Source organism: Vanellus vanellus (assembly GCF_965231255.1).
Source record: "Vanellus vanellus genome assembly, chromosome: Z".
Classification (NCBI taxonomy): Eukaryota; Metazoa; Chordata; class Aves; order Charadriiformes; family Charadriidae; genus Vanellus; species Vanellus vanellus.
The window spans coordinates 89086857-89207331 of record NC_138908.1 but is presented as its reverse complement, the minus strand read 5'-3'; the positions used below and the strand labels follow the sequence as shown (position 1 = coordinate 89207331).

Below are 120475 nucleotides of genomic sequence, written 5' to 3'. Positions count from 1 at the left end.
GGGTTCAGGAAAAACACCTGCCTTTGTTTCTGGCGATGTAAACCATGCCTTGTAAACACCTGTACTGCCTCCACTAGTCACTCCCTGGGCGCACTCGCCAGGAGAGGACTTTGCCATGCTATCTGGCAGCCCCAGAGGGGACACAGCCGGCTGCTGCCAAGGGGCTGCGCGGCTGCGCCGGCACTGCGCGGCTGTGCCAGGACTGCACGGCTGCGCCGGGACTGGCTGCTGACAGCTTCGGGGGAAGTGCAGTGCTGCTGCGGAGACACCACCGCACACGCTCGGTAAAACTGTGGTTTCACCAGGTAACCCTTTTCTTCTTGCTTTTCTTTCTTTCTTATTTGAGAAACGCAGAAGTTATCAAGTTTATCTTCCTCACTTTTTCCAGAGGATGCCCTGGTCCATTCAGAGAGGGATGCCAGCGGCTCTTGTGCTGTAACAGGTCATTTCTTTAGTGGAGAAGACCAATCTTCAGCGCACTCATCAAGCGTCAGAGCTAGCAAATGCTAACTCGGTCTCAAACACTGCCTAAAACCACCGAGATTTGTGGTCTGATTCCTGGCTCTTGGCATTCTTCTCTTACATGTTACCAGAGAATTTAATTATCTGCGTGGAAAGACAAGTGGGCTCTTTTAGGAGGTCTCCACATAAAGTAGTTAAAATACTCGCCAGCTCAGCTCAACCAACCTTTGTTTTTGGGGGATTGATCCATTTCCCTCTGTATTTGTACAAATCCGGTAGGTGTCTCCATACGGTTCTGTTACTTTACAGACTGAATTGTCTTATCTGTAAAACACCAAAGTAAACAAGCCTAAGGCTTTCGCTCCTTGAATTAAAGTGTGCCTGGGACATCCTGAAAATCTTACTGGAAGCATCTGGTGGTTTAAAGGAGCTAATTAAATTCGCCAGCACATATAGGATCAGCATTTTCATGGTTTAAAGGGTCAGAGAAGAAAGTACAGTCAGAATCACCAAACAAGCGATTAATGAGATTCCAAAAAAACGTCAGGGCTGGCGGAGGTGAGCGGGGCTGGGAGGTGGCTGCGGGCTGGCGCGGGACGGGGGCCCTCGCCGTGCACGGCGTGGGATGCCGCCCTGCCCTGGCGCTGGCCACAGCCGCGCCGACCTGCTGCCGGGAGGGGAGCGGGCTGCCCTGGGCTCCGCTCTTAGAGCCCGGGGCTTGAAAACGCTCAGTCTGGCGCGGCAGAGCCGGGCTACGTGGCGGGAGGTGCTGGTTTCTGCCCTGAGCCCCAGTGCACAGAGGGTGTCCGTGGGGCGCTGGGCCAGGGCTCGCTCCCGCCCGGGGGCTGCCACCAGGCAGTGGTGGGGCACAGCGGGTCCCGGCCCATGGGGGGCCCACGCCGTCGCCCCAAATCCCCCCGAGAGCCCCCGCGCCGGGCAGTGTGGCGTGTGTGTGTGTGTGTGTGCGCGCACCGCACGGAAGAGGAGCAGATTAAAGCGCTGGGTCACATGGGAGCCACTGCTGGACGGACCCTACCTGGGATTTGGGTTCTTATAGTTAATAGGATCGCTGGAGCTCAAGGCCGTCATCCCATCAAGATAAATGTCTCCAGTGCCCACTTTTAAGCAATCCGAATTCAATTAGGCTAATTGGAAAACAAGTAAAGAAGGATTGCATTAATATAGCCTTATAGCATGAACCTCCGCTCCCTCCCTCCCTCCGGAGGGACGGCCGAGCGCGGTAAGCCCAAATGCCGGAGCCCTCGCACCGGCCCCACGCCGCTCACCACCCGCCACGGCCGTCCCGCTGCCGCAGCGGCCAGCGCGGGTCCCACCCCCCCGCCAGGACGGGCACCGGCGGCAGCGCGGTCCGCGGGGCTCCAACACGGTGCTGCTCAGCGCTCTCTGCGGGACCCGGGGCGCCACAGAGCGCCTTCTAAGTGGTGGAGAGGACACATCCAACCCTCCCAGGGGCACATAAAGAAAAACCTCCCCAGAAAAAAAGGAGATGACTGTCGAGGTATGAGTGGTGCACTGCACACGTAGGAACTTCTGGGGAGAAAAAAAGCAAAGCCAGTTTTTTTCAGTTTTTGACAATCTGTTGGGAAGTACAGAGTATGCAAACTGCAGCAGGGTGCAGGTTCCCGCTGGGGGAATATCTCCCCACTTTTCCCTCTTCCCCCCCATCCTGCCCCATGTAGATTTGCTGTCTGACCTTGAAAGTCCTGTTTATCTTTCAGGGAGGCGCTCCCTGCTGCACATCACTGGTCTGGAGAGCAATGTCCCACCTGCAGAGTGACTTCAGCTTCAAATGTCTGCTCTGCAAGGCAGTAATTATTTCAGCTGACATAAAGAAAAGACAGGAGGGAAGGAAGCAAGGGTCTGTGGCGTTTTATGGTGCCGATTTCATTGAGTGAAGCCACATCCCGTACATACGTCTCAACAGCACCAACAGGATCAAAACTATTCTTATTTAGTCTTCCCTATGCATGCACAGGACGGAGGGCGGGCAGACAGCTGCACTTTGGAGGTTGTCCATCCTGAGAGTTTTTGTCAGCTTCCAAACATAATTTCAGCAGTAATTGCTGTACTAATACATTGAAAAAAAAACAAACAAAAAACCAACCAAAAAACACAACAACCAAAACCAAAACAAACAACCCAAACCAACCAAACAAACAAAAAAAACAACAAAAAAAGGTGATGGAATGGGGGCTATTTTTTGGAAAGGCAAGTAACAACCCCCACCTATTTCATCCACTAATGAATATTGTCAGATTTGATCCTGATTGCCCCTGCAAATTTCCAAAGGTGAATGGTCTTTGCAAAGCTGCAATGTACCACAGTACCAATTTCTGAGGCTTCATACTGGTACGACATACATCCCGGGGGGCGCTGGGGCAGCAGGGGACTTAGCTCACAGCCAGTACATCAGACCCAAAGGGAGATGTTCAGACAATTACCTTTCTTTGCCATGCTAAACTCTCTGTGAAAGTCTCTGATTACCAGAGGAACCGTTAGACTGCCCCCCCCTCCCCGGAGCGGTGTGATGCCTCCCATGCGTGTCCGGGCACCACAGTCTGTGCCCGAAGAGCGGCGAGAGAGAAAAGAGAGATCTGGAGCTGGAATAGTCAGAGCTGCTCTCTGCTCTGCTACAGGGCTGGGGTTTTTCAGATTTTTGACAGATTGTGACCGAGGGAGCTGCTTCCTCTTTCCACAACTCTACCCCTCTGCAAGAATGATGCTGCAGTGACAAAGGCAGTTCCATACGGCAAATACAACTGTAATAATCTACTGCTGAGGAAAAAGGATCCTTCTCTATTAGGGAGGAAGGTCTTCCGTGTACTGTGTGGGATGTGTACCCTGCTTTGGGGGGTGGGAAGGGTTTTTTTTTTTTTTGCTGTACATTCACATTGTGATTGACAGCAAAAAACCTGAATCTTGTCCCTGTATTGGACAATTTTGACAGATGCCCTAAAAGCAGCATCTGTGCCAGGACCCAGAGCCCGCTTACTGCCAGAGCAGAGCCTGGCTCAAGGGTTTTTGCTCCATCATCTCACCTTGCTATCTTTTTTTTGCTGCAACGAGCAAAAACGATTCCCAAGTTTGCCCGGGGCTTGTGGAGGGACAGGCATGTTTTGTGCTGGTTGTGAGTGCCACAAAACCCAGGCTCCAAATTAGAAGAAATTAGGGACATTGCACAGTTCATTCATCTTCACTAATAGAGTTCTTGGGAAATACACATGTAGATTAAAGGAACACAATGGCCCCTGGCTGATTGCTTTGAGTACCCTCCAATGCCCCTACAATGGTATTGACTTGCTTTTCATATTGCGCACAAAAGCCACACTAACCTTTTCTTGTCTCTTCTGTTGGCCTCTTCCCTCTTTGGCAACGGATGGCTGAGTTCTTTCGGCCCCAACACCCCCCCCCCCCTCCCCAAAGCAGGCAGTGAAGGCAAACCTCACCTGGAGTTAGTAGGAAAAGCCGGGCGCTTCTAAAAGGAATTAACTTTGGGACATCAGACCATAAACCTTAAAAAGGGGTGGGCGCCAGCAGAGGCAAGCACTGCCCATCTTTGTTTTGAAGTGATTCCTCTGGAAAAATCTACACAAAATGAAATGCATCCTGTTGGGGCAGGGGGCCAAGCAAAAACGATCTGTTGAGAGAGGTCATACCTTTTATCAGACTAGCTAGCGTATCTGGAAGAAGCAGCAGCAGCGGTGCCCTTCATTCGCATAGCCTCCCCTCAGGAGTGAAATGGAAGCACCTTCCAAGCCAAGTGCAGGCTGAAAACTGCTCTGGATGTCACTGTGTTTGTCACTCAAACCAGCTGGGAAAAGACGGCTGGTGCCCCAGAGGAGTGGCAAGCGCTAGCATAAAAAGTGATAAAGTGACAGAAAGAGAAAAGCCGGAAAACTATTGATGCAGGAAGGAGTGTGTTGGAGGCAGGAGACACGATGCCGTTGCCTGGCTAGTACTGTGCTGAGTCCGTGTCCTCCCCCAAGCCAAGTCCCAAGTAAGGTGCGGGTTTGGCTCTCTGCCTTACCTCCAAGAGCATTCGGTAGGTCTCCCATGAAGCCATGCCCTGCCCTCCACAGCCTCCCAGCCACACTCGCACCGGGGAGGAGAGGGTCACAGAATCAGCTCTTCTCACAGGGTCTGTCCTACACCAATATCTTGGAAAATTTCCTCAGAAATACTGCCTAGCGCTTTCCCCAGACTCATGAAGGCTGAAAGGCTGAGCCCACCTCCTTCAGATGTCTCCGAGTCCATCCTGCCCCGGAGCCCACACACGTTCGCTTGGTCTGTAAACCGGGCTTCGGAGGCAGCCAGGCGCGGGGCAAGTATCCCGACTGGGGACCGGTTACCCCCGGTGCTTTTTACCCTTTTTACCAGAAAAGCGATCCTCCCGCGTGCCAGCTTTTGAGAGGCCACCTATGAAAGTGATGCACGTTAACAACTGCCGGGGACGGATGTAGGCTGGAGCTGCCAAGCGGGAGAAATTTGGAGATGCTGCGACAGCCCTCAGCACAGCGCACGGCACCCACTGTCCTCTGGCCCGCCCCGCCCCCCCCCTTCCCCCCGGGGCTTCGGGCCCCCCCGGGGCGCCCGTCCCTCCCCACCTTCCCCCCGGGTCCCCTCTCCCGCTCCCGGCAAGCGGCTCCCGCGGCTCTCGCCGCCCCGGGCACAGCCGCGCCGGGTCCGTCCCCCCGCGCCCGGCGCACCGGCAGCCGCCCGTCCCGCGACGACTTCCGACGGCGCTCGGCCCGGGCAGCGCGGACCCGGCCCCGGGGCTCGGCGGGGCGCCCGGCCTGGTCCGGCCCCCGGCCCGCCCCGCCGGGAGGGCCCCGCGTGGCATCGCCCGGCGCCGTCTGGGCCCGGGGCCGGCGGGGCGGGGCGGGACGGGACGGGGGCGGGGGAGGCGGGGGGGGGGGGGGCGGCGGACAGCGGGCGCCGCCGGCGGGGCCCTGGGGATGCCCTGCCTCCCCCGCCATGCCGGAGCGGCGCGGGGGCCTCGCCTTCCCTTTGGCCCGCCGCCCCCCGCCGCCCCCCGGCACTCCTCCCCCGCCCCAAGGAGGCCAGCGCCGGGCGGCGCCGTGCCAGAGCTGCCCGCGCCGCCCCGGGGCCGGGCGGGACCGCCGCGCCGCGCCTCGCCGGGGCCCCGGTCCGGCCGCCCCATGCACCCGCCCGGCGCCCTGCTCGCCATGGCCGAGGGCGCCTTCTCGCTGTCCGCCCAGGCGGCGCGGAGCCCCGGGGGGAACCCGTCGAGGCTGCACAGCATCGAGGCCATCCTGGGCTTCACCAAGGAGGACGGCCTGCTGGCGCCCTTCCCGCCCGACGGCGGCGCCGGCAGCGCCAAGGAGGCGGAGAGGCGCGGGGCCCGGCACTGCCTGCCCAAGATGCCCGGAGAGCCGCCGCCGGCGGAGCCCCAGGGCCGCGCCGAGCGCTTCCAAGGTGAGCACGGGGGGGCGGCGGCGGCGGCGGCGGCGGCGGGCGGGCGGGCGGGCGGGCGGCTCTCCTCCGCGCCCCCGGCGAGCCCCGCGGGGAGATCGCCCTCCCGCTGACCGGGCTGTCTCCCCCTCCCAGAGCCGTACTGCCCCGGCGGCGCCAGCCCCGAGCTGCCCGCCGGCAGCAGCGGCGAGGGGAAGCCGTCGGAGGAGGAGCAGCCCAAGAAGAAGCACCGGCGGAACCGCACCACCTTCACCACCTACCAGCTCCACGAGCTGGAGCGCGCCTTCGAGAAGTCCCACTACCCCGACGTGTACAGCCGGGAGGAGCTCGCCATGAAGGTCAACCTCCCCGAGGTCCGCGTGCAGGTAACGCCCGCCACGGCCACGGGACCCCCCCGGGACCCCCGGCAGCCCCCGGCCCGGCCCGGCAGCCCCCGGCCCGCCGCGGACCCGCGCTCCCGGCGGCCGGAGCAGCACCGCCCCGCCGCCCCGGCCCGTGAACCCAGCCCGGCACCGGCACGGCTACCCCCGCCGGTGCGCGGCGGAGCCGGCCCCACGGGCACCGCCGCGGCGCCGGGCGTCTCCGTCCTCACGGCCCCGACGCGGCGGCCCCGGCCCGGCCCGGCCCGGCCGGTGGGACTCCGCGGGGCCCGGGGCCGCGTTCCCTCCGGCAGCCGCGGCTCAGCGCCGCTGCCCCTTTGCCTGGCGCGTCCCGGCGCGGGGCGGTGGCTAGCGGGCGGCTAGCGGGCGGGCAAGGCGGGCGGACGGACGGGCCGGCTCCGCCGCGGGGCTCCGGCCGCGCTGCCTCCCCGGCCGTGCCGCTCTCCGCCGGTCCCGGGGGTGCCGAGCCCGCGGGGGACGCCCGGCTGGACCCGCTCCCGCCCCGGCTCGGCGCGGAGCGTCCTCTGCGGCTCCGCGGTTCCCCTCGCTCCGTGTCGCGTGCGCCGCTGGGGCCGGGGGAGCGCCGCTGCCCTCCGTGGCCACCCTGACACGGCTGTGCTTGCAGGTGTGGTTTCAGAACAGACGGGCCAAGTGGAGGCGGCAGGAGAAGCTGGAGGTGACCTCCATGAAGTTGCAGGACTCACCCATCCTCTCCTTCAACCGCTCGCCGCAGGCAACACCCATGGGTCCCCTCAGCAGCAACTTGCCCCTGGAGACGTGGCTCAGCCCGCCCGTGCCCAGCAGCACGGCACTGCAGACCCTGCCCGGCTTCGTGGCCTCGCCGCAGAGCCTGCCCGGCAGCTACACACCACCGCCCTTCCTGAACTCTCCGGCAGTGACCCACGCGCTGCAGCCCCTGGGGGCCATGGGGCCGCCGCCGCCTTACCAGTGCGGGGCCACCTTTGTGGACAAGTTCCCCTTGGACGAGGCAGACCCGCGCAACACCAGCATTGCCGCCTTGCGGATGAAAGCCAAGGAGCACATCCAGTCCATGGGCAAACCCTGGCAGACAATCTGAACTCCCTCTTCGGCACCTGGGAGAAACCCGCGGGGAAGGCAGGTCCTGGGATGACCACGGGACGCGCTTGCCCTGCTCCGGCTCCCCTGGACGGCCGGGTGAGGGAGGGCTGTCCCTCGCACCGGCCTTTCCCCCATGCCTTGACTTGCTTTGTATTTTGCGGTCCTTTTAATTCCCTTTTCCACACGTCCTGCAGAGTTAGGGGCCGATCATAGCTTAGGAAAAACAAAACCTCTTTTGCGCTCCCTCCTTGGCTGGACGCTGTAGTTGCAATAAAAGCTGCAGTAGGGCGAAGAGCTGTGTAAGGTGGCTGGGAACCGAGGCCGGCGGTACCTGGGGAGGGTTTTCTGCTTTTGCACCGTTAAATGGCACGACGTGCCTGAAGGCTGCGTGTCGCCTTTCTGCGCCCGAATGGGCTGCTCGGGCCGGACCCCCTGACCGCTGTGAGGCACGGAGGGGTGGGACAGGCCCGGCTGTGGACCCCCCTCCAGCAGCAGCACCCTGCCCGAGCTGGCTGTGGGGACGGGGGGCTGCAGCCCCGCGGCGGGGAGCGCGCCCAGCGAGGGGGTCCCCGCTCGGCGAGGAGGGGCCGGGGCCCTGGCGGTCCGTGGGGGTCCCGCAGCTGCCCTTGCGGGACGGCCCCGGGTTCGGACGAGCTTTGCCCACCCCTGTCCCAGGGGGATGGGGTCGGCGCAGTCCCCTGGCCCTCGCTGCCTTCTCGGGGAAGGGGACCGGTGGGAGCCGCGGGGGGCTGGGCGGTGGCTGACGGGGCGCTGGGCGCCGGGCTGGGTGGCCGGAGCTGCCGGTGGGGTCCTGCTGGGTGCGTCCTGCCCAGTGCAGCCCCCGGAGGCTGCCGTGGCGCTGGGCCGTGCTCAGTCCGCCGCCCACCCGGTGCCCATCGCCAAGCTGCCGAAACTAAAACTGCGGCATCTTTATTTTTCATTATCTCCGTTACGGCCTGTAATGGGGCTGAGAAGCTGTAATGAAACACCCCTTCGCCTCCGCTGGGCACGGGGTGCTCTACACACTCGGGAGGTTGTGGCAATTAACGTTTCTCATTAGGGAAGAGAGAAGGATGCACAAGCGCCCTCATTGTGTCCTGGGGATGATTCAATGCAGGCTGGGAGACCTCTCCTTTCACCATTTCCCACTCGTCGTGGCCAGACAAAGGCTGGCATCTAATTATATTTTCACAATCTGTGCGTATCTTTTAAGAGTCCTGTCAGAAACAAGTATGTCAGCTTTGTTCAGCTTCACTTCAGAGAGCTTTTTAACCTTAGACAGCAGTTTCTAAACATCCCTTCACAGCCTTGTCCACAGCAGCCCCCGTCTATTGTCCGGAGAGCTGCTTTTACGGATGATAATAGGAACGCCTCTATTTTGAAACGTCTTTTCCTCTCTCCCCGGCCTCCCTGCAGACCCAACCTGCCGCTCAGGACACAGCACTCGCTGCGCCCGGGCCCCCCGGCATCCCTTCCCCAAGCTGTGCTGGCCCAGGGGGTGCGGGGAGGCCCAGCCAGTGGTCCCCCCTGAATTCGGGGGGGATGTAGCCCCGCTTGGGCCGGACCCTCCTGCGTGTCTCTGGACCTGTCGGTGCCACGCTGCGTGTGTCCGTGGCGGTCCCAGCACACAGCTCTTGGCTTCCGTGGCAAAGGCGGTGCCGTCGCTGCCGGCACCAGGGAAATATTTCGCTAACTTGTAGTAAGGAGACCTGAGTAAACTTCTGGGGGGAGGAGAACAAAAACTATTGCTTCAGTTTTTGGGTCTTATTCCAGTGGTTCCTTTCACAGGTGAGCTTTGCTTGCGTCACCGAGGGTGCTGGGCTCGCAAGAAGGCACGTCTCCGGTGGCCACAAGGGAAGGACATCTCCTGGTGCGCGTGAGAAGTGCCTGCACACCCCGGGCCGTGCCAGTAAGGGACACACACTGTCCCTAAGTGACTGCGCAGGCTCTGCACACTCTTCCTCCTCGGGGGTAGGAACAACCCCGCTGGTCGTTACTTGGCGGCGGTCCGGCAGCGGCTCCGATGCTGAAGACCCGCCTGCATGTGCGCACGTTTAGCCGCTGCCCGAAAGCTCTTACCTGTGCTTCCTGCTCGTGATTAACAAGCAGCTCCTCAAGATTTCAGCGGTGTTCTGCCGCATTTTGACACTACTACCCTCCCGCCCTGCTGCCTCCAGTTCTTCTCTGTCCTGTAAAGCCACTGGAAGGACCCCCCCGACTTTGATCAGCGCTGTAACCAGCACTGACGGTTACGTGAGGTAGTCACAGACTAGCAGCAGATCACCACACGGCGACAGGGCAGCAGAAACAGCAGCTGAAGGCACCCGTTCACTTTTATTAAGCTCCTGATCCAACACCTGTGAGCACGAAATGAAAGATTATGTGAAGCTATGGCGATTGTTTTATTGACGTATTAAGCGGGTCTTTTGTTACACATCATGCATGTGAACCCCGTAATGGATAAACTGCGTGCAGTCATATCCCTCGAGGAAAGCTAGGAGTTTATTGCTAAAAATAAATATTTTAACCGGCTAAACGTAAGTGGGCACAGGCAGGTAAATATTTTTCAAACAAAGCGTATGCAAACTCGTATCTTTCTTGTACCCTGTCTAATTTTCCGTGTTCCTACACTTTCTTTCAAATTGTCCCATTCCATTTTAAAAGCTCATTTGTTCATTTTGTTGTAAATATCTTCTCCTTCTTAATTGGGTGCTGAGTCTAATAATCCTGCCTCGGCTTGTTAACTGTACAATAGCAGTCAGAGTTAATGACCCATTAGTGATTAATTCCTTAAACAGCATCTAATTGCTCACTGTAAAACCTTTTCTTAAAACTGGATTAAATCATCTAGATCCTTAACCACTTCTTTACTCTAACTTTGCTAAGGCTATTAGCCTGGCCTTCTCCCAGTGATCCATTTCTTCTTTTGCTTAAACTGCATAAGCACGATACAGTATTTTTAGTGCCTACATTTGACTTCTTTGCAACAGCTGAAGTTCTAAGGAAGAATAATACCGATAAAAGACTGCCAGCAAAAGTATTAAGAAATGTGCTCCTTTGCAATGAGACAGCTGCAGACGGTGCACGTTGCTGTGCTGACCGTGGGGTGCCGCCTTTTGGGAGAGGTGGACTTGCAGGATGGGGTTTGTGAGCGGTCGCGGAACTCGTGGACCTGTGTCGGCTTTGGCGGGTGAAGCTGTAAACGCTTCCTAGAGTTTTCCCAGGAGTAACTCGGTCTCTGCTCAGTGTCCTGAATATGGGGCAGTGGGCAAGGGCTGCCCCGAGAGACCCCTGGGAGGGATCGCGACGTGGAGATGAATCCTCGCTCCCCTCGTGGCGCAGAGCACCGCTCGTGGGGGTACCGCACCTCCCCGCTCGAACCACCACCGAGGAGGGGCGAACCTGGCTGGGAACGGGAGGCGAGACAAGCGGTGTCTGCTGCCGGCCAACCTGGACTCTCCCACCGTCGAACGGGCCCAGGGAGGGCAGCCAGCGTCAGCAGCGGAGCGGCTCTTTCCTCTTTCCTTCCCCGGTGTCCTTCACTGGGCGAACAGGCTGAACGGGGACCCGAGCGGTGTTCGGAAAGCCCGGTTCATTCCCAGGTAAATCCCACACCACCAGTCCGAGCTTCCTGGTTTTTAACTGGGGAGAGGATGGATGGATGTACGTTTCTTTATATTATGCAAACCAAATAAATTGTCCACTTTGCATTCGCTTCAAAGCTCTGGAAAAGTAAAATCAAATCACCGTCTCTGCATCTGCTTCATCTGCAGCAATGTCTTCTCTGGCAAATGAGGTTAATCCTGGGTGATTTCTCATTAAGACGTGAAACGCGGAGAGGTAGACTGTTTTTCATGAGAAGCCCTTCCATTAGGCCCGGCTGCCTTTTCCCAGCCCGGAAACCCCAGGCCTAACGTACCGACGCGTAGAGCTTCGCACAGGTCAGCAGCGTGAGCGCTGCGGGAGAGAAGGCAATTACTATAAAGGGCTTTGAAGATCTCCGAATTAATAATTATGAGGAGAACACCATCGTGAAACCTGGTCTCAATGGCACCATTTCTCAGCAGAAAGCGTATTCTAATCTCTCTTCCTTCCCACCCCTGGTTAAAATCCTGTCAGTGTTCAAGAAAACTAGCAAGGACACCTGACCTATTTAAGCCAAGGAGGGTTTTGGCACGGCGTTCAGCTCCGCTGCTTTCCAGTGGAGCAAGACTGGCTCTCTGTCCAGGACTGCCCCCCAGTCCCCGCTGGATGGGGTCGGGAGCAGCTGTCATCCCCTCTGGCGCCGCGGCCGGCCGCCGCGTTTGCTCCCCAGCCACGCCGGGTCACAGCCCTGTGAGACGAAAACCCATGGAGCTCGGTCGCAGTTTAAATTTGTGTTATGAGCTGTTGGGGTTGAGGGCAATACTGTTCCCTTCCTCTGCTGAGGACACGCCAATGTCTGCAGGCGAGAGGGAGAGTTGAAGCATCTTCTTTCCACCCACCTCAGCTACATCTGATGGGGGTTTCAAGTAAGAACATTTAGTTACTTACTATTGAAAAATCTCAAGTATGTGTGCAAAGCTCCTGGCTACATCTGTCTTCAGCTCAGTCTGTTGGGACGTACTATGAAGTGCAGCTCCGACGGGCATTAATTCAAGGTGTTTCCCCTCAGCTACAGTGTTTTGGGGCTGGGCACGCAGGTCCGTTCGTCTATGCAGTCAGCGTCTTCCTGTGCCACTGGTGCCGCGGGTTATAAACCTTGGGACTTTAGCAACTTCCTTCAGTAGTTTGTCCACTGCAGAAAACCCATTTACAAAGTCATATCATAGGAGAAAACGGTGGAATAAAACAAATGAAAGAGAGCAGAAAGAAAAGCTGGTTAGACCAGGGTGCTGGTCACCCTGATAGCGTTACCGGTCTTTCTGGTGGAACGAATATTGTGTCTCCTCTCTCTGCGCATCCCTGTGTTCTGCCAATGCATGATGTGAAAACTGGCTGACATCCGGTAGTCATCCCTCTGTCATGTGACATTTGCGCCCCACTAAGAACCGTGAAATCAGCTCTGAAATGTTTGGTTCTGTGTAGAAACGCAGTTAAAGTCAGCTAGGCACGACGTTCGGGAGACAGTTTAAATGGAGGCAGCAGAAATTTGGATGGAGGCAAGAAGAGATACGAACTGAAGCCTTGGCCACGGGTACAGAAGGCAGTGTTGATATAAACAGAGGATGGTGTTCCAGCTGCTGACTGGTGCAGGTAGGTCAGATATCCCTCCTTTGGCTCCGTCTCAGCCAAGAGGCAGGTGCGGGGAGAGAAAGAAGGGCCTCGGTGAATCCAGACGGGCGGTGAGGGGATGTTAGTTTGAAGCAATGCTTTTAAACAAAGGTCTCCTCGGGCTCAGCAGCAGCTTGCTCTCGCTGAAACGCCTCTGCTGGCTGCAGCGTGACCCGAAGCCAGGCTGGCTTGTTCGGCAGGCAGACCTGCAGCCGCTCGCGGCTTCATAGCTTATGATGAACTCGTCATAAACATGCTGCTCCTCCATCCCTTCCCCGTAGCATCCTCGAAACCACCCTTGCAGTTTATTTATGCTGCCTGTGTGGGATGGGGGACTCCCATTTTACGTGCAGAGAAACTGAGGTGCAGAGAAACCCGACTCACCCAGGTTCAGGCAGGGATGGCATAACCGAGGTACCTCATGCCCCTAGTGCCGCGCGAGGCCCTTCGGGTAGCATGAGCCATCCCCACACGCCTGGCAGTGCGACACAGGCGGTGCAAGAGCCCCCTTGCTCTCTCGGTTCCGTAGCTGGAGGCGGAGGGTGCTGACGGCAGCGGACGCCTGTGCTGAGCCTGGCGCCTGGACAGAGGCCTCCATCGCTGCCGCGGTTGGGCAGGGGAAGGTTGGTTCAAATGTGGGAGCAAAGCTCTCCAGGGATGGCCTGGTACCCCTGTGGGTATGGGGTGCTGGCGCAGCTCCTGCAGTTTGCGTAACGCGGGTAACCTGTACGGCACTGGGAAACTGAGAGCCTGCCCTCCACTCTGCCCCAGAAAGAGCTGCCTCCTGCTCCTCCTCCTCCTCTCGGGCTTCCTCCTAGCTACGCAGCAGCTTTCCTTCTGGCTGTCCTGGCGAAGCACTTAGGTATAGCTGTCCCAGTCTGGCCCTGCGTTGAACCAAAATGAAACCGCTTGACGGCAGAACCCCGGCTGCGCATGAGCTTTCTCGCACAGCTTTTTCACAGAGCCTTCCTCCAGGAGGGAAGAAGGCCTTGCAGGGAGGGAAGAGAAGACTGCCACACCACGCGAGCAGGGGGATCTTTCTGGACTGCTAATCCTAACTCCAGGCAAGACCTCGCGTTGTCTTTGGGCAAGGTGGCAAACAGGGACAAAAAGAGAAAGGCAAAACTGAAAAAGATAGAAGCATTTTTAAGCTATAAAACCCCTGGGACGGCAATTAAATGCACTGGGTGTTCCCTTTGGCCGGCATAGGATGTCCGCTGAGATAAATCAGATTTGCCCCGGAACTCAGAATATCTAAGATGAAACATGCAGGTAATCACTGGTGGTCTAAGTGACTTTATGCCGAATTTGCACTTAGTGCCTTTTCCTCCATAGGCTTGTCTGAGGAGACCTGCGGGCTCAGAGGAGAGTGCTACAGAGTATACATTTGGACATTAATTAGTCCCCACCTCAGTTTACTGCTGCTCTGGGAATAAGTCAGCGTTGAAGGGCTGCCGGAGGAAATGAAAAGCGGAATTAGAATTGCGCAACGGGGCACAGAGGTGAGGTTAAGGCGAGGAGCGGTACGTGGCGATGCCATACGCGCAGCCGGGCGGCAGCGTGTCACCCCGCGCATGCCCCACGCCACCAGCGCGACGTGCCACCAAATGCGGGACCCGCCGTGTCCCGCAGCGGGGGGGAACTGCCAGCCCCGCCCCGCCCCGCGGCCCCGCCCCCGCGGCCCCGCCCCGCCCGGCCCCGCCCCTCCCGTCCGTGGGCCGAGCGCGCCCTCTGCTGGAGGCGGGCGGAGCTGCGCCCGCGGGTGACTGCGGTGACCCGCGTGTTTGACAGAGCGTTTGCGCGAACGCCGTTACTTTGTGCGAAAACCACCCGTTTGGCCGCTTCATGTCCGCTTCATTGGGTGGCTGAGGCCGGCGGGGACCTCTGGGGTCACCTGGTCCATCCCCCTGGTCCAGCTGGGACCAGACCTACGACCAGATGGCTTTTGAGTATCTCCAAGGACGAAGACCTCTCTGGGCAGTAGTGGAGTCTTGGAGTCAGCCAGGGCTAAAGTCATCCCACAGGGAAAAAGCCTTTCCTGAGGTCCAGAGGTGCCGTTGCCTCTGGTCCCATCACCGGTGTCCCGGGAAAGAGCCTGGCCCTCCCTCGCTGCCCTCCCTTCTGTCTGCGCACACGGGTACGGCCCCCTGAGCCGTCTCCTCCCCAGGCTGAGCAGCCGAGGCCTTTCCTCGCAGGAGAGGTGCTCCAGCCCCGCCATCGTCTTTTGTGGCCCTTTATTGGACTCTCTCCAGTTTGTCCCCGCTCCTCTTGTACTGGGATGCTCAGAACTGGACACAGCACCACAGGGGTGTCCTCACCACTGCTGAGCAGTGTCACCTCTTTATCCAGACCTGCTCCTCCTGCTCTGTGTTGAACTGTGGGAGTCGTCCTTGCAGTGGTCTGTCAGCGCTCTCCTTTGAGGAGAGGTGGCAGCACCTTGTCTCCTCCTCTGGGCCTCTGGTGGTGTGACGGCCCAGTCCGGAGAGCTGGAGGTGGGCAGGTAGCCCTGCTCAGCTACAACGTGCTGTAGCCCCACAAAAGATGTCATGAGCTTGTCCTCCTGGGGGGCACCATTCTTCCTTTGGTCTCGTGTGGACAGCCAATGGTAGCGGACCTGCTAAGACATGGTTAGGGGTGTGCGGTGGGGCCGTGCTGAGCTGCCGCAGCACTGGAGGCAGAGTATCTTTCAGCAGATCTCCCCACATGTGGACGGGCATCATGTGGGGCTCTGCGCTGGGCCCATCAGACCCTTGGGAAGGCGGCGTCGGCCTCCCTCCGCTGGAAATAAATCCCAGCCCAGGGAGCAATTCAAGAAGGAGAAGAGCTTCAGTGGGAAACGGCTCATTCTGTTGTGTCTTTGTTACCAGCAGTGGCACAGTCAATTTCCATTTTACTCACTCAAACAAAAGTATAAACACAGCCTTTTTATTGGTACTATTTATTGCGAATGTTGAAGTGCCATGTAGTTTCGAACTAAGAGATGAACTGATTAGATAGGTAAGTCATATAATTAATTGGAAGACCCTTCCGTGACAATTATATATATCAAAGCCATTCAAGTGAGAAAAAAGCAACCTTGAAAATGAAGTAAAGGGTTTAGTCATTGCTGAAACATACAAGAATATGCGTATTTAGATATTTTACACAAAGGAAATCTTGTTTACAGAAAAGAGACCTTGTTGATTATCTGATACAATCAAGTGCTTGTGAAATATAGTCTCTTACGGGAAGTGTTCAGTTTCTTCATGATTTAGAGACCTTCTTTCAGCTCGGAGTGCTCTCTTTCATATTCACAACTTGAAGCAGATAGTCCATCATCTAATAAAAAGAGAAAAACATTATTTATAATCCAGTTCCGAAAAAAGTAATTCACAAAGTTAATAAGCCTAATGTATATCTCCTCTGTGTATTCACATAACAAACACATTTCTAATAATCTTTCCAAAACAGCCCTCATTTATCTTGGTTACCGCCATAACCAACTGCCAAAGTACGAGGAAACTCATTCTACCAAAGAATTCTGTCTGCCATCTCATTTATACAGTGTCTCATTAGTGTTAAAAAGCCAAGTCATAGAAACAATTTATAGCTTATTTTCCAGCTTACTTTTATGCTTAGGCCAACTTGCAGGAGAGATTTCCCTTCTGATCTCTAACTACTTTAACTGTAATTTATTCACAGAATAAAGAGCAGGCAAGATCCTAATTTGCCTGGTATTAACTGAAAACAGAAGAAAATAACTCAAGCGCACCACCCTAAGCCTATTTCTCAGAATTATTATGCTCATCTCTTTGGCTTTTTTGACTATTTGTGTGTTACAGCGCTTTCCCTACTCTGGGTGCGTCTTTTAGAAAGCATTTTTTTATTGTTGAGGAAAGCACAGCACAGTGTGAGCGTTAGTGAATTTGAGCTAATAAGCAAGACCCTGAACCGGGTTACCTCACGCACATATCTGTATTTACTTCTGCAGCCTTTAGCTTTGGGGATTTCCGATCTTAAATTTTAAATTCAAATTTTAAATTAAATCAGCTAAATCTGAAAGAGTCCATGAAACAACCTCCTCATAGCACGCTTCCTGCCAACACGGGCTGTCGTCGCACGTGGTGGGCAGAGGGGCGCGCGGGGCTGCACGCGCACAGACAGACTGCCGTGTCGGCACCTCCGCAAGTGCCCATTCCACCCACGGGAGTTCTGGTCCCCTCGTGGCGACGTGGCCTTGGGACAGCTATTCCAGCAGCCGACAGCAGGGTTCACGATTTACCTTTTTTTGGTCACATTTCAATGCCTCAGTCCAAAGGGCGGTTTCAGAGTGAACAGTGACCCGCTGTAAGTATGGTGACTGGTTCCTCCTAGAATTAGTTTCTATTTCAAACTCAAACACGATACGTCTGGAGAAGCATTTAATGCCACGTACAAACACCCCGTGCGCACCGCCCCCCGTCCTCGGAGTGCCCGGCCCGGCCAGCTTCCACCACGGCAGGTAGCCACAGGCACTGTTCCTGTACCTTCGTTGGCGGTGGTGCGGCAGCACCTTAAACGAAGGTGTTGTCTAACCAAAGTTTGTGCAACACGGAACCCCTCACATCCAGAAAAGTCTACAGAATCAAAACCCAAAGGTCATTTATGCTCTTGTATCACTGTGTACCTCTATGACTGAATTTCATACGTATACCAGACTTCCACCTTTAAATAAAGAAGGCGTCCTTTATTAAAAAGAACGGTTATCATTATTGAAACCTTTAGGAAACGGTCACAACCCTCAAAAAAGTAAAGCGCATTCCTTTCAATCTTGAGGTCGCCTTCATCTGGAAGGCAGATCTCCAAAAGGTACAGAGCTAAACTTCCAGCTGCGGGGTTTGTACCTTCTGAAGCCAAAGGAAAACCAACACCCCGCATCTGGAGGAGGCTGCGCATCGCGGGGCGTTTGTGCCCAGCAGCAGGAAAGCACAGGTCACGTATTACTTTCACGATTATGGTTTACTTCAAGCTGGAGACAAAGTAACTGTCGAATGCTGGAAATCAAAGGTTCTGTGGCGAAACCAGGTTCTGCCGGTTGTCGTATATCTTAGTCACATTAAAGACATGATCTTTTTTACTAATCATTGGAGAAATCTGGACATTCGAGGCAATAATCTTGTTATTTCATGTCTATGTTCAATATCTGACCGCAGAAATGTGGATACTAATTTAGGGGAAAAGTACACAGATATGGATAGGAGTCAACTTACTGGAGGCAACTTTCAGCCTTCGTAAGTAACATTTATTACCAGATACTTTTAGGAGTCAAAATATTTCCCTCTTTACATGGCATAATGGAACTTGTTAATCTAGTTTGATCATAAAGCTGCACACTGCAGAGCTGAAGATGAGATAAAGAGGTTTCTTTTTGGATAGTATTAATCACAATTATCGTAAGCAACGCTGCCATAAAGCCATAGCCGGGAAGAAACCTATGGACAGCGTTCATATCAGTGGTGTGAGAGACTTAAACCATGCCTTCATTTAATGGGTAATTTTTTACCCGTATCCAAGTCAAAACCAAAGTATCCACTGACTTCCCTGCACCAGGATTCGGGAGGAACAGGGGGCTGAAGTCAGCCCAGGAATATTAATTACACCATATTGCAGTACAATATGGGAAGAAAAAAAAAAAATCTTCCAATTAATGTTTTCAAAAAGGGGTGTATTAATCTTCTTTTTCTATTTCAGTGTCACCCAAAAGAATTCTGCAGTAATATCAACATTACTGTACCTGACGTGTTATAAAGGAAGTTTTCTAGTAAATTTTGCAATTTACATTATGTCATTTAGACCTTAATTACTTTCTGTAAAACCTCACCGATAATCCTTCCAAGTGTATCTCGTAGGATTTTCCAAAAGAATAGGGGCGAATAGGTTGTTATCTCGTGAAATAGCGCCAATAAGTACATGAACCTAAGGAAACAGAGGTGGGTCCTAGGCACACATTAGAGCTTATTAGTAGCCACAGACTCATTTTCCAAGACCACAAATGACCACGGTGGCGGCCAGCACCATCAGCCGGGGGCAAACGCTCGCGTGAGGCAAAGACAGAGGTGGGAAGAGAAGAAACTCTCCCACACCGCTGCTCCGTCCGCTGACGGGCAGCACCTCGCAAGCCGGAGAAGACAATGAGAGCCGGAAGGGCAACCGGGGGAGAGGGTCAGCATGATGCGGCCTCACGCACAACGCGCGGTGCCTTCTCCCTGCCCTCCGTAGCCACACCTGGTTGTCACGCTGGCTTGGTTTTGCTGCCTTAATACAGAACGCGGTGCTGATGCGGTCACCTGAGCATGAAGTGCTAGGAAAGAAAGGAATGGAACGGCCAAGCGATGTGAAGGGAATCCAGGCACTAAAATCTGCTTCGTGCTCGCTGGGTTTATGCCCAGGAGCAAATTAATTCATAAAAAATACTGCCCGTGAGTGACAACCTGTAATCAAGCGTAGAGTCTTACTTTACTGACTGACTAGTGCACAAGGCGCACTTCTGCTACTTTTCTGGACAATCCACAAAGCAGAGGAAGCTGATGTGTTACTGTAAAGTGAAATTTGAATATACAAAGTGTTTTTACAGGTTTCCTCTTACTTACATCTTTCCAGCTGCTGTTGTCATCTGTCTCCCATGTGTTCCTGGTAGACCAGGGAAGCCCTCCTTTTAAAAAGTGAGCACTTTTATTTTCATTCCCTTCCAGCAGCCGTAGCAAGTATTTTGAGATTTCTTCCCACTGCAGATAGTCTTCCAGCTGCTTGATATTTTCAGGTAATGCTGAGAATGGGGCCTTGTGTTCTTCTTCATAAACATAAGGAAAATCTCCAGTGCTCTTTTTCCCCATTAAATGTCCTGTAAAAACAATGACAGTAGCGTGAAATTAACCAAAACGGGTACGGATTTGGTTGTTCAGACATCAGCTGGAAGTTGTTATTGACTGATAGCACGGAGGGAAGGGAACAGGTTAGACAGTGTCAAAGCTGATACACAACTGGGACCAGAGATTTAGTCACAGCGTCACACGCAATCAATTTCTCTTACCCCACACTGTCAGAGAAAACGTTGCTGAGAACAGGACAGAGGTGACCAGGCGTTTCGCCAGGAGAGGCACCCGTTAAGACTTGCCGGGATAAGAAGCGGATGGAGGAGCTGTGGGTTTTCCACTCTCCCTGCCTTGCCATGCGATGTGGGACCTGTTCCAGCGCCACTCGCGGAGCTAACCCGGACGCGCGTTGGGCATCCCGCGCTTTATGGTCACCAAAACGCGATGAGAGGGGGCTGTGGGCCGCCGGGGAGGCTCCTGGGGAGGGGACGGGGGGAGGCAGCGGCGGAGGAGCCTCCTCCGTCCCGGCGAGGGCCCGAGGGCGCCGGCTGCGAGCGGGGCTCCCCCGCCTCTGGCTGCGCCCCGGGGTGCGGGGGCCCCGCGGGCCCCGTCCAGCCGCCGTCGGGCGCGGCTCTGGGCTCCCGCCTGCCCCGGGAAAGGCGGCGGTAGGAAACAACCGCCCCGGGACGTGCCAGCGGTGGGGGGCAGAGCCGCCCGACCCGCAGCAGCGCGGGGAGCGGCGGCGGCGGCCGAGGGCTGCCCGGGGCGCGGGCTGCTGCCGCGGCCGCTGCTGGGGGGCGGGAGGCGGCCGGCGGGGGGCCCTCTCCCGCACCGGGGCTGCCGTCCTCGGGGAGCGCTCCGCTCCCTGCCCGGCCCCGGCCGCCGCCGGGCGGCGCGCAGAGCCCCGCCGGCACCGGGCAGCGCCCGTCGGGGACGCGCTCGCACCGCGCCGCCGGCGGGACGAGACCCGCGGCGCGGAGCCGGGCGGCACCGGCGGGGAGCCCGGCACCGGGAGGCGGCCGGTGCGGGACGGAGCCCGCCGGCGGGCTGGCGCTCCGCCGGTGCGCTCGCCGCCGCGCCTCCTCCCGCCCCGTCCCGGCCTCGGGACCCCTGCCGGCGGCAGCCCGCCGCGGCGACGGCGGGGACAGCGCAGCCGGACCTGCCGGGCTGTCGCAGCCCGGTCCTCCGGGTCGGGTGCCGCTATCCCCGAAGGCACCGAGAGCCGTCGGGGCGAGGCGCGGCCGGGGAAGGTGGCTCCGGTGCGGCGGCGGAGCGGCCAGGCGGGGGTGGGGAGGGGACGGGGGGGACGGGGACTTACCCACAGCCCAGTGGCTGCCGCGGGGGTAGATCTTGGTGAGCGCCGGGGAACCGCCGGGCTGCAACGGGGCCCCGCCGCCCTGCGCCGCCAGCAGCGCCAGCGCCAGCAGCGGCAGAGCTCCGGGCCGCCGCGGGCCGCCGCCGCCGCCCATCGTGCCGGTGCCGGTGCCGGTGCCGGTGCCGGTGCCGGTGCCCAACCGCCCTCCGCTGCGCTGCGGCTCCGTCTGGGCGAAGCGCTGCCGCCGCCGTTACCGCCGCCCCCCATTTATACGGAGCCGGGACCGGGAGGGAGCGCAGCTCCCGCTCCTGACCGCCTCCTCACGGGGCCGGGGCTGCCGCCGCCCCCGGCACCCCCCGCCCGTCTCCCCGCCCCGGTAGGCTGCCGGTGGGGGGGTGGCGGCCCCGGGGCTCAGCGGGCTTCCCTGGGTCGCACCACCGTAGCCCCGTTTGCCCCCTACCTTGTGCCAGGCCGCAGGTGCCAGGTCGCTTTCGTCCTTATAGAGACCATCCAACGTTTCCCTTGGGGTTATTTTTCTGGGTAACGCTCGAAAACCAGAAGTTTGCTTTCCCCTCCGTCCCGTTGCATCTTACGCACGCGGTGCTCTGAGGTGGCCTGGGTGGGCTGTGAGGGACGCTGGGTGGCTGTGAGGGACGCTGGGTGGCTGTGAGGGACGCTGGGTGGCTGTGAGGGACGTTGGGTGGCTGTGAGGGACCTCAGAGCATGTGGGATGGATGCTGCTGGTGGTGCCCGGCGTCACCCGTCAGCCCAAGGCCTCCTCGCCTGTGTGGGGTCGGGAACGGCACCAGGCGCCCACCGCACAGGCGCTGACCGGGAGGGATGGCCGCGCCGCGGGAGCCTGCGCGGAGGCACCAGTGGCTTTGGCAAACGCGGAGGAGGTGGGTGAGGGAATGCCCGTGACACTGTGTGGTCTTACCCTCTGCCGCGCGGGACTGCGTGTACTCGTGCTGAGCTTTACTCGGTAAAAACGGTTTCACACTGTTGCCACAGACTGCTGGGCCACGGAGCCAGGGTGACGCAGTGACGCTTCTGTTACAGCAACTATTTCTCTGAATAAGAAGTTTCTGTTAAAACAAATCTAACTTCTTTACAGAAAGCATGGAAATGATCACAGCAGTGGTTTGCTGCTCTAGGCTAAAACGACTGAACAGGTTGAAAAATTTTTACAAGGAAAAAAGAATGCTCCAGCATTTTTTAAGCAGGAGGAACTGCTGTAAAATGACCAGACTCAAAGGCCAACATCCCTTGAAGCTCATGGAAATAGAAGACCTTGTGCAAAGAGTTTCTTTTAATTTCCAATATCATGTAAATTTACTGTCACAGGTGACAGAGAGGTGACTCAGATTTACAGGACTGTCTGCTTTCCTTGCACAGAGACCCTGTAAACTTTCCAGCACTCTAAGGCACCTGGAATTGGCCAACTTTGTAATAGTTAACAGACGAAAAGATTTTCATCCTAAAGAGCTAGTGCAGAGGAAAGGATGGGTGAATCACCGAAGGAGACAATATACGACTGTAAAGGCCATGAAGAAGTGGAACGCTTATATGTGTACTCAACTTCGGTCATGTAGGTCGTTTCACTGCAGTGAGGGCGGATGAGTAGCAGAGGGATGTCGAATCCTGATGTGCTGTTTGTCCCAGAGGAGAACGACAGAGCCAGGGATGAAGTCATGTGGAACTGGTACCGTTCGTGTGATGATTTTGCTGTCTAGAGAACTGTGTCGGGAAGAAGGATGCACATTTGACAGAGATGACTGTAAGGAACTCGCCAGATCCTTCAGCTGACCCTGCACGACTGGAACCGAACTATACCCAGTGGAAACTACCATGGATGTGAATTAACGTAATTACTGGGCAAGCTATCTAGTACAATCACTTTTGAAGGCAATTGTGTACCCTACTGTATGAGCTAAATTGTTCCCTTGTTTAGTCTTAGTTTATTGCATCTTCTTGTACTGATTAATGTGATTCATTCTTTTATTTTGGTTATTAATTATGCATTCTTGTTCAATTTACAATAGTACTCCCATGCCTCAATCAGGAGTTCCACTGTGCAGCCTGCAACATGTGCTCTGCCGAGGGACAGCTGATCGAGTACAATATTGCCATCCATGGGAAATTCTAATTGTTCGTCGCAATTCAAGACAGGAAATGGAAAATTCAGGACACTGCCCGTTTTCAGACACACCGGCGGCACTGGAAGCCCCGGGACTGTCCTTGCCTCCCCAGGCTGTTGCACCGGACCCACCTTTGCGCCGGAGCATCATCCCTCCCCGTGGCCTCCGGGACGGTGGTGCACAGCGCGGTGCGGCGCAGCGCACCCTCTGCATGGCACCGCTGCAGTCACCCCTCGTTTCAGCCCTGGCGGCTCCAGAAGCCCCCGACACGGGTTCCCTCTGACCGCGCTCCCCCAGGCAGCCGAGCCGAGGGGAAGCCGTCAGCGCGTCATCTCCTGAGACTCCCACATTTGCACAAATCAACTCAGGCAGTCGGTTGTTTTCCCAGTACTACGTTCGACGCAGTGCTTTTGTTACTTCCAGCCGTTTCTGGTGCCGTTGCTTCTGTTGCTTTATGTAGGGCTTACTGAGGATTAACGACACAAAGCAGTATCGGAACCTCCTGCTCAATACGTCGTGTGTGGCTGCGCGTACCCCCCATGCTGTTAGCAACCTGTGGCCGGTGGTGCCGGACCGTGGGGTCTTACTCAGCTCCTTGGTGTCCAGCAGTCCTAAGTCTCTTTTACCACAAACACTTTGCAAACAAATAAACCTTTCGCATATTTTGTATATATACTCCTCTTCATACATGTCGTGTGTTAAAGGCTCTTGCCTTCACGTTAAATCTCATTTTGCCCTGCCTCGAGCTCATTTCATCTGAGATTGTTCCCCGTACACTCCCATTTTCATACCTTGTATTATGGACCTAAGGAAAGTTTAAATTAGTTTGACCTTTAGGTGATTAAAGTTACAGTGAAAAATACAGATTTAGAAAGTTGATCAAACTTGAGTTTGAATTTTCTTCTTAATTAGCATTAGCTTTTTGGGTGGAGGGATATTTTTGCCAAGAAAAACACATTTACAGGGTTTTTTAATAAAACAATTGAACATAAATTAAATGAAAAAATCTGTTTAACTCCTCCAAACCAACAAAAACTCGGTTTGAGGATTTTCTGTTTTCCTGGGAAAGAAAAACAACAATTTTCCCAACCCTACAGGCCTGTTTACCTCTTTCAGTTTTACCTTTGCTTTTATGCTGAGAGCCATCTTGAGAGCCTTCGCTCTTCACAGAGTATGTTCAACAGAAGGTATTCTTACCGTTTTCAGAAGAAACAGACCCTCGTACAGTCTTTAATCCCATAATTTGCACAGGTCTCTTGACTCACTGACACCCACAATAACGGACCCGAAGCACGGAGCCCTCCGCGGGATCCCAAACGCGCCTGTAGGGAGTGTGAGACACAGGCTTGTGTTTTTCCAGAGCAGCCTGGGCTGCACGGCTTAAGCTTTCCCCAAAATATGTTGCATTATTTGCAATATGTGCTGGACACATCACAAACTACGCTTCACTCATCTGCAAAGTATAGCTGGGGCCGCCTTCTGCCTGCTGAAACGCTCGCGTGGCTTTTGGGATCAAAACGTCTCCCGGGGCACTCTTAGGACCTTCCTCATCCTCTCTGTCACTCGGTTCTGCAACCAAAATTCATCGGAGCCCGGGGTGGGGGTAAACCCACCCGCCTCTCCACAGCCTGCAGTGGCAGAGCACGCGTGCAGTGCCCGCGGGAGCGGTGGTGCTGGGATGGTCGTTGTCAAAGGAGGAGCTGCTGCGGAGCACTCACACACCATTCACGGTGGCGCACACACGCGCACACACGCGCACACTCCCGGGCACGCTTCCTCCTTCTTCAGGCTTGACCCTGCATTTCTCGCAGCAGAGTCTCAGGCGCTGGGTTTCATAAGATAATTGACTTAATTGGGAGGTACAGCAGCAAGAACAGCCCGGGCCGGGCGCCTCCAGAGAGAGGGACCCCGAACGAAGAAACCCCCGTGCAGTTGTACCCTGGTGATGGGTACAGCCCCCCGCACCCTTCAGGCGCCGCCCACGCACCTCTTAGTCCGTGGTGATCGTTGGCCTGGGGTCTCCTCACACTAACGGGGTTCCGTGTCCGGGCAGGCTCTTACCTTGCCGATTTGCAGTTTCAGCCGCGGGCTGGAGCCGCCGTACCGCCTGGTTTGCGCTCCCCGTGCACCTGCACTCGCAGAACATGGAGAACTGCGGAGTCCCAGACTAGGGAAAAATGCTACCGAAACATCGGTGTGGCATCAAAACGCTTTCCCGCACTAAACGACTAAACCCAGCACTGCACCAGCTGCTGGGAAAATTCCTGAGAAAAATAACTCTATCGTGGCCTAAAGGCTTCAGCAAACTTTTGCTCAGGCCGCGCAAAGCCAGGCAAACAGCACAGATCGCACCGCATTGTAATCCTCGCTAATTCATTCTAATTAACACTTACTTATTTACGCGAAACAACTAATATCCCTCAAGAGTTGTGCCCAGATGGCGATGGAGAGCCCCGGGGCCGGCGGGCAGGGAGCGTGCCGGGGGCAGGCAGGGGCAGGGGCATCGTCCCGGGCTGGGACCGGGGGGCTGCGACCGTTTCCGTTAGTGGTCACGGGCTGTGCCGGTGGCCGCTGGTGGGATGGGGGCAACCACGGCCGCCGTGTGTGGGCGCTCGGTGCCGGGCAGTCAGCTGTGCTCTGAGATGAGGATGCCTTAATTGCAGGGGTGCTGGAGCAATGGTGCTTGCCCATGGCCTTACGGCAATTAGGCAGATACGTTAACTAAATTAACCAACTGAATCTCTCTAATAAATACTCTCGTGGCTTGACACCACCCCTGTGCCCCTTCAGGCCCTTGGTGGCTTTTGTTGAGCAGGAGAAAATGTATAATTTGTGCTTTTTTAATGGGCAGCGCATCTGCGCTCCTTGTCCTGCGGCGGGTGTGACGGGACCAGCGCTCTGTCCCCAGCTCCCCCAGTGAGACCCCCGCGGCCGCCCAGCGCAGACCCAGACCCAACCGGCTGCCATGGGGCTCCTCCGCGTGCCGCAGCCCACCGCTCTTGGAGCAGGTTGAGCCGGGAGGGAAGGAGCCGCTCCTTCACATATTTGTTATTCCGGGCTCACTGGGCACTGTAGGTCCTGGTGACTTTTCACCGGCAGGATTACCCTCGGTGCCATGGCTCACGGCCCCTCCAGATACGGGCATTCTCTTGGCCGGGGCTGGTCATCGCTCCTTCGATCGTGTGCCTCCCCCTGCTAGCGCCTTTGGGCTAACGGGGCACGGGTTAGGGCTTCACGCACCCTGGCGCGTCTTCCGCGGGGTCACAGGTAGAACTGGGCTGCAAACAGGTCAGCAAAGGGAACCGGACTGGAAAGAGAACTCAGCTCTGAAGCAGAATGACCCGGTCCCTTATAAACAGAACCAAAACATCTATTTAAAACTAAGTCAAACCACTGCAAAGATGTTGAAATATTCCAATACATCAATGCAGATAGTGGCAAGAGCAGCAAGTCTGACGGAGTGGTGTCCGAGAGCCCCACCGATATAGCGGTGAGAAACCAGGTGAAACAGCGACTGCGACAAACCTCCATCCCCAACTGAGCAGAGGGATGCGCCCCCTGCAGCCCCCGCGCACAGCACCCCCAGCCTCGCTCAGCGGTGGACGCGGCGCGCAGGGGAGGAGGCACCAGAGGCGTTGTCACATACCCCGTCCCTCCCCGGGGAACCGAGAGCAAATAAAGCGGATCGATGTGAGGTCTCACACCGCCATCAGCAGTGTCCTCGTGGAGGAAGAGGGTCACGTAGGAAAACCCGTGCTAAGGAGGCGGTTGGGCTGTGCCGCGCGGCAGGCGGCCCCCGCGGCCGGGGGCACAAGGGGGTGCACGGGCACGGAAGGGGCTGTGACGGCTCCTGGGGACCGTCCCATGGGTGGGCTGGTGAATACCTGGTCTGTGCTCATGAGGTGGTTGGGGTGCGGGGCAGCCAGCTCCGAGCGGGCAGGGCCGGCCCCAAAACCCGTCACTTCTCCTCTTCCTCAGCCCACTCTTGGAACACATTTGTGCATTATCAGTATTTCTTCATTTACTTGTTCAGAAGGATAGAAAAGGCAATATGGATTTATTCCAATTCTTATTTTTATTAACCTTTTCAGAAAAATAATAATTTCATAATACCCAGAAATACTGTACAGGACTCCCCCAACACAAAGGGATCCAGGTATGATAAACGCATGTTAGCCACTGAGAGTCACTCATGCATTCGAGACAGCCTTTCCTTCCTGAAGAAGAAATCCAGTAACACCAGTTTGTGTTTGAATGCCAAGAAACATATCTCCTCGTTTTAAAACACCTTTCTACTTTTCATGTATCCCATAGCAAAGTGAACTATTGTTGCGGTCCACGGCAGGAAAACATTAATGGGTTTTAAATGCTATTACCACAATAACACTCCTTAATTTCCTTCCTTTACGTTTTAGACAACTGTGATTGTTCTATCAGCAAGGCAGATTTTATGGCAATAAAGAGGGATAAAAGAAAAATGTTGTGCCTTTCATCATTTTCTTTGTAGTGATCCTGACGTTCGAGACAGCTATAATATATGTACAGAACAAACAATGCCTGAAGCATATCACCGATGCAATAACAGGGCACGGTCACTGAGGAGTACTCTGTAAATGTTGGAGGTGCTGAATGGACTAATCTCCAGCACTTCCCACCCGTAGCCAGGGCAGGCGTTCTGCAAATAACCCCAAAATTGACTCTCCGCAGTAACAGTTCCCTGAAGAACTGAAGACATTTTTCAGAAAAGAGCTCCACAGCTTTACAGAGGCTGAGCTCGGGAACCCCGAGCCGTTCCAGCAGGATTCCCCCAGGGGTTGGGGTTGGGGTTGGGGCAGCGCAGCCGCCGGCACGGGACTCGTCTGCCAACTTGTTGGTTTGCAGCTAAATCTATGGGAAATAACCACCGAGGAAATGTAAAACTACAAGTTTCGTTTCCCAAACATCAACTTCCTTCCACACATAGCTGCTGCTGCTGCGGGATTTATAAACGCCGTATGTGCTGGAGAAACCAGAGCGGAGGCACCTGCCCGACACAGGTCCAGACGGCGAACGAACAGCAGGAGAAGTGCTGGCGACAGAGAGGACGGGCATTAGCCAACCATAAGGCAATCGGCTGGTCCCAGACTCCCCTCACAGGAGGTGAAGCAGGAGAACAGCACCGCAGCCAGCAGAAAGGCCGCTGTCCCTCGGGAGCGGGGAGCGCCGTGGCCGGCCTGAGCCCCTGGGCCACGGGCAGTGCCCAACACTGCCCTGGCGGCGCTGCCACCGCCGGAGCACTGGGCTGGCCGGGTGGTGGGCCCGGGCTACAGGCACCCCCGCGGCAGAGGCACACACCACCGCCTTCCCAGAGAACACGAAAAACCCTGTGTGGGTCCGGCTCCTGCTCCTTCCGGCTCCTGTTCCCCCTCCCCGCTCGCGCCCGCAGGGCAAACGCGGCCCCCGCGCCCAGTGCCTCGCAGGGGATGGTGCACCGGCCCCCAGCGCCCAGCACTTCTGGCCCTCAGATTTCCCACAAACCTGTCAGTTTGCAGACAGAGGTTCATAATTCAAACAGCTTCAAAATCAGGTGGCGGTCGGGTCCGTGTCAGATCTCCATACACCCACATATAGCCACAGACTATACACAGCACCATTCTGTGATATGTGTATAGTCTCTGCTGATAGCACACTCACACACAAATGACAGAAGCAGAGACGGTTCCGTACACAAAAGCAGTGTACCGCAGCACCAACGATGACAGAAGAGATGGAATATCGTTATTGAAGCCGAGCTGTGTCGCAGTGAAACATATTGAATTTTTGTCATGCGCGTGGCTTACGTTTTGTTTGCTTTTGACCCCTAAGATGTTCAAGGGAACACTGTAAAATCCACGTGCACAGAGGAAAATGTGCTTTTCGCCACTGTTGCTCACTATCTTGATGAAACATGGAGAGACATGACGTGCTAAACAAGGCTTAAACTGGAGTTCTCTCTCCAGTTACTCCATGTGCTCATTTTACCTGCACCGGCGCAGGCGGCAGCTCAGCCGGAGGGTCTGACCGACGGACTTGCAGCACCCCAGAATGGTGGGGTCGGAAGGGCCCTCTGGAGCCCCCCCAGTGCCACCCCCCACCAGAGCAGGGGCACCTCCAGCAGTGGCACAGGACACCTCCAGGCGGGTCTGGAATGGCTCCAGAGGGGGAGACTCCCCACCTCTCTGGGCAGCTGTGCCAGTGCTCTGCCGCCCCCACAGGAGAGAAGTCCCTCCTCGGGTTGAGATGGAACTGCCCATGGTCACGTTTGTGCCCGTTCCCTCCTGTCCTGTCACTGGGCACCACTAAAAAAGCCTGTTCCCATCCCCCGGCACCCGCCCTTTAAGAATTTATCAGCATTGATAAGATCCCCCCTCAGTCTTCTCTTCTCCAGACTGAACAGCCCCACGGCCCTCAGCCTTTCCTCAGCAGAACGATGCTCCAGTCCCCTCATCATCTTCACAGCCCTTTGCTGGACCCTCTCCAGCAGTTCCCTGTCCTTGACCCGGGGACTCGGACACCTCCGATGCTGTGAGGAGCAGACGGACACCCGGCCGGCAGAGCGGGGGCTGCCCCGCGCACCCCCGGCCTTTGCCACCCCGCCGTCAGCGCCGAAGCACTGCGAAGAGAGAAGCGGAGGAGACCGAGCAAACCCATGTCCTGCTCAGCCCTTCCCACGGGCTCACCACCGCTCACGGCTGCCGGGACCAGCCCTGCCCGCAGCCCGAGGGTCCGTCCCTCGCTGGTGGCCCAGCCCGGGGGTGCCCGCGGACAGATTTTAGCTGAGCTGCAAAAAGGCAGATAAGCAGAAAAAACACAGAGATTCCATCAAAGCCTGAGCTTCGACTCCCAACCGCTCGGTTATAGACATAGTGCTCGTGCCTGCACCATCTCCATCCTTCTCACAAAAACCTGTCCAGAGGCCTTGTTAGGATGGAGGCATTTGCTTTAAAATGCTCTTTTCTTTTCTCCAGTGACACAGTGCACAGTATTTCACACCAAAAGCTGAGCCAGCCCTTCTTCCCAGGGGGTACTGATGTCTAAGCAGCATCCGAGCCGAGGTGGACCAGTTACCACAGCCTCGAGGATCGATGGAGCACTCTGCCTCCAGTTAATTAGCCAGTAGATCTGCCAATTATATCCTTGATCTGTCCACACTTCAAAGGGAAGCTGCAGCCTAGACGCAGAGCTGGCACTGCCCAACTGCCTCGTGAACGCTGCCAGGCATGGGGCATCCACCGCCTCTCAGGGAAGCCTGTCCCAGGGTTTGGCCACCGCTCAGTAAGGAAATGCTTCCTAATGTCCAGTCTCAACCTCCCCTGGCACAGCTTTGAGCCGTTCCCGGGTGTCCTGTCCCTGGATCCCAGGGAAAAGAGCTCAGCACCTCCCTCTCCATGTCCCCTCCTCAGGAACTGCAGAGAGCCATGAGGTGCCTCTCAGCCTCCTCCTCCCCAAACCGGACAAACCCGGAGTCCTCACCCGCTCCTCAGAGGACTCGCCTTCCAGCCCCGCACAGCTTTGTTGTCCTCCTCTGGACACATACGAGTACCTTCACATCCTTCTTAAATTTTAATCGCAAAGTTCCACAGTATAGTTGGGAAAATCTAACAGCTCGCTGCTCCCAAAGGCTAAACCCGTTCCTCCTCCTGTGCCTCTATCACGCTCCTCCTTTCCCGTGCCATGTGCTATGCTGAGCCCACTCACAAACCCGTCACGAAACTACTAACTTCTCCCCGAGTTCCCAAGTTGCGTTGGCTGCACTGAACATGAGAGCTTACACAAAGAGATATGTGGCCATGTCGTCTGCCGCAGGAGGATCATCTGATCTCAGCAACCGGAGCTGATGGCAGCTGCAACACATAAAGTCACCTTCAAACTTGTCCTGAGGAAGAGCAGCAGGAAAAGGTGCTAACATTCAGCTACAAAATACGCGAAACAGCAAACTGCATTCTCTCTGCAGCAAACTCTAATAATATTTAGTGGACATTAAATCATTCAGCATCATACAGTGCGATTTACTCAGAGCAGAAAGAAAACGTTCTCCCGATACGCATTTCACCATCGAAGATCATTTATCATTGTTTACAAGCCTGTGAATGGAAAGATTCCGTACCGTTACCTAGCAGAAGGAAAGGGGGTTTGCCCAGAATCTACACTTCTGGTAGAACTTTTGGCAGTCCTTCCCTCCCTGGCTTCTACTCGAAGGAAATTAATAAGCAGCACTATCTAAGCAGATCACGAGAAATGGAAATGGTTGGCTCAAAGCAGCTCAGGCAGCTACGGGAACCAACGCCAAGCGCAGAATCAAGAGCATCCTGGTCCCGCTGGTCCTGCGTGACCTCCAAGCGTTCACCGGCAGCCAACCAGACAGGCCTGGACACAGCAGCCCCAGTCAGCAAACCCGTGTATTTCTGCACAGAGAAGGCTAGCAATCAACACAAATACTATGAGAATTTTTTTTTAGAAATGATTAAGAGATTCCCGAATCTGAAAAAAAAAAAACCCAAAACTTTTCTCCTACGTAAGAATAGCTGTACCATGTTCTAGTTGTTTCACCATGTTTTTAGCCTGTTCTAGTGTTCAACCACCCGCACGGTAAAAATTACTTTCTTGTACGTTCAGATGGCATTTTCTCAGTGGTGCCTGGTGACAAGGCAAGAGACAAGTCCAGCTCCATCTTCTCTGTACCCTTCCCACGCAGGCAGGAACTTTTCAGAATTATGTGAGGTTTATCATTACAGCATCTGGTCCTACTAGCTGGAAAAAAGCTAATGTTCAACCATACGAGTCATCTACTTTCTCTTTTGTGACGAACAAGTTCTTGCCTGTGGCTGACCAAAGCTGCTTTGGTGGGTGCATGGGCAGATCTCTGGGCATCCAGCTCAATCCAGGAAGACAAACCGGGGCCGCACTGTCACCCGCGTTTCACTGCAAGAGCAGATACGGCAACACCGACAACCGTATTTCACTCCATTGTGCAAGTCAATTCTGCCGGCTAAGGTTTATCACCAAGAGTTAAAACAAGACACAGGATATCATACCTAAGAAACAGAACCTTTTTTTCCAGCACGAACCTGCATATTTAGATGTTATCCTTGTCTCATTTTACTAATCCATGTTTCCTCAACACAAGAATAATTTCCCACAGTAATGTGTCCCATTTGTCATTTGGGTTATGTCCAAAACCCCGCTCTCGAAGTTAGAGCTGACTGTGATTGCGCTGGGGGAGGTGGATAGGAATAAATCGATTTCAGCAATACTGGGGGGGAAGCCTTACTACACATACACTGTCTCCAAAAACAAAATTATTTTTTCTTAACCGTGACGGTACACTTCTGGGAAGACTGCATTAAGGATACCTAAATTATTCTGACATGCCATTTATTATATTCAATTTTATTTCTATACAATTTGGCACAAAACAAGTCAATTTTATAATACAATTTGTCTTGAAAACTGCTTAGTAGGACACAAAAGAAGTAATATTACTTGGAAAAATTCAGCAGTTGTCTGCCTTTCAGCACTAGCAGTTACAACAGAAGAAGTACCATTATTGTATAATACTATATTTTTGTAAAGGTAAGGGATCAGAGAATAAACAAAACTCCATAGGAAAAAAGCATCATGCTGTTCCTTATCAAAGCTACAAAACCAAAGCAAGCGAGGAAAACAAGTTCTGCTTTGTTGAAGGTACATCACTGACATTTGAAGCCAAGAAGAGAAAAACCCAGAACTTCATGTAAAACAGTTATCAGGTAAGTTTTTAAAGGAAAAAATCGATTTTATCTTTAGCGCTCTTCAGGTATCATATGATAGAAGAGAACAATACGTTCTCAAAACTGGAATATGAATTATGTCTTATTGGTAATATTACTGAAGTACATTGCTACTCATTCAGTAATTTACAAGTGTTAATAAAGCCCCATAAAATCTTTTTATAAGGTTTGTTTTATAGCTAGGAGCATAAAGGCAGAATGGTTAACAGCCTGAATTCTAGAAACATACACAGTCCCTAAGAATCAGGCCATGGGGGGTTTTTTGTCCCTACACCACAACGGGGCAAGTTTCAAATTCAGGGAAGAAGTTCCACACGTCCATTTCTCAGTTCTTAATCAGAATGAAAGAGCCTTTCTTGTCTATTTTTGTCAGACCGTATCCTGACAACTTTCTTTAGGCATAAGTCCGACTAAACTCCTACAACGCACTACCTGTTCCAACCCATATGCTATGTCCTACAAATACAGATAAAAACAGTTTGTGTGGTCGTGAAAAGAAAGGGCCCTGACAGAGATTAAAAATAATCAAGAAAAAAAAAAAAAGAACAAACAGGAGGGAGAAAGTGGTTTCGGATGCGGTACCACTGAAGAAAAAGGACACAGCACGTCAAGGAGTGCCATAAGCTGCTTTAGCACATGACAGCCAGCGTCTCCCAAACCAGCTACAGGCTAACTGAAAGCAGCATCTATTTAAGATAGAAAATACGCCATTTCATAATTAACCAACGGCCAAAAGCTTTACGCATTAGTTGTACAGTTTATTTAGTCAAGACAAAAGCTTGTACAGTTTTGTAACTGTGTACAGAAATGAAAACATCTGAAATATATTAGTTTTTTCCCCCTGTATATTTAACTTTGTTCTTGGAAAAGTGTGTCTCCTTTTTTTTTTTAGGATTCCCGTTTCAGCAGTACATATGCTCCCATCACTGCCAGAAGAGCATACTGCAAAAGAAAACAGAGAATAAAGTCTCATTATAATTTATCTTCATAGAAGCTCTGAAAATAGAAATTGTTCAAAGTGTGCCCTCTCCAACGTTACACCTTCTAGAGGAGTACGCAATTAGAGTTGTGTTCCTACAGAATTACAGGAATATTTTAACGTGATCACATTCATTACAAACAGGCATCACAACCACATGCACTTAACTTATGCCATTCCTATAAATGAAATGTTTTCAAATTATTACATATACCAAGTTCTACCGGATAACAGACCGGCTAAAATCAGCAAGAGAACACAGCTCCTTTTATATTCGCTACCAAGCCACAGAAACAAGTTTATTAACATGTATTCTTGTATGCAAGACTCCTACTACCTTTACTTGCTAGTTTATAGTTTTAAATTTAAGTAGTCAAAATGTCTGTACACATACCTTAAATTTTGGGTAGTCATTCATTATTATAGTTACCATGCCAACGTAAGGCAAAAATCTATAATTGACAAAACAGATGAAAGTGAAATTAACCCTCAAATATTACATGGAAATATTTCAATGTTCCTCAGTCTCAAATATTTTAGATAATGGATTTCAGAGAACAAAAGTCAGATCGACAGCAGCAACTTTAAAGACATTATGTACTTAATGAAAATTTGGGAGCAAGATTTCTCAGATTTCCCTCTCCTCCCACATTATTCACATCTGTACATTATTCACAGCATTAAAAATATACATGGATCCAGGAATGGCAAGTAAATATCATGGTAATGAGGGGTACTCACAAAAGCCTAACATCCCACAACACAAGGGAATCGGCTTTTTAGGGTCTCCTGTTGTTCTGCAGCTACAAAAGCCATACAATCTAACACAGAACGGGTTTCAAACTAATAGAGAAAGTATTTTAAATTAGCATTTAACCTAGTCTACCAGCATTAAGGGTTTAGAGGGGCACTTGTTCTGTTTCTTTTTATTTAACTCGAAGGCAGGGACAGAATCTAAAAAAAATACATAAATAATCAAGCAAACAAATATTCTCGCAGAAAAGTATTTTGCATTGTTACGCAAGTTAACCCTCTATTTACAACAGCTTATGGAACCCTTAGATTAGGGAATAAAATACACAAGTATATCATGTGACACAAGAAGTCCTATTTTCCCCTGGGTTTGGCCTGTGACGTTAACCTTAGCCTCCCGGACACAGCACAGCTCACATCGAGCTCCTCGTGGCATCACGACGACTCTCATAGCCCAAACAATACTAACGCTTTGCTACAGGCTCTAAGCAAAACATTCCAAATAAGAACAGTGTAAACCAACCATTTACGTTTGTCACTAATGCACATCTGAATGCGAAATATTTTTTTTCCTTAGATAAAAGTTTAATCAAGTTATTTGAGAAAAATCTCAAGAGATTTCATCTCACCTGGGGAAGGGGACAAAGTCAAAAGCCCAAACCTCGCATAAAATTCCCGTGGAATGCGGAAATAATTTCCTAGTGATCTCTAGCAATTACAAGGATAAGTTGGTTAACTTTGTATTTACTGTTGAAGTATTTGTTAAACGTGCCATTTTCCCAAAAAATTAGTTGCCACTTTCCACATCAGTAAGAGGATTACAGAAATCAACTTTTCCAGGTAAAGTAGGGTTTTTTAACTACGATTTTATTTAAGAAACGAAAAAAATACTGTACCAGATCTAGTCTGTACCAACAGCAGAACTGATGTCAATTGAAAATTTTCTTTTAGTTACAAAGACCATATACATTTTGCACTACTTACCCTCTTGCTCTTCCAACAACATCCTTCTTCTCTAACCAGTTCTGACCTTCTTTGTATAAGCCTCTATCATCAACTTCATTATTATCACCTTTAGTCAGAAATTTGATGTTCCCATTTTCTCTAGAAGGCAATGAGGTGATGAACTAAATACCACTTAATTTTAAAACCTCAATTAACATCTACACAGCACAATGAAGATGGAAAGTGCTACAAGATTAGATAAGAATGTTTACTTCCAGTCCTGCTTATTTAACAAACACCATTAAATCATTAACATTACAGTCTTTACTGACAGAGTCAATAGACTTTAACAAGAAATGTCTTCTAAACAGTCCTAGATTGTCATTTGATGTAATCAATTACACAACCAACACGAAAGGGATACTGTCCATCCAGAGCAGGCAGTAAACTTCCTCAACAAAAGCAGTATGTGCCCGTCTGGGAAAAAAGATCCCAACCCTCTGAATTTTCAACAGAACTGAAATTTAACTCTGAAATACTGAACAATACCCTACCAAGAGGTTTGGTTGTGTGGTGGGTTTGGTTTCTTTGGTTGTGTGGTTTTGTTTTGTTTTGGTTTTTTAATTGTGGAATAAGATCCTGTGAAGTCATCACACATTAGAGAATTTCACCGAATTTGAATCACAAATTTCAGATAAGGTGGACCTTGTAATAATACAATGTTTTAGGCAATTTTCTTCTAAGTTCTATAAATTTGTTTAACTCTTAGTAATCATATTTATGTCAAAATAAATCTTTGTCCTCCTTTTGATGGCAATAAATACTGAAGAGCCTCTGAAGTAGCTGTAAATCTGCATCAAATTCAGTATTTTGTCACTAACGCTGCAATAGTGAGTTCCAGGCAAAACCTCGCTTACGTTTGGTATTTATTAAGGTGGCAAATAAAAAACCACAGGTAACCAGTCTTTAGGTAACATCACACAGACAAAACATTCTGTGGGGTTTTGGGGGCCTGTATGGAGAAACCCAAGCGACAGGCAGGCTTCCCCAGGAGCCCTTCTTCCCCCGACCCAGCTGAACCCCGCAGAGCTGCAGCGCCGGGCTGGCACCCTGACCTCTCCTGGCTGCTGCGGAGGCTCAGTCCTTCTTGTAGGAATAGAGGTTTAAAACCCTGAACGCACCTAAATCATAACCTTCCCCTACTGTTTCAAATGAACAAAGTATCTTGAACATGATATAATTTAACCCCTGCTGTTAGAAAACCTGCCACATTTCGCTGCCTTTCAAGCATTAGGCATATGGGCAGGTGATACACGCAAGACTTCGGTTCAACACTCCCGTTTAAATAAAGTTATTAAATTTACATTCTTCAAAATCATTTTGCTCAAGAAGTTGCTAAGTGCAAGTAATGATAGCAAGAAACAAGGGGGTTTTATGAAGACAAATTAGGTATTAAAAAAAAAAAAAGTCGAGGCAATTCTTGGATATACATCATTTGTTTCAAAAAAGCGTTGAAGAACAGATACTACTCAAAAGATGAAACACCTTCCGTTCGTGGCCAGGACTTCCTGAGGAGCAAATACGCCAGTGCTTGCCACCTCCAGGTCAGCTTTTTGCTGTGCAGAATTAGAAACAGAACTGCCTCTCTTTTGCTTGAGAAGGAACTGTCCATCATAACAGGCACATGCAATAAAGGTAAAAACAAGTAATCAAACCTGTTGCTTTTCAGCATGAATTGGTGTTGGCATTGGGACCAATAGACACAAAAAGACTAAGAAACTCTTCTTTCATTCTGAGTCAAATCTCTTTTCTGAAAACTTCAGTTAGCAAAGATCACGTACTTGTCAGACTTGATCTATAGTTCTGATCCCAAACCTTCACCTTCCTTCAGAGATTTGCTTTTAGAAGTAGCTATTTCTCATAACCAAAATCCCAATTCTGCAAGAGTCAGTACAGAAGCAGACTCTGCTCCCATACGTATTGCTACTGCTGGCGCAACAATGCGTACAGCTCGCGTTACTGGACTCCTCTTTGGCGTAGGGTTACCTACTTCGAACCCGAGCAACTGCCCCGAGGGACCAGAGTCAGGGTCTTAAGAAATGTGCCACAGAACCGGGGACAAAAGCAGATTACATCCTAGAGATGAATTTCATCTTACAGCATATCCTCGCTTGCTTTTTTCATAATATGCTACCAAACTAAAATGTGAGTGAACGTCACGGTGAAGGAAACTATGTTTAGAAACAAGGAAAATGCCAAGTTGCATTACTTTTCATGTATTTTGATTACTCTGTGAACTATTGGAATGTCTCTGCCTTCAACTTTAAAAACAACTATTTCACCAGCTCTGATTGGGTCATCATGGAAATTTGTTAAGAACAGCAGGTCTCCCCTGTGAAAAGCTGGTTCCATGCTGCCACTGCAAACAAAGAGAAAGAGAGAGTTTATCAGCATCATGGTACATGAAAGAACCACCACGAAAACAACGAACATTTAATTTTTACAAATAAACTCACAATTTTAACTGAAGTCTGTAGCTTCAGCCATTTGGTAACACTACACACAGACATTTAACAAACCCAAACCTCAGCAAGTCCCAAGCTGAGCCAGCCCACAAAAGACTCCCTTACCGCCTCAGTGAAAGAAAGGAATGAGCAGTATAGAGAAGTCGCAGTACTGTAGCTCTGATGAAGGAACAAACCGAGCCATTCTGGTTAAGAACACCAATCCATTACTGAAAAGCCAAAGAATGCTTCCCAGTACAACAGGGAGTACTTCTCCACGTAGAAAGAGTTTAATTAACACGAGCAAGAGTTACGCTTACATCAGTGATTTATGGTCAGAAAAACTATGCCTTTTTTCAAAGCCAGCCATAGTATCTTTTGGCAACAACCTTTGAGGTAGGATTCCAGCTCCCATAACTAGTAACATGGACAACCACTATTAAAATACTGTTATTTTACTGCATACATTCCTGCTGACACACATTCAATTTCTTTCAGGCTGAATCTTCCATGAACATGTGTTTAGCTTCATGTATTTGATCAGCACTCGGGGGCCTGGCTGTAAAGACTGGCTTTTTATATACCAGAAGTAAGGCACCGCTGAGAGAAAAGCGACACACAAGTATAATTTACTCATAAAAGAAGTTCTACTGTAATAAAATTTTAAAATAAATACACATATGGTAAAAAAAAAAAAAAAAAGACATTAACAAATACAGAATCAGAATCTGTTCAATGGCTTCTGGAAGTGCTGCACATTCACATATTTTCTCCAGGTGAGAACAGAAACTTCACAGGATTACATGTATTCATATGAAAGCAGAATTAACCTTTTGGAATCCTAACTCCTACACAGGGATTACTATCCCTAGGTACCAATATGTAGATGTAAGTAATCTTGAGTAGTTCATCTGTTACTTAAGTGAACAAGCTGAGATTTTCAAAGGTTTCATACATCTACTGTTTCTACAAACTGCAATGAAAACTAGATTGCAATTACAAAAGCAGCCTTTGCCCAGTTAGTAGAAAAATAAGTGTTTGAGTACTTCTTAAAGTAGGTGAGATTTCAAACTCCAAATCTATCCAAGGGGGAAGGGGAGGAGACAAAGGACAAAACCATAGTTAGACTTTAACAAAAAAAGCCTTTCTATTGACTTACCTGAGCACCACAACAATAGGGCTTTCACTTCCAGTAACGACGATCAGCCCTTTCCATATCATAAGGGCAGAAGACACTATCATGGCAAAATTTAAGACTTGGTAGTACAGCTATATGAAACAAGAAAATTGTTTTTAAAAGTTACTGTGTTGTATTTAGAAACACAACATAGAATTTCAACCCACGTGCACCACTGAATCCCAATCCAGGCGTGTGGATCGTATTCCAACAGAAGCCTCGTGGAACAGATGGCCGTATGGGCAATCCAACCACTCAAACCGTACTGCAGCGTGAAGTTTTAATGCACTGTGTGCCTCAATCTTGGCTTATTAGGTCTGTGCAATACTGCCATTTGTTAGTGCTAGAAGCTGGTGAGCTCACTAGCAAAGACCTCCAAAATACAGAAAGCTACATGGCAAATGATCAAATCTATTTTGATCACGCATCCTTGACTCCTAGCTGAGCTTGTAAGTATTTAAGACACACATAAGAAATGCTATACTATAACATTTTTGTTTAGAAAGAGGAACTATGGGGGCGGAAGAGAGACAAAAAAGAATAATTTTCTGCTATTGTCAGGCGAAAGCTTCTTATGTGGAAAATCTTTTGTCAATTTGACTAACTTTCTGCCCCCAAATTCTACTGCTTCGGTAGCCATTACAGCAGTGGATATGTTTTCTTCACACAATTTTTTTTTTTTTCTGGGCAGCATACGACAATACTCTGGTGGAAAATGGCTCTGCCCACCTCCGTTTATCATGGGGCTCACCGATGGAAAACATGGAACCAGAAATTTCCAGACCATCATTCTAGTTTGAAAAGATATATGCTATGATTTTCGGGTATGTGACCCGTTTAACGGCATTGGCCAAGCTTCAATATCCGCTCTGAAGTTTTTTTTTTTTTTTTTTTTTTTTTTTCTCTAAGTGATTGATAGATCTTAGAAAAAACCCACACCAAGGAACTTCCACAGCCTGGAAATGAGAAGGTTTGTTACCCCTCTCATATTCTCCCTTCCAAGCAGTTACTTGCACAATCGCATAGCAAAGATAAACCAAAGACACCTATTTTGAACTACAGGAGTTCAGAGATACGCGTTAGTTCCAGGCGCTGCTCCCGCAGAACGCTGCCGACACCTGACAGGGACGCACGGACGCGGTGTCTCAGCTCTCCCCCCCCGCCCGAGTGCCGCCCGGCCCCGCCGCCCCCCGCCCCGCCGCCCGTTCCCGGCGCGGCCGCCCAGCGCCCCCCGGGAAGGGCAGAGGGGGCGGCCGCGCACACCCCCGGCGGAGGCAGGGCCCAGCCGGCGCCGGAGCGGCCCCCCCACCGACGGCAGGCGCGGCAAGCCCGGCCCGCCCCGCGCCCCCGGGCCGCTCCGCAGCTCCGGACCCCCCGAGCGGCCTCCGCATCCCGACCCCGACCCAGCCCCCGGCCCGCACGCCCCGCTCCCGGCCGCTACCTGCCGCTTGTTCATGCGCCGCAGGTCCCCGAAGAGATCCATGGCGGCCCGCGGGGAAGGGCCGCACCCGGCCGGCGGCGGGAGCTACCGGCGCCCTCCCGGGCGGCTCCTCAGAGTGGGGCGCGGCAGAAGCCGCTCACAGCCCCAACGCCGGCGCTGACCGCGAGCCGCGACTGCTGCCGGCCCGGGGGAGCGGCGGCGCGGGCCGCCCCTCGGCGCCCCGGGAGCTGTAGTCTCCCGCCGCCCGCCGCCCCGCTCCGGCGCTGGGCCTGCGCGGCCGCCCGGACTACAGCTCCCGGCATGCCCCGCGGCGCGGGGCCCTGAGGGCGAGGCCCCCCCCGCCTCGCGCCCGCGGAGGTGCCCGACCGGTTTGCCGTCCGCGGGGTCTCCCGCTGGGCGCGGGGACGCCGCGGTAGGGCGGGACGAGCCAGAGCCGCCCGTCGAGCAGCGCAACGGCGGCAGCGGCCTCGCGGGGCACCGTCTCCTGTGGATCAGGCGGCTGCCGCGGAGCGCCCTCCGCCGCCGGCTGCGTGTGCGCTGCGCATTGGCGCGCCGGGGGCGGGGGGGGCAGCGCCGGGGGCGGGGCCAGGGAGGGGGAGCGCCCCCGTGTCACAGTGCCCCGTGTCACGGCGCCCCCGGAAGATGGAAGATTTCTGAATTTGCTTTGTGTAATTAAGATTTTAATTAAAAAGGTGTGGGACAAACTTACCTATTCTTTAAGAGCGGGGTCTGCCCACTGAAATGTTTGATAGATTCTCACACAGCAAAAGTTTGTCTGCAGTTCCCCACAAGTCGGGTTTTCATACCACGCTACTTAGCTTTTTTTTTTTTTTTTAAAATAGAGGTTTTCTCCGATGTGAGATCGGCTTGCCTTTTTTTTTTTTTAATGACAAAGATTAAAAATGGTGATTGGGACAAAATGATCGGGAAGTGGAATCAATAGAAGAGACTAACAAATCACAGTCTCTGGTGGGTGACTGTTATCCACAAAACCCGGAGCTGCATATTATTTTTCATGCTTTTTCCATGATGTATTGAGTCCTTTTGCAGAGTTTGCAGATGTGTCCGTATAAGACAGAGAAAAGGAACGATAAAGGTAATAGTTTGGTGAAGCTTTAGGAAAAGTCCAAATACCTGTTGGTTACCTGCTGCCCGCGACACGAATGTGAGAGTTGCTGTTGTAAGAGGGTAGTCATTCCGCTCTTCGGTTTTTCATTTGCTCCTCTAAGAGTTGCTAATTGCTCATTCCCGTGAGCTCAGTGCGTCTCACATGTTCTTCTGTTTCAAATGAACCTCTTCATGATGTGCAAACTGTCAGTCGGTCTGTATTGTTGATAGAGGCGTACTGTGGGGATGATTTGGAATCCATGCCTGTTTATGAGCCTGTAAACCTTCCCAGTGCCAGCTAAATCCTGCTTTGCCGTGGCTGACTGCTCCCGTAACTGCACTTCCCACATGTCTGATATTTATACAACTGGGAAATGATGATCAAAAAACTGCTAACGAAAATATACAACACATAAGCTACCCATTGTCTAGTTACACTTCTCTCCCAGAAAATTGTGCCTTTCAAGCAAAAAAAGGCCAAACTCTCATTTACACCAGAAATAATTGCAGCTGGAGTAAACCTAAGGCCCTCATTGGATGTAGCACTAATTTACAGCAGGGCAGCAGAACTGAGTTTAGACCAGTAACTCACAGGCACTTCTAAACAATCTGACAATTAAATCTTTGTTAAATTTACTTTGCCATTGGAATTAAATCTTTATGTTATTTCTTATGGTTATAGATCATAGAATCATAGAATGGTTTGGGTTGGAAGGGACCTTGAAGATCATCAAGTTCCAGCCCCCCTGCCATAGGCAGGGACACCTCCCCCCAGCCCAGGTTGCCCACGGCCACGTCCAGCCTGGCCTTGAACACCTCCAGGGATGGGGCCTCAACACCCTCTCTGGGTAACCTGTGCCAGTGCCGCACCACCCTCACAGGGAAAACCTTCTTCCTAATGTTCAGTCTGAACCTGCCCTCTTCCAGTTTAAAGCCATTCCCCCTCGTCCTATCGCTACACGCCCCAGTAAAAAGTCCTTCCCCAGCTCTCCTGTAGGCCCCCTTTAGGGACTGGAAGGCCGCAATAAGGTCTCCCCGGAGCCTTCTCTTCTCCAGGCTGAACAGCCCCAACTCTCTCAGCCTCTCCTCATAGGAGAGGTGCTCCAGCCCTCGGATCATCCTCATGGTTCTCCTCTGGACATGCTCCAGCAGGTCCATGTCCTTCTTCTGTTGGGGACTCCAGAGCTGGATGCAGTACTCCAGGTGGGGTCTCATGAGAGTGGAGTGGAGGGGCAGAATCACCTCCTTTGACCCGCTGGCCGCACTTCTTCTGATGCAGCCCAGGATGCGGTTGGCCTTCTGGGCTGCGATCGCACACTGCCGGCTCATGTTGAGCTTCTCGTCAATCAGCACCCCCAGGTCCTTCTCCTCAGGGCTGCTCTCCAGCCATTCCCCGCCCAGCCTGGAGTTGGGCTTGGGATTGCCCCGACCCAGATGTAGGACCCTGCACTTGGCCTGGTTGAATGTCATGAGGTTCGCTTGGGCCCACCTCTCCAGCCTGTCCAGGTCCCTCTGGATGGCATCCCTCCCCTCCAGGGTGTCTACCTCGCCACACAGCTTGGTGTCATCGGCAAACTTGCTGAGGGTGCACTCGACCCCACTGTCCATGTCACCGACAAAGATGTTGAACAGTACAGGTCCCATTGTACATTTCTATTACATGTATGTACATTTCTATCACAGTGACTCATTATATTAATGCAGAATATCATATTTACCTTAATATTAAAAAAACACACACCAAGCCAGCTTTTGTTCCAAAATATCATGTACCACACCCAAATTCCTACTAAAGTACAATAGATTTAAACCTTACTTTGCATTTAAATGTATGTTGACATTTAACAGTAAATATTTGACACTTTTCTATTATCCAGTTGTTCTAAGCGAGTTTACAACCTTTGTTTGCAAGGCTATTTTATACTGGTTGTGATGATGAAGTAGTTCGGGTTGGTTAACGGTATCTGCTCCAATAAACTGTTTTGGAGTGTTTTTCCTGCTTCGACAGCTGCACAGCGCAGTGCAGAGATGCGTGTGCTCAGCAGTCCGCAAATATTGCTACCCCAGAGTGAGAAACGGACGGAATCACAGACTGGTGAGGGTTGGAAGGGACCTCTGGAGATCATCCAGTCCAACCCCCGGACTGGGCAGGCACAAGAAGGTGCGGCTGATAAGCCCCTGGGCTCGCTGGTGCCTTGCTGTGCTCTCTTGTGGCCGCTGCATCCCAGAATAAATCGGGAGGCTTTTGAGGCTGTTGCAGGATTTCATTGATGCAAAGGCGACAGGAAGACTCAGGATGCTGCTGTGCTTCTGCACCTTCCTGCAGACGCAGCTGCGTACAGTCTCGCTGTAGTTTAGAAGTCACAAAATGAATGGCTGCAAATAAAAGGATGAATTTGCGCCCTAGACTAGGGTTGCGATGCCGCCACGCACGGAATGAAGGCAAGTGGCTGTGACAGGAGAATGATCTCCGAGCATTATGTGTAGGTAGTGCTTTAATTCTCAAACCAGGCAGAAAATTATTCTTGCCTGTTGTGAAGTAGGAATACATCAACTCTGGAGTTGGACGGCAAGCTGTTTAGCAGGGAAAGGGCAGCGACTGAGAGAAAGTAAATGGCAAAGACTGGGCAGCGTTAGAGCAGGTCCGTGCAGTCATTCCTGATGGACAGAATGAAACGTGGAAGTTCAGGTGAGAAAATCGAATTTTGTGAGAAGTAGAGGGAGAAAGCAGAGCTAGTGTGTGGAGAATTTAGAAAAGCAAGAAGGCAACTTTGTGATGAAGCCTGGTAGGATTGCAGCTGCTTCGTGTTTTCGTTCACAGAGACGCTACGCTCTTTTGTCCCAGGCACAAACCCACGCTTAGTTCTGAGACCGTAGTATCTTTGTTAGTATCTTTGCCTGTCGATCTGCGCTTGATTAGAGTTCCAAAGCTGGGAAAACACTTTTACTCACCCATTGTTCATGGTGAGTCGAGGGAAACCTATCAGGAACGAGCTTTTCTTCCTTTTCCACAGATGTGAGGAGTCACCCACACTTCTGCTGGTGGCTTTGTTATTTTGCCATCTGGAAGATTTAGATTCTTAAAGGTTACATGTATTTTGAAACCTTCCCGACTCTGGATGTTTGACTTCAATATTTGTACAGTGGATCTTTTGGAGCTCTGCAGGTAGAAAATTATGCTAATTTTTTAGTACACAGAAAAATGTAGCTCTTGACATTCTGGCTGTCTTGCCAGACCTTTGCAAAGATCCAGGCGTTGGTGCTACCTGCATACATAATATTTGCATTACAGCTCTTTGTTTTCAAAGAGATTGGTCATGGGCAAATAACTAGCACCTCGCACCTGAGCTGAGAAATGTAGGTTAATAGGCAAAGCCGGAGAGGTCTATTTGCAGCCGCTCAGAGTAAAGCTCAGAAGAAACGCAATAGCTGACTTCCCCCGTGAGTGCTCTTTCTTTCCAAATACATTTGGAGCTGTTGTGCTTCCCGTTCCCGCTGCTCGGCAGGCTGTCAGAGCAGCCGGTAGCACACACCGCGCTGTCCCAAAGCGACGGGATGCCGCTTACACCAACACCGTGCTCTCCTCTGGGGTTTCTCCTCTGGGTTTTTGGGAGTTGGACTAGACGATCTCTCGAGGTCCCCTCCAACTCTGAAAATTCCGTGATCCCGTTTCTGGTTCCTGGCGCACTACGCTGCCCATGGGAGCGGCGGCGGCCGAGTGCGAGCGAGCGGAGAGCCTTTGCGCCGAAAGAAGCTTCTGCTGTATCGGCCGGGCAACAGCGTTGGGAGGGAAAAGGTGTGTCAGGGAGGGGATCTGTTTCAGAGGGAAAGGGCTGAAGAGCGAATGCCAACGGCAACTTGGGCGTCCGCTAAACACATCTCCTTTGAACCCGTCGCTTGCGAAGCAACACCGGCCCACGTGCACCCGGGAGACAATGCTGTTCTTCGCCTTCTCGGCCAGCCCCAGTTCGACTGTCTTTTACCATGTCCATAAGAAGGATCATGACCCTAATACTTCCCCCCACTACGTTTAGTTTGTCGCCAGCGGAACTGCGCAGGACCGGGTGTTGCCGTCTCTGGATGGTGTTGCTCCACATTTGCACCCATCATTACACAGCTGAGCACAGCTGCAGGGCACTCCGCGCTCCGCTCGACCCAGTGCCTGCTTCTCCTCAGATTCTCCAAACAATCAGTCTCTGAACATCGTACCGTTCTCTGAGCCACACAGCCGAGCTGACGATACGGGCTGGGAGAGCCGGTTCCTGGGAACGGAGCCCTCCGTTGCCTCCTTCCGCATGGAAAGACGCGAGCGCCAACAGCTGCGCGGCGGCCGGCAGGGAGACACGGGTCCCTCCTTCCCCCGCGTCGGGGGGTTTACCTGCGGCTTCATTGGCTTCGACACTTCAGCCTCATTCGTTTTCACACGCACAACGCCCACTGGTGTGCTGAAGGGCTGCTTTGCTGCGTGTGAAAAACAGTACAGTGGAGTGTGACCCCAGCTACACACCTCTGCTCTTAAAAGTGATTCCTGAAGTCATTTCAGCGGCTTCTGTTAGAGCCCACAGCAGGCGGCGCCGGGCAGCGCTGCACGCCGTGCCTTTGAAACCCCACTAAGGTCCCTTACAGCGGGGCACCCAACAGGCCAGGCTCTGAGCGACCCGTCGCTGTGGAAATGTGGGCCTTCACCTTTGGGGTTATTCATGTGCTTTCTGGCTGCACTCTCGCTCTTCTGGGAGGCTTTTCTGCAGCCGCTGGAAGTCTAAGTACGTTCATTTCCCCGGGGCTTCGCGAAGGCTGTGATTTATCTGGTGCTTTCAGCGCACGCCGGCACGGGGCTTTCTTATTTTGCCATTGTGTCTTCTTTTGGTTTTCTGTTGCATTCAAAGTCATCTGCCCTTTATCTCAATAAAATTCCTTTCTTTGCTTTAGGGGTGTTGGCTGGACAGTGAGAGTTTTGTAGTTCAAAACATCTCAGCCAGGGTTCCCATGTAAATCGCCTCTGAGAACCCCTCTGGTCTCCTCTCCCCTTCGGGGCGGGTTGTGGCGGGTAACCCCGCGGCGGGGGCTGAGGAGGCGCTGCTGCCGCACCGGCTCCGTCCGCGGCCGAGGAAGGGGTCTCCGTGTTCCCTCAGCAGCCTCCAAAGCGCCATTTCCGTACCCAAAATGTGTCGCGAGCAGCGCGGGTGTCTGATACCTTCTGGGGTCGATTCCAAGGGGGGCTCAGGCGCCCGTCCTGGGGCTGCGATGGGTTTTGCCCCCGCGCAGTCCTGCGGTGCCGGGCTGCGGTGCTGCGGCGCTGCGGCGGAGGGGATCCCGCTGCCCACCGCATCCCTGGCGGCAGCCCCAAACCTGCAGGTGTGCGCTGCAAAAACGGGCTTTGCTGTTGTGCGCTGCAAAAGTTGTTTTGTCTGATGCCATAGTGCCAGGAGACAGCTGTTTCTTTAGAGCAGTGGTCTACAAACGTTTTTGGTCCCACACCCCATCAGTAAAAAATTTTTGAGCTTGCAACCCCAATACCTGCGGATTTATTTATTTATAAATAACAGAAATGTACTACTCTGCTAAAATATTATGCACGTTATAAAACAGACACAACAATAAAAAAGGATGAGATAAAGGCGGAATAAGCATTTTTCAAAATTATTTTATTTTATGATATTTTATTATTTGTTAACGGTACAAAAAATGTTTTCTTCCCGCACCCCAGTGGATGCGCACAGCCCACTTTGGAGGCAGCTGCCTTAGAGCATGCCTGGCTTCCGTCTTGGGTAACTGCTCTCGTGAATCTTATTTTCTGTCTTGGTGGCTGGCGAGGATCTATTCACGGGCACAGTTTTCAACCAGAATGTCACTTTGCACGGTTGTATTTCGGAATGTATGAGTCAACATTTTTAGTCTGCTCTGCAACCCCGTGTCTGGATAGCTAACCCCATTACAGCTGAGTAGATTTGTTTCAGGGAATAGTTTATTTGTGAAAATAATTTCTTTTTCTGGGGGAAAAGGGGAAGGCGAGGGAGAGATCAAACTATCTGAACGTTCAATTGAATTTAGCAAATAATATTCTCTTTTCCTTCCCCTTCCCCCCAGGAATAGAATAAACAGAATAAAACTCAGAAACAACTTGAAAAAATGTTTAGGCTTTTCCAAGTGAAAAAAAAAAAAGATATTTTTTAAAACTGCCCAAGAGTAAATGAGGGGACGGTAAAAAGGTTTTTAAAAAATTCTAACCAAGCAAAATCTTAAATCCTTCTTCAAGAACAATCTCTTGGTGAACTAAAGATGTGTGCCGTGTGGTAGGTTTTTCTTTTTGCCGGGGGAGGGGAGAACACTGAGATGGCTTGTGGGATGTTTTCTTTCTTTTTCCTATGAAGACTGCTAAAGCTTTTGTATCAAACCAGCTTAGCCTGAATAATCTGAAATGTCCGCTTCCAGCCCGAGGTGTGGTTCTGTTCTGAGCGCCGCGGCCGCGCAGTGCTGGAGAGCTCAGAGGGGGGCGGTAATTTCTCCGTGGAGGAAAGGTCACATCGCTTCTGGGCCTTCCCAATGCATTTTAGTTACTAAACAGTTTTGATTTTTTTCCCCAAAGTTTATGTGCAGCTCTTAAATTCTTGTCACCTCAGCGTCTTGACCTGTTTATGACTTTTCCACGGTCTCTGCTCTCTTCTGTGACTGTATTACCTGGGAAGATCGGCAGCGTTGCGCCAGCGACTGAGGCGGCCGATAATGATACTCGCTTTCTTTGCTATTTGCTTAACCTGCACTGAAGAACCGAGGCTAAAACACTGCCTAGGAAAACAAAAAAGAGGTGACATATGTGATGGCGCTTGAAGACCTCGGCTGCCGTACCACAGAAGACGATCTGGCCCCCGGTCACCAAGTTCAACGGGTACGAGTTTGGCCTCTGGCCGCGGAGCGGGCTGTTTGGCGGCTGTGCTGTGACTTTTATGAGCATTTGGGAAGTGCTTGGCATTACATGAGCGGAGCACATCAGGCGTGGGACGCATCTCAGCGAGGTAAACCATCCGGAGCAATGCTAGTTGATGAAGAGATGTTTCTCTGCATATAGAGGGCTCTGCTCATTTTGCTAACAGCAACGGTATGGAAATGTAATGACCAAATGATATTTTGAGACAGCGGCTCCTGCGGTTACAGCCTGATTGCATTCATCAGGGACTGCTCTGCATCTTAACTGAGAAAGTGACAGTCACTTAAACCAGGAAATATTGTTGTACTTGACCTTCAGTATTGATCCGGCACGCAGAGCTACGGCAGTGCTGGCCAAGAGCCGGACGGGCGCAGAGAGCGCTGCACTGATAATGCGGTGCATCCCTATCCCCGCCATCCTATTAGAATCGTTGAATACAAAATAGCAGAATTTAAGAATATAAAATAAACAAAGTGGATAAAGGCTTCTGCCAAATCACATCAGGGGACATATCTGTGAAGGATACAATGCTCAGATTATTCTGCTAATAGTCACATTACTGCTCCAAATACATTTTTTCCTTCAAAGCAGAAACTGGGGGGTCAGAGAAGAAAACTCTGGTGCCTCCAGTTCATTCTCCAGATGAATTTGGGCCGTTTCCAGCGCCTCGCTTTTCCAGCTCTTTCCGAAACACCGTGTGGCAGCGGAGGAGAGCACGGCGCTCAGCACACAGCTCTGCTCTCGCCCCGGGCCAGCATCGGCCATCCCGGATGAGGTTTTCGGTGGAGACGGGGGTCTCCGTGTGAGTCGAGATCTGCCAGGACTCAGTCTCGCCGCCGACCCCACGGGTTGCAGTGACGGGCAGGTTGTGGCCACCCGCATTCGGGGCGGTGCGGTGCCACCCCGCTCTGTGCCGGGGAGGGCATCGCCTGAGCCCCCCGGGCAGTGTCCCCCCCAGGGACACCCGCAGCCTGCGCCCGCCGAGCCGCAGGGGCGCGGGCAGCCCGGGCAAGGTGCGGGCCGGGACCTCGCAGGGTGGCACTCGGCCCGGCGGCGAAGGCGAGTCGGCGCTCGGCCCCCGTGCGCTTTGCCGGAGGGTTTGCCACGGCCCGGCGCGGTCTGCCGTGCAGGGCTGTCCAGTGGGGAGAGGTCACCTGTCCTGTGGGCCGCCCACGCGGTCCCCTCCTCTCCACTGAGCCCTCTGCAGGGTCTCCCACCGAGACGCCCTCAGAGGGACCGCGTGGCCCCCGGGGAGGAAGGCTGTCTTTTTTCTAGCCATGAAATAAATAACATTAAACCCAATTTTTTGTACAGTCACTGTTGAGGAGAAAACACATTTTTTTTCAAAGGGAAGAAGTGCTCCTTCTTTCGTGCTCCTCCTGCACCCACCTCTGGCCACAGAAGCCGGTTTGTACGCGCGTCCCGGGGACGCGGGTCGGGTACGCCTGTGCCTGCTGTGTTTGCCATATTCTGTACTTGTTCCTCTTCTCACTCCACTCCCCACCCTTCGTCCTTCCGGGCGCCTAGACAGATAACCTTTTAGTAATAATCTGAAATTCAAATACAAAGAATTGACTCCTGAACTGCCCTAATATTTGAGAAAGGTTTTAAAATAAAATAGGCTGCTTTGTGTCCCATTATTGGCCTGGCAGCCGCGCGTGTATGCTAGGTGTACTGAGACAGGTAATATTAACAGAATGAAAAGGTCAGAGTTATATAAAAATCCGTTTAAAACTAAATAGACCTGCCGTACTGCATTCCCCACAGATACGCCGAGGTTAGGAACTGAGAACATTTGGGCCTTTGGCAGGTCAAGTTGTGCATCTGTAAACGCCCTCCAGAAATAAAGAGACCGGACAGGTCTGTGCTCAGCCCCATGCAGCGTCTGCTGCACCCGCCGCTGCGGGAAGGCTGTCTGCCGAGACAAGGCCAAGTTCCGCCCTGAGCAAGCCAAGATCAGCCCTGCGAGTAGCGGGGGTAGCGCGGGGGGAAGCGCCCATGCGGGAGTGGGCAATACATACGCGCATCGTGGCCAATAGCCCCACACGGAGGCAGATATACGTGGGAGTCGCTAAAGGGGCCACGCACTGGACAACACAACACGTGCATTCCTTGAATCAGATGCGTTTCTAGCTGAGTTTAGAGGTACAGCAAGGTGCATAGCCCCGGCGCGTACTGTTATCCTGGCGGGGGGAGGATGGAGGATTGGGGCTGCGGACGCCCCGGTGGCGTGCTAGACTGGAACAGTGGCTGCCACGCGGAGAACCCACTGCGCGGGAGGCACAGACGGGACTGGCGAGGTCTGGATTGCAGCGCAAGCACGGCTGCGGGGTGGGGAGAGGACAGACAGCCCCGGAGTGCAGGCGCGGGCACCTCCTGGCCGTTGGGTGGGGGCTGTAGGGCTGCAGAGGACGTCAGGACGGGAATATGACGTGCGGATCTCAGCTTGCAAGAAAAAGCCACAGCTTGGAAAGAGTGAGTCTAAAGCCATCCTGCCCAGATCAGACCACAGGTTTGTCTAGCTCAGGCCCTGTCTCGGACAGAGCCAAAACCACTGGATGCCTGGAGGATGCTGTAAGAACAGGGCATTCCCAAGCCAGAGAAGCTGGGTTTGTCTTTAAAGAGCGCTGAGTGGGTTTTTCCTCCATGAATTTGTCTAATTACTTTTTGATTCACCTAAGCTTTTAGGGTCTGTAGCATCCCGATGCAGAGTTCCCCGTCATAACTACATGTTTGTTGAAGAAGCACTTCTGAACCCTCCATCCCGTTGGGATGCTCCCGTTTCTCACGCAGGGAGCAGTCGGGCTGGCAGGAGGGCTGCGCCGCGCTCGCCGCTCCCCGAGCCCCACGCCGTGCCCCGACGCTTTGCTTCTCCCACAGCGCAGCGTTTGCTGCCGTCGGGGTTGATTGCACGGAGCGAGGCGGCTCTGGCCGACCCTGTGTCCCGCTTCCCCCCCTCACCGTTCCTTCCCGCCGCTCTCACAGCCTGTCTCACCGTCTCAGCACTTTTGTTGCTGGCAAATTGAACGCTTCGGAAAGCGTCTCAGTGCGGCCCCGTGGCGATGCGGAGGGCCGTCTCCACGCTGCCGGGAGGGCGATGGTACCCTCCCGCTGGTCAGTGAGCACGTATCCACGTGAAGATGTGCTCAGGATTTTCCCCGGTGGTTTGTGGGTTTTTTTCCACACATACTGCAGCCTCACGGGCTTGTTTCTGTCCCGTTTCCCGAAGACGCCATAGGCATGCAGCCCTGGGGACAGCCGGAGCCGGGCGGTGTGGCAGCCCGGCACTGCCGCGTGTCCCCCGGCACAGCGCCCGGCACCCGCCGTGCCGCCGCCGGCCCTGGCAAACCCGTCTGCGCTCCGGGAGGGCCAACAGCTGAGGAGAGCTCGCCCACGGTGAAAGCTTTGCCCCGTCCGGCCATCGCTGCGCTGCCGAGCGGGCGGTTGGGGTCCCGGCCGGGCGGCTTCTCTGTGCCTGGATACGCGGGAAGGGGCCTCGGTGAGCGCCATGCCTCGCCGGGGAGCAGACGGGCTCGGACAGGAAGGAGGTGTACATACACACACGCACGCACGCAGAAACACACACACACGCTCCCTGAAGCCTTAATTAGCACTTCTGCTCTAATCTGCCCGCTAGAGCTGCTGTGCAATGTCAGGTACCTCTGTGTTCAGCCAGGAGAGCGGCTGCAAAACGGTGGAGGATAAACGATGCCCGTCCCACCTCACGGGTTTTGTGAGGTTTAATCCGTTATTGTTAAAGCCTCAGAGGGAAGGAGGTATAGAAAAGAGGAGTATTAATGTCATCGTTGCAATTGACTGTCAGTGTCACAACATTAATTAAAAGCAAACAACTCAAATGTCAGACCTCACATAAAAACCTCTCGGCAAACACACACCGCAGATTTCGTTCCCTTTGTGGCGTCTCTCCAGCAGCTCTCACAAGCGCGCGGCCGCTTGCGCCCGTTCTTCGGTACGCGAATGCACAGCAAACCTCTCTTACGCCTTCCCTCCTCCGTGCCGTCCTCGCTGGCTGCATCGCAGCGTGCTGTCCCTTGACGTCCCTTCTGCTGGAACCACAGCCCTGGCGCAGGGATGGCGGCGTCGCCCCCCGCTCGCAGCGGCCGCTCCGCCTCTCCTCCAGCCCGGGAAGCCGAGCCTTCCCCAGCGGCTGCGGCGTGGAGGGAGGACGGGTGACCAACCACCCTCCGGACAGTGACAATTAGTTCATTAATAAGGCACCGCACTTCCAACGCGCCTGTGTCATGCTTGGGGCCACTACTTCTTTTGCTTTTCCGTGTGATAAGCACACGTGTGCCCCGAGAGCCGGGGCACGGGGAGGCGACACCACCACGCGTGGGGCTGTGAGGAGGGCGCACCACGGGCTTCGAGCAGCAAAGGAGCCCCCATTTCTGAGAGGGTCGGGCAAATACAACGTGAAACTGTCTTCGCCCAAGACCAAGTAAAACAGCAACAAACAAACAGGTTGGTCATTACCACAAAATCTCTGCCTGGACACAGACCAGCTTCCGAGCAGAATGTCACAAGGGAACCGGTGGAAGCATCACTCCCGGAGTAAGGCTTGGACACTGGGAGTCTGCCCTGGGAAGAGAGGGAGGGACCCAACAGACCTTTTTCATTGTGAGTATCTGGGAATCCTGAATTACGCAGAAGATACAGGAGGAGAAGCCCTGACGGCTGGAGGAGCTGGAGAACGAGGCAAGAAATCCTACATGAGAAACATCATCATGGCATTAACACTCACACTAAATCCCCCCCGCCCCCCAGTCTGGTATTTGGAAAAAGCCACAGCCCTCAGAAGAGCTCCTCTCCTCATCACCTCCGCTGGATTTCTGCCTGCGAAAAGGGACCTCTTACCTGGAGGAACAGTTGCCCTTTCCTGCCGTACCCAGGCGTGTCCCCGCTCTGACGCAGGAACGTGTCTGGAGATTATGGGGCAGTTCAAGACCCACTATCCCTTAAACCTTTCACGAGATTACTGGAAGGAGAGTTAAATCGATGTTCCAGTTAGAAGTGAATGGAGCCTCCTGCCGAGTGCTGAGCTCCACTCGGCGGCTGCCGCAGCGTGAGCTCCCGGGCGGACACGTGGTGCCGGTCCCGGGGCAAAGGCAGCGCGGGACCCGGGAAGCGCGCTGTGACCACGGAGCGATTTCACATCGTGCCCAACAGCTTTCAGGTCACTCGCCAGTAACTTTTAGTGGTTTTCCTCCTGGCAGCACCAACAACGACTTATGTTACTGGTTCACAGCACCCCTTGCAGGTGCAGGACAGCGAAAAGGGAAAAGAAACAAAAGTATTAATAATGGCTGTGAAAATTTAATTTTTATTATCTGTTCACTGTATACAAAACACCATTCTGCATAGTGATAACTCATTTGTTGTACAGTTGACAGTGCACATCAACAAACAAGTGTTCAAGAGGTATACACTGAATGGAAAGGGCAGCGATGGCCGGTGCACGTTACACACTACGATCCTGCCACGCCAGCTGCGTGTTTTAGGACGGAGAAGTACCTCATAACCACTCAATATGCGAGTAATATAAATGGGATAACAAGCATTTACCAACGAACCGAATTAAGAGTGAGGATGAAGAGAGAGAGCGAACTGATGTGTGCGATACACAATTTCCAGAGTGATTAAGAAGTTTTACAGAGGTGGCTGAGAAGGATCCGTATTTTTTCAAACACTTCCATTTTTAAAACTGTTAAAATTTAATGATAAATAACAGAATCTCACAAATCTTTAGGGGCAAAATGCTCCACATTTATTTACATATGAAATGTGTTTAATACAGTTGTAATGGACATAGTGTATAGTAACATCTGACAGCAGCAAGACTTTTAAGGAACCAAACAATTACTACTGTATATCATGCAGCTATCTATATATACACAATTTGTTTTAAAAAAAAGTACAAAAATTTTTTTTAGGGATACATACAAGGTATAAAATGCAAAAACAAACCAAAAATATAACTCTCACAGAGAACTATATGTGAAAGGGACAGTATGGTACCTTTTTGTACTTTGTGAAAGCGTAACGAGTGCGATCAGGTACGTGTTTGAAATGGCTGAACGAGCTCCCCGCGGGCCGCGCCGAAGCCGAAAGCCCCGACTACACTCACACGGGCTGGTGTGCTGGGTCCTCCACAGTCGTGGTTGTACGTGACACTGAGCACCAGAACATTTGGCATTAGCGTACAGAGCTGGAAATACCAACCCCTGCAGCAAGGGTTAACTGGTTTCTTTCAACAACCAGAGACAAAGGAAAATACATACTGCTGTGTATTCACTTCTATATAATGTTTAATAAATTACATGACAAGAAACATCATCATTATAAACCTACTCCTCTAATTACATCTTATTTGTTAAATCCAGAGCAGCCCAGCCCTTTTGTGACAGATTGAGCTTTGATCACAAGCACCTGATGGCCTGAAAAATCACTTCATGACACGCGGAGTTGTGCAATTATACTTTTCGAAAGTACTTTAGCATTCCAGGGGGTCTGCACCTGTTCCGGTGGTGCCACCTAAAACCAGCACCGCATTTTACGTATGCAGCGGTACTTCTTTTTTTTTTTTTTTTTTTTTTTTTTAAATATATAAGTATTTTAAGAGAAAGTTTAAAAGCTTCCTTAGACATTTAGAAGCACACGTTGTTAGAATTTAAAATCTCCCCTTAGCTTGCTTCCCCTCCCCACTCTCCTCCGAGCACTGCCTTCTGAGGCGCTTCCGTTAGCTAAACGTGCTTTCAGAAGCACTCAAGTAAGAAACAGTTTAGGAGAACCCAAGGAACTGCCCCAGCATTCAGATCTCTGTTTTAAAGAAACTTACTAGAAAAAGAACAGAAACAAAACAGAAAAACCCAAATTTTCCACTAGATACCAATACAAACACATAACAAAGAGTATAAAAGTTATTAGTTTAAATATATACAAACTCTTTTCAACTCAAATACTGCTTCAATGGTTTTGAGGGTATAGACAATGAGGCGAAGGGGACGCTTTTATGCAGAATATATTGCAACAGCCTGAACAGTACTGTTAACGCTATTATACCTCGAGCTTTCCGTAGCAAAAATGTCATTAGTATTCCAATGTGGAGAGAGATTTCTGCGTCCCAAACGATCCCATCACTTTTCAGCTGAACTCATTCTTTTTGACTTAATGAAGGCCATGCCGTGTGTTCTCATGTGAGTGTTTAAGGCCGCTTCAGTTTCAAAAGTCTTTGCGCACACTTTGCATCTCCTGTCGGATGCTGTACTGTCAGATGACTCATCCTCATGATTGGGTTTATTTTCTTGCTGATTATCCTCCCCAGCCCCGTTCTGTTTTGACACTGGCTGCGGCTCCTTCAGCTTATGCACAATGAAGAGATGTCTGGAGAGGGAGACGTGAGATGTATAGCAGAGTCCACATTCCCTGCACTGGTACGAAGAGCCGTCAGATTTATGCTGAGGAATATGTTCATGAAACTGGAGAAGATTTTCTGTTGTAAAGCCACAAACAGCACACTTGTGAACTTTAAAAACATTTATCTTGAGCTTCTTCAATGGCTGAGTGATTGCACCACGTGGAGGCCTGAACTCCAGGACAGGTTCTTCCAATTTACGCTTTGGGCTAGGAACCTAAAAAATGCCATAAAAGGTATATCGTGTAAGCATAAATAGGCAGTCCTTTCCCTAACTATTTGTGACTTGCAAACTTTAAAAACTTTCCTCTGGGAGATTCCAGTACAACTTTGATAAATACAATATTTGAAGGTCTCCCCTCAGCCTCCTTTTCTGCAGGCTGGACACCCCCGGTTCCCTCAGCCGCTCCTCACAGGACCTGTGCTCTCAAACACGTACCCGGTAGCCTTTCTACAGCTCTGGGAGGACTTGGTTGCAGAGGTTTTGAAAGGTGCTCTTAAAATGGACCGCCAAGGGATAAGTTATATTCGCTGTCATTCAGTGATCAAACCAAACAGAAAGTCTTTGCAAAAACATGCTCTAGTTCCAAGCATGACAGAATTTGTTGCAGGAACCTTCGAGACACCTTTTTGGCTCTACTTCACAGAAGATCAGACGTTTACGGGATCAACATACCTGCATCTATCAAAGATGCATACCCACAAAAATTTCACTCTCAGTGACTGAACAAATCTTCAAAGTGATTACCTTTGTGTCTTCTTTTACTTCCCTTTCTTCCATATTGGTCGATTCAGTCATTTCTTTCACATCAGGGTCTTTAATGCCGTGCATCAACTGAATATGTTTTTCCAACATCAACCGCTTGGTAAAAGTACGTCTTGAATCTGGGCAGTGCCTGCATAAACACAAAGCGGATGTGCACAGATTCAAATGCCGTGCCTAACAAAGGTCGTAGTGTTCTGAAAAATATGAATAGGACTAGTAAATAAATCCAGACTAGAGTACCATCTATTAAAGATAGCGACAACGTTTCTCCAATCAATTGCACAGGTAAATGTTATAAGAAAAGGAGCGTAATTACAAAATAAAACTAGAAATATTTAAGCAACTTACATTCAGGGCAAATGAGAAGTTCTCTGAAGATACTATCCAAAATGGTACAAACTGTGAGTCAGAATAAAACCCGGGAGCATCTGAGTTTGTTTCCTGGACCTCTGGTGATATCATCAAACTGCACCTTCTATTAGACGCTTTCCCCAATTTCTCCTTAATTTAAATTTCATAGGGAGAGCAATCACCTTCCATGTAGGAGGAATGCTAGTTCCAAATGACGCTTAATTCTGCACTCAAATCCAAATACTTGGAGAACAGTAGTGGATACTCCTTGGAACTAGTGATTCCTCCCCAGCTCCCTTTCCAAGCTCAAACTAACCAGCAGAACAAACGTGCCTTTCACAATCCGTGCTTTATTCTCCCCCACAGAACCAGCTGCATCGCTCCTAAACCTCTCACGTGCTTTTGGGAAGTGTGTTTCTCCTGAGCTCCAATGTTGTCACATACTGTACGGGTGTCTGGAGGAGGGATGGCCAAACAAGAACTGCAGGGGAGAAAAACTCTAACACCCTCTTTCCGAGTCTCTCTCCTAAATGCTGTTTCATTTAACTTTCTTTAAAAAAAAAAAAAAAAAGAGACAATAGCGTAGGCATTCTGAAATGAAAACAGAGAACCACAACAAGCTTTCTGCTCCAAGGGTGTGCAAAACCAAGGGTACATTAGACACAATCTGATGCAGGGGCTGTGTCAGGCGACCTCGGAGAAGGGAGACAGGAGGGTACAGAGCACTTTGTTGGAACGCTCTGCTATGCACGGCAGGCGCAAGTTTCCTTGTGCGTTCCATAACACAGCAGAGATCACGCTACGGCCGAGAAGGGACTGTTAAGATCTCAGCCGCAGAGAATGGCCGCAGCCCGCAGCTCCCTTTGCAGAACTTCAAACTCAGTCCCGCAGCATGCAAATACATACAAAACTATGAATGAAGCGATGCAACAGAAAGTTTGTATTAGGTATCTTATCTGACTGACACGGATTTTTCTATTAAATTATGCATCGTCTCTCCAGCCACTTAAACATCACTTAGGATTTTTAGACATTACACACTGGCTTATGTATGTAAAAACCCCACTACAATACTGGCTTTTGTAGCTTAGAAGAGTGGGTAGTATATTTGAGAGACTATTGAAAACCAAGTTCCCCACTGCAAAACTATCAGCCATGCAAACTCCCAGCTCAGTAAGGTTTCAGATTTGCTTGCCAAAGCCCTGAAAGACAGCAGAGCAGAACTTTATGTACGTGCATTCTCAGTAGCCTGCTACGTTTTCTGCGTGCAGGACAGCCGGCACAGCTTGCCCTGGCTATGTATCTAGAGACCCGATTCATTTGACTGAATGGGACACTGGCTTTTATACAATCGAGAAAAGAAATTCAACTAATGAAAGTTTTTTGTTGGTCTATATTCTGTTTCCAAGTAAATAAACGTAGAACTTACGAGCATGTATAAACCTTCCTAATGCCTTTGTGCTTGATACGATTGTGGCGACATAAACTATGGGACGAACTGAAAGATTTGTCACATTGTCGACAGGGATGTTTCTTCATTTGCTTAAAAAAAAAAGAATAATAATACATTAATTAAAAAAGCTCCGTAAAAGTAGTGCATGTGTCAAACCTTTTCATAATAGGAGAGAAACATCACTTACCAGTGTCTGGAACTGTGTCTTCAAGAACACACCACTCCTACAGCTACACTGCAGAAGCCAGAGGACCTGGACCTCTTTGAAAGCAGTGTGGCCACTGTGAGCTACACACACAGCTATCACCAGTTGTAAACTGGTGTCACAGACTGTGGATGAAGAGAATTTCTTCCACCAAAGCAGCAGGGAAGATCGGTGGATTATTTCTGGACCAGTAAAGGCAGTACAGTGAGAGATTTGCTTTCACTATAACGTAACCTTTCCCTTCCCATCACCAAACTACGTCTGCAGGCGCTGACTGAGAGAGCTTATCAGTCGCCTACAAGGAGGGGTGAAGAGCACATAATAAGGGCCAAAGCAAAACATCATGGACACCGACACACCGACAGGGCTCTGAAAAGTCACGAAGAACTGAAAGTATGGTCCGATGCCAACTTGAGGACCATCCGTTTGGGGAATTCTGTGGGGTTTATATTACAGTTTGTTACGTGGAAGGAGAAAGAAAAGGAAGGAAGCTGAAAAGGATGGAGTGGTCTCCCTCTACGTCGTTCCAGCTGAACATGGCTGCAGGAGCCATGTTCCTGAAGAAATAACTCCAAAACTCTCCAAAATCGTGGACTGTACAAGCCCCAAGAATGAATGGCATGGTCCTGTCCCTTACATTCCGTCAGTCCTAGAACTCAGATCAAACGGCATGTCTCATCAACCGGAGTAGTTTCATACAACCGGTCAAGTATCTAGAAGGAAAATCACATTCCCCAGATTGCTTTTTCCTGCTCCGCCAGCAATCACAGTTTTCCTTCAGAGTGTCAATGACATTCTTTCCTGCACTTATTGGGAAACTGAAAAAAACAAATTTTATTCTACTATTCTGACTGAGGCCACCGAGCAAAAGACTTGGATCAACGCTTGAAATTGGACCCTTCTTGACTCTTCTGGAGAATCCATCCAAGATCTGTCCCTATGTTCCAAAGCACTCAATGGCAAAGATTTTCTTCACAGAATAATGTAAAGGGTTTGGCTCACATATTCTTAACTTCTGAGGAAGTGACAAATTCCTAAACAATGGAGATGCACAATAATCCACATGGACATTTTAATATGGCATGAGTGATCCTCTGGTGCCTAATATTAATCAATAACAATAATAATAATTAAAAAAAGAATTCTCAATCCTAAATACTCAAGCCACACAGAAATGCTTAAGGACCAGAAAAACATCCATCTTATTATACTTGTGCTCTGAGTGCTGAACTTTTATGTTGATGTTCATATTCTCTCTAATGGCTACATTGCTCAGGAATAGCTACAGACAAGACAGTGGAGCCCTGCAGAGGTGATGTCGTTACTGAAAATTATCATTTACTGCAAAATTTGGAGGGAACGGTGGAAGGTTTGTACACGGGAAAAAGTGATGTCTGGAATGGCTAAAGGAGTAAGAGCTGTTACAGTGAGATGAGAGACCTTTGCTATCAGGACCAAAATCACACAGAGTGTGGGGGAAGGAAAGAAAAGCAGTTTTGAAAGGTCATTCATGCAAATGTGAAGCAGCCCATTAGGAAACATGATATGGTAATTTTATTGGGGCTAGTCAACATAATGCTGGTAGAGGTGCAGTACTGTTCAACCTAGACTTCCTTTTCATGTTTAAAGGCCAATTAAAACAAAGGGAAATCAACACATTTCGCTCTTAAATTGTTGAAGGTGAGAACCTTACAGTGTGTGCACACAGTGCATGCTTGTTCACGCTAACGCATTAATCAATACGTCTTGCAGCACGGTTTATGCAGTACGCTTATGACTGGAATGCTCTGGGAAGAATTTATAAAATAAAATAATGTGAAGTTCCATGAGGGCTTCTATCAAGAAACAGCCCTGCACCATGCTGTACAAACACACAAGCTCAACCACGGCAGCCCCTGCACCTTTGCCGAGGCCACTGCCCAGCACAGACGCACCGAGCCCTTAGTCAGAAAAGCAGCAGGAGGACTGTGCAGTAGGACCCAGTCCCTCTCGGAGCACCAGGGGCACTACCAGGGGCACATCCATGACTACACTCATTCTAAATTCATTGGGAAGATTCTGCATAGAGACCCAAATAAGATTTTGGATGGATTAGTTTCTGCAACGGCAGCCAGACCCAAAAGAACTAAAACATCAGTTCTGTAATTAGGTGCAGGATGACCTGTTGTACAGCATCCTGTCTTTACAGGAAGAAAGAGGATGTTCAATTAGATGCACAGCAAGTCGGAATTGGTAAAGCAATTCCTGATTAGAAAACATCTGTCCTTTCACAAACGCACTTACACACAAGTCCTAGGAAGCTCAGCATATGTCGGCCTGGCCGAGCGCAGACATGCACGATCCAGTGTCAAGCCAGGAGTCGTACAGAGTTGTCAGAACCACGCTTTGGCGGGGCTGTTGACTTTTTTTTTTTTTTTTTAAACAGAACTTTTAAAATTAGGCAGAGTCTCGCACCAAGATGGCTACAAATGTTCCTACCCTACAGCTGGCTTACCTTCAACCAGCTCAGGAAGAGGACACATAAAATGTGAATCTATCTGTCTGTGTAGAAACTGAAGAATCTGTCCGAAGAGGATATACCTGGCAATACCTCTCCTGTGAATACCTCTGAATAATCCAGCCTGGGGTCAGCTAAGAAGGGTTACAGCTCCAGACTTTCACTCTGATCCTGCAAAAGCAGCAATTGGAAGTGAATAGCTCCTGAATTGCTTAATTAATGTTTTTAACAAACATTCTCCATAGATCATTTTAGAGCATTTAATCCACACCTATCGTTCTTAAGATAGCAACATTCTTATGGAGTTGTACCTCTATTCATTTTAATATAGGTATGCCTCCTGTGTTATTTGAGGAACCCCTTGAATAGGGATAGAAAGTAGCACATCAACGCAAGCAATGAAACAGGCCTTTAGGCCAGTATTCGACTGCAACAATTACCTAACATCTCATAATAAGGGGCTGTTCCTGAGGTAACACTGCACATTCTCATTAAACATCAGAGACAGAAAGATACATATTTAAAGCTAACATTTAGAAAGCATTATCAATGTGTTACTAACCTTAATTTACAGGCCGTCTGCCACTTTGCTGTAGATGTGATCAGACTGGGTATCACTCTCTAGCTCACTCTGAAGGGACAGTTTCATAGGGAGGTTGCTGTGGTTTGTTTTTAAGAATTGCATCGATGTAAAATGCACCTGGTCATAACTTATTTCTGTTTGCCACAAAAAGCACCGATTGGGTTAATATTTGGACTAACAGGCAAAACAGAGCGGACCAACAGTTTATATGCTGCTAAAGAGACTGATTTTGACAGAAAATTAAACCGTGATCGTATGAGTGTTACAAGATCAGAAACAAACACTCCGTGCGTAGGCATGCCGCAGGGACTGTAACACGTTTTATGGAGTTCCTTTATAGACACTACCTAGCAGAAGCGTCAGGAATATACCTGCTAGGCTTGAAACTGAAGCAATTAACAGTGCCTCAGTGACTTCAACAGACAGAAATGCAAAAACGGTCTTTTAGAGCAACTGGAGAAATCAAATGGAGACCGCATGACCTCAGATGTTCGTCTGCTTTTCATGCCCTCGAGCTGTAAAAGGAGAACCAGGTGAAAGAAAATGTAGTTCTGCGAATCATAATCCTTTAGTTCTGTATATTTCGTTCCAAGGGGGACTGGCAACGTAGTTACGGGACTCTGCGGCAGGGAGGCTGAAAGAGTAGAGTGGGAGCTACGCGAAAGGAGAAACAGCGATAGTCTCGGGTCAGTCAGGCTCGGGTGCTATTTGCTTGAAGTTGCCATAAGAGAACTAGAGATGACATTCGGCAGTCCGGCGTTTTCAGCTTTTCCATAAAACGTTTATAAACAGAATAAAATAATTTGCACAACAGCCTTAGAAGATAAGCACTGTAACTTGAAGGGACACAGAAACCTCTGGAAACGTGCTATCATTTATTATAGCACATGAGCATCCTGAAAACTAGAGATTTTCACTTGGGATGATTCTTCTCCACTTAGGCAAAGCAGTCTGTTATCCCTTCCAGTTCTGCTCTTTCTGCAGTGCAGCACAGTACATTAGTTTAATTCCCTGCCTCCCAACGGAGAAACGACTCGGATAATTTCCACTAGCACACAGCGAAGGACGGGACTGGAGAGCAGAGGAGTGCTGTGTGTCAGCTCCGCGCTGGACCTTGCTGCAGTCTGTCTCAGACCAGCTAAGGAGGGTCCATCCGAGCATCAGTCGCGCTCTGCCTACCTGCCAGTCTTCTCAATTTCATTTAGCTGGAAAAGCTGTGGGATGCAGCAAGGACATCCAGCTGTCTTTCTGCTGACTGGAGAATACAGCACTCCCGTATTTCACTTCCAATCCATTTTAAGTAAGCTAGCTCAAACACAGCTGTTTTAAATACAAAATTCAACGTGTTCAACTCGGCTGACTTGTTGGCTGAACCTACAAGTGTAAGATTAGAGCAGCGGCTCGACCTGAGAGTGAGTCTACCTTTAAAATGAAATGCTGTTTGGCACTCATTGGGCCAATAAAACAAGACCCCATTCCCTGAGCCTAACAGTTAATGAATTTTAAAGAGGGAGAGGGAACTGAGAAGGCCCAAAGGAAAAATAAGAACCTGGATCAGATTAGATGACTTGGAAAGAGTGAAAGATGTTCCAGTATTTCGTCCATCTTGAAATTTTGCTACTGGATGAACAAGCCTACAATTAAGTAGGAGTGTGTGGATTTTCTCAGTAGAACTATGTAGAAAGTGACAAAAACTAAGCAGCCAAAGAGAGAAAGATGAAACAGATATAAGAACAAAGAAGAATAACAATGGAACTTAAAGGAATTATTTGCAAAAACACAACTGAATTTGGAAAACAATGACTTCGTATTTCAGGTTTAATTCACTTTTTTGTAATTGAATATTATTCATTTACCTTTCCATGTTCTTTCCTCATGTGAGAGATGTAAACGTCTCTCTGAGTGAAGAGCCTATCACACTCCCAACACGTCCAGCCAGGATTAGCGACTTTTTTAGGCTCTGCTTTCTTCATGGGAGACGGAGATTTCTTCTCCAACTTTTCTGTTCCATTGACAGATTTTGTGTCCTCTTTGTTGTGACCGGCTGAGTTCTGAGTTGTGGGTTTAGTACTGAGAGGCAGATTTATCCCCAGGTTTGGTGGCCCCTCAACACTTTTCAAAGTTCCATGCATAGACTACAATAAAAGAGAGAAAAAAAAAAGTACAAAACTAACATAGACATATACAGTCGTATTGACAAAATGCAAAGACCCTCTGAATCAAAAGTCTTCATTTACTTCATCACGCTGTTATCAGATCACATTCTTAACTTAAAAGAAACATGATTAAGTAAAGGCAAGGCCTAGCATAAAGAGAAATTAGCCAACAGCACTAACAGACAGCTCCCATAGCTAAAGAGAAGTTTTCTTCAGTGGCTTAGACCTTTTCACCGAAAAAAAAGAAGAGACCTTTCAGGTTAAGTTTAAACTGTTGTTTAACAGGGAGGAAAACAGGGCTCAAGAGGTACTTTATGTTAAGTTTAATTTCTTGCCTTACTTACCTAACATAGTTAGTCGGGCATCCTCATTTCAAACTACGTGACTAGAGATTTCCAAGAAGGAAAGGTTTATACTGAGAAATTTTCACTTGGCACGTTGGTAAATAGACAAGGAAAGGCAACTCTGGAAAGATCGGGCAACTATAGTTTAGGATACATTAACATTTTATGCTGAGGCTGAGTTAAGCCCTGTCTTACTCCATGCTCAGGTTATGAGCCCCCTGACTTAGGGCTATGTTGCTAACAGTCCCGACAAGCAAAGGTGTGCAGGGCTGATAGGGACCAGGGGACAGCCAAGAGGTATCCAACAAGCTGTTCTCAAGCACGCTGCAGCTCTTAGGTAGTGACGCTTCCTCGCTGATTTATTTCCAGAATTTAAGTAACCACCAGTAAGAAGGGAAGAACTCCTCTACCTCCTCCTTCCCCAACTTCTGGAGCCAGTGTCGTACGCTGGTGTGATACCTGAGCCTACCAAAACGATGACTAGTCAGGAGGACCCGGGCTCCAGCTACGTGTCTGAGTTTCATACATGAACACGGACACAACAGGAGTGAGCAGGGTTCTGGGCCAACAACAAGGACTGCAGCCCAGGCGTCACATACTCTTGAACACAGATCCCACTATCCAGGTCTCTTTCACATCTGAAAGACTAGCCATCCCAAACATAATTCTTTTTCCTACAAATAATCTCAGAAACAAAAAAACATTCAACATGTTCTTGAGTCTGAGAATATAAGAATACAAATCTGATACTCCAGTGTAATACTTCACCATGAAGTCCTTTCGTAAAGCCTGTGGCTTTTGGGACTACACGCTGGCTCTACAGCAAATGTCAACCTGATCTGTAGAACACGTTCTTCCATTTAACAACTTTTAAAAGAAAAGCCAGTAATTTAAAAACCTAAAATGTTATTAAAAAGCAAAGCACACAGGACCAACTGACTGGCTCTGAGAACAAACTGAAGCTGTGCAGCGAAGGAGGAGGTTGCCTTTAGTATCCCACTGCACCAGGACAAGAAGCACGGGGTAGGGGGAAAGGAGGTTCCTGTACTTCCAGGCAACTGAAATTTGACCTGGAGATTCCACCCCGGCTTAACTTGTCAGCACATAAAATGGTAGTGCACAAATTTCTAAATACCTTTTAAATATAATACTTGAAATTTAATTTCTTGTTTGAAAACAAAAAAAAAGCATTAAAGCATAACAGGGAGCCACAGTGATCACAGCAGATATCACGAGCAGAACGGGGAGTGTGATACGTCCAGTCCGGACCTTCACCACCTGTTCTCACTGCCCGTTAGAGATGGCCTTGTAGCTAGCCATTACGGGAAAACGAGACAGACATCTTGCCAAGAAGAAACGTTCACATCTGCAGGAATTATTCTAGGTTATTTTTTGTAGCTCTAAATAACCTCCTTCTGAGCTTCTTTCTGTCCCTTTCTGTTCTATTTTCATCCAGATCTTCTCTGCCTTGATGGTTTATGTCTAGCCATACCAAACAATTACTTTTTGTGCAGCTGGGCTGAGCTCTGCCCTTGTCTGGCACTCATCCTCTCCCCAAGTCCTTTTCTGTTTTTATCTATACCCTGTTACTGGTTTTTTCATTTCCTCTTAACTGAAGTCCAATTTATACTTTGCTGCTGCTGCGCCTACTGCTATACACACATCCTAACTGTAAAAGCACTAGCAATTCTGAATAAAAGCAGTAATACTGTTACTGCACGTGTATGTTCTAATCCCCTAATTTTATTCTCAAAAATGTCTGAATCATTTATAGTGAAACATGCTAAAAAAGTACTAGTTGAAAGTACAAATACTGGCTTGGAACAGTAAAGCCAAGAGAGGACCATTTAAGGTATCTGGCATAAACGTAAGACGATTCTTATAGTAAACGTGAACTAGTTCAGAAACAAAGGAAATATCCCGTCCTTCTATTTCTGATTGTTTAAGATTGACTTTAAGACCAACTGTTTTTTCAAGACTTGCGATCTTGTTTTCTACACAACTTCACAGTTGAGACTGAAATGCAAAATGATGGTTTCAGCAGACAAGAAAGATGTCTGTTTTTCCACTACTCTGTATACAAATTTTACTAAGTCTCATGTGTCACTGCAAGGGAAACCCACGGAACAAAGAGCTACCATTCTGGATTGTAATACTTTGCAATGCTGTAAGTAACTTCAGCTGTTACCAGGCACCCGATCTTGTTAATAAGGCATAAGAAATTTCAGCACTGCTAACAGATTTGGTATATATACAAGAAAGTAACACAGTTTATGGTTATTTATGAGAAAATGCACTTCAAGTTTTTTTCAAAGCGTGTATGTGCTCATGTTTGTATGTAAACACACGCACAAATAACCTCTGCATCTATTCAAGAAACATGCTTGTTCCTACCGGTGAATTCTGAACATCAAAGGTTTGATTTTATAATGTACTCCGCATTCTCAGCTCCTAACATTGGAATAATATTTAGAATACTGTAAATAAGGGTCAATACTTATTAGGATGGGACTAACTTACTTCACCATACCCATTATTATTATTATTATTATTACCCATTATTACCCCAAATGACCTATTGAATGCAATGCACTGAGATATTCCTAGCACACCCAAACCCAACATTCGTATAGAAAAACTGAATTAGCGATTGCATCACAGATACACTGAAGACCATACAAAATGTAACATTTTAACGTCTAAAAACATTATTCCCAGATTACTCTTCTGGAATTATTAACATCTCTCTCTTTCAGCAGTCGTCTTGTTATTCTGTGCCTTTTTACAGTATTTTCTCACAGCATATATATTGCATGACACATGGTATCTACAAAGGAAACAAGAGAAGATGCCTACACACCTTGATATGATCCATCATAAGCTGTTTCTGTGCATATAGAAGAGAACAGTCTGGACACTTGAAAACAGACACCTTCTGGTTTTCAATGTGCTGATCAAAGTGGCGATAGAGCAAAGGTTGTAGAGTAAACACAGTGTCACACATAGAGCATTTATATATTATTCTAAAAACAGAAGTACAATAAACAATGTCAGTCACGTTGATGATCTATTTGCAAGAATCACGATGTTAACTTTTTTCTCAGCAGAGATAAGATCTGACATGTTTAAGTAATCATTTCATGCTGCCTGAAAAAAGTTAAAATTAAACTAATTCAAAACATCCTCCAATTTCAAAATATGGGAGCAGTAGAAAAAAACCCAGAAGAATAGGAAAAAAAATCATTAAAAAGTGCAAACAAGAAGCCAGAAACAACAGCATATGCCAGTTACATATATAAAACACCAACATCTGCTCAGGATACTCTGAAAGTTAAACGTCTGCAGTTTCTGAACTCACATTATACCTAAAGGACAATATACCTGTTTCAGGTTGGCAAAGGCAACATGTTTTAAGGGAGTGATTGATTCCATCATATATGCTTCAAGATAAATTCATTTTTGGTAATGTACATGGCTCTGAACCTCCTGAATGCCAAGCCTAGACTCTCTTCACGCTCTGAAGCTGAAACTTCTCGGGATGGCATTTCCCCGTTTCGAAGTTACAAGCCTCTAAGAATCTGTCTTTCGAAGCAATGAAGAGAGAGCACCAAAACCCCAACTTCCTCTCTCAGAGCGTATGTGACTTCTGAAATTAGCTGCTTAAATCTCCCATTCTGATAGGCAACATTCCAATAAAAATTGTAACAAAAGCTATGTATGTTTTAGCAGCTGGGTAACTGGTGAAGCAATGCACCTATTGGTATAATTTCAAAAGCGCTTTAGAAATAGATATACTAATTAACAGAGAACTAGGCAAGTACTGGACACTAAAAGCAGTGAAAATTAATATGATAGCCAAAATTCTGTACCACAAAACCCTAAGAACATTATTAAACAATCTGAAAATAGTTGTAATTTTAGCAGATCCTTGTCAAGTGTCTGTCCAACAGACAAAAGACACAGGGAAACCAGAAACATAACCCTCTGATCTAAATGCTGCAGCAACTACTACATGACAACAGTTTGAAGCTGGTTCCATTTTGCTGCTGATTTTATAATGAAAAGGGTAGTTTCAATTGCATTCTAGGTAATTATTAACTTGATAGATTGCTTGTTGGTTTTGCTTATCTGTACGTTTGACTGCACTAAGAACGATTTCCCTGGCAACTGAAGGTGAGTGATGAGATTAGCCATTCCACCTGCAACCCTTTAATCTATCTCTTTATAATTACTAAATAATTCTATTCTTTCAGAAACATCACACTTCTTTTTAACTTGGAAAATGAATGAAAGGAAATAACACGTGAAAGGAAAGTAACAAAGAAATTCGCGACAGATCACGAGATGAGAGAGAAATGTACTCCATAAGCCATCAGAAGCGGTAGTAGTTCAGGAGGAGGAGTTCAGCTGATCTGAAAGAACCCCAACAACTGGTGCTCAGCACAACGCCAGGCGCTTCCTCTGCGAAACACCTCTTCCTAATCCCGTCCATTAGAGCTGGATCTCTATCCTAACAAGTGACTTTCCATTAAAAAAAAAACCAACACAAACAAACCCTGCTTGTTGGAATGCTGAATTTTCTCACTATCCGCATAAACGTTCCACGTCCCTTCCATGTCCCCCTAAGCAATCAGCATCCACAGCACGTTGTGCAAGAGCTCTAAAGGCCACTTCGCACTGACACTACAAGAAAAGGGACATTGCTTCGACACTCAATGAGTCCAAATATTCGGAATACTGAAGAATAGTACACTTAATCATATTAACTATGAAAAGTATTATTTTTGTGGTGTACCAAGTGGTCCCAGTTTCTCCCATATGCCAAGATAACCGTATTATCCCCAGAGCCTTCCCTGACGACCTGCACGCTATTGCGCCGCCTTCTGTGGCGAAGGCTGTGCGGGGCACCACGCGCTCGGCAGAGGCGCAGCGCCGGCCAGCTTCACCCGCTGAGCGGGGAGCCCCCTCCCCACCCCTCACCCCCACACTGCTGACCATAAAAGCTTCTTAGGCGTTATTCGAAACGAGCATTTAGTTTGTCACATTATTACTGATCAGAATCCTATCTTCTTGGATAATCCCCGTAGGAAAGGTGTTAAAGAGCTTGCCAGAAATAGGAAATGCTTCTCGGTAAGAATTAGCAAGAAAGAAATCCCAGGTTCCTAAAATGCAGTTTTGCCTCACGTACCTCACACCAATATAAAGCCCCGTATCTTACTAATAATTATAACTGGCATTGAAAGAGAGAACTCCTGGGGAAAAAAGTCAACGGATCAGCACCGCAGCAGGTCAGCTGAACGGCGCACAGGGAGCGGGTGCGCGGAGCTTCCCCAGGCACCGTGCTGTCACGGGCACTCTGTGGGATGCACTGGTCAAGCTCTGCGGGCAGGAAGAGCCAGAGGATTCGCTAGGCAGGGAGCACTCCCTTGGCCACAGCACGCAGAGCTGCCGAGCACCTAGGCACGCTCCGCCGTCTTGCTCCCATCTCAGCAGAGCAGCTAGTGATAATTTCAAGCAGTGATTTTCCTCTCCACTGCATCCAAGAAAAAACCCAGTTTCCTCAGAAAAGTCCACTTGTAAGGCCACAAGTTAGAGCACTGGTGCTACCCATGCACACTCCCTAATCCCGGGGCACCAAATACTTTTCTTCTGTCCCTTACATCCTGTCTCTTAGAGCACTGTCCTACATCCCCACCAGCAACTCTGTCCAGAAGCGAGGAAGCGCCAAGCCCCATCACTAACCAAGCAGGCAAACGCGCCGCGGCACAAGACCGGGTCGCAGCCTGGTTCCTGGCAGGGCGATTTTCACCCTTCTGGTTCCCTGCTCACATACCACCGCTAATATCCAGAGTCCCCACATTTTGGTGCCGGCTGCCGAGTAGTCGATCCCATGGCTAGGTGCTAGAGAGACATGAGTAACTCCATATCATTCCATGTTAGCGAGAGGCAAATAAAGACTGGCAGGATTAAAAATAATTCTCTGATTATTTCATGATGTATATTTCTCTTAGAACCATACTTTGCAAATAAAATTAGACACAAGAAATTAGAAAACCGGCTTTATCATCTGTGGTGGAACTAGAGAGTCATCTCAGCTGGAATGAGTTCAGCTCTGTGGTATATACATTTATCATCGCAGAGCTACATAATTTAATCAAATAAACTATGATCTACTATACGCTTCAGATTCTTATCGTATCTAAAGTAAGGAACAGAAGACTACAGAATGGCTGAGGTTGGAAGGGAGCTCTTGAGGCCATCTAGTGAAACCCCTGCTCAGGCAGGGTCAGCCAGAGCAGGCTGCCCGGGACCACGTCCAGTTTCAAATGTCTCCACAGACTGAGACTCCGCAGCCTCTGGGCTACCTGTTCCAGTGTTTGACCCCCTTCACACATCAGTAGGGCCCTCCCGAGCCTTCTCCTCTCCAGGCCGAGCAGTCCCAGCTCCCTCAGCCTCTACTCGCACGAGAGATGCTCCTGTCCTTTATTCATCGTAGTGTCCCTTTGCTGGACTTGCTCCAGTACGTCCACGTCTGTCTCGCACTGGGCACCCAGTGCTGGGCCCAGTACTGCCGCGCTGCCCCTGTGGTGCTGAGCAGAGGGGAAGGACCTCCTCCCTCGACCTGCTGGCACTGCTCTCCCCAAGCCCGGAATGACCACGTCCCCGGGTAACGCAGCACTCTCGAGCCCTGACAGGAGAAAGTGAACCTGCTAGAAAAAACCCTGACGCCTTTCTGAATTTATCGCGTACAAAAATGATCTCTCTCTAAAACCAGTCAGAGCCAAACACATGTATTTTCTGTGTAAGCTAAAAGACTTTACTCTGTTTTCACTGAAGCAGAAGTGCTATCTGGTAGAGATCCAAATTTCAGACAGGTCTCCGGGAAAAGACTGTACTCAGTTACATTCACACCAACATACCTAACACTGAGTTGTGACTATATGCACTTCGAGCATTTCTTTCAGTCACATCAAAAGCATGATTTTCAAACCTAAATACATGCAACTGAGCATGCTGGTTTGTTTTATAATTGAAGCAGTCAGCATTTCACATAGAACAGCTAAAAACCCTGTCCAAAGCTTAAAGGCTGTTACGCTTATTCGGGACATCATTTGCAACCACCTCCACTCCACGCGCCCCCTGCGCAAGGCAGGCAGTGCAACTGCACCCACAACGGCTGCTGCCCCACCGCGCTCACCACAACAGGCACGGAACCCGCTCCTTCCCACTGTTCAAAAACACGCTTAACAAATTCACATATTATCTTAGAATACATACAGACGTTATCTCGCAGAACAATGCTTTCATACCACAAAAATGTTTAGCGTTTCGAAAGCTTCTGCACCGGAATACGGTATTTCTTCTTCCCGTTTTTTTTTCCTCTAAAAAAATGGCACTTGTGGTATAATATACTTTGCACCAATAGTACAGTATATATCCACGATTTGGCTTAATAAACAAGAATTTCTCCAACATCCAAAAAGAGATCAGCCATAAAAAAATATCTTAGTGCCACTCCTACGAAGTTACACTGTTTACTGAAAAAAGAAAATCACATATAAGCTTTGGTTTCCCATAAAACCCACGTAGCATCCTTGTGAAGCTCTCTCCTGTAGCATGCCTAGGTTGAAAGACAAGACAGCCATCCGTTTCCCTATATTAAAATAATCTAATTTCATCCCACTGAGAATCACTGCACAGAAACTTCATTTTTCATACACCAAATAGTCTACTGTTTCTGTTCTGAAACAAACCATTTGTAATGCAATTGTAAATCGCACAGTTCCAGTAAATGCCAGAGGCACACAGCCATTTACCCAGCGAGCCCGACTCCTGCAAACTAACCGGTGTGACCCAGCGAAGAGTCCCTCGGGACCGGACTAGCCTCGGCCCGCTTGCGGGACAGAACCGGCACGCCTTCCCCAGCCGCCTCGACGAACTGACACTCGGGGCCGTGTTTTGGGCTGCACCGCTCAGGAAAGACATGGACCGACTGGAGAGGGTCCAAAGGAGGGCCGCTAAGATGATCAAGGGGCTGGAGAACCTGCCCCATGAGGAAAGACTGAAGGAGTTGGGTCTCTTCTCCCTGGAGAAGAGAAGGCTCAGGTGGACCTCCTCACAGTGCCCCAGTACTTAAAGGGCGGCTACAAAGAGGACAGAGTCTCTCTTCACAAGGAGGCACACGGAGAAGACAAGGGGCAACGGGTACAAGTTGCACCAGGAGAGGTTTCCTCTTGATACAAGAAAGAAATTTTTTACAGAGAGAACAATCATTCACTAGAACAACCTCTCCAGGGACGTGGTGGAGGCCCCATCACTGGAGGCTTTCAAGACGCACTGGACAGGGTGCCAGACAAATCTCAGCTCAGCTCCCTTGCCCATGAAAGCCTGGACCCGACCATCCTTCGAGGTCCCTTCCAACCTGGGCAGTTCTGTGAATTTAACACAGAACATTACAGCACGTAAACCAGAATTTGAGCAACGTCACAAGCACTTCATGTCAACTTGACCAAGATACATGAGAAATATCCTCAGAAACCAACTAATTTGAACAACAAAACCATTTCCTTTTTAAATTGCTACTGGGTAGCAGAAATACATGTAGTTAATTCTGAGGAAAACCACAGGTCCTGATAGCTTGAAACAGAGCTTATTAAAGGGTGAAACAGCAGGCAACGGGAGCGCCTTGAGTGTTGGTGGCAACACTGTACTACCTACAGATGCTCGTGGAATGGAAATATAGAACTCCAAACGCTGCGACGGCTGGAAAAATCCTACTAGTCACTCTGCATGCATTTAAGACAGCATCTTGATTAGAAATGGCACATTTAAACAATACACAACTTCTTAAGAGCAGCACTCAATTATGAAGTCTACAATTCATTACAATACAACAGTACTTCATAAAATTTTATTTTAGTCTTTTTATAATCAAAATAAATTCATAAAAGAATACAATTATAAGGACATCTATATGGAAAGAAAACTAATGCAAAATACTTAATTCATGAAGTTGATCAGGAACAGTTCAGCAGATCCAAGCACAATTCAAGAAATCTTCTGCACTTTTCGTATGTGAAGTATCTTACACAAATGGTGATCTTAATCTTTTGGTTTTCTCTAATGAAACTTATGGGAATCTGAAACAAGTTTTAGATTAAACGTTGGTATTTCAAAGCCTCTCACTGAAGATATTATACCTTGTTTTCATTCGGGATGGTTTCTCACTATGTGGAAATGTCTTAATTTTGTATTGGACAAGGTAAGTTTGTTGCCATTTTGCTTTAATATAGGTTTAAACACCCTAAACCTCCTGTTAATATGTTGGAAGAAAGAGTGATAAACCAAGCTCTTCTGAAATCTGGTTATTACGTTACATGGTACCTCGTTCCTCTCATCTGCCTTCTATATTCCCGAGTCTGCAAGTTGTCAAAAAGTACTAGTTTGCTCTGCGCCCTCCAGAGAAACAACACAGAGTTAAATACTGCAATATCTACTCTCAACACTGCACTCGTACCAACAGAGGAGAAAGAAGACAGAAGAAAAAGGTCTACATCTTCCACGAAGAAAAATATAGTAGACAGAAAAAGAACGGATCCTGCAGGAAAAACACCACCCGACATGCGAGCAGCTGCCTGACCAAAAGAACGGGGTGTCGCAGGCGGCTGTAGCCCGCGACAATCGCCCGAGGTCAGCCCACAGACGACAACTGTCGCTTCTAGAAGCATCGCTCACAAGCACACACCCTGACCCCTGTGAACCGATGGCACGAAAGAACCGATTTTCCGAATTCATCCGGATGACTATCTGTGAGCATGTAATAGAAAAAAAAAAAAAAAAAGAAAATATCTTTTTCCCACCTTTTCAACCAGAGGTTATGAAAATCACTGCATAAGCCCTGATGAGTCTTAGAGGTTCTTTTTGGAATGACATTCTCTTAATTCACAGTAAAAATGCAGATAAGGTAAGCAAATTAAAAGATAAGAACGGGCAACACACTAGCTGCCTGTCCGACTGATTTCTGTAATTACTGTATAACTCCCTTGTAGCGCGCAGTGTTTAAAGAACTGCTATTGCTATGTTCACGGAAATTTAACCTTTGCCAAATAAATTGCCAGCTAAAAACTCGTGAAAACATTACACAAACCCCACACATTACCAACAGGATGACAAACTGTTGGTCGTACAGTACGTAACATTTAAGAGTATAAGCACAGGACAGAATGCAATTTCTCAAGTTACTAAAACGCAGGCAAGTGCAGTAGAAGATGAATTTTGCTTACTTTGGTTCGCCTATCTTGATACCCGGGTGTTGTGTGTAGGCATGGGAGTGTGTACTGGGAGCGGATTTAAATGCCATGGGACAGATAGGACACTTGTAAAAGACTTCACAGTGAGAACCTTGAATATGAGACTTGAGTGCCGCCACATCAGAGTAAACAACATTGCAATGCACGCAGCTGCAAAAAGAGCGGAAAAGAGTCAGTTCAGCCTAGCTCAAAGCAGTACTGAAAGAAACGGAATAAACACTGATTTTCAAGCAAGTGGAGGAGATAAACATATATATACAACCGGGTAAAACTACATTATTCTGTCAATTTAAACAACTCTGTAAGAATCAACATAAACAGAGATTTGAATATCAGAAAGTAAGAAAAAAGAAATTCCCCAAATTTAATTTGAAAATCTAAGAGATACGAAGTCAGAACACGTTTTTATGGCGTTACAACGAAACAGATAGAAGGGCTGACAGAGGAATATTCTATTGATTGTAAAAAGAATGCTTAAATCCTCTGCAAATTTGTAAAGAGATTTTACAAAATGTGTTTCTAGCGCATGCAGTGGATTGTATAAGGTACGCCACAGCAATTTAGAAACTACCACCAAAATGGAAAACCAGTAAGGAAAACATTTCCACCATTTCCCTTGTTTAGATTTAACGAAGACAAACTGGTAATGATTTTCTGTACATGTAATCAAATCAGTGCTTCGATTTAAAAACAAAAAAAGAGTAATTTAAACTCAGGACAACTAAACCGAATCTCTACAATCAGATCAATCTATTAGAGTGGAATTCTGAAAATATTTTTCAAAAACATACTTCTGCTGTGTCGAACATTTGTGACCTTTCCGCATCTATTCTAAAATGAAATGATTAAAAAATAGAATTAATATTAGCACATAAGAATTTCTATACACAATGGTCCCTTTTAGTGCCATGCATCTCCAGTACTAAATGCTACCAAATGAGTCCAAGAACATACTGCAATAAGCAATTACAAAATAATTTGTCAAATGAACAAATTTCTTATTCAACAGTATTTTGCATTAAGAGTTTTACAGCTTAAACATGGAAGGCCTCCACCCTTCCAAAATTTTAATTTTGGCATCTATCATGGTAGTATGATTGTTGTCATATAAATGTCAAATCATTTTTTGGTAGGTTTTAATGCCATGATGATAGCAGTAAAGCAAGAAATAGTTATACATCGTATTCAAGAACCCCGTTTTCCTTTTAAAATGTATCACCTTTGAATTTTATGAAATGTCATCCTTTCTTTTCTGAGCACTTAATTTACATTCTTAATACTATTAACTGAGTTTATATCTATCTAGTCTCCCCTTACCAATGCATTTTCTACAGTAAAAGTCCCCGTCTTTTTTGGGTCTGTTAAGATCTTCTCTGCTTATACAGAGATGCACATTTCTTCACAGGGGTACAGAGCACGATCCTCTCATTAACAGATCTACTCTAAGGCGTCACCTCAAGAGAGCCGGGCTGCATCTCTCGCCTCCCCATCCCACCCTGCCTGGACTTTATTATTCTCTAGTCATGTGACGTAGTAAATGATCCTCGGCATCCACCACTGTGTATCGGAACAGTTCTTGAGGACCGAGCCTTCCTTTCTTGGACTGCTAGAACAGCTTGTCTTCAACTTGGAAGATGCAATTAAACTTAAGGTTGAAATTTCCAGCTGATTTAGTTCAGACAAGTAGCCTAAATCGCTGAAATCAAGCTGAACTCCTCACAGAGGTCCTTTGGCAAGGCAAGACAGGCTATGCGGTTCCTCAAGCAAACGCACCATAGTGATAAGGAGATGCTGAGGAGCCCAAGAAGGAAGACATTAACTTTCCCAGACACTGCTTTTGTTTCCTAGGTATTTTTGGTTTAGTCTCACCATATACAGAAATTCTGACTTAGTGTGACGCAAGATATTTACAATACATCTTGGAAAATTTAGTAACCCTAGTTTAGATTCACAGGGAAGGATTTATGAGTCTTCTGCTGTTACTGGTGCAGGCCAGGAGTCCTTGAAGATGATTCCATCCATGTACAACCCAAGAGACACAGACTAGAGGCAAGGGAAGCAGAGTGGAGGGAGCAGATGTGAGAAATTCAGGACAAGACAGAGAGCTGCTTGGGAGAAAAGAATGAAAGAGAACATCCCAAAGAAACGCAGAGAGCTGAGAGTTGTGTCGGGCCATGGATTCAATCTGGAAACAGATTGCCACAGCAGCTGGCCTGATGCAGCAAAAACGCTTTCTTCCCTTAGCGGAAGATTTCACAGCCATCCTATAACTGGAGTTGTGGCACCTTAGGAGGGAAGAAGCTGCCTACTGGTAAGATTTTAAATCACCCTTCTCCAGTCAGACAGGATGAAGTGGAAATGATTTAGGACTGCTGAGCAAAGCTCGGCTGTATGGGCGGCTCTTCCGATCTCTTGCTGTGCCGCCTGCCATTCAGTGCCAGTAAAATTCTAAGATAAAACAATTTTTCAAGACTTTCAAAACTTAACATTTCCACGAAATACCCCTGATCCCCATTTTCTCAGTGAGTTGCCATTACAGGGAAACATAAGAATAAAAGGGAAACTGAAGAGTAACAAAAAAGAACCAAAAGACCAGGCTGTTTGAATGAGAAAGGTAATTTTCCAGTAATGTAAAGCTGAGGAATCTTGAATTCCCACAGAAAAGAGAGCAACCAGACAGGTGCAGTACGCCCATCAGCATCTCGACAATAAATTCTGGCAGTAAATACAGAGAACGACTGTTCTACCAGAGAGCAACCCAAAAGTCAATGTTTTGAGAAAACTCAGAAGGTTTTTTTAAGAACCTGAAATTAAGGAAATAATCTGAATTCTCTAGACCTTATAAAAACTGTGAAGTCCTGAATCTGACATTTTATGGCTGGATGAGATTAGCTAATATTCTGACTTAATAATACACAAAGGCGGATGCCCAAAACAAAGCAGAATCCCAACATGGTATTTATTCCAAAATTTGTAGTACTAATAGTATTGTTGTCACGACAACCTGGCACCCATGAAGCTGTATCCTACAAACAATGCTTATGAAAATGGAAAATTACTTTTAAAAGCATAAATTATACATAAATCGACAACAAAAGTAATCATTATACTGACCGAAAACCAACTCTTCGGGTATAATGCAGGCAGTTCTTAGTGACATGAGTCTGGAAGTGGACAGATCTGCAGATTGCTCCACATTCAGGACACGTGTATGGAGATTTATGCTGATGAATTCTCTGGTGTGATGCAAAACTGCACTGGTTAGGAAGCAGCATCTGGCAGATATTGCATGTCTTCTAAACGATAAACCAAAATAGATGAAACAAAAGGTTTGGTTCAGCTATGCATATTGTCTTGTGTCAAACACTGTAATATATCAAATCAACGGTTAAATGCTGTGACTGCGACGTGACCCGAAAGAAGTAGGCACGTACTAAACCCTACGGACAAACCCTGCAGGACGGAGTGGGCAGATACTGGCACCCAGACACACTTCCACTCCGGGCCCTGCGGACACCACAAAGCTCTTTCGTATACCACTGACCACAGCAGATACATGTCGGCTTATGTAAATTTTACTTAGGTGCCTCACAAGATCACCTTAATAGGGCAAGGGGCCTAAATACAACTTCGGAATCAAACCTTATGGTTTTAACTCAGTGCACCGCATAAAGTAAAAAACCCAAACCAAACCCACCAAGTACGCTATCTTCACTTTCTTTGATCCTTGCTCCTGATGAATTCCTATGGTAATACCCATAACACCAATAAAGTGGAATATTATCAGGCAAAAAGTTTGCAGATAATTTCAAAATATATTTCTCAGGCTAGAATACATCACCTGCATTACATCAACATAGCGTGCATCTGAGTAAAAACTGGAGATATATAAAATATTTACAAAGCTTTTCTTTTGCAGGGCAATCTTTCTGCACGCAGGTGTAACTTACTAAGCTAATTATTTTCTTGTATTTTGTTACACAAAAATAATTAAAAAAAATCTTAAACTACATGTTGACTATATGCCAAATCAGAAACTGAAATTCTTTGGGTCCTTTGTGCCATTTTGGGGATGAAATGCAAATGATACAACCCAGCTGTAAACAGGCTTCGCTTTTGCTCACAGTTGCTTTCCATCACTGGAGGGCACAAAGAGCCAAACCTGTAAAAGCATTCCAGAAAAGGTTTCATTTACAATAATGCATCTCTCAAATCTCTAAACTGATAGCTGACATCCTGCACGGAGCTATGCTTCTGTTTAACCTTGACCATGGAAGCTGCTTCACTCACTTCAACAGAAACACCCACGGTCTCAAAGTCAAGCACAAACATAGGGCTTTGCAGAACAGGACTTTAACTCGACTTCATTTCAGAAGGCTTTGCTTTGTAAGGCCTTTCAAATTATTAGTTCTTGTGACTTGGGACTCATCAATCTCACCAGTGACTTAGGAAGATGTAAAAACAAACCCAAGACTCCTTTATGGAACGGGTATTTTTTTAACATGACATTTGTATATTTTTAGAAATGGTATCCCTAAGTCTTGCAGATGGAGTGATGTGTACGTGTTGCAAGAATATGGAACAAAACAAGAACTCCAGAGCTGCATTACTAATTACTAACCTATGTATGAAGAAATCCTGAAATAAATAATTAAGAAATAATCCCTTTCCTCACGGTAAAACAGCTTCTTACTAAAAGACAGGCACTCCACAAAAAGTCACACCCTTCCAATTTAGGCGACTCTCATTTATCTCTCTTTAAAAACCCAGTGAGATCCAGATCCTATCACAGCAGAATCAAAGCTACTATTGTAGAAGAAACAGTACAGTATTACAAATAGCTTCCATAGGAGTCTCACTTTTAACAACTATGCCAGTAAAAAAACCCCATGTTCCCATTTAATCAACTCCAAAGACAGAAAGAAAAAGCCTTTACAGTCACTGCAAAAAATATTTTTTTTCTAATAGAACACTATTTAATATCAAGGTCTAAAGTAATTTAATTGCCTTAGCATTGATACAATATTACTGATATTCTAAGAAAAAATAATTTTTGTATTACAATCTGTACATTCCATTTTTATTCTTTTTCTAAAATAGCTTAATCTAAATGGTTTTTGGAGGGCACATGCAAATACTTTGATTCTTTTTTTAAGAACAGTAATTTGAACTAGAAATGCTAACATGAAACATCTTGTGGTCACACATACAGAAGCAAGAAGTGTGTTTTCATGCGGTTCACTTCTAATGTGTATTTTGTGAACACGGTGCCTGGTACGTTTGAGCACAGTCTCCATCCAAACATAGCTCTCAAACGCCCTGACCGCAGCAAGATGGCGAAATGCAAAACATTACAATAGAGGAAGTTAAGCAAAGAAAATCTACCGTTACCCAAATTCAGGTTCAATATTAGCACTAGTGCCAGCCTAAAAGATCACTAGAAGGCACGGATACATTTACGGCCCTTGTGGAGGGCTCTGCCTGAGGTTAACTATCCGCGGGGATTTGGAACTATCACCCTGATTAGAACCTTTGTGACACAGTAAGTCTGAAATTCTGTTCAGACACATATAAATATTCACTTGGAAATGCCAATTATTTGGCCTGAACTGACCAAACAGCTGTGGCCAGAACGGCCGACTCGTGCCCTCCAACACTGAGCAGAGCTGCTTCGGGATGTTACCTCTGCCTTCCGCTCAGGCTTAACGCCAAAACCCTGACTAACCACAACTCTACTTAATGTGTGCTTGTCACATTTACTTCAGTACCATTCTTAAAATCTACCTTTTCCCACTTACGTATTAATAAGCAGCAATATAATACTGGAAGATCTGGAATATTATTTTAATACGTAAGAAAACAGCAAAACAGAACTTATTATCCCAGTAATAGAAAAGTGTGGGGTTTTCATAGTCCTTCCAAAGCCTTTAGTCTGTAGCACTACAAAAGGATCAGAGAATCATGGAACAGTTTGGGTTGGAAGGGACCCTAAAGTCCATCTCGTTCCACCCCCTGCCCTGGGCAGGGCCACCTCCCCCCAGCCCAGGTTGCTCCCAGCCCCGTCCAACCCGGCCTTGAACCCCTCCAGGGATGGGGCAGCCACAGCTTCTCGGGGCACCCTGCGCCAGGGGCTCACCGCCCGCGCAGGCAAGAATTTCTTCCTAATATCTCATCGAAATCTCCCCTCTTCCAGTGTAAAAACGTTCCCCCTCTTGCTATGGCTCCCCCACCCCGACCAAGAGTCCCTCCCCAGCTCTCCTGTACCCCTTTAGGGACTGGAAGGGGGTCCAAGGGGCACCGGGACACTAAGTCACAGAGAGCCATACAACATTCCAGCCCCAGCTAAGCGTACCTCCCTGATTTTGCAACAGGCAGCCTGAAAGATGTATCTGTAATGCTAGTGACTCAGACGGACACAAAACACCAATAAGGCTATTTGTTAAGGCCACTGGTTTGCTATTTTGATAAGTACAATAAAATGTTTAATTGTAACTCATTACAGTAGAACAAGAAGAACCTACTGTGAAATTCTGAAATTCAGCATTTTTGCTTACCATTTTATTTTGGGCTTAAGGTGGCATTAACTTCCAGTTCTCTCATTCCAACCCATACCAAAATAAAACACAGTTTGTGAAAATCATCACCTGCCTGCATTTAAAGTCAAAGTTTCAGAAAAAAAAGGGTTAGAAGAAAAAATGGTGGAGGTGGAAAATAAAGATACACAAGAACTATGAGTATGAAGGGAAATGAGCTATGTAGTCTCCATGGGAGCTATATACTTATATCTGTAAATAAGACGAACGTTAACACCAATTAGCCCAGGTTTGCTACCTTCCCCCCCCCCCCCCCCCCAATAAGTAGATGAGGGGTCCATTCAGCCAGGAAACCTGTCAGTGAGTGGTCCCATTCCCTTTAGCAGGAATATTAATGAAGTAAAATATTACAGAAAGGTTACAACTTTATAGGGAACATCTTTTAATTGCTAGGGCTGTTTTACTATTGTTTATTTTAAAAGAAACATACTAACTTCATAAAAGGAGTTTAAGAACAAGAAGAGCTACTTACTGCTTAGATTCATTGAAAACATAACCCAGTATACAATTTCCATTTCAAGAGCAATTATGTGGGCACTAGAAAGAATAGTAAGCTGCAAATATAACTTTTTTCCTACTATTTGTTTGCAAAATCCAAGTGTTTATTTTTATTCTTTCTTCCTTCCGAACTTAAAATACCAATTCCATCTAACTTTCCTGTGTTCCTCCCCCCATAATAATGGTAGTTTTACAACACAAAGCCAGTGCCAAGCACTACGAAGGAAAACGGAAGCCAGTATTTCTCCTCCAAGCTTTTCAAGGGGTAACATATAAGGAAAAAGTACCAAAATGTTTATTAATACATGCCTATACAGAGTCGTTCGTCAGCAAGCACTACCCTTGCAGCAATGCTTGGGACAAAAAATGGACAAAAAGATAACTTATCAAGAAAGCAGGATGTATTGCTCTCACTAAAGCAACTGTTCAGTTAAACAGTTTAAAAAGACCCCCACAGAAAGCGAGTACCTCACTTTTTTACCTTTGGTCTCTATTTCTTTCATTTTATCCTTACCTTATCCTCCCAACCTATTCTGAGTATATTTGTCTGTCTCTCTTCCACTTGCTTTGTCTTAGTGCCTTCTTAATTGCTTGATTTTACAGTACCAAGAACAACAGGGTTTTCACAAGGACTACCGGATCTTATCACACTAAATGATATCTAATGGACCTATTATGGAAAAGAAAAGATAAATCTAACACCAATAAGCACCAGCAAAGCAGTCAGCTAAAAAACAATCACAGAGCAGGAAGTCATTCAAGAGCCGGTGCAGAATATACTCATGGTCAGCCATCAGCTACTGTTCAAAGCTGCAGCAAGATCTAAGGACAGGCGGCGTTCTGCTAACTGCCTTCTGACAAAAAGCTTAAATAAACTCGCTTTAGGGAGGCACCTCTGTAGTGCCCTACAAGCAGAAACTCACACACATGGCATTTCACTGTGAATCCAGGCAGTTTCAGGCCAAGTCTGCTAGCCAGTTAGTAACGTGGGAGCTGAGGCAGAGCCACGTAATCCATACAGCCAAGATTATTTCCACATTCAAATCTCATCACGTTACTGTCCGTAGAGGCGGGCGCAGTGTAACTGCTTCATGGCCACAGAACAGGTCTCAATTTGGTAAACAGATTCTGACAGGAACCTGTCTGCGCTTCTACGACTAGTGGATTTTTTCCTAACTGCAGGACTTAAAAACCTTTATCCTGTACATCGCTGTGCGATTCCCAGAATATTCCTGGGGCATTCCTGTCTTGATCAGTCTGAGCGTGTTTGCAGGTTTTCAGCTTCCCACGTAGCAAGAAGCTGCAACAACCCAGCTCAACTGAATGCTTTGAAACACACCAGAATCCCTTTTAATTGGCACACCCCAACAGAAATCCAACTATATCATTTCATTAACAACCTTAACCCTTAAAGGATTATAAAATACATTGCACACTGATTAATATTAGCTTTTATTGAATGATGTGTTTCTTTCAGGTTAGGCCACATTCATTAGTAAAGAATTTTAAAATGCTTTGTAAGTTTAACTCCTTAGCAATCGTACGAGGAAAGGAAAACCATCACAAATAAACAAATGGTCACACGGCTAGAAATGCATGCTAGTGAACACCACTTTTCTCTTCTGTTTGAGAAAGACCTGGAGAAAACAGCATGCATATCCTTTCAAAAGGATCAGTGTGCCATTTATCCACTGCTCGGCGTCCCTGCAGGTAAGAGGAATGCCTAGCTCACTTATGGTGCTACGTGAAAATAATAAAAACTAAAGACAAATCAAGAATGAATCACTTAAAACTATCATTTAGGTTGAACAGGCGGGCTGCTAATGAGGGTGCCAATTAAGTGGATTCCATGGGATACTAAAATTCCAAAGCACAGAAAGTCATTAAAAATTCTTAGTAGAGACCATTATTAATTTCAGTGTTACAATGTTCAGCTGTAAGAAAGCTAATGCTAAATTTTAGCAAAAATATACAGTGTGAATTTCAGACTTCGGGGCCTAAAAAAATTCTAAGAAAACTCTTTTTTAAAATATGTCGACATTAACTATGTAAGTGCTTGCAAGACTTTTTGTGGTTTTAGTTTATGCTTTTAATCATGGAGGTTCAGATAATTGACAGCTAAACGAAAGTAAAACCACATCCAAAGTCTCCTAGGCTTATAGATCAAACATTGGAATTTAAACGTATGATACTCTACTTGTCCACTTGTGTCTGCAGCCTGCTGGAAATGAGTGGCAAGAGATGTCTCATCCTGGAAAACTTCATTACACTCCAAACACTTGAGACTATGTCTACAGAGTTTCGAAGGATCTTCGTCCAGTGGCATAGCTGGAATGACAGGTGTACTTGCTGGGGCTGATATTACCGTCCCAGTTATGCCAGACTGGATCTTTGTTACGGTGTGCGTGCCAGCTCCCGTGGGGCTTTGAAGCATAGATGCGGCAGTATTGCTTGAAGGAGATGCTATCATTTGATCTGCTGGGACCGGTTTTAAAATCAGGTGTGAACACTGCATTACAACTCCTTTCTCCTTGTGTCCACGAGCATGGGAAAGAAGACTGCATTTATTGTAGAAAACTAAATTCTTTGTGCAATGATTACACGTCACTTCAATTCGCACGCTCCTCCTGTCATAATGCTGGGTCAGGCTCTTCTCAAGAGCAAATGAGTCGCCACACTCCAAACACTTGTAACCTCGCGTTGGTAACGTTATTCCGGCATTGGCAGGGGGACTAAGGTTTGGGATGTAAACCGGTACGGGATTGACACTGCTCAGCACCTTATTGAATGCTTCCACTACAGAACTTTGTAGAGATGACACCACCTGGACTCGAGACACTTTTTTAGAAGGCTGTGAGGCTGCTGCGGAAATTATTGCCTGCTTTATTTGTTGCTGAGGTTTCGTTAGCACTTGGCGGAGTTCAGAGGTGGTTTGAGCACCTTGAGGCAAAAGATTAAGGTTGGCAAGATGGACTGTCTTTGGCACAAGTTTAGCACTGGCAAGGCTCGATGCTGGCACCACCACAGTCTGCTGCTGTATAGCATTGGCAGCTTTTATAATGGCGCTACTGGCACTCTGCACTGAAGCAGCAGATATTACAGTGGCTTTCACTGTAGTATTGTTAGCAAGCTTCAAATTAATAACTTGTGACCCTGCTGTTTTAACTGCTGAAACGGGGAGGAAGGCAGTAGCCACAGGTTTGATAGTGACCTGTTTTGGTGCGAGTTCCGCAGATGCAACTGCGTTGGTGACAACTGTGGACTGGAGAGGAGCTCTAGGAGGAGAGGAAAGAACAGCAGCAGAAGCTGGTGAGGACAGGAGAGATGTCATGGAAGTTACCATAGAAGCGGTCTGCTCTGGCTTTTTACCAGAGTCCAAATCAACTTCTGGCAACACTCTAGTAACGGTTCTCTTGATCTCCCCAGAAGAAGTCTTGATGGTCTTTATGCGAACCTTCGGAATTGCTGGTGTTGACCCTGCAGGAGAAGATGGAGACCCTTTGCTACTGTTTTCACTCGATACACTTCTGGGACTATCAGGTGGTTTGACAGATGGCTTTTTAGCACCATCAATGAGACTCTGAGACTCAGGTGATTTTTCAATGGCCCGGGGACTTTCACTCATGTCTTTTGGTAATGGAGAAGATTCTCCTGAATTAGACTGTAAATCTTTACTGGTATCTGTAGCTGCCTTTTTAGCACTCAGTGCTGCAATTGCAGCAATGCACGAAGAAAGCTTTGCTGATGACTTTGCTTTGGACTGTGAAATGCTGGCAAGATTTGTTTCACTTTTTTCAGTACCCAATTTTCCATCAAGGACCCTGTTTTCAAGAAGCTTCTCAGAATTGTCTTTTAGCAATTTGTCCTCTGTTTTTCGAGCTTTAAAAGGCTCATAGACACTTAAATTCATGGAGTTTGTCTCTGTCTCCCGTTTAGCAACTTTATTTTTATCTATACTACTTGAGACTGGGATTCCAGATTTAAGCAAATTCTCCCCTCCAAGTGCCTTTAGTTTGTCATATTCCTGCTGAGATACAGATCCTGCCAAGACATTTGCTCTGAAATTTGCACGCATCTCCTCTTTATCCGGAGGGTCATCCACCTCAATTTTTTCATCATCATCAAATTCTTCAGCACTTGATATTGGGCTAAACTGATTGAAAGCCGAATCCTTCAGTGTAGTTTCAGAAGCTGACCCATCATCTTTGAGTGACTTCCCTTCATCTTTACTGTAACTATCGAGAGCTGACGATGTTAGGAAGCCATTATGCAAGCCGTTGCCTGTGGAATGGTGGCCATCCTTGTCCACTCCTTCGGAAGAATCAATAGTACGCACATTTTTCACAATGACACTCACACCAACATCAGATGATGATGGGGCATGAGAGTCTTCATCTGCGTGAGCATTTTGTTTTATGTGACTTTCATGGTCATCATGTCCAGATTCAATAGCTGCTTTTGGATCAACCATGTCTGGTATGTCAAAGGCTGCAAGAAGGTCATCGAAATCTGGGGTCTTCATATCCCCCATGGTCATGTATTTGATTGCAAGAAAATCTGTAAAATAAGCAGAAAGCCTTTATCTCAGCATTTTAAGCTCTAATAGCACAATCTTACACAAAATAGGCCTATGTTCACATATGCCATGTAAAAAGGTGTTATTTCACTTCTGAAGTAATATTTTCAGAAATTATACATTACAGAACAGTGTTCCAGTGCAAGTGTACAGTCAAATTATTAGACCAAGAGCTACAGTAATCCACTGACTTCACAGACTGTAACCTAGTCATCCTAGGCACAAACTTCTCTTCAGTGACTTTCTTCCTGTCCCCTCTCCTCCACTGCCTCCTACCCTCTCCCACATGCACTATCATTACAGCAAGATACCTAGACTTCCATGAAAATAACGTGAGGCACTCGCAATTCCTCCCAAGTCTAGATTTTCCTTGACATTTGCATTACCAATCTGATGAGCCTTCTTAAAGATGGTAACAAATGTGTTTCTACTAACATTTTAACATTGTTGCACTGTTTTCTATAAATCAAATTCCTTTATAAGAATTACAGAGCGTCTCCCAGCATTGACAATGCTTTTTTTCAGCAACTCTAATGAAGGATGTGCTGTATCGACACTATTCCTGACAGGTGTCTCACCTACTTTAAAGACCTCCCATAACACAGATTCTATAACCTCCAGTTTAATTTATTCCAGTCATTCACAATTCTCACTGTCACATGCTTCCTCCTGCATAATCTGAACCTTTTTTGACGCAATCTGAACGAACTACATGTGGTTCTATTCACCCATCCTCTTTGCATCAGCACTTTACTCCGAGACCATTATCTCTCTTCTATCTTCTCCATTTTAGGCTGACCAACACCACATCTTTAGGGTTTTCTTTCCCCTCACAGATAATATTTTCCAGATCCTATTCTTTTAGCTCACCACTGGCCTCTATTATTGTTGTTTTTTTTTTTTCCAATTCCCAAACCAAAGAGGTAACTCAAAACCAAAACTTTACAAATACCATGTAAAAAGAAAAACTAACTTTGAGTATACTTTTAGATTTAAATCCCACTATAACGTTTGTCTTCTTCCACAGCTGTTTCAATAATACACAGAGGTGTGCAGGGGAATCACTTGTAGACATCTACAAAAATCAAGTTACAGAAAGCACAGACAGACATTTTTTTATTCTCTTCTGTAAGGATGCACAGGTATGATCTGTATTGTTGTGACACAGCTGTTTTTAGTGTACTTTCATTGTTCAGTAATTATCAGGCCAACATCTGTATTCAATGTGAAAAGACACTTAACCAAGAAAGTGTTATTGTTCGAAAGTGCCCATTTAGGAAACATCCTGCCTCCTGCCTGTCCTCCTGCCTTTGTATCGGCACTGAAGGACTGGAAAACATTCTTCTTATATAGCTCAACGTTCTGTCTCCAGTATCAATTAACATAGGCCACCAGAAAACCATGGCGTGACTAACTGCAACGGTGCTCTCCAAGCTCCTCATACGAGCTCAGGTAAGCAAGAAGCTACACGCCCCATGGCAAGAGCTCTGCTGGAAGCCACTTGCCAACGGAGATGCATCCTACAACCTCAGTAGCTCACCTCCTCCTCCTCTTAGCTCATTAGCTGGAGCTCTGGAGAGAAACTACTTGCTGACTGTTGAATTCAGCTGTAACAATGCTAAGGAAAAACTAATCAAAATGCATATATGTTTAAATACATAGTGTTACACATATCATTATCGGCACAGGCAGCACTAACTCTTCCTCAGAAAGATGCAGTTTATTAAAATGGCATAATCCCTTTGCTTGACAGAAATTTGTAAGACGTATTTATCAACACTGGCTACCTGGATGTCATTATGGACTCTAAGAAAGGCAACTGAGGAAAATTTCTCAAGAATACTGGAATACACACAGACATTTCACATAATACCTTCATATAAATACATAATGGTTTTGAAAATTGTTTACACAGTCCACTTAATGGCTTTTTTGCTTTGTCTAACTTATTAACTCCTTTTCATTGCACCAAATCCTTCTGCAGAGCTGAACTCAGAATGTGATTCTCTATAAAATATGAGTATATTGTTGCAACTGATGAATTTACTCTCTTAATTAATTCCTTTACTTAATCAACAATATATAGTAGCCTATCATGGTAAATGCTCATCAAGACTTTACTTTTGTAAAGCATATGGTTATAATTTATACTTATCAGACATAACATTGGTTCATAATGCTGGTAATTCTAGTTTTATTGTGTATGTGTGTTCAACTATAAAATTTTATAAACCATTTATTCAGAAGCAAATTTCTAGCCCTCACGCATTTAAAACTAGTAACTGGGATAAAATTTAAGAAAAGAGACTAGACAAGTAACCAGTACAGCTCAACTCTTTTGCAGTAGCATCACAGACTAACTCATCGTGTTCAGCGCACGTGGCAGTAGATGCCTCTCCTACACCAAAGCAAGAGGATTATCACACTCCCGCAGTGTTGCAGACCTGGACTTTAGTGCACCCTCTGCCTGAAGGATTTCAAGATCCTATGAAAGGGCCACGATTACAAAGGCAGTTACCTAATAAATACAAAAAATACATACACGCTTAAATGGAAAAGATTACAGAGACCAAAGCATATAAAATCCATGTAAAACCACACAAATAAAGCCTTAATTGACACAGTTTTTCATTATTCAAGATATCAGTTATTTACACTCTGATTGTACAGCTGTCCATAGGTGTCTTTTCACAGTTATTATATACACTCAAAAAGAACTAGAAAGTCTTCCTAGTCTAAAACTTCCTCTAATTACATATACTGGAGCTTAATTAACATTTAGTAATACCAATGAACTAAGTAAAGGCCTACTTACGCAGTATTTCAACCAAGTATGTTTAAGAGCAAAACTGCGTAGCGGAGGAGATACATTTGTCCTTTACTGAGAAACTCAGTTAGGCTAATTCCAAAATAGGAAAATACCTCAAAAGAATTCAGAGGTCTGCAGAGCTGAGTTCAAAAATTTATCCATAGAGAGCACAGTGCATAAAGTTGCAACTGTCTTTCAGGCGTGTGCAGAAGGAACAACTCCCATGCTCTACCAGGGCATGAGAACCGAATGGTTTCTTCTGCATGGGGGACCCAGAATTACTGCTGCTCTTATGAAGAATCTCTCCTTCTTCAAACTTCTTAAGCAAAGTTAAACAAAAAGGGACAAAAGACATGGCCAGGCTTGATAAACAAGTAAGCAAAGTTGTAACCTGGACATTTTATTCATCTCTTCCTCACTATTCTAGTATACCATTTTAAGATTCATTATATAAACTATTTTTCCACCACAACTGCCAGGACTCTGAAGCCACATTCCTCCCTTCCCCCCTGCCCCCCAAAAAACCTTTCAGTTACTCCTTGCCTTAAGGATAAAACTCCGCCTTTTATCCAAGATCAAAATCAACTGACACCTTGGCTGCCAGGCAAGCTGTTAGTCTATTCCTTCTCTGGGCCAACATGATGCCTGTAAATACTTCAGAAGAGGAAATGAGGCAAGTTCCTGGTTCCCTACGAAATCGTGATTTTCCAGGAACTGGAATTTCTTTGAGAACTGCTTCTAAAGTGCTAAGAGCAAAGCTCAGTGTCTCCAAACAGACACGCAAAGGTGTAAAAACCTAGCATCAGAGGGCTGCCATTAAGATGAACCAAGAAACGATGCACAAGGTTTGTAATCAAGGATACATTCCTCAGACTAAACAAACAAAAACATATTTAAAGAAACAATCTGCAAGACACCCACCTCCTCAAACATCTTGTTCCGAAATAGAATTTTTTTCATTTTTAGTTTCTAAATAATAGAAACAAAATTAACCTCAAAACAGGGGCCGCTGACTTGAAGCATTATTAAGAACAATGGATAGATGACACAATAAATTAAACACCCCTAATTTTGTGGGAGTTCATATAAAGAGTCAGATCTTAGATTGATTGGCTCTGTTCAAAGTACTACTTCATTTTCAGGTGACAGTCTCCTTTTGTAACATTCCTTCTCCTTCCCACGGACTAGTTCCACGTCCTGCCTCTGCACCTGGCTGTCTGCTGGTGGTTATCAGCAGAACGCCAGGAAAAGCCTATCACCTTTGTCGCAAGAGTTGCAACCTTTAGGGCGCTTGAATTACTTGAGAAAACTTATTAAAAAAAATGAGTTTCTTTAAAAATTCAACCATTACTTTGCTTACTCATTATTCAATGACAAAAGTGAGTAAAACGGAAAAAAAATCCGAATATGGCCAATATGAATTACACAGAGAGAGCACCACGGAGCAGTGAGGTGCAATGCTTCTGGGTTCTGCTTTTTTGATGGTGGGTGATAGGACTTCTGGGAAGATACCACAGAGTCTTAAAAACTTAAAATAGAAGACTCTGAGTATGCTTACTTCATGATTTCCACTAATCTCTTTGGTGACAACATCCACCCCTATGTGTGCATCAATATCTTACTGAAACGTAAGGTGCAAATTAAGTTCTAGAGGATAAACCAAGATTGTTCTGTTTGCGTTCATACTTTGTTCAAAGCACATGTGCGTGACTTTCTACATCATTCTTTCTTTGGAAATGCATCTCCTGAAATAAGTGCTTCCTATGAACAACACAAAGAAACAGATTTTAGCCAAAGGAAGATACTCCTTGACTGTTCCACCGTCTTACTTTTCCCAGTTAGCCTTTTTACTCCAGCTCATCTGGTAACACGTTCCAGTGAAGCACTCACTTGGCTAATTATGTGAAAACAAGAACCAGCCCATGAGAACTCTCTACTGACAGTGGAAGAAGCAAACAGGGACAAGAATTTGAGGCTACACCCATGAGAAATAGTTATATTCTTGTAAATCTTTGGGGGCCGTCATATCCTGGCTGTTAAGATGGAATGCCTAAGATGTATTCAAAGATTTTAAAGGGCTGAGCTCCAGAAAAAGGGGAAAACGTCTGCAAGATGTAGTGCATCCGGGAGCTTCTGCTCTATTATCAGGGATACCAGAGACCATTTTGAAATACTGCTTTCTTACAGCAATGACTTGTGTAGATGTGAGGAAGGCTCAAACATGCAATGACGTAAATATCAACCAAAGATACATCAGGGCTTAGAAGTAAAAAGCTGCTTCTGAAGGATTAATAAAGGCAGTTTTGGTTTACTACATGGAATTTTTTGTCACTCCTCCTCAAGTCCCACATCTATACCCGTTCCAGGTGGAGGAACTCTAGCCATTTGAGGAAAAACACAAAACCCACCCTTTCAAGTACTCTGTCAAGGGGGGGAGCAGACAAACACACAGAAGAAAACATTTTTTCTCACTTTCTAAATACGATTTATCTTGTAGCTTGGGCTTTAGGACAGCTGCAGATGGAGCACTGTATTCTCCACAAGAAAGACCATGCTGCCTAAAAATTGGTGCTGAAATTAAAAGGAACTTTTTGGTGTAAAGCTAAGCAATTGCAAACACTCAAAACAGACTTGTTTTGGGCAAGTTCAACAATCTAATGAAGACAAGAAAACAGAATCATCTGGCAGCTCCCAGACAAGTCGTATTTCCAAACCGCTCAAAACTCTGATTTTTGCCTGTCAGGTACAAGAACAACTCAAGCTTTCCAGGCCTAGCAATGACAATAATCCTCCTCCCTTTCCAATACTTTTCCAATTAATATTCTCTACATGTGAAGGCTTCTAACTATCATTTCTGGATCACAAGCATGGTCTTAGATGCTCAATTTTTCTTCTTTTATGTCATCATTACCCTCTAAAGAACTGACCAACTTTTCCACCTTGATACTCACCCTCCTTCTCATCCAAATTTTCGTTGCTCAACGACAAGTCTAGAGACTCTATGCAATTGCTTTAACTGTCTGTACTAGCCCTGGCTTTTCTACCACATTGAACTTAAATTCCTACCCTTTGCCTTCAAATCCCACGTAACTGTCTACACTTACAATCTGTAACTCCATGCTTTTGTTCAAACAACTACTCAACCCAAGCTTTCCTCAGCAGAAAGTCTGTTCATTATTTAAGGAAACAGGAAAAACCCCAACTTTAATTTTCATCTTCCTGTGGAATTCATGTTCTTGTGACTACATTCCTTTACCTTCCCTAAACTCTTCTTACAGTTTTTACATCCATTTCTACTATGTACAGTTGTGGACGGTTCACTCATTAGGGCAGAGACCTTTTCTTTTTTTATGTTCTTCAAAGAAAATGGGCGTTCTGTTCAGTACTGTGAAAACAAGAGCATTGAGACACCACTTTTCAGTGTCTAGCACAGGGTCATGTCTTGATTCTGGAAGAATACTTCTGGTACATATACAATTATTCTGTTATAGTTATACTGGTATAAATTCCCAGTTAGACACACTATTCCAGAACAAAATTCTGACAATTTGGTATAATTACTCCACTTCCAAACACGAGTAATGATGCCTAAATAACATCATGCTCATTCTGGAACAAAATGCCTAAACAGGGAATAATACCAGCCTAACGAGCATAAAAGCATACTAATTTTTTTTAGTTTCTGTATTGTTATGCCAAGAAATTTCATCAGGCAGAGAAGACTTAAGCGATTCAATCAGAATTACAGTAATATATATCCTAACATTAGGCAAACATCAGCCTAATACACAGATTATGAGCAGTTCATTAGTTATTCAACGTACATCAGTAATTATGCCTGACTAAACCTACAGATTATTTACTTTGAAAGCTAAGTACCTGAAAGAAAGACAAAAGCAATATGCTAATTCAACCACCAAACCTTCTTCAGGAAATGAGAACCACATCTCAAATCACAACTTTGTGTGGTTTGAAATACACAGCAGGCGAGTCGGATAAGGAAGAGGCCACTTTAACCACAATCAGCAATGTCTATCATATTCACTTAAAATACCGTTTCCTTTTTGCTTATCAAAGTTCCCATGACTTGTTACTGTCGCAAAACTGAAAGATTCCAGCATCCAGAAATGTAACTTTCATAATCGGCAGCATTTTGATTTCTTAGGATAAAGGTCTCATTTACCATCCATAGCATCAATAAGGTTATGCCAGTCCTTACGTAAACATCTTTCTGAAGTATGGGGTGTTTTACAGTTAAAATTTACACCAACCAATCTGGTATTTCAACACTATACACTGTATCTATCTGCCTTTAAAAAAAAAAAAGGAAAATCCAATTTGTCTCCATGTACAAGCCTCAACGAGTAAGAGAAATCTGAATTTGCACTTCTGGTTTTCTAAGAGAACATGCTACCAATTTTCTTCCTCCCTCCTCCCCCCCCTCAAAAAAACTTTGGAATGTAAGCATTAGGCCAGTATTTAAAGTATTAAAATTTTAAGGTTTGGTTTTGTTTTTTTTTTCACTCTGTGCAGTAACATCACTGTTGACAGTTTCAGAAGAATTTCAAGATTTATTCTTTACTAGCCCAAAAAAGTTTTCCACAGGCATTTCACCCAATCTCAGAATAGCAGAGGTTGAAAGGGACCTCTGGAACTCGAACTTCTCTGCTTAAAGCAGGGACAGCTAGACCAGGACCCTCAGGACATTGACCCATCAGGTTTTGAGTGTTTCCAAAGATGGAGACTCCAGAATCTCTCAAGGCAACATGTTCCAGTGTTTTACCACCCTCGCAGTAAAAAAGATTGAAACCACTAATTAGCATTCAGCCCTACTCACATTCACTTGCCTTCCCACCCACTTGAGACAGTATCTAAATGCATTTTTAGAGTGCACCATCAAACGGAAGCACGCTGTGGAAGCTTATGAAATCACTGCCCATACACTGCTGATCCAGAGCACAATCCCAGCTCACGCCATGGTCAGGTGGAACATTTTGGAACTGGAACAGGGTAAGAAGCTACACAAACCTCAGCTACTGGCTGTGATTTACAAGTCTGTCTCTGTGGCCTGTTTCCATACCAGACATTATCCTCAGCAGACGGTACCAGTTCACATTTGACTTTGATCTATTTTCATGTGAGCTGTACAATTAGGATGCGATAAACAAATCTGGATGCCCTAAGGAGGAAAAAAACCTTGAAAGCCAACCTTTCTGAACTACTAATAAAAAATGTTGTTCAGTATTATACACAAAAGACAATACTATTTTAGAATAATTGCTAAACTATTTACAAAATGATAAAAAATTATTTAACTAACCCATTCTTCCACTCATTCTACTTTTATTCATCTAGTTCTAGAATACCACAGAAGCCTTTTAATCCACACAGTGGCTGCAAGAGTTGTTTTAGACTAGCAAATGCTGAAAACAAACAAGCAATAAACCCACCAAAGTCAATGCATTACCAAGCGTATTCTGTTGATTTGAATAAAAGTGCAGTTTGGTTGTAATTGTTTACAGTATTCTTAACTTTTCAATTCAGGAATGTCTCCCATACAAATTTGGGAAGTTCAACATCACATACACCAGGAATGAAAGCAATGGTAGCAAATTCCATTTGCGATGGCAGAAGATGGAAGTCACGGAAAAAAATCAGTAAGATACTGAATGGCACTTGCATGACATTCCTGGTGTATTGCTATAACCTGGCATAGAGACGGACCTACAGTGCACGCGTATGCACATTGTCTTTTCCTGGTAAACAAAATAATTTAAGTCCCCAGAGGCCACGGTGATGATACTTATCTCCACGCACAGAATGCAGATGCAGCTGCAGCCAGACTAAAGCTCGAGAATTTCTGTTGACTTGTTCGCTGTTAATTCACACGGGCAAAACTTTTTCCGATCAGTTTCCCCATGGATTCAAGTTTTGAGCGTAGGAATACAAGACCTCTGCAGACGAGTCTCTTGCTCAGTCTTTAACATGAGGTATGGCCAAGTGCTATTTGTGCTTATTGCTTAGCTGAGTTTTGCAACTATGGGTTACCAAGCCACGTCAAACCAACACGATATCCCCCAAAGGAGCCCGAGTTGTTTACAACTGTGAGCACGTTACCACCATTTTCAAAACATATCTATGCCTACAAGTGATCATAAAAGAGCAGGTAATTGTCTTTGCCCTCTTTTCTACCATATCCTGCACCTGATTGTGGATCCTTCTTATCTGATCTTTTAAAAGACGAGCCCTTTCCCCCTGCAATAGGGATAATTAAGTAAAGACAGTTCTCGTCGATTTCTGTTTGTTTTCTTAAGCAAATTTCCACTGGAGTTTTTTGACAGCCAAAATAGAATTACTTGCAGTTTATGACTCCTTAGAAGCCTCATATTGCAGACTAACTCCTCCATTTTTGAACTTTCTTATTTTTTTGTGAAATGGGTATCTCAAGTTCTCTTGGGGTAGGAGAAAACAGGCAGGGAAAGAGAAGGTGTATCTTCTGAAGTCTGTCCATTTCCTCTTCTCACACCACCACTGAATCACCTCTAGCACAGTTCAAAGAGAACCACATGCAACTGCTTTGAAGTTCACTATATTATCAGCCTTTGGCTGGCAAAAAGAACAGGGATATTTTAACACATGGGCAAGGCATCTCCTTTCCCACACCATATGGAGCTGAACAGACCATCTCTATCTACAGCTGGCCAAATGAAAACTACCTGTATTTATTGAGAGATCAAGGTAAGGTTTTGGGCCTAGCAACTTCCTGGATTTCTCCCAAAGTGGAGATGAATTCATGAAAAGCAGGTAAGTCCCCATGCTGCTCTTTTTGCACTTAACTTAAAACTGAATTTTAAAAATGGCTTAATTTTGTACTTCTGTAGGTAAAATGGGCTGGGACAATTCCACGTGAATAATTCAGATGTGCAACAATAATGAATAGAATTTTGAGATTCCCAATTTAATGCAAATTTGAATCACATTCTAAACGGCACTTGCTTCCTGCCCATTTCCTTTAATGTACTTTTTTTTCAGTGGATGGCAATTCTTGCTCTAAAACGGCGTGAAGCAGCTGCAGACAATCTCGGTGAGAGCACTCCAAGTCAGGCAGGGCCCGCCTCTGCAACGCTAGCCACAAACAGGCCCTAAAACCTTAGCGTCAAGGTATTTGGGTTTTGTTTTTACATACATTCCCAACAATCTGTATGCATATTTATATTCTAACACACATACATACTTCTAAGAAAAACAAAGTTAGTTAATTCATTCAAAAGAGGCTTGGAACTTGATAAATCATTACCTGTATTCTCAAGATCAACTACCTGAGACAAGCCTCAACGCAAAATGAGATTGTGACGGCTGATACAGAGGACCAACCCTCCAGCATTAAGCAGCATTTTCTGCTGGAAAGCTGGCCTACATGCAAAATCAAAATCTCCTGGTGAAGAGCATTTACAAATATTATTAGACTGTAAAAATAAAACTCACCAAGAACACTGCGGACTCCAGCATCTATTCAGGCTTCTCATCTTAGAGCCCACAAAAAACCCTGCAAATTCAAAACCTCCTTTGCTAAAATTAAAAATTCATAGTACAGACCGTGTTCAAAAATCCAAACAAAACAGATACACTGAATTTTGTGACAATTCAAGAAACTACAATTTTAAAACTGCTTACTATTCTGGTAGAGAGAAAAATAAATCTAAGAGGTGCTCTCATGTAACATATGAATTTTAGCTGACACTTGAAAAAGAACATGCATCAGCAGCAGCAATAGATACTATTCCTATCATGCAACAAGAATTCATGTTTGCAAGCACAATTTTGCTACGGATGTCTATAGTCAAATATAGAACCTCTGCATCCAAATTATGAAAAATATGAACCGAAATCAGCACAGTAATCTGTTAGGCACATAAACTATTTGCTGTCCTATCAAATCAGAGAAACAACACACTGTAGCTGTAATAAAAACCACAAAACCATAATTTCAGGCTAAACATCAGCATGCTATTTTCAGTTTTCTACAATTAATATCGAAATACCTTACGTAACCTACTGCAGTCAGAAATGAAAAGGTTCCCTTGTATTGTCACTCTCTGATGCAGGCACCCTGCCTATCATCAGCCACCATAAAACTTACCCAATATCCACAGCCTCTCAAGGCTTTTAAGACTGTCTACTTTATTCTGCTGAGCACAGAGGAAAAGACCCTCATTGCACACTAGAACAGAACATTTTCAGTGTTTTGCCTCCATATTTATCTTGCTTGTAGATTACCAAACCAGCTAACACAGCTGGGACTGGTCAGATTTTTTAAAAATCATACTGGTTAAGATTCTAGAATTGCTGATTTCCTGTTATAGGAAGTAACAGTTTAGCAAAAGAATCCCCAAGGCAAAATGTTTAGTGTTCCAATGTGTAAGCTCTAACAGCCTTTGTTCTTCCCTTTGCTATGTTCATTACTGCTTTCTTCTCTCTCCCCCTCTCCCTCTCTCTGAATCCTTCAGCTTTCACTGTAAGACACAAATGCCAGCTCAAATCTAAGTACACATTTATTTTTTAGATGAGGGGGGAAAAAAAATCCTATCCACTATCCATTGCTCTGAGTTAAAAGTAGTCATCCCTCAGGAGCTGATGCACTGCCCATCCGGTTTCCTATTCTTATTTCATTACTGCACAATATTATAATTCATGCCACTAATAACCCACTGGAGCTCCATCAAACCTCTAAAATACATCTTTCCACTTGGCTGCTGCAAAATCCTCCCTGGGTTACAACAGTTTAAGAAACACCATCCATACTATTTATTTTATATGTTGGTTTTTTTCCACGTAGGCTATATTAAGTACATGTTTAACGCTGAAGACCTTAATTCAGAATTAAGTATTGCGTTACTCAGATATGGCCAAACGAGCAACCTTTAAATAATTAGACAGCAAATTCTGAATGTGCAATGCTGCAATACAACACAGAACAGTTCACTGCCATGTGGTTCACAATTTATGATTGTCACTCAGAGGCCTATTTCGTATCCCTACATTGTGAAAAATCGTACATCTGGATATAAGATATTTCAATGATAATACTGTATTTAGCTAAGATATCCGTAAGTCTTTGCAAATAATAGCTTTAATCCTATTAAAACTGGAGGATGTTAATAGCATTTCTTTAGTAACACTTAAACAATTGTCTCCTTGCTAGTGTGCCAAGTGTGCGATCAGGAGCCAGATACTTTTCACATACATGTACCTTCATGCTATTGTTATAGTCATACCCAAAACACCACATCTCACCTTGTGAACCTTGACCTTTGAAAGATTTTTTTAGCCAATGCCCAGTTACTGCCACAGATGCATTACCTCTGCAAATATGAAAGGGTTAAAGGCAGCCCCAATCAATAGGCCTACAAGGAGAAGAAAAAAAAAAAAAAAAGGGAAAACGGGTATGCCTTACAGCATCTTTGCAATGCTTTTATGCACAATTCTACAACAATATTGTTTCCTTTTGGCCTTAGAGAAAGGCACAGCAATCCCCCCCCACTTAACGTCTCCTGAAGAAGAAAACCACAAGACAGCACCCTGTAAATAAAACAGCATGCAAAGCAGCATTCTTCAGTCACAAGCATAACTACAATTACAAATCATTCAATCAATTTTATTTAGTTTAGTTTTAAAATAGACTGCATAACCAGTGTCCCACCCTTGCAAAGCAAAAATATTTTAATAAGGGTCATAAATCTCAGCTCTTGCCCATTCCTTAAGCATTAAAAGGCACGAAAAGCCAAAGTAATCTCAGTTACTGCAAATATGTACATTTATATACAGAATCCTTTATGACTATATTAGCCACATACCAGTGCTGTGTGTCTAAAGTGTGCATTCACATACTGTTTTGGGATGGTATCTTTCTGCAAGCTCCTCTGCTTTTGGCTGCCATGAAGGGAGGAAGCTATCCCACTGTAGTAGCTCAGTGACTGCATTGTGTTCAGGAGCTGATCTGCCTCAAACCAGTTCCAGCCGGTTCTGGTCACCCTACATAAAAAGCTATGGCAACCCTCGCTGAGTTGCCAACAAGTCCCTGAAAATCGCAGGGGCTCTCTCTTTTTTTTTTTTTTTTTTCTCTTTTTTCCCCCCTCAGTGGCGGTGGGGCCGGCGGCAGCCCTGTCCCCCTGCTCCCCTCGTGCCCGGCCCACGCAGCCCCCTTGCTCCCCAGTGCCGCCCCACACGCTCCCTTCCTCTCCTCCCCCACTTACCTCCCACAACCTGGCTGAAAGCTGTGAGTGTGTGCGTGCCTGGCTGTAGCTAACAAAGAGACCGCAATAAAAATCCTCATAGGATCTCTCTTGCAGCACCAGGCAGGCTCGGCCACAGCACTGGGAGACAGCCCGCTAACCGAGGGCTGCTCCCCCCTCTCTGCTCCCCGCAGCACACGGGGTGGCTGCAGAGGCTCCTCACGTCTGCCCCCTCATGCCCGTGGCCGTGGGGTGGCCCACCAAGGTCTTCTCCCGTCCGCCCTCCCCACTCCTCGCTGCATCGGGGGCCGCTCCAGTGGCATTTTCTCTTCTCTGCGCGGCGTTACTACAAAGATTACCCACACACGCGCCTCCCTCCCCTCAAGAAACCCATTTCCGCAGCAGCGGTGCCTGCAAAATAGTTCCTTTGCCCCCTCCTCGCCTCACCGAGCTGGCTGCTGAGCTGATTTTTTTTTTCTCCCCCCCCCCCCCCCTTTTTTTTTTTCTTTTGCTATTCAGCTCTCCTTGAGGCACTGGAAAGAAGGCGGCTGCAGCCCCCCCGCCTCCCCGCACCCAGGGCCGGGGGGAGCCCAGGACACGGCCCCGCACCGCCTGCGCGGCGCCCACCCCGCGAAGATGGCTGCTGACCACGGCCCTGCACCGCTCTGGGGCCATGCCTCATCGAGGCCACCGCTCCCTACGGTGCCCATGTCCCTCCAGAGGAGGGCTCTGCGCCCGCCTCGGCCCATGGCAGCTCTGCTCCTCGCCCCCATTTCCCCCCTGCCAGCCGGGGCCTTCCTCCTGCCTGGCTGACGGCCACCCCAAATCCGGACGTTATTCACCCCGCTCCTCTTTTGGCTACTCACCCTCGCACTGGCAAAACCAGTAACTACCTCCGCCTACGCGCCAAGCCCCATCCTCTCCGGGATCAGCCGTGAGATGGCTCTTCAGCGAGGCTGTGCTCCCAGCCAGCTGCCAGGCTCGGCTACGCCGACCGGCCCCGCTGCTCTCCGGGCTGCACCTGTAACTGTTAGCAGAGGTCTCGGGCACAACCCTTCACCCCCCCCTTCCCCTGCCGAGAGAGCTGAGATCTGGCACTTTCTCCACATCCCTCATCCCCACCCCATTCTGGGGAAAACGACCATGTTCTTCCGCTGCCTCAGCCCCGTCTTCTCCGCACAGGCGGCTCCCGCCGGCCCTCCCTCAGCCCCTCAGCCCGGGCGGGCCGCTCCCGCCTCTGCGGGCCGTCGCGGACCCGGGCGCCTCGCTGACAGACCGCGGCCCCCTCCCCTCAGCGCGGCTCCCGCGAACCGCCCTCCCCCCCCCGCGCTGGGCCCGCTCGCCCCCCGGCCCGGGGTCAGCCCTACCGAGCCCCGGGCGGGAGGAACGGCCGCCGCCACGGGCGGGGAGGGGGGGGACACACGCCTGGGGAGGGGAGGCCGCGGCCCCTCCGGCGGCGGGGCGAGCGGGAGAAGGGGGGGCAGCGGCGGCATCCAAGCGATGCGGCCCCCCCGCCTCGGCCCCGCCGAGCCGACGCGAAGCCGGCGGGCCCCGGTGCTCGGGGGGGCGCGCGGGGCTCCGGCAGCCGCCGGCCCCGGAGCGGCCCCAGCCGCGCCGCGCCGAGCAGGCCCCGGCAGGCCGCTCCGCCGCAGGCTGCCCGCGGCGCGGCGGGGCCTGGGCGCGGGCGAGGCGGGAGCCGGGCCGGAGGAAGGCGACCCCCACCGCATGCAAACTCCGCACCCCCATGCAAACACACCTGCTGCGGGCCGGCCGCGGCTGCTCCGGCCGGCGGCCTCAGGCGGGCATGGCTAAGGTCCGCGCTGCCTCGGCCGCCCGCCGCGCGGCCTGGCCAAGAGATGGTGGAACATAATGGCAGGGAGGCTCTGCCGGGACTGAGGAGAAGGTGGGGGTGGGGGTGCCTCGGCTTGCACAGATGGGGGAGACGCTCCCGTGTGATTCCGTGTGAAACGGCTCCCTGGAGTGTGCCGGGGGCGGGGAGGGCTGCGCTGCCGCCGAGCGCTCCGAGGGACGGCGCCGGGCAGGTCGCGGCCTCCCGCAGCCCCGGGGGCGGAGGGGGGGCGGGTGTCCCCGCTCTGCCGCCGAGCCCCGGCGGGCGGGGGACGCGCCGTGCCGCCCCGGCTCCGCACCGCGGCCCTGCCCGGAGCGACGGGGGCCCTGCGCCCGGCCCCCGGCTCTGCCCGAGGCCTCAGGGCCCGGAGCAGCCGGGGCAGAGCTGCCGCCCGGCGGGCCTGCGGCCGGCACCGGACAAAGGCCGGAGCCGTGACAGGCCGCGCTCCGCCTGCCCCGCCAGCGGCGCTCCCGCGGCTGCGGCCGCCGACCGGCGAGGGCGCGGCGGGCCCGGGTGGCTCGGGCGGCCTGGGCCGCGCTGGCCACCGCCTGTCCCGCCACCTGCTGCAGGGCCCGGAGCCGCCTGGGCCTGGTGCGGCACCGAGACCCGCAGCCCAGCGCTCAGCCCTGCGTCGGTGCCGCCGTACCCCACAGAAAAGCGCTAACGTGAAACCGTGCGGTCCTTCCCCGAGCGAGTTTGGTGTTTTGGCTGTTGCCTCTTGTGACCGCTGCGTGTGGCAATAGGCTTGTGTTTGCTGCGGAGCAGCCCGGCGGTAGTGCCATTGCTACAAATTTTAATACGAAATTTCCTCCCTTTCCACTGTGGCACAGCAGCGTGTTTTACACGCATGCGGCACAGTGTCTAGAGTTCAAAAGTGTGAATCACTTCATTGGATCATATCAACGGCTTTAAATATGTAACACCCGTCTCAAGTTCATGCTATGAGCCCATTTTTTCACATCTACATCAACAGTAACTAAACGTTCTGGTTGCAATGATGATGTTTCATTAACATCTCCTACAAGTAAGGCGGCGAGGTCACGAAGGCGTGCTGTGTGGTTACCGGCACAGCTCCCCGCGGCAGGACGCCCCGCCAGCTGTGCGCACAGCTGTCGGTCGGGCAGGCTCGTCCCCCAGCACACGGGACTTCACCAGCGACACATTCTGACCTGTTCCAGTTCACCAAAATGACAGCGAGCTGCTCCATTGCCAACGGTGGCGACCAGTGAGTCTGATGAGTTTAGGGGATTTGGATGCAATAAATTGATTTGGTAATCTATATACAAAATAAATGGATTTGTGTTCTGCACTAGTTTGGGTGTTCAAGAAGGGCCATGAGATTCAGCTCGCACAAGCCTAGGGCTCACCCTGCAAGTGACTTGTAGAATTAGGCTGTAGTATTTATAACACCCTATTTCTTCCCAATTAACTAGTAAACTGATTTGATAAAAAAGGTGAAAACCGCAGTCTGTTTTCTTACATTGCATTTCAGTCGTCGGCTTGCATAATAGTATAAAGAAGGTGGCGGCTGCTACTGCTACTTTTGTGTTAATATCTGAAATGTTAATAGATTTCACAGTTTATACATGGCATAAAGGTCCTTGTGCGTGCTGCCTTTCAGACAGCTTTACTTGTTTTCCTTCCAGGCAGGTGTCCTTGACATCTTCATGGCAGAAAAAGTCTGTCACCCTAAGTATTCGACTTTCAAAAAATAAAATGAAGAGAATTTTAAGTATCATTTACAAGTGGCTGATAGCTCTTCTCCAATGGCTTTTTTGTGCAAACACCCAAAATAACAGGCAAGTGCAATGCAAGTGTCCCTACAGTGTCACTTCTGCTTTGTGCGGCTTCGGTAGGTTTTTTAGCATGTTGACCTTACATCTTGGGTCAGAGATTTAGTCCTTAAGTCATTTCAAGAGTGCCGTGACTGCAGATAAAGCTGTTTCAGTTAGCCGCTGTGGAGGCAACGGGCGGTTTTAGGTTACTCCAGCATTTCCAGAGGTGGGAACCGGAGTTCCCCGTTTATCCCCTCTCAGCAGCCGGGGCTGTGCAGGACGTAACTCGTGTAGTGAATTAGGGGAGTTTCGGTTCCCTGCAGCTGCTGAATCTCCACCCCTGAAGTGTCCGTCCCCAAGGACTTCCTTACCACGTTGCAGCCAGCTAGAAGCGCGGCACAGTGGGCCCTCTCTGCGTGTGGGAAGGAGAGGACCCTGGGGATGGCTGGGCAGAGGGTGGTGGGCTGGAAGAGCCTGTGCCGTCAGCAAGGCGCTCCGGCCGCAAGCAGTTGCTGGCAGCACACGGAGTTGACAACCCAGATTAGACTTGGACTTGTTCTTCTGTATCAGATGACGAGTGTCCAAAATAGACATCCTGTTCACTCCCCCACAGACACTATGCCATATAATCCTTAGAACCGGTGGAGGAAGAAATTACTGTTTTTTAAGATGATTCTGTTTTCTCTGTTGGCTTTGCAGTGCCAGCAGCAGCCTCTGACGCTGCTGTCCTCGTGGTGGACGGTCTCGGTCAAGACAAATGAAACCACCAGCATATTCCTTCCGCTTCGACTGCAGAGCAGCTCTGAGACGGGATTGCCTGCTCACCTGCGCTGACGGGGCTGTGAACTTTGCTGTCAGGTCGCGTACCACATATTTCATTCTCCAGGAACTGTGAATTTTAACCCCGCCTCTTCTTTTCCCTGAAGAAATACCCCCAGTCCAGCCCGCTGTTACTTCTCAGCAGTCAGCGAGGAGGGCTGCCAATTCAAAACATTTTCCCTTTGATGCTGCAGTGAATGCCGAACTCCTGTGCAATAATAACTTCTTAATTATTTAACTTCTTAAGGATTTTAAGGCTCTTGAAATCCAGAACTATAAAGCGTGGTGTATTCATCCCACACTTTCTGTATAGGAATCAGTTTTAACTGTATCAAATATAAATAGCTACAAATATTGCTTTTACGCATTAAAAATGTGCTGGGGCCAAAGGTGATTCTGCAGGTGGATTGACACAATAGAAAATAAGGTCAATGTACTTTTAACTTTTTAATGTCAGAATAAATGATGCCCTTTTTGTCGTCTCCCCATTTTTTTTGTTGTTTTTACTCAATAACAAAACATTTCCTTCCTGGCTAGTGAAACATCCTTAGCTTGAACAAGAAGGGTAAAATACAGGTTCCGTATTTCCAGTCCTAAATCTCTTTTTTAGACTAATAGGTTTACAACTTTTGCCAAAATCTTAATACTATCTGTTACTTCGGTTACTTTTTTTGGGTTTTCACCTTAAAATTTCCTGTATCATATTATCCACAATAGCAGAGCAGAAGCCTGCATTTCTTGTTTTAGGATATGTATATTTTCCTTTTTATCACTGTTTAGAATGCAGTGGTACATTTCTTTAACCGCTATATTTAAACATTCAGTATTAAAAAAAAAAAACAGCTTACAACTAAACTCCCCCCTTTCACATGCTCCTATTACTATTCTCTAGAAATTTTCTTGGGAAAAAAAAAATCAATTTCCTTTCCTGATTATTAAAATAAGTCTCCTATTATATTTTGGACTAAAAGCTCTGGGATTGCTTTTAGAAAGATGAGATTTATTAAAAGAAAGGGATCTCATATGAGATGAGATGAAGGACTTTGGTAGGGAGAAATCTATAACCAGACTCATAATGCATCTTAACGACTATTGAGGTCAAGTAAAAATTAATATCTAGGATGATTTTGAATGGAGGATGTCTCTCATTCTAGGAAACAGACAAATATATGACAGACGCACGCAAACTTGCACCCACATCCGTAGACTCTAAATGTCTTCTGTTAAGATAGCGTCTGGCCCAATAGCACGTTAAAACCCAAATTTGTCATGTGGCGTGTTTATCGACGTGCCGTGGCGTTGTGGCACCTGGCCATCTGGTAGACTCCAGAGCTCTGGTTCATAGCCAAGACTCGACCCACAGGCGGACGGAGGAGTTAAAACTCTCCCAATTCTCAGGCCAGGTGCCTGGATCTAATCTGCAGTCCGCCAGGCTCCACACAGCCTCCAGCTAGCCTTTGGGGGCTGCAGCAAGCCACAGCTCCTGCCCGCGCGCCCGCACGGGTCTGCGTCCGCGCCGGACCTTCTCCCCGCTGCTGGGTGGTTGGGTTACTCCCAGGATGTGGGGGAGTCCCGTTTGCTCCTTTGCAATCTGCAAACCTTCATTTCCTACCGCCTACAGCGTACTCAGCTGGAAGGGCATTCTGAGCTGGTGCTTTGCTTCTGCGCTTGTCATCCTGTGTCGAGCAGAGCAGGGAGAGAAGGAACCCAGAGGCCGCCACCAGCAGCGCGAGCGAGGCACGGCTCTGGGTGTCTCCTGCCAAGCGCTTGCGATCCATGGGGAAACCACTGGTAATCGGGGCTGGACATCACGAGCGAGCGCTGCAAGGAAAGGTTTGCTGCTCCGTGGATGATGGTCCTCCAAAAGTAAATAACTAACCTGAGGACTGATGACTTGGATTTTAGCTTTCATTTTTTAAACCCAAAATAATTAAAACTTATGTGAATTCTACCAGATTTTTGAAGCATAGTTTGGTAATTCTTGTCCAGAATATTCTGCAGAAGCAATGCAGTTTGCATTTTCCACTGGGATTAGCTCAGAAAAAAGAGCACGGAATTGTTGTCAGTAATGCCAAAACTACAGTGGTAGAAAGCATGTAAAGACCGTGTACGGAGGTATTCTAACTGCTAAGCCGTGAGCTACCGTCTGATGAGAGAGGTCCTACTATTTAATAAATACGATTTACAGGTTGGTTTTAAATTTGGTGGGTAGTGAAATGACTTTTACTCCATTCATTAAAGGTTACACACTTAAGTAAATGTATGAATAGCTGCTTAATTTAGGAGGTAAGAGGACTTTTAACCTGCCAATTGTCCAACTCTGTGATAATTTTGTGGCAATGCCTGTGTTGCAACATAAAAACTTAGAGCCGTTTTTCCATTGGAGAAGATAAATCGCTGGATTCGTTGTTGGTCTCTTCCAGGCTCTGGTTATGCTATGAAAACTGCCAACCACGACTGTTCAGGATTCTCTCCTGGTTACTGAAGAGCCGTCAACTACTTTTCGGACCGGCAGCCGTCGGTCAGTAGCGACTCGGAGCGGTCACGGTGGCGAGCAGAGGAGAGGCGCAGGGGGTGGGGACAGTCCCTCCCGCCGCTCCCCGCTGCGGGGGACATTTCCCTCCTGTGGCTGTTGCCCCTTGCAAGGGTCGCCGTTGCTGCCTTTGCAGGTTGGGTGCACACTCTGCAGCTACGAACCAGTTTTATGTCACCGTGGCTTCCAGCACAGGCACTTATCGACCAAAATAACCAGCACCTAGCTCAGAGTTTTGCACACAGTTTAAATGTAAGTGAAGACCACAACAAACTACAGTTAAAACATGCATGGGGCAAGTATAACCCATAAATATATACATATATGTTTATATATTCCCATGTTTAGCATATATATATTTGAAAAAGATGCTGAATTAGACTTGTGGTCAGAAAGTGAGAAATCTGTTGAAACCCATTCTTAACTACAAATTTTTTCTTCGGTGTTGAGCTGTCTGTCTTGGCCTTTTCTCCCTGTTCGGCATTGAAGACTGTCTGTCTTTCAGAGAAAGGAGGAATAGGAGGAAAAGAAGAGTGTGTAAAGAGTAGATGCAACCCAAGATGAAAGGACGTAGTCTCGAGGCAGGGGAGAATGTAAGAATACAAAGTTAGGGCAGTCTCTGTGGGGCAGAGAGCGTTCAGATCATCACCGTGGCATAATCTGTGCTTGTGCCTCCGGCACACACTGCCCACCGCGATGGAACAACGTCTCCACAACAGGCAATTTCCCCCAAATTTAAAGAATGTCTTGGACAAAGGCTAATGGCTGTGCAGAAGTTGATAACTCTTGTTATACGTCTGCAGAAGAGAATCTCTAACTACAAAGTGAACATTTGCAATGCCCGAATAGCATAAAGAGAGAGAAACCCTAATAAGTCTCAGGGCATTAAATGCTGGAAAAAACAGAATGTGGAAATATCCTGAACAGCAAGAGACTCGGATTTTTAGTCATCTGTAGAAGAGATGCTGAGTTCAGATGTAATACGAAGCCAGGAGGATTTGACAGGGCTTAATAATTATTTTTTTCTGGCTGTTAACAAGGCAGAGCAAACTAACCATTACCCAAAGGGATCCTGGTTGGTTAGCCAGGACCGTGGGCTTAAACTGGTTCTGTGAGTGAGGGAGTTACAGTGGACACCTCAGCTTTCCCTGTGCGCTGAGAGGCGGCAGCGTACCACAGCTCGGATCCCATTCCCGGGGGCAGCCCCCGAACGAGGGCTCAGCCGCGGCGCGGCGGGAAGGGCTGCCAGGACGTCCTCGTGGCGGAAGGAAGGTCTGCGATGGCGCCCAGGCTGCAGTGGAAGGTGCGCCCGCGGGCAGGCGCGGCGGAGGGACAGCCCACAGGCGGTGAAGCGGTTGGCCCAGCAGCACTGCGAGCGCAGCAGGGGGCCAGACCCGGACCGGGGCTTTCCCCGCTGTCCCCTCACAAACTCAGACCCCGACCCGTGTCACCAGCGAGTTACACAACAGGACACGTGCGGACTGCGAAACGTGGGGCTAATGGGCTTTCCCATGAGCACTGTGGGCTTTTCCGCTTACCGACACCTTCCCTGTGCTGGGCCAGAACCCCCTCAGTCAGCTTTCCCTTCAGGCGTTGGCCACCTGCCTGATTAACATCCCGTATAACAAAGCTCATCAGCCCACGACGTTGATAAACGCCTGGTTTGTTCCCTTAACGTGCCGTATGTATGCGGGTTTTCTTTTCCTTCCTTCTCCTGATATTTATTCAAGTATACGAGGATTATTTCTGAATTATTCATCATACAATATCTGATTAGGCTGTGGCTGTGCCGGCTCCCACCGCTTAATGAATGAGCCATTAGCCTTTTGCAGATGGTGCTATCAACAGCTCTTTGAATGCTGTGTGCTCACCTGCGTTTGCACAGCGCTGCGAGCGAGAGGAGAGAGCTGAACCTAACGCAGGGCTGGGAGATGATTTTCTACTGCAATATCCGCTAATTGTCACGTCACGTGCAGTACTCCCCGTCTAACTCCCTGTGCCTCGTCAGGCGCTCCCTGCAGGGCCAGAGGTGGAGTTTCCGTGGGTGCTGGATGCACCTTCTCCCCAGGCTGAAATCCTACAAACTGGACAAGGAGAGGAAGTATTTTTGCGACACGTAAATTTTGTTTTAGCCAGTATCTAATACAGTTTCCTCAGAATAGAAAATCTTTGGGTAGTTGAGTATATATCCTACCAAACTACTCGCTACATCACTTCAAGCAATGAAGTAAAGTACATAAAAAGAAATTGCTAGCAGTTGTGATCATTTACGTATACACTGTCTCTCTACACCAACGCATCCTGCAAGGGTTGGCCACTGCTGCCGTTCCAGAGCCACGGCTGACCGGCCTGAGCAGGGGCAGACACCATCCTGTGCTCCGGATGCTCCTTTCTCCTAAAGTTAAAACCAAGAAGTGAAAGATGACACTGTACGAGATAAACCACGCAGTGGAGTGAGAAGAGGCAGAAGCGGCACAGGCACACCCTGGCTTTGGGAAGGGCTTTGACAGATGTTGGAGGACTTTTTCTCTATCTACTGGGCTGGGGAGCGCTGCATATCCAGCTCATGGTGCCAACGAGCTCGTGAGATCCAACCCAGAACGCGCGGTGTGCTCACGTGCGCCTGCTCGGCGCGGCTCCTGCTGGTGCCGTGGGTCCAGTGGGGCAGGCGCCCAGGGAAGCGGCTGGCGAGGGGGCACCAGGAGGCCATTCCCCGCAGGATACAGCCACTGGCGGCAAGGAGCGCCGTCCCCTCCGCCCGTGAGCTCGCCAGGCATTCCGTACCGGCAGCAGCAGTGCTTCCACTTCTGCCTTTCCACAGCCTGCCCCATGAAACAGAATAAGCACGTAATAAAATCGGGATAAAGGGGAATCCAAAACATCCAGAGCTGGACTCTGAGCAAGTCATCAGAAGAACTAATCGAAAGCTGCTAGCAGCCAATTAAGAAACCTTTGCAGCTGGAAGAGGCTCGATTAGGTGCAGCATGGTTTCCAGCAAGAATGATTTTTCTCCCACTTTTCTTCTGTTTACCTCAGGAAACGCTGTGCTCGCGGATGAGGATGTCAGCAGCAGCTTAGCCTGTCTGTGGTTGCTGATTTCGAGCTGCCCGTGATGTTCTTCCCACAATTGAAGCAAAAATAAAGATAAAGGCGGCTTGCTGATTTGCAGCCAGCGCAGCCTGGGAGTCTTTCAAGCAATCTCAGACTTTCAGTGCTGGTACTCGGTGTCTCCTGCTGGAGGAAGGACATCTGATTCATCACCGCCAAAGGCTACAGAAGATGAGTCAGGATTATACAAATTCCATTTAGTTTGTGTAACAACACTACTTTCTGTATTGAAAACTTCCTTTGCTGCTGCCATAAAGAGCCGAACAAAACCCTAAATACGCAGCAGTTAGCAAACCGTCACCCAAACTGGGGCTGGTCGCTTGTGCGACCTGGTTTTCGGCATTGTGGGGTCTGGGCTGTGAGGAGCCATGGGGCTGAGCAGAGTGGCGGTGGGGGGAAGGGGCGGCAGGACCTGGAGGAAGGCAAACAGCAGCTCAGGAGTCAGAAAAGCAGAGGAGCGTATCAGGTCGCGTGAAAAGCCTTCCAAGAGCAGTACCAGACACCCAGACCCTGTGAGGAGTCAAATCAAATGCAGAAATAACTTTGATTAAAACTTTTGATAGGATATGGGAGAAGGGCACACATAGTTTGCATTTGAGTATTAAACTCTGTATATATTGATTTTAAGCCCTGGATTAAATCCAGAATATTTAAAATATCGGCACGCTCGTATTTATGTTAAACAGTTAATAATAAAAAAAATAATCCCCCAAGCCCCTTACAAGCTTTACTCTTACACACATAATTTTCCCTAGTGATCATTTTAAGAAAATATGATTTTACAAAATGTCTAGAAGACATCTAAATTCCTCAAAACGCTGTACTGGCTGCTGAGAGCTCCGCTTAACGCACCGCCTGTGGCACGAGGGGGGAGAGCGATCCCTCCCAGGGAGGGACAGGTGCTATTATCGCTGTTCCCATTTCTTTCAAATTGCAAATGTTGCTGCCTCTACAGTGATTCTTCCACCGAACAGTATTTAATAACAGCTGAGCTGGCTCCTGTGCTAACAGTAGCCGTGAAATAAATCAAGAAGGAGAGCAAACTGGAGAGCTGCAGCAACATCTGCAGCGTGATGGCAGCGTGCTGCCTTCCACCCGCAACGCGCGCCCAAGGCCTCCTGCAAACGGTCCTCTGCCTCAAGCCGCAGCTCCTGTCCTCACCGGTTAACTTAAGTCATTACTGGGCTTTGGCATCTCCCCACGTGCGCACTCTGCCGTAGACAACTTGGCACGCGTCAGCATGGCGAGAGGGAGGGAAGTCGCCCTGCGCTGCAAACACTTGCTCCCGGCCCGGTGAGCGCGCTCCTCCCTGCGACAGTCTTAAAAACACCCAACAACCTAAAACACCAAAAATGCTTCAAAACACATGGGGGTTAGGGACACACTTGTGCTCACGCAACGCCTCCCGCTGTGGCACACCGCGGCGCTACTGGAAACCCCTCTGCCGCTTGAGTGAGGGAGGCAGGCGGTGCAGGAGGGCGGGGGGCCGCAGCAGAGGGAGGGGAGGAACGAGGGAGCATCCAGCCCAAGCACGGCCCCGGCGGGTCTGGTGCTCAGCAGCCGCCCGTGCTCCCAGTTTTATAACCTGCCTTTGAGACAGGTCAGCAGTCGCGGGCGGCTTTCCCCTCTTTTGTGCGGAAGGGCAGGTGGTGAGGCTCCTCTGGTTCGCCTCACATGAGAGAAGCAGACGCAGGATGGTTATCTCGCTGGGAGGGGTCCCCGTGACAGAGCGTTGCTCCCCGTGGGACGCACGGTGGGGTGGCAGCGCGCCCCCCACCCCGGCTGCGCTGGCCCCGTTCCCTCCCGGTACGACCGGTGCGTTTCTCCCGTGCGGCACAGGGGCTGACCGCTACCCCTCGGTAGGACATCCGTTGCTGTCACTGGCGACAATACCCGGTCTGACCGCACCTGCCGCGGCCCTGATTAGACTGTGTTTAATGGCAGGCTGCTCGCGGAGATTACGAGGCCGCCGTGGGCATCGGCCCCGCCAGCGTCAGCACGCATTGTCCGCGGGGGCTAATCCGCCGCTCCAGACCCGGGGTATCTTGCTGCTTTGTCCCTTCCCCTCGCAGAAACCTGCGTCTCAGCAATCGTGCTCCCACGCGCCCGCTGCTGCCTCACCGGCGCCTGCCGGCGCCGCGGGACCGGCTTCGCTCCCCCTGGCCGAGGATGAGCGTCCTCTGGCACAGCCCTCACCTCGCGACCCGCTTCTGTGGCTGGCGGCACATGGCAGTGGCTGTGAGCCTGGCGAGTGCTTCGAAGGAAGCGTCAAGCCAAAAAACCCACCCCTGTTGAAATCATACTGAAAATTAAATAGCTGAATAAAAACGTAAGTTTGATAGGAAAGCACAGAGTACGAGATGGTCTACTGAGTTCCCGCCCTCAACTGTCTGAGAGGCATGCAGCCTTTGCTCTCGCAGCAAAGCAAGGCGTCAAAAAAATCAGCAGGAGGCTTCAGAGGCAGTTGTCGGGGTGCAGCAGGGTCGGGGCCGGCCGCCCCGGGGTCCGAGCCGGGGGCACCCCGTGGTGGGCAGCGCCCTCAGCCACAGGCACAGGCCCACGTCTGACGCCGGCCGGCAGGGCTGGGCTGGCAGCAGGGTCCACTTCAGAGTCCCTTATCATTTTGGAAGGGAAAATAACCTCACAGCCTCATTTTTATAATTTTGTCCATTAAAGATGGGTAAAAATAATTCAGTGAGTGAGTTACGGGCTTGCGATACCAGCAGAACCGCAAGAGGTGCCCTCAGCCCCGCTGAGCGGCCGTGCCCGCCAGCCAGCCTCAGAAGCCACAACACGATCTCTGCAGGCAGAGAAATCGGATTGACCCCTTCCAAAAGCCTCTCTCCGCCTCCCCGCCCGGGGAACAATGCAAACGATCATACAGGCCCAACCTGCAGGAAACGCCTTGGCTTCAGAGAAGGCAAACGTTTACATTTTGCACTGCCGACGTGCAGATAAAACCGCAGGGAGCAAAGTCAACCACTGAGCAGCCACTCTACTCACTGCCTCGTTTTAGTTCTTCTGCTTAGAGCTGTCCAAAAGCGTCCGTCGTACGTAATTAAAACCAACTCCAGTTTGCGATACATCAAAATTCTAATTATACCTTTTGTACCTTATATACACCACAGTTTGAACATCGTCAGATCTGGCGGGCAGATGGAGTTTAACAGGGAGTGTGACACCGACAGATGCTACTACCCCGTTACCTTTGCTCAGTCTGGGAAGAAATTGAGGGGTGAGGCAAGAAAACATGTTTTCTTATAGAGCCGCCATCTGCTGATTTGAGAAGCTGCTGTCACTGATGACTCAGTATCACTTGTATATGTAAAAATATTGCTAATATCATTCTCAAGACAGCTATTATTATATATTAACTCTATTATAACTATTGACTAGCACTAAGACAATAGCAGTAAGAAGGTATTGTAACTAATGAGTCTAAAAGGAAAATAACTTTAAATAGAATTAGTGGAGAACGGGGGGTTATTTCTCTTGGGAACCTTTAGACAACAAACCTGTTGTTTATCCTTTTTTTCTATCATGTTCTGTTAAGAACGGGAAATGTTTGTTGCTTGACATCAGAGAGCTTTTCCAGTTGTGGAAACTTACGGTCTTCACAGAGAAAAAAAAAGGGTTTTGTTTATCAGAGTTGATAAAGAAAAGAACTGATTATTGGATTGCCAGCGGCAAAGATGAAGAGCTACAATTACTCGGTTTATAAAACAAGACGAGGGGAGACCAGGAGGTGCAAAGGCGTCCCAGCGCACAGGGCGCACCAGCGGTCCGCCGGGCACGTGGCTCGTCGCAGAGGAATTCCAAAAGGAAGAAAGATCCCGATGGAAAGATGACAACTGAGTGGAGGGTAAAAACCCCTCATTCTTCACAGCCACTAAAGGAGTAAAAATGCCCGGGAAGGCCTGACTGATTTGAATTCGGTAGGGAATACACATATAACCAAACCACAAGGCAAACCTCAATTTCGACCCGGCAGACAGATAACGAATTGGCTTTAAACCACCACTTTTCCTTCCCATTGCCCAGTGCGCTGCACCTCTGCACACCGAGTGCGGGCACTGGTCTTCCCATCTCACCGGCGGGATTTGACCTTGGTCCCTTGCTCCAGCACGGTACCGGCAGCGCCACTGCTTCACAACCACAGGCAAAGACAAATCTACGCCCCAGGCAGCTCCTACTGCACCACCCGCAAAGCCCCAGGCACACGCAAACAGCATGCCCGCGCGCCCTCCTGAAGAATATGAGTATTTTCATGTCTGTGAGAATTAGGTGGAGCCCTCAGACCCCTCAGGAGTCGTCAGATCGGCCTCTGTTGTCACGCTGCACCAGCGGGTACGACCAGAGCCGCCCAAGCCCTCTGCTCCTCACGCTTCCTCAGCTCTGCAGCTTCTCTCGGGTCCGCTTCAGCCGGCAGGAGTGCCTGCCCGCCCTCCCTGCCTGCCCTCCCTGCCTGCCCTCCCTGCCCGCCCTCCCTGCCCGCCCTCAAGCAGCGGTGGGCTGAGCGCTTCTTTTTCACTACTTTTCTAATTTCACCTTTTCTGTTCGCATCCCGCTCCACCCTCTCCCTCTTGTGCTCTTCAGCCCACTCCCCACACCACATCCCCGTCCCGAACCGCCACGGGGTTGGTAACTCCAGCCCACCTCGTAATCGTACCCTACAGAGAAGAGGCAGTTTTGGGAGGGGGCGAGCTCCCTCGCAGCCTGCCGTGGGCAACGGGCGCGGAGAAGCGTGGATTTAGCAGCACAGCTGGTGAAGGGAAGGCCCCTCGAGGGCCGTACCCTCTGTACACTGAGCTGTATGCCTCTGGCCACCCGCCAGAGAGCGTGCGGCCGCGCAAAACCAACGCAGCAACCGATTCGGTCTAATAGACGATCATAGTTTTCCGCAGACATACACCACCGTGTATTCTATGAAAAGAAAGGGACTGGTACAGCCTCACACGCCAACGGCGCCTCTTGCTTTAGGGGGCTCCACGATCAGCCGGGAGAGGTGGTCGCGCCTGCAGCGGGCGCAGGTTGCCGGCTCCAGCCCCGGGCTCCCCCAGCCGCGCCGTGCCCACGCTCTGGGGACGGCGGCAGCACACCCACACCTCTGCGCAACGACACTGAGAGCGGCACAGCCAGGAAGAAAAATTCTTGCTTTTGATACCAAAGTACGCTATCAGAATAATCTCACAATTGGCTCTACGAGGCAAATTCTATTACATGACTCAATTTTGGGGATCAAAATTTGGAAGCGCAGTTTTGCAATACACTGAAACAGAGTGATATTTTAAGCTAAGGTGTAGCAGCATTTACTTGATATACCTGTTTGCGTTTATTTTGTAGACGTGCTTAAATGCCAAATGCTCTTAAGAATGATGGGCTACTAAATTACACAAAAAGGTGAACGGGCTTCGCAGGAGCGAGCAGCTCTCCAGAGGCACCATTTGGAGGCGGCCTCTGCCACGCACGCTGCGGAAGAGGGCAGAGCTGGGGACCCGTGCAGACCAGAGTCCCAGAGCTTTGTCTTGTAAAGTGCTGCACTTTCAAGATGTTTGTTACAATGGGAACAAAAGCATCTTTTCACTTTACACCTCCAGAGAGAGAGGAGGACGGATCACAGTATCGTTCCGGCTATAAGTAACAAGCCCGATGCCCGTCGAGTCCCTTGTCCAGCCCGGGTCCCCTGGGCGCTGAGCCGAGTCCAGCACAGGAACTCATGGGCCAGGACGACCTCCGTGGGCAGCTCCTTTGGCTCTCGGGCACGAGCCTCCTCGCAGGCAGGACGTCTTCTCAGACGCCTGGAACCAGGCATTTTGTTCAAACGGAACTGTTCTCTCCCTTTACAGAAATTTGCTTTGGGTTGAAGATATTAATGACAATTTTTCATCGCAAGCAATATATTTTGTGGCAGAACATAGCTGTAGGCAGAAACATCTTTTTGATAGAAAAGCATCTTGCTAATGTTTTGGGGTGTGTTTTTTTTTTTTTTTTTTTTTTTTTTTTTTTTTTTAATAGTAGCTCTTGTCTTCATCATAAATAACTTTGGAACCAGCAAAGTAACCAGTCTCAACCTCAGTAATACACTCTGAAGCCAACCGATTTATTGGTATGGCTTCAGGCAGTGTTTTAATAGTAATAACTTTCTCACGCAAGAACTGGAATAGACTGCTGCATGCTAAGCAGGATTTGCATGCTAGAAATAGCTTTTTGCACCCCAGAGAATGAATGACCTCACAGACAGCTGTAAAGTTGAATGGAGGCCGAAACCCCAAGAAATTCAGCTGAGGAACATCAGCCCAAAGCTAAAGGCCAAGACCGGAGGACCACCAGTGAATGGAAACTCAGATCCTCACAAATTTCAGAGCTTAGTTCACTGTAGATTACCTAGTGCTGGAGATCTGGGCTGAATATGCCCAAATCAAAAGCAACGGACATCTGATTATGTGTTACTGTTACGTAAAGCAGCGCTACAATTCAGAGAGGATGTCAAAGAATAAGGTGCAGATGAGCTGTGACCTCTCCCGTCCATCCACGACCCAAAGTTCAGTGAACACGCCTCCTGCAGTCAAGCGCTTCCTTCACTCGGGAAGACCATAAGCCAACGAATTTCTTCAGCCAAAGCTTATACAGACAAGTCCTTTGGAAAAAGGAGTGTTCTAAGTGCCATTTATTGTGAAATTAAATGGCAGAGTGTAATACTAATCACCAAACAGTTCTGTATTTGTTAGCTGCAGAGCAGCGTAGATAAAACCCTGTCTCCAGGTCAGCCTTCGAACAAGGGGCTGCGCTGCCAAACGCTCACACGTCCACCGGGAACAGGGGATGACACACAAACTCCTGGGCAGGAACTTGGGTGCAGTCCCTGCAAAGAGTTATGGCTGGAGAAGGAACGTCAAAAAGGACGTGGAAACCCAGTGGACAGACGGATCACCTAGAGGTGTCCTGGGGCTTCTCAAAAGGAACGCTGCTGGTGCTCGCTAAATCAACCAAGGCTCAGGCAGCGGTAACAAACTTAGGCGCACAGAGGTGGATTCTGTAAGAGGACATCAATTAAAAACCAGACCTTGCAATACAATTCTAATACTCTACAACTCGTATTACATCTTCCATGCTCTCATTAAGAGAAGATATTGCACTGTGTTAAGGACCATTTAAAACAATGAAAACCATATATATGTGTGTTCATATTTTTAAACAAACAGGGTATGCAGTAACTAAGTTATAATGCAAAAATATTTCCACAACTTTTATAAATTAAACTTATTAACAGTCTTCGGAGATCTTCGAAAAGCATCCTTAGAATTTATGGCTTTAGGTGGTACCAGGAGATTTAAATTTATCACTTTGGCTCATCAGGTAAAGGAGTTCACGACTTAATTAGCTCTGCGCACTCAAACGAGTATTTATTTCGCTTATGCTTCTCTGTTAATCACGCAATCCTGCGGGCATTTTCCTCCCCCTGTGCTTGACAAAAGCTAGCTCCCAGCAAGTGGGCGACTTCTAGCACTTGCCAGTTTTGTGCCTCTGAAGTCCTTCATTACAAGACAGCGTTTATGGCGGGCCGGTACCAGGGACGCGTGCCCCCGCCGCGGTGAAGCGGCCCCCGGGCGAGCGCGGCGGGGCAGGGGGAGCTGGCTGGGCGTCCCCGACCCCAGCGGGCACAGAGGGACGCTCCTCGTCGCCCCTCTCACGCCAGCTGGGTGCTGCCATCCTTGCTGAAGGGCTACAGGAATACAGAGATTCTCTCTCTTTTCTAGAATTCGTACAGCACAAAGTAGTTTAACGTGGGTTTCACTGACATTCATAAACGACTTCTGTTGGGCTCAGAGTGGTCTCACCTGACCCCACAGGAACAAGAAACACTCCTCAAAAAAGAAGAGCCGAACAAGATGTACTGCACACAGCCAGCAAATGGTCTGCTCCCGAATACCCCAGCAGAGGAAAGCATCTTTCAACGCGAGGGGGCTGCCGCGTCACAACTGGGATTACACCAGCGAAGACGGTATGACAGGTACTAGCCGGGAGTCTCTCACCGTAACACGTAGCAAGTCCCACCTCCGAGTTACCTGCTGCAAAACCCACTCCACCTTTAGCCACCAAACCACTTCTGTAATTACCGGGTCTAGTGGGAGGCGCCCTGCCCAGGGCAGGGGCTTGGAAGGAGATGGTCTTTAAGGTCCCTTCCAACCCAAACCATCCTGCGATTGGAACGCAGTGCGCAAGCAGCTGCCGCCCTCCGCCTGCCGGGACAGGTAAGTGGCTTGATATGAAGCACAGCTTTTTTTCTGATTAAAATGGACCCATTATTTCCACTAAAAGCAGAGCTGATAATCTAATGACTGCCTCAAATAAAATGTTTTCTTGGCAGCTGCAACATTGAATCAGAATCTGCAGCAGTTTTCTGCACATCACTAAAACAGCTATAAAGCAAAATCTACAAAATTTGAGAATCAGCAAAGCAATATTCTACAGCTACTCTGTACTTCCTTGGAAGACTGCAATGCTTCTTACAGCCAAAAAAAAATACTGAACTTGGTACATTCCGACAATCTCAAAGCAGTTCTTAAAAATTTCTGGACCAATCCTCAGTCGGTCCTGCGAGGCAGATGTCATGGCTGCTCCTGGCATCCAACGGAAGGGAAAGGAGGGAGAAAAGCCGACAGGCGCGAAGACGACAGGATGCGAACAGAGAAGAATCCGGGGACCACTTCAAATACCTGCAGCACTGCAAACCAGCGTGTTCAGAGGGGAATTAATCGGAGCAGTTTCAGCTCAGAGGGGCTGCGCAGACAGGCTTCTCCGGGTCTCTAGGCTGCCCGAGGGCAATCAGCAGGAGAGGCGCCTGCCTCCACAGGGCAACGGGAGCCGCCCCAACACGCGTGCCCAGCATACAGCCTCTTATCAAATGTTGGAAAGTAGAGCTGCCTCACCTTTAGAGAGCCGAAATAAATCCTAACCACAACGCACGAAGTCCTAAGAGAGCCCAGGAAACATCTGAGAGCTCTTTGATCTTATGTGTAGTGAAGTCATTTGCATAACAGGTTGAAGACTTTTCATACTAAACTCAATGGACTTTGAAAAATGGGAGCAGAGCGCTAGCAAACGACCGAAACGATTCTGTCTAAGCACAGATGGGGAAGTCCCAGTCACCTCCTCCTGCATCCCCGCTGCAGATGCGGGTGCGCAGGCTGGTCGCTGTGGCAACACGCGCCCACGGGGACCACAGCCTCCTGCTCGCTGTGCCTGGCAACAAGGATGGGAGACAGCGTTTTTTCCTATTAGCTCTTAAAATAAGCCCGGTATGACTACATTGCAGCAGCGGTACCTCAGAAATTAAATAACTGCCTAATTTCCACAACCTGGAGGTCTTCTTACTGTATTCCTAGGCTACTGCAATTACGAAAATAAAAGGATGAGCTAACTTTTTTTTTTTTTTTTTTTTTTTTTTTTTTTAAAACCCCAACAAAACACAACACCCAATCCCCCCAGATTCCCAACCCCTTCTCCCACACCCGATACTCTAAACCTATCTCCAACTCACAGCAAACACCTTGGATCTCAAAATGCCACACTCCAAAAAGTGAGCAGATCTTACTCTGCCTGAATTGAAATTGTGTGCGAGGAAGGAGTAATAGGGAAATGCGTTACGCTTACAGTCGCAAGATATACATATCAAGGTGAACATAGCCCTGAAGCTTAATGCATGCGAGAGCCACCAAAGCTGTTTATAATTAGCTGACAGAACGAGGAAAAGCATTGATGCAGGAACAAAAGCAGTGACTGCAGAGACACAAAGGCAGCCTCGCAGCGCAGGCACACGGACACGCAAGAGGCGCCTCCCCCAAAGGCAGTGGTGCCACGCTAAGTCCCAGCACTGTCTTCTAGAGATTGGCGACGAGCACAGCCAGCATAGTCAGCAAAGGCCAGGGACGTGAAATTCAAAATGCCAAACCAAAGACCAAAGAATCCGTTACTTTGGAGAGCGTTGAGGTTTAACCCGAGCTCCTTCTTTACAAGCTTCCCGTGGTCCTCTACTCCTATCACTCGCTAGAAATAGGATCACCGTCAGGAGTTTAATGCTGCATTAACAGCAGCTTCTTGCATTTAAATTGCCCCACCTCACTGCAGAATGGAGGAAAAACAGAACTGTACTGGCCTTTGTGAAGCACATGAACTCTTCCTTTGCCAGAGAAACCCGAGCGTATTTGGATCACCTTAAAACCTCGCTTCCAAACCAATTCAACATCCAAAACCAAATAACAAACACGTAAGTAACTTAGCCTAGCAGATACTTCAAGCAAAAAGTATCACCCCAAAACAGCTGCACTTCAGGAAAAAAAAAACCCCAACAAGTTCAGAAAGGGCATCAGAAGCCAAAGAGAGCTCTAACAAATGCCTAGGCTTAGTCACGTATTTTAATCCCACTGATTTCACTGGGATTTAAATGTTGGCTTAATTTATGCACGCTGAACTTTTAAAGTGCTTTACTGGATACGGGCCAAAGCAAATGGCTGCCTCTGGCAGCTCAGCCTTACGAACCAGAACCTTTCACCCTTACCATCAATGATCAGAACAGTTAAAGCGGTTCCCAAAGGCAGTGAGACATTAAGAAAATGCCTTTCCATCACCACCCTCTTTGTAAGTACGGCTCAGAAGGATAGTTTGCCTCCACAGACCCTCCTGCCGCGGGTAGCGTTATGTCAGACGCTTTGCGCAGGTCCCTCTCCAGTCTCTACAGTTGCGTACTCCCACCAGGAGACAGCTACTCCCACACCGGCACGGCTGCTCCTGGAAGCCCTTCCTGCGCTGTGAAGGGGTGACCTGCAAACAGACAAGCGCATACAGTCTCTGAGCGTCCCCGCCTCTCTCGGGACAGCTTGTAAGGTTTAGTATTTGCGTTCTTTATCCACAATTCTCAAGGAAATTGTCCAAATATCACTGAAACTCGTTTGGATACCTGCAAAGCGATGGAGGACCATTTAGGTTTAGCCACCGGTGCAGCTGGGACAGCAGGACCTAGAAAGGCATATAAACTTGAAAAAAAAAAAAAAAAAA

The 120475-nt window shown here is 48.2% G+C and overlaps 4 protein-coding genes across 4 annotated transcripts; 1 reads left to right on the top strand and 3 right to left on the bottom strand.

Moving 5' to 3' along the window:
* Positions 1-5627: 5627 nt before the first annotated feature.
* RAX (retina and anterior neural fold homeobox) lies at positions 5628-7374 on the top strand (the record flags this gene model as incomplete). The annotated part of the gene is made up of 3 exons (XM_082497838.1): positions 5628-5919; positions 6052-6281; positions 6922-7374. Exons 1-3 carry the CDS (start codon positions 5643-5645, stop codon positions 7372-7374), a joined length of 960 nt encoding a protein of 319 aa, XP_082353964.1. The 5' UTR covers positions 5628-5642.
* An 8519-nt stretch (positions 7375-15893) lies between these two features.
* GRP (gastrin releasing peptide) lies at positions 15894-20928 on the bottom strand (the record flags this gene model as incomplete). The annotated part of the gene is made up of 3 exons (XM_082498038.1): positions 15894-15947; positions 19238-19488; positions 20778-20928. The coding sequence occupies 3 exons, from the start codon at positions 20926-20928 to the stop codon at positions 15894-15896; spliced, it is 456 nt and encodes a 151-aa protein (XP_082354164.1).
* Positions 20929-33437: 12509 nt separating this feature from the next.
* SEC11C (SEC11 homolog C, signal peptidase complex subunit) lies at positions 33438-40692 on the bottom strand. Its single transcript, XM_082497732.1, has 6 exons — positions 40500-40692; positions 39041-39150; positions 37647-37796; positions 35417-35536; positions 34074-34131; positions 33438-33642 (listed from the first exon to the last, which is right to left on the bottom strand). The coding sequence occupies exons 1-6, from the start codon at positions 40539-40541 to the stop codon at positions 33589-33591; spliced, it is 534 nt and encodes a 177-aa protein (XP_082353858.1). The 5' UTR covers positions 40542-40692; the 3' UTR covers positions 33438-33588.
* Positions 40693-53938: 13246 nt separating this feature from the next.
* ZNF532 (zinc finger protein 532) lies at positions 53939-99270 on the bottom strand. The gene is made up of 10 exons (XM_082497472.1): positions 98993-99270; positions 98399-98508; positions 83836-86276; positions 77743-77924; positions 74602-74778; positions 67179-67341; positions 63675-63953; positions 58510-58622; positions 56712-56859; positions 53939-56180 (listed from the first exon to the last, which is right to left on the bottom strand). Exons 3-10 carry the CDS (start codon positions 86254-86256, stop codon positions 55686-55688), a joined length of 3978 nt encoding a protein of 1325 aa, XP_082353598.1. The 5' UTR covers positions 86257-86276; positions 98399-98508; positions 98993-99270; the 3' UTR covers positions 53939-55685.
* Between the last annotated feature and the right edge of the window lie 21205 nt (positions 99271-120475).

Coding starts and splice junctions, on each gene's coding strand:
- ZNF532 (XM_082497472.1), bottom strand. CDS start 86,256: ATGACCATGGGGGATATGAAGACCCCAGATTTCGATGACCTTCTTGCA. Junction 63,954..67,178: donor TTATGATGGATCATATCAAG/GTGTGTAGGCAT, acceptor CTTTTATTGTAG/TCTATGCATGGAACTTTGAA. Junction 56,181..56,711: donor AAGTAAAAGAAGACACAAAG/GTAATCACTTTG, acceptor GGCATTTTTTAG/GTTCCTAGCCCAAAGCGTAA.
- SEC11C (XM_082497732.1), bottom strand. CDS start 40,541: ATGGATCTCTTCGGGGACCTGCGGCGCATGAACAAGCGGCAG. Junction 37,797..39,040: donor CCTATTGTTGTGGTGCTCAG/GTAAGTCAATAG, acceptor CTTTGTTTGCAG/TGGCAGCATGGAACCAGCTT. Junction 33,643..34,073: donor ATGACTACCCAAAATTTAAG/GTATGTGTACAG, acceptor TTTCTTTTGCAG/TATGCTCTTCTGGCAGTGAT.